The 117447-nt window shown below is 45.9% G+C and overlaps 2 protein-coding genes and 1 long non-coding RNA gene across 5 annotated transcripts; 1 reads left to right on the forward strand and 2 right to left on the reverse strand.

The window, feature by feature from the left end:
• Positions 1-25835: 25835 nt before the first annotated feature.
• FAM234B (family with sequence similarity 234 member B) lies at positions 25836-66036 on the forward strand. The gene is made up of 13 exons (XM_035128012.2): positions 25836-25932; positions 33724-34116; positions 35971-36069; positions 39609-39797; positions 47708-47838; positions 49226-49373; positions 51418-51559; positions 52399-52542; positions 56804-56888; positions 57702-57857; positions 59224-59326; positions 62074-62297; positions 62794-66036. The coding sequence occupies exons 1-13, from the start codon at positions 25896-25898 to the stop codon at positions 62797-62799; spliced, it is 1857 nt and encodes a 618-aa protein (XP_034983903.1). The 5' UTR covers positions 25836-25895; the 3' UTR covers positions 62800-66036.
• On the reverse strand, positions 66009-75553 carry GSG1 (germ cell associated 1). Of its 2 annotated transcripts, XM_035127761.2 has the most exons (5): positions 75191-75553; positions 72499-72546; positions 70538-70690; positions 69726-69837; positions 66009-67435 (listed from the first exon to the last, which is right to left on the reverse strand). In XM_035127761.2, exons 1-5 carry the CDS (start codon positions 75513-75515, stop codon positions 67099-67101), a joined length of 975 nt encoding a protein of 324 aa, XP_034983652.1. In that variant the 5' UTR covers positions 75516-75553; the 3' UTR covers positions 66009-67098. The 2 variants fall into 2 exon arrangements, with proteins under 2 accessions (XP_034983652.1, XP_060135723.1); XM_060279740.1 differs by lacking the exon at positions 70538-70690.
• A 7394-nt stretch (positions 75554-82947) lies between these two features.
• On the reverse strand, positions 82948-100034 carry LOC132592730 (uncharacterized). Of its 2 annotated transcripts, none has more exons than XR_009558242.1 (3): positions 99661-100034; positions 96744-96836; positions 82948-83003 (listed from the first exon to the last, which is right to left on the reverse strand). It is a non-coding gene; the product is annotated as an uncharacterized LOC132592730 (long non-coding RNA). The 2 variants fall into 2 exon arrangements; XR_009558241.1 differs by having other exon boundaries at positions 96744-97328.
• Between the last annotated feature and the right edge of the window lie 17413 nt (positions 100035-117447).

Here is a 117447-nt window from a genome sequence, read left to right on the forward strand (position 1 = left end):
AAGCTTGGCTAAATACATACTTGTTTACAATAGAAATGAATAGACTGAATTCTTTTTAAAGACAAATGTACGAAAGGGAGAATGTTTGAAATGTCTTCTGAGAAGATACAGCTACAATTCATTTTATTCTGGAACAATTTAAATCCTAACTGTCAAGTGGAAAGCCATGTTTTATTGATATGATGAGGGTTTGGGGCTTAATCTGTCAGTTCATCACAGCAAAACTGTTTATTTGTTAACTGGAACCTTATATATTGGATTAATCAATCTACAAGTGTCTGTTGGCTGAAGAAAAAACAACCACCACATTTTTTCCCTGTATTATCTGTTTTTCTGATACTACATTCTCATAGCTGCCAAGTTCTCCCTTTTTTAAAGGGAAATTCCCTTATGCTGAATAGGCTTCCTCGCGAGAAAAGGGAAAACTTGGCAGCTATGCATTCTGCGTATAAACAACCTTTAAATGGAAAATAAAGGAGTCTGAAGTTCAGTTGCTTGGCCTGACTCTCTCCAACAACAAAAATGATCCAATAAAACAATGCCTCTTAGCATTTCCTTCTACTTCCAGTGTTCAGACTCTTGAGTGTCATTGTGTATGTCACCGAAACAGCACCAGTAGCATACAAGGAGATAGCAGCTGTAGGCTGGGGGGGCAACCAAGGTTTGCAGAAGTACAAATCAATAGGGAAAAACCAAAGAGAGACTTTAGAACAGCCCAGTGAGGACTGAGTGTTCCATATTCGTCGAATGCTTATAGAGAGGGAGGGGATCAGAAAATCAGGGAAAGCAAGAATAGAAAGAAGTGGCTGGAATCCTGTGGCTCTATGCTGCAAAATTTTGTTGCAGGTCTGATGGGTTTATTTTATGGCCACATTCACAACATGTGTCTAAGGCATTACGATACCAAATTTTGCGTTCCTAACAGTTTTGTGCCTGGGGCAATTTCCCCTGTGCCTCCCTGATGTTAGGTCACTAGCTGTACACAAACTGATTCACACAAAAGGGAATGAAAGGACTTGAGGTAATACAAGCAGAGGCTGGGCCTATGGGAAAACAATTCCATGATTGATTCACTGTGTGTCCCATTTTGCTTTACAAATGGATGTTTAACCACAACTTTCCTCGAGTTGCTCAGGAGTTGTGCTAATTTGCTTTTCATTAAACTGGGGAGGATTTTGTTATTGCCTTGAGAGGGCTAAGTCAGTATTGCTGGCCATCATCCATAAGGTTTATATCATGATTAATCAGAATTGCATAGTTTCTCGTTTGAGAAATGACTGACAAAATAATATTAAAAATGGCAGAGACGCAGAATTCATGTATTTCAGCTGCTTGGTCTTATGGTAAGCCCCTGAGAAAATTCAATTACCCTTCCATTGAAGTATGACCTTCATCTCCTAACAGCCTGGGAACAGCTCCAACCCAGCCACTGGTACCCTTAGGAATTAGTCGGAGTTGGTTCAAATACGAATAAATATGAGTTCATTTCCATATTTAATGAAATATAGTTTCCTTCTTGTTTTATGTGTGTTAATAATTGACAGTGCTAAGATTGCACACACAAAAAGACAAGCACTCTGATCCTATGGCTGTTCAAAAAGAAGTCTAGCTGAGTTCAACAGAATATTTCAATCTTAGTTTTGCAGTCCCCCCCCTTTCAAATGTCTTAAGTTTTACAATTTCAAATAAACAGGTTTCACATTACCAAATGGACAATGCCACCTCTGCCACTCCAGTGTGGCACCCTTTTCCATCCATGCAATTCTATCCCATATGTATATACTTACTCAGACATAAGTCCCACTGAGCTCAAGTACATGAGCATAGAATTGCACCTTCAGTCTACACCAACTCCCATCATCCCCAGCCAGTGTGGCTCAGGACCAATGGGATCTGTAGTTTTTTCACCACCAACTGAAGATGTATCTGTTCCACCTGGCCTGCACAGGTTAATGAGATGCCTCCTCCATCACTTTACGATTATGGTCTGTGCTGCTATATATATGATGATTACGATAACTGTGGTTTTTGTTGTCGATGTTTTTATTCTGTGTTTTACTGTAGATTGCTTACCAGTCTGAGAATTCTTGTTGAAGGGCAGTTCACAATCATCACCAGGGCCGTCTTAAGCATATCTGGCGCCCTGGCGCTGTGGTGCAAAGATCCCTCCGGCGTCCGCCCCCCCTTTTCCCAGAGCGGCTGTCTGGCGGGCGCAGCAGTGCGGCGCCCCCTGGCGGCCCGGCACCCTGGTGCATTGCGCTATCCAGCCTTGCCTTAGAGCCGGCCCTGATCATCACCATCATAATCATCCCCTCTCCTTCTCCTAAACATACTGTCCCAAATGCCTGGTTTTCAGGTAGACTTGAGCTCCGTGGCCTGCTATTCTACAAATTAAGGCATGCAAGCTGCACACGTTTCAAAGTGGGGTGTTGGTGCAGGGTTTTTGGACAAGTTCCACCCACCCCACCACAAAATTCTTCCATACGTACAGTTCAGTTCTAGAACTTCAGGCCAAAAGCAGGAAGGAGCCTCATCCATATGTGCCCCTCTTCCAGGTAAGTTGCTTTAAGGCCAAGATGATATACATATATAGTCAACGTTAAACCGAGTACTGATACAGAAATTGGTGTCTGCATTATCAAACTGTTAAAATAAAATATCTTCTCCAGGTCCTTGGAACCTGCTTACCACTCTTTCTTTCTTTCTTTCTTTCTTTCTTTCTTTCTTTCTTTCTTTCTTTCTTTCTTTCTTTCTTTCCCTCCCTCCCTCCCTCCCTCCCTCCCTCCCTCCCTCCCTCCCTCCCTCCCTCTCTCTCACACACACACTTTTACTCTCTATGATTTGCTGGGGGAAAAATTTCTGAAGTACCAGCCGTACCATATTTCACTGGTAATAATATTTTCACTGACTTTCTCTATAAATTCTTATTAATAATTAATCGTTTCCCCCCTTTTCCCCTCCAAATAAACAGTCTTTCCTTTTAAAATGAATTCCGTAATGAAAATGTCTGATCAGCCATTCCCAGCAGAGAAGGACCAAAGTCTGTACTGTAATATCAAAAGGCTGAAACGGTAGCACAAATCTCTGAGGTCAAATAGACCAAAGAAGAGGATGCACCCGCTTTTCGGCAGCCCTGGTCCTATGAGACGAGGTGACTTTGATCTTGCTTCGTTTAGGATATGAAAGGCAGCAATAAATCCCCTCACATCTGGGGATCCAAAACCTGACCTTCTTGATCACAGGTTCTATAAAACATAAACTGTAAAATTTCAAACACAAATCCCAGATGTTGCATTTTCTGGGTCTCCTGAGGCCCGTTCCTCTCCTCCATTTCCCATATTATCATCCTTTGAATTCCTATTGATTTTGATGTGTAACATTCTTTACCGCTGGCGAGACAACAGTATCGTTTACAAAACAATGCCATTTCCCTGTGCCTACTGTTTATAATACAAGACTGGGGACAATTGTTTTGGTTGTACTTATATTTTCACACAGCTGAAGGTAGTATGACAGGTCCCTTATTGCTTGTGGTGGCCGCACTCTTTTGTTGTTTGTCCTTTAGACAAGCAGAGTTTGTGTCGATTTCTATCAACCCAGAGCAGGGCAGTGGCCACCAACAGTCAGAGCATGAACTGATCCAGTGGCCTGGACCAGTTGGGAAGCTGTCCAGCAGAAGCCAGAGTTGGGTTAGGCAAGATTATATGTGGGACTTCTTAGTTGTAACAGCAGCTAAGAGGCAGAGATGAAGGAGTTTCATTTTAAGGCTTGCCTCTTCATCCAAACATAATAACGTTCAAGCTTGTCTCTTTCTCCAAAGTAAAGCTGAAGGGCAGCAAACCTTGGGTTGTTGAGTAGACATTCTCATCTCAGGTCTGAGGTTTTGGCATGGGTCTGTGATGCTGGACCAGATATTGGGAGAGGGCCCCATCAGGGTGTTTTGGACCCCTCAGTGTCACAGCTTTTGAGGGCCAAGGTGTCACCAAGGGTGGCAGCCTCAGGCTGTCCCTCAAGGGGCATTAGAGACATAGGCTATAGGAACCGACCTTATACCAAGCCCATCTATCTCGGTATCGTCGACTGGCAGCAGCTGTCCAGGGTTTCAGGAGATATCAGAGGATAAACCTGGACCTTCTGCAAGCAAAGCATGTGCTCTGCCACCGAGCCACACCTCCTCTCCATGATCCCAGTCTAAGCCCTGACCTGCTGGAGGGTGTGTGTATTTCCTGACACTGTGAAAGGTGTACAAATTTCCCCATGTGACTGGGATCCCTTCAAAAGCCAGGTCACCTTGACATTATCAGATCACAGGTTTCCCTACATCTCAGACAGGGAGGCAGACACATGTTCCATGCAAATGCATGCTTTTTTTGGCTTTCTGTTGAGCTTACAGTTCTCTTCCCCCTTTCTACCCAATGTTCTGGGCTCTAGAAAGGGCTCTGGCCCCAACCCAAGCTCCTTCAGAATCTGTGCCTCTAGAATCTGTGCCTCTAGATCCAGCCAGCAGGACAGTCCAGTGTTTGGTTCTCTATGTCTACATTTTACAATCTCTTACCCCTCCCAGCTCTCCTCTCACCCCCCCCCCGCCTGCCCGCCCATAGTTTCAAAACAATCACAACTGTATCAATGGGAAAATGTTTGGGTTTTGTTTTTTAAAAAATTAAACCCAGCAGAACAGCAGAATCAGCCTAAAAACAGCACTGAAGGTTAATTTCAAGATGTCAGCAGCCACAGCTGAGGGAAGTGCCTCAGTCATAAGCATGCAAGTGGGTGTGGGGTCTCATGCTATGACTCCATAGCAATGTTCTCAACTATGCATGTAAGCTGCATACACACGATATCTGTAAAGCACATGCTTTAAAGCACATGCTTCCCCTCAAAGAGTTCTGGGCATTGCAGTTTATCCCCCATGGAGTTACAGGTCTCAGCAACCCTTAATAAACTACAGTGCCCAGAATTCTTTGAGGGTAATTCACATGTTTTGAATGTGCTTTAAAGGTATAGTGTGCACACAACCACACACTATGGAGTATGTAGAGTTTGTACATATATAGGGACTGTGCAAATAAGGGTTTAGCGTGGGGGTTGCCAACCCAGCGGCTGTGGATACCATGGCATCTCCATAGGTGACCAAGGAAAGAAGAAGAAAAATTCACAAAAGCACTTGATTCTCCCTTGATTCTCAACCAATCTTGCCTCATCTACAAGCATGTATTTTATTAATGCAGTGCCTATTGGAAAACAAATTTTGCTGCCACTATATTAGAATTTCTCACTGACATAAGTGATAATTTCTTCTTCTTCTTCAAGCCATTCCATGGAAGGCAGTTGATCCAGTTGGCTCAGGAGAAGGGCTGACTGCCGGAGCAAGTCCACGTGAGAACATATCCTGTGGGGGAACTTCTTGAGCCAAATCTTGCTGGAAGGATTCCCATTAGCTCTGCCAAAGTTTGAATCAAGCCCTGTGCTTGTGTTGAAACAGAACAAAACAAAATACGGCTGCAGTGCTAGTCAGCATTCATTCCACGTCTGCTGAAATGAAATGGTGTTACAAATATGGGCCAAGCTAGACACAATGGCAGTAGATCTGTGCGATGAAATATGGATCTGGTGCCATCGTATTGAAAGGTGATGTCGGCACTGAGTGATGAGGAGTGCGTCAACCCTCCTCCTGCCCAAAGCTGACCTCCATACAGTCTGCCCAGGGCCGTCTTAAGCGCCCCTGGTGCTGTGGTGCGCTGGATCCCTCCGGCGCCCTCCCACCCCATTTCCCAGCGCGGTGGGCGGGTGGGCGCAGCGTGGCTGCCACAGGCGCTGCTGCGCAGTGGGCGGGCAGGCACAGCGCGGTTGCCATGGGCACAGCTGCGTGGCAGACCGGCGGACCGGCCGGTCAGTGGGCGGGCGCAGCTCGCGGTGCCCTCCTGGCGGGCCGTCGCCGTGGTGCCCTGCGCCACCCAGCCTGGCCGTAGGGCCGGCCCTGAGTCTGCCTCCATGCAGTGTTGAGTTGCTACGCCAAAAGTGCTAATGCTGAGAGAGCAAAGCACTTATGGGGCAGCAGGAAGGTAGGGGGCAACGGGCGAATGAGTCTGAACTCCGTTGGATCAAAAAATCCAACCTTCACCCCTAGGTAAACTATGGAACTCACTCCCACAGGACAGCCATCAGCTTGGAGGGCTTTGAAAAAGGATTGGACAATTTCATGGAGGGTGAGACTATCAAATGCTATTTGAAAAATACAAACAAACAGGTATGACCACCAACATGAATCTCTCCATCTCTTTTAGTCATGAATCCCACCATCCCCAAAGAATGTCTGGGGAAACTGACATTCCTATTCTATATCCTCATTTCTCATCCCTTCTCCTCACATGACTTTCCTCTTCCATATGATAAAAAAACCAACATCTGCTGCAACGAGACGTGTGTGATGCTCTCAGGTCACCAGGATTCTACACTCTGCAGCCAAATAATGTGCAAATATGTCAGTTCCCAACTTCAGATCCCCCCCCCAATTTACCCTTTCCCATTTGCTTTCAACATTTCTCCCCAAGGTATTCTATTTCCAATATATTTTATTCCTACATATGACAGAGATAAGCAGAGACATAGAGAAGAGAGATTTTATGTGCATCTGTCTTAAATCCTTACGGCAAAGGGGAAATGTTCACCCCCTCAATTTTCATCACCACAGAACTCTTACTACCCCCCCCCAAATACAGCTGCAGATATTCAAGGTTATTCTGTCCCATTGCCAAATATGGCCTTCATTTCTGAGAGGCTGCTATCTCCTGCAGCCTGATGAGAACATGCTGTACTTAATACAAGAATGTGAGGAAGTGAGGTCTGCTTTTGCCTGCATCTATTGAGAAAAACAATACTGGGCCAGGAATAGTGGGAGTGTTGCTAAGGAAGGTTAAAGACCTTTAACTAGTTTTCAGTTGCTCAGATATTTGTAATCTGCTCTCATACAATTTTGAGCAAAACAGGAGAGCTTGACACACATTTCCATGTTCTATTGGGGTATAATCCAGAAAACCAATGCAGGTTTTTCCGCTGACTTAAAAATGGTGTTTGAATTAGGAGAGATGTGATTCAGATTTCAGTTGTTATAATTAACATATTCAATTGCTTCTGCTGTTAAAACACAGGCTGCTTTTGCACTTTTTTTTAAAAGCAATGCACTGGTTAAACACTTCCATCCAGACTAACTGAAGAAAGTTGAAAGTGGCAAGAATTTTTTTCCTCTGGAAAATCCTCAGCCCCCTATTACTTTATTACCATATTCCAGCACAATATTGCATTATTGTGCTGAAATACGGTATCCTAATGCAGACTACGGTTTAAATGATTGGTACACTGATAGTAAATACAAAAATAAACATATCTGTGATTGATTGATTGATTGATTGATTGATAGATATTACTGGGTAGCAATGGCTTACCATGCCATTAGCTTACCAAACCTTATGCTGTTATAAGCAGTTAAAATGCATTATCTTCGAGACTGACATGCTCATGCAGAAAGTCTCAGGATCGGGCAAGAAGTCTCATTGAACTCAGGTAATTTGGTCCATATATGAATTACATGCTATTAGTAGAGTCCTTAGAATGAAGGGGGAAATGCATTTGTGTCACTCAACTTGTTAAATAATATTGCACATAATAAGGTAATTCAGATCTGATAGCAAATAAAGAATTTGCCCAATTGATAGATTTAATAAAGACATATGTTTCTACTCAAAATGTGAAGTGAAATTTGTGCATGAAAAATTGTAGCTATTGAGATTTTAAACAAAGCTGGAGATACCTTTTGTGCCTCGGTCTTTAAAACTCTTTTGCCCAATTTTGCCCATAGAATTTGATGCAATAAAATTATATGCTTCATTGCTTATTCTCTGATTACTATGCTAAGCATATCAGGCTTTCATTTTCAATGATCAAGAGAGATAAATATGCCTTTCAGGCTTCCTGCTACATTAAATGTCTCTTAGTTGGCTTTCATTTGCAGAGTTTTATTGGATCTTAAAAAAAAAAAAGATTTTGAAAATGAGTTACATTGCATTAGAGAAAATGCAATGGTTATAAAAGAAGAAGATATAAGATCTAGATAGAGTCACCTCTAGGTACAATTTGCCATATATATATATATATATATATATATATATATATATATATATATATATGGGGTCCACACTAAAAGTGCCAAGTTGTCCTGGAATGAATAAAATAGTTGCTACAATGAGAAAATAGGATAACCTTGGGTCTGTGCAGTTGTGCATCAACAGATACATAATATCTACATAGCCTAGATAGGTATTCTATACCTTTGAGAGGCTTATAGGCTTATATTGTCACACACAGAATATCCACACAGAAACAATTACAGTTATTTACTTTCTTCCTGCAAGAAACTCGTCTTGCACTACGTACTTACTACTCTCAGCGTTTATGAACATTCAGTTAAGTAAGACTGTGCTTTTTTCAGATAGAGTCTCCTTCTTCTGCCTGGATTTCTCTTCTGGTCTATTTACCACATGCAAATTTCAAGATGGTTTGTTATGTCATGTCCCATCAAAATATGGAAGACACAAATTATTCCTTGACTAAGGAAAGGATGAGTCTACATGCAAACTTTACCTGGACTCCACAGGACAATCCTCCTGAGACGAGGCTCCCCACAAAGCTCTCTTGCTTCTCCTCCTCTCTCATTGCCACCCCTCTGGACCTCAGCTCACAATGAGTGACGTGTCCCAATTCCACATGTTTTCCCCAACTTTGTTTGGAGCTTCTTCCAGCTGCTCCTTTCTCACCCTCCCCTCCCATCCACCCATTCAAGCTGAACATCTCCCCAACACATGGAAGCCGTATGGGACCATAAACTTCTGCCAGTGGCACTACAGTGCCTTTTCAAAGTTTATTCACCTGTTCAGCAGGAGCTTCTGGTCCATGGCTCCCTGCTACCTTCGTAGCCCCACAATTCTTTGGCAGCCAGCAACATTAGATGACCTCTCTTGCTTTCCATGGTTTCTACTACTAAGTAGCTTTCCTTTGTGGAAGACAGAAATTTCTAGCCAGCAAGCTGTGAATTTGTTCCCCTAAGTTGTTTCCGTTGATTGCCAATTAATTCTCTGCTGATTACTTCATCCTTGAGACATTATGCCAAAACTATTTCTGTCAAAGTAAACAAGGAAAGTGGACTTTTTCCCTTTTCCTTTTGACATGCATTCCCCTACTCTTAAGTTCCTGGGCTGCCAAGCTAAACACAAGTAGACCTAATCAATGTAGTTGTATAAGAGACTTCCCAAAAAACATGAGGTATTGCAATCTAGTGACTGAACTAGTGGAGTCCTGGATTCAAAAGTGAGCCAGTACATCAAGATTTGCTGTGCAAATATGTACTAGCTGTGGTTTATAAAAACAGGCCATGAATATATATATATTCATTTTCAAACAAACAACAATACAAACATATAATCTGACAAAAATACACAATACAAAAAAGAAAAAAGAACAAAACCATACATAGATTCTTGTTTCTCTACTAACTTTCTTTAACAATATTTAAAGACTTCCCTTGATCTCTTCCTTCTGGGTTTCACACTCTAGTGTCACACTAGATTCTGTCACACTCTAGTGTGACCAAGACCACAATGTGGGAGATCTTCTGAGATTTGAGCTGACCTCTCAACTCAGACATTAATTTCACAATGGGCAGGGGGGGAATACAGCCCCTACCTCACTGTTTCCAAGTGCAGCCTGCTACTTTCTCTCACATAAATGAATGATTGTCAATTGATTTTTACATGGAAAATAACTTTTTGTAAGGAGTTCATATAGGGACACAGTGAGAGCAAAGCTAGTCCTGTACTCAGGATGGTAAGTGGCTGGGCCTCCACTGAATTTGCAGGATGGTACAATGCAGAATACTTAGATTCGCTGCACTCCAAGGGGACAACTTATATATTCCTCCTTCCACCAATAATAATAGAGATTTTGCTATATATGCAATATAATACAATGCTGTAACTGGATCATGGTGGTGTATATCTGTCATAGTGAGTTTAGTTTCAGAAGTGACTACATTTCAGTGGGTGGTGATTTCCTCAGGCAGTGTAAAACAATCTGATTAAAAAACAAATCCTCCGCAGGCAACTGGCATACATAAAGTATGCTATAGACACACAGGAAAGTGAGCTGAGCTTGGGAGACACTCTGTAGGTTTTGTGGCTTTGTCTTTTGGGGCTGTGTGTTAGTAAGTTTGTGTGCTTATTTGTTTTCTTACTTGTTTGTGTACTTGTGCTGGTTTTCTAGGGCTGCTGCCTCTTGGATTTGGGTGACTGTCCAGGCTTGTGTGGGTGTTTGTTTCTGGCTGTGACCTTGTTTGTTTCTGGCTGTGACCTTTCACCTAGAAGTGTGAGTCAGGAGGGTCAGGTGATTAGCTGTGGGCGGAGTTAGTCAGAGCTTGGAGTGCAGCGACTGAGGAAGGAGCAGAAAGTGAGCTGAGCTTGGGAGACACTCTGTAGGTTTTGTGGCTTTGTCTTTTGTGGCTGTGTGTTAGTAAGTTTGTGTGCTTATTTGTTTTCTTACTTGTTTGTGTGCTTGTGCTGGTTTTCTAGGGCTGCTGCCTCTTGGATTTGGGTGACTGTCCAGGCTTGTGTGGGTGTTTGACCCATCTTTTTGATCTAGGGCAGCAAGTCTGACACGTTTGTTAGGGGGGACCTAGGCCTCTTCCTCTTTCCCCCTTGACTTCAAGGTTTTCAAGATGGAGGTGGAGGGAACAACCGTTGTCACCTGCAATTCCTGTGCAATGTTTGTTTTCTTGCCAAAGGATGTGGGTAGCTACACGTGCAACAATTGCAAGTTGGTTGCCCTACTAGAAAACAAGGTTGCCCTTCTGGAAGAGAAGGTGCAGCAACTTCAGGGGCGTGTATCTACGCTCCAGAGAATTAAAGAGCTGGAGCTTTTCTTGGATGCAGCAGAGCACACTGTCTGCACCAAGGAGGAGACAGGGGATCTCCCTGAGGAGGTCAGTTCCCCAACACAGCAGCCAGATGTATGGAGGAACGTGACTCATAGAAGTAGAAGGCCCAGGGATCGCTCTGAATGCTTAGAATTACACAACCGTTTTGAAGTGCTCATGGAAGACGAGGAACAGACTCCACCTGAGGATCTCTCCCTCATCACAGTTGATGAGGAATATGAAGACGAGCAGCAAAGTCAGTCCTCCGGGAATATGCAGGTAACCTTGGAAGGGACAGCACATGGAAGAATCCCAACCAAGCCTATGAAGAGGCGTGTAGTGGTGATAGGGGATTCCCTACTGAGGGGTACAGAAGCAGTGATCTGTGGGCCTGACAAGATGTCTCGAGAGGTGTGCTGTCTACCTGGGGCCAAGATCAAAGATGTAACAGAACGGCTGCAAGGAATCATAAAACCCACCGACAAATACCCCTTCCTTTTGGTGCATGTGGGAACCAATGACACTGCAAGCCATAGCTTACAGAAGATCAAAAATGATTATGAGGCTCTGGGCAGGAAGTTGAAGCAATTAGATGCACAAATTGTCATCTCTTCTGTCCTCCCAGTTGAACGACATGGCCCAGGGAGAGAGGGAAAAATAGGGGAAGTGAACAACTGGCTTCGCAAATGGTGCAAACAGGAACGGTTTGGATTCCTAGATCACGGTCTGCAGTTTCTTGAAGATGGACTTCTGGCAAGTGATGGACTGCACCTCACAAAAGTTGGGAGGAATGTTTTTGCCACAAAACTCAAAAACCTCATCAGGAGGGCTTTAAACTGACTTATGTGGGGGAGGGAGACAGTGGTCCTGAAGGTAGGAGTCTATCAAATGCTGAAGATGATCATCCAAATGTCAAGGACCAAATGGAGCAAGCAGCATGCAGACCTAGTGGTGGGACGAAAATACCCTTAAATAAGAGACATGGGGGAATGATCAACGGTCTTCAATGTCTGTATACTAATGCACAGAGCATGGGAAATAAACAAGATGAACTTCAGCTCTTGGTACAGCAAACTAAATATGACATAATAGGCATCACTGAAACCTGGTGGGATGAGTCTCATGACTGGAATGTAGTAATAGAGGGATACAATCTATTTAAGAGAAATAGACCAAACAGGAAAGGAGGAGGAGTAGCTTTATATGTTAGGGATATGTATACCTGTGAAGAGATCCAGGATTTAAAACTTCAAAGCCAAATTGAGAGTATCTGGGTCAAAATTAAGGGAGAGAAAAACAACAGTGATCTCATTGTGGGAGTTTACTATAGATCCCCAAGCCAAACTGAGGACACAGATGATGCCTTCCTGGAACAGATGGCCAAGCATTCCAAAGGAAGTGAGATAGTAGTAATGGGGGATTTCAACTATCCTGATATTTGTTGGATGTCAAACTCAGCCAAGAGCATAAGGTCGAACAGATTCCTCACTGGCCTTGCAGACAACTTCATTGTCCAGAAAGTGGGAGAAGCAACAAGAGGATCAGCCATTTTAGATCTGGTCCTAACCAATAGTGATGACTTGGTTAGTGGGGTAGAAGTGGCAGGATCATTAGGTGGGAGTGACCATGCTCTTCTGGAGTTTATTATCCAGCGGAAAGGAGCAACCAAGCATACTAAGGTCCAAATTTTAGACTTTAAGAAAGCCAACTTCAGAAAACTTAGGGAAACGCTGGGTGAAATCCCATGGACAGTAATACTAAAAGGGAAGGGAGTTCATGATGGTTGGGAGTTTGTTAAAAGGGAGATATTAAAAGCACAACTTCAGGCAATACCAATGAGACGGAAACATGGAAGGTGCCTAAAGAAGCCAGGCTGGCTATCTAAAGAACTTTTGACTGAGTTAAGATTTAAAAGGGATATGTACAATAAATGGAAAAGGGGGGAAATCTCCAGAGAGGAATTCAAACATATAGCCAGCACGTGTAGAGACAAAGTCAGAAAAGCTAAAGCACAGAATGAACTCAGGCTCGCTAGAGAGGTTAAAAGCAACAAAAAGGGCTTTTATGGGTATGTCCGTAGCAAAAGGAAAAACAAGGAAACAGTGGGGTCACTCAGAGGAGAAGATGGTGAAATGCAAACAGGGGACAGAGAAAGGGCAGAACTCCTCAATGCCTTCTTTGCCTCAGTCTTCTCCAAGAAAGAAAACAATGCCCGACCTGAAGAATATGGAGCAGATGATTCAGCAGGGGAAAAACAGCCCAGAATAAGTAAGGAGGTAGTACAAGAATACTTGGCTAGTTTAGATGTATTCAAGTCTCCAGGGCCAGATGAACTACATCCAAGAGTATTAAAAGAACTGGCAGAGGTGGTTTCAGAACCACTGGCAATAATCTTTGAAAATTCCTGGAGAACAGGCGAAGTTCCAGCAGACTGGAGGAGGGCAAATGTTGTCCCTATTTTCAAAAAGGGGGAAAGAGAGGACCCAAACAATTACCGCCCAGTCAGCCTGACATCAATACCAGGAAAGATTCTAGAGCAGATCATTAAGCAAACAGTCTGTGAGCACCTAGAAAGAAACTCTGTGATCACTAAAAGTCAGCATGGGTTCCTGAAAAATAAGTCATGTCAGACTAATCTGATCTCATTTTTTGACAGAATTACAAGCCTGGTAGATGAAGGGAACGCTGTGGATGTAGCCTATCTTGATTTCAGCAAGGCCTTTGACAAGGTGCCCCATGATATTCTTGTAAAGAAGCTGGTAAAATGTGGGCTAGACAATGCTACCATTCAGTGGATTTGTAACTGGCTTACTGACCGAACCCAAAGGGTGCTCATCAATGGCTCCTCCTCATCCTGGAGAGTAGTGACTAGTGGGGTGCCACAGGGTTCTGTCTTGGGTCCAGTCTTGTTCAACATCTTTATCAATGACTTGGATGATGGGCTTGAGGGCATCCTGAGCAAGTTTGCAGATGACACCAAATTGGGAGGGGTGGCTAACACCCCAGAGGACAGGATCACACTTCAGAATGACCTTAACAGATTAGACAACTGGGCCAAAGCAAACAAGATGAATTTTAACAAGGAGAAATGTAAAGTACTACACTTGGGCAAAAAAAATGAAAGGCACAAATACAGGATGGGAGACACCTGGCTTGAGAGCAGTACATGTGAAAAGGATCTAGGAGTCTTGGTAGACCACAAACTTGACATGAGTCAGCAGTGTGATGCAGCAGCTAAAAAAGCCAATGCAATTTTGGGCTGCATCAATAGGAGTATAGCATCTAGATCAAGGGAAGTAATAGTACCACTGTATTCTGCTCTGGTCAGACCTCACCTGGAGTACTGTGTCCAGTTCTGGGCACCACAGTTCAAGAAGGATACTGATAAGCTGGAACGTGTCCAGAAGAGGGCAACCAAAATGGTCAAAGGCCTGGAAACGATGCCTTATGAGGAACGGCTTAGGGAGCTGGGTATGTTTAGCCTGGAGAAGAGAAGGTTAAGGGGTGATATGATAACCATGTTCAAATATATAAAAGGATGTCATATAGAGGAGGGAGAAAGGTTGTTTTCTGCTGCTTCAGAGAAGCGGACACGGAGCAACGGATTCAAACTACAAGAAAGAAAATTCCACCTAAACATTAGAAAGAACTTCCTGACAGTAAGAGCTGTTCGGCAGTGGAATTTGCTGCCAAGGAGTGTGGTGGAGTCTCCTTCTTTGGAGGTCTTTAAGCAGAGGCTTGACAGCCATCTGTCAGGAATGCTTTGATGGTGTTTCCTGCTTGGCAGGGGGTTGGACTGGATGGCCCTTGTGGTCTCTTCCAACTCTATGATTCTATGATTCTAGGACCCATAAAAATTATCCGAGCCCCACTGGATTTATTGGTGATATGGTTATTTGTGCCAGATGGGGCTGTCACCCACCCTTTACAAATCTGTACCATGTTTTAAGGCTGCTTTGTGTAAAGGCATGTCTCTGTAAATGTCAGTTATTATTAATAGCCTTTAGTTGCCCAGCTAGGAAGCTCTTTACTGTGAAGATTATTGGGTTTTCCAAATCTACAGAGCACCAGGACACATGGTTTTGACCTTGTAGAAGCACTGGAAGTTGGTAGTTCACCACACCTCAACCAGTCTGTGGTATATCAGCAGAGTATGGGGAGCCCCAGCAGAGTCTTTGGAGATTTCTTGCTCCCAGTAGAACAGCTTGTTTCAGAGTCCCCAGTTAAGGGGAAAACTTTTCTCCCACACAGCTCCAGGTAACAAAGGGTTTATTTTCTCCAGACACAAGACAAAGCTATTATATATAGTTCTTCTGGTCTTTGAAGTAAAGATACGTATGTAAAGAAAGATATTGTTGTTGTTGTTTAGTCGTTTAGTCATGTCCGACTCTTCGTGACCCCATGGACCATAGCACGCCAGGCACTCCTGTCTTGCACAGTAGAAATACTACTGTGTAAAACCCACAGCCTCCTCCCCTGATTCTCACAGATCCAGAGTCAGACCCGGGCAGGGCAGGGCAGGGCAACAGGACATAATGAAAGCAATGTCCTAGAGACTTTTTATACCCGCCTCTACATGTAGGCATACAGTATTTCCTGAACCAATGGGAGGGGAAATGACTCAGCAAGTCATGCGCTCGACCTTGCTAGTGTTGCTACGGCAACCCAGTGCATCTGGCACCCTTATCTCGGACCATCCAGGCATGGGAGATGTGCTCCTCAAGACATGACACCAAGCATGGTGTAATTTAACCCATTGTTCACACCACACCAACACTACATGGGGATTTCTATGTCTCAAGAGAAGTCTGCATTCTGAAACGGAAGAGTTGACATGCAACTGTTTTTCAGGCTGAGAACCTTATGGCCATTTTACATATTACACAGCAACCCACCTGGGTGTGCAGTAGGGAGCTGCGGCCAATTCCCGTTCCTCCATGTCCACAGGTATTTTTCCAGGTGCTTTTATGGACATCCTCCTAATAGGATGTCTTGCAGCTGATCACTGCTTGTTCCCAGCCCAGTGCCAGTGGTGCTAAAAGGAGCATGAAAGGGTTGTGCTCTGCTCCCTCTCCTACTCCTTCCAGGAAACTGAAGGGGGGGGCCTGTGATGTCACAGGAGTCTTTCAGGGTGATCTCTTCATTTCCTGACAAGAGGGGATTACCTGGAGGAAAGAACAACTCTTTTGCATGCCATTTCTTTCTCTGCCAATGGGCACTTTTCCCACGTGGAAATAGAGGATCACCTCAGCGACTCCTCTGCTTTGGCAGGTGACAGACCATGCTGACTGTGGATGCCAGACCCAGTAATTTTGTTGCATCAGGAGTGATTAAATGACCCAAATAAACATGATCTAGCAATATGGAGAATTCCCTGCCCCGACCCAGAACAGTGGGGCGTATTTGGAAGCCCCCTATTTGGAAGAAGCATAGCTAAGTGATAGGGGATATGCTTTGCCTGCAGAAGGTCCCAAATTCTATACCTGCACCTCCAGGTTTCTTTTTTTAAGGATTAGGTGGCAGGTGATGTGAAAGACTTCTGCCCGGGTGGCCACTGCCATGTAGACAATATGAAGCTAGACGGGAAAAAAATCTTTCTACTGAGAAGCACTGTAATACAGTGGTACCTTGGTTTAAGTACATAATTGGTTCCGGAAGTCTGTACTTAACCTGAAGTGTACTTAACCTGAAGCGAACTTTCCCATTGAAAGTAATGAAAAGTGGACGAATCCGTTCCAGACGGGTCCTCGGAGTACTCAACCTGAAGCGTACTTAACCCGAAGTATGAGTGTAATTGGTTCTGGAAGTCTGTACTTAACTTGAAGCGTACTTAACCTGAAGTGAACTTTCCCATTGAAAGTAATGGAAAGTGGATTAATCTGTTCCAGACGGGTCCGCAGAGTACTTAAACTGAAAGTACTCAAACCGAGGCGTTCTTAAACCAATGTATGACTGTAATAGAATGGTGGCATCTCTTGACTTGGGTTGTAAGACTAGTCAAGATGCCTATATGTAACCATTCTGCAGGTTTAGAGGTAGCAGGCCTCCCAGTACCTGTTGATGGGGAGCAACAATGAGAGAGAGAGAGCGCTATTGCCTTCATAACCTCCATTTCAGCTTCCCAAAGTATCTGGTTGGCCCCTGTGGGATACAGGATGCTGATCTAGATCAATCTTTGTTCTGACCCAGCAGGACTCTTCTAATGTTTTGGGTTCCCTGGAGCCTTAGAAGCATAGAATTGTAGAGTTGGAAGGGATCCCTAGGGTCATCTAGTCCAACCCCCTGCAATGCAGGAATCTCCACTAAAGCCATCCAAACTCCACTTAAAAACCTCCAATGAAGAAGAGGCCACCACCTCCTGAGGGAGCCCGTTCCACTGTCAGACAGTTCTTACCCTCAGAAACTTCTTCCTGATGTTTAGTTGGAACTTCCTTTCTGTAACTTGCAGCCATTGGTTCGAGTCCTACAGTCCAGAGCAGGAGGAAAAAAGCTTGATCCATTAACTAATGAATTTCTATTGCATTCTAGTACCATAATTATAAAGCAGCAGACTAGTGTGTCATGGCATGTACAGTAATTTTGGGTCTTATACTTTGGATGAATAATTATATGTACAATACTTTGCCACAGCATAGCATGGCACAGCATGTTTTGAGAACAGATTAGCGTACCATATTGATTTTCGTGCTAGAAAAGAGGAATTTCACATAGTACGTTTTGATGATATCTAGTTCTGATACGCTTTATAATATAATGTATTGTGATGTGGACTAGCATCAAAAAGTAAAGCATAGGATCAAATCACATAACAGCATTTTCAAAAAAGCTATTATTATTGAGATGTATTTCTCCTGTCCCTGGATATGTTAGCAATTTAGGTTGCTAAGGCAAAGACCTGGGGGGAAAGCAAATAAATAATTTTAAAAGAAGCCCAAACAATAATCCGGATCAAATGGATTTCTCACAGCTGTTTTCATTTCAAAAGGGCAAACACAGTGCAGTTTTCTTCATCATCATTCTGTGGAAAGAAGAGCAAATAAATTCCTGGAAGCATCTTAAACTTTGGAAAACGGGATGAAGGCACTTGATGCAGCAGCAATGATGAAAAGTTTAGCCATGATCAGCAATTTGTATGCTTTTAAGATTCCTCCATGAGTGGCATTTACGGGTATCAGAAGGTGTGAATTTTTAAGATATATCAGCCAAGCAGTACTAGCTAAAATGTGCCAAAATAATAATCTAGCAGTATTAAAGATAGAGCTACATTACTCTGCATGGAGTATTTATCTCAATGAACTAATGTGCTTACACTTAAGAGAGTCTGCTATATTAACACCATCATTTTCATGTTAGCTAATATATTTTGGCTGATGCGCTAAAATTGCACAGCTCACCACAAATTAAACAACATGAGGATGAGTCCTCAGAACATAATCCCCAAATCATTAGCTAGCTGGCAAAGCTCCCACTAATGATGAGCGTTGCAGAATTTTTAACTCTTGTGCTGTGTCTTCCCCAGATTGGATCCAGAGAGGGCATAAACATAATTCACCCCCAATATCCTTGGTTTAATGCAGACTACCATTTTTTTTGGACATAGATTTGTGTTCATATTGTATAGTACAACCACCTAATTTAGGTTCTTGTGATAGGGAGAGCTTAAACGAATGCTTCCTTAGGATACAAGACAGTAGTCACGCAGGTGATCTGTTTCATAAAATGGTGCTGGCATTTAAATTGTCTCGTATTATCTTGTAACCTGAATGAGGGCCTACTCCAGGGGTAGGGGAACTTTTTTAGCCTGAGGGCCCTTCTGGGGGCTCATGGTAGGGATGGGCAGGGCCAGCCCACCCGTGAGGCAACTGTCTCAGGCAGCAGGATCCACAGGGGCAGCAGATATGTCCCCTAAAGAATGCATCACCCAGTGCTACTGCAATGGTTGGTGTGCTCTCCTTAGAGGCTGGATCTGCAGCCTCCTTGGCTGCCACCACCCCTGTCACATTCTGCCTCTACAGCAGCTGCTTGGCAAATAGAAAGCACTGTTGGTCTCCTCCCATACTTAGGAAGGAAATGGCAGGACTGTCCTCTGCCCTGTATTGTATTTTCAGCTGATGAAAACTATTACGAAACAGTAGTATCATTCCAGAAATACTGTCCTTGAGACTTTTGGGACGTCTTCCGTTGAAACTTTTGAAAATCTTTTTTAAAACTATTGAGAAAATTTTACTTTTTGGACTTCTGAGACGTCTTGTGTTGAAACCTTTGAATAACCATTGAGAGACTGACCTTTGACGCCTATCTTGAACACATGGCTTGACGTTCTGCGCCCCTTGTCTGTTACGTTGTATATATGAACTCTAATAGATTTATTTCTACTTTTTGAATGATATCATTATTCTATTATATATGCTCTAACAGTTATTAGCCTATGTGTTGTGTCTATATGTCAGAGGCAAAAGTGGACAGAGCAATGCATGTAAACTTCACCTTTGTACAATAGGCGAGGATCCCTCTCTGGAACAAGGGCATGGTAGATAACACTGGCCTATCTTACAGGACTAATGTAAGGACTGCATGGATAATACAGGCGAAACAGCTTTGTTCACCCCCCCCCCCAAAGTATACCCTGCTTTTCATGACATCAGGTTCAAAAAAATTGCATTTTTTAAAAAATTACATTTAATTTTTTTTTTTAAGAAACTTACAATATATAAAATTTAAAGCATACCATAGAACCATAAAGCTGTAGAGCTGCAGGGGACCCCAAGGGTCATCCAGCCCCCTGCAATGCAGGAATCACAGTATCTTCCACATTGGGTGGGGGGGGGGAAGTAACATATTCCTGTACCTAACGAGCCAACAGTTGTTATTGCCACTCAATAACAGAGATGGGAGAGCAGAACCGGCCAGAGGGCAACATCCAGAAGTAGCTAAGTGCAATAGGCCACTTTGAGAGATCCACACCTGACTGGGCACTGGACAATTTTAGCATCAAGCCCAACCTCCAAAGGAGGAACCAGGAGTGGACTTACAATCTTCACTTTGACAACACCCAGCTCCCTCTCCATCCCTAAATTGTTCCCTTCATGCCAACTGCCTCTGAAGGATAAGAGCCTAAGAATAGCCCTTCTGGAAGCAGGCCAAAGGCCCATCTGGTCCATGGGCGTAGGCAGGGGGGGCAGGAGGGGGCAGCTGCCCCCCCTAGAAGCAAAAAATTATTGTATTTTACAGACCATAACCAGCACTTTTCCCCTCCAAAAACTGAAGTGGAAAGGGCTTTGCTTTAGCGAGAGCAGCTCTCCACTTGCTGGGGGGGGGGGGGAACACAGCTGTAACAAAAACACATCAAATAAATAAAGCAAAGTGGCTACCGGTACTTAAGCAGTTAAGACAATGGAGCAGAAAATCCCTTCAGGCAAGGTTTGATAGCTGACCAATTCACCCTATTGTTCTTCAGTGGTAGTTGTTAATGAGCATTCAGGGATCGCATTAAGAGTTCTATTGGTGATTTAATGAGGGTGCATTGACTAAGGTGGCTCTGCAAGGCTAAAAGGAAATGAATAAGAAAAGGGGGGGCTGTAGCTTTTGATAGACACAGTGATGTTTATAAAAAGCAGAGGTGTTCCAGTCTGCCCCTCCTCCTGCATCTGTATACTGTAAATCAGGGGTGGCCACCTCCCAAGAGACTCTGATCTACTCACAGAGTTAAAAACTGGGAGTGATCTACCCCCTTTTGGGGGGTTCAGGTCAAAGCTGTTGAGTTTTTTTTAAGGAAGGGAAGCCCTGTTTTTTTGAGTTTAGGTCAAACTTGTTGAGCTTCTTTTAGGAGGAAGGGAGGCCCATTTTTGTTTAGGGCTTCAGGTCATAGTTCAGCTTTTTTTTAGGGAGGAGGAAAATTTTGGGTGAGCTATTTTTAGGGGTGCCAGTGATCTAGCAGTGATCTACCACAGACATCCAGTGATCTACTGGTAGATCACAATCTACCTGTTGGACATGCCTGCTGTAAATCAAGCAGAGAGAAAGCTGCTTGCAAGGCTCCTGTACAGGCGTACCAGTATCTTCCTCTTGCTGCAGAGTTCCAGCATCACAGCGTCACCCAGAGGCACCCACAAATGTGAGTTATCCCTCTCTCTATTTCTTCCTTCCTTCCCTCCCTCTTCCGTCCTTAATAAAATACGGGGGGGGCAGATAAGCCCCACATAGAAAGCCCATCAACATTGGGGGGTGACTCTTTAAAATACAGTATTTACCAGTAATTGGGGGCGGCGGCACCTAGGCCTCTAGGAGTTGGCTGCTATGCCTAGGACAATTCAAGAAAGCAGATTGATGCATATGCTATGGTAATATATCAATAGAATCATGGAATTTTAGTCGGAAGGGACCACAAGGGTCATCTAGTCCAACCCCCTGCAATGCAGGATCTTTTTCCCAAGGTGGGGCTTGAACCCACGACATGGTTGAAATATTATGCTGATATGCAGCAACACCTCGGAGCTGTCGTGACTGCGGCCGTGCCTTCCCTCGCCCTCGTCCGCCCTGCCACCCCCTCTCGCCTGCCCGACCCTCCCATCCTCTTACTGCAGAGTTCCAGCATCACAGCATCACCCAGAGGCACCCACAAATATGAGTTATCCCTCTCTCTATTTCTTCCTTCCTTCCCTCTTCCATCCTTAATAAAATACAGGGGGGGCGGAAAAGCCCCACATAGAAAGCCCATCAACATGGGGGGGGTGACTCTTTAAAATACAGTACAGTCGTACCTCGGGTTGCGAACACCTCGGGTTACGAACAACCCAGGTTACGAACTTCGCAAACCCGGAAGTATTTTCGCCGTGCGCACGTGCGCAGAAGCGCCGCATGCCTTTGCGCATGCGCAAAGCGCAAAAATAGCGGAAATAGCGCTTTGCGCATGCGCAAAGCGGCGGTTCGGGCCCTTTTTGGGTTACGAACTTTTCGGGTTACGAACTGTGACCCGGAACGGATCGCGTTCGTAACCCGAGGTACCACTGTATTTACCAGTAATTGGGGGGGGGGGGAGATGCACCTAGGCCTCTAGGAGTTGGCTGCTATGCCTAGGAGTAGGACAATTCAAGAAAGCAGAATGATGCATATGCTATGGCTATATATCAATAGAATCATAGAATTGTAGTCGGAAGCGACCACAAGAGTCATCTAGTCCAACCCCCTGCAATGCAGGAATTTTTTCCTAAGGTGGGGCTTGAACCCACAACATGGTTGAAATATTATGCTGATATGCAGCAACGCCTTGGAGCCGTCGTGTCTGCGGCTGTGCCTTGCCTCGCCCTCGCCCGCCCTGTCACCCCCTTTCGCCTGCCCGACCCTCCCGTCCTCTCCAGCCAAGCAGGGTAGCCGCCGATGCTGCCAGCCCCAGAAGCACAAGGTGGCCGCTGCCGCTGCCGCCGCCATGATATCATCAGGCCTGCTGGCCCTGTAGCCCCGCCCACGTTCCCACTTCGGGGCCCCGCCCCTGAACGACCATGGCTTGGCCCCCCCCCCTAGTTTTGATCCTGGCTACGCCCCTGATCTGGTCCAACCAGCCAGATGCCTCAGTGGGAAACCAGCAAGCAGGATCACAAGAGCCCTCTTCCCTCCTGTGGTTTCCAGCGACTAGTATTCGGAAGCTTTGCCGGAGGCAGAGCATAGCCATGGGGGCTATTAGTTTTGCTCGGATGCTTGATCACACTCTTAAGCTCCTCCATTAAAGCAGCCCAGGTCTAAAACAGACACAAGATTGGTTTCAATGGCTTGTTAAGGCAGCAGGGTAGGAAAAGTAAAGATAACTGTCAACATCAGAGAATTTATCATTAGAACGGCACTCGAAGTGCACAGGCCGCCGGAAATAAAGCCACTTTGAATGCTTACTGTTCAAATGTGCTGCACTAACGTATTAAATAAAAATACCTATATTCAGAGGTCATAAACAGTGCCCTCATCTAGTTTTACGTTGGCCAATCATGTTGGCTACATACTGAACAGAGGGAAGTAAGAATATAGCCACGTGTTAATGATACGTTAAGGCTTACCGTTCACCAGGGGTTCTTTGAGTGAGTATCACAATGATTCCTTTGTAGTTTACAGCTCCTGGCAGATTGAAAATATCTCAGGATCTCCTGGTGAGTTGTATATGTCTTTCATAAGCATAATAGCTCCATATATTTGCCTGCTCCAAATGGTAACTATTCTGTGGGCATAAGAATATATAAACAAGGTAAGCCAAATGACAATTTAAGAAAGCACTGAACCACAATCATATCCACATTATCTTTCAGATGGAAATTAAGGGAAATCTTCTAAAAAATCAGCGAGACATTACTGCAGAGGGCGGCTTGGCTAGCTTTGCTGCAGTTCCATATGTTCTCTGAGCTCTTCCACATTTGAGTCATAAAATGAAACAAGAATGGCAGCACGTAAGGATGGTATGGGTATTTTGCAATGGGTGCTCTTAAAACTCATGCAACCTAATTCTACGCCGTACTGTACTTGCAATGAGAATAGGCATGCTGACTAGAGGAAAACACACATTTTTCCTGCAAGCAAAAAAACAAAACAAAAAACATTAGCCAGAATGTTGAGAGAGTTTTATGTCTGGTGCAATTTCTGCGGGAAAACAAAGTTGGATCCCCTGTTAACACTTGAATGACAATGAGACAATTATTCTGTAATAAAACTAATGTGAAATAGCCTTTCTCAGCCTGTCCACATCCCTTATCTCCTTTTTATTTATTCATTCATTTGGGACTGATTAATGAGGAGGATATGCAGAATTTACTGTTTCTAGCACCTGATTATCCTGTCACTTCACTGAGACAAATTATCAGCTCAGGCTTCAGTTCTGTGCATATGCATCAGGGATTAAATCCCACCGAGTTCAATGGGGCTGACTTCTGAGCTGACATGTACAGAATGCAATAATTGAAGCCAATGAAATCCATTTCAGATTTTAGTCAGTGTGGTGTAAAGTGGTTAGAGTGTAGGACTAGGACCTGGGAGACCAGGGTTCAAATCCCCACTCAGCCATGAAGCTTACCTTGGGCCAGTCACCGCCTCTCTGCCTAACCTACCTCACAGGGCTGTTGTGAGGATAAATTGGGAGAGGGAGAACCCTGTAGGCCACCTTGAGCACTTGAGGATATAAGTCCAGTAAATAAATCACCCTTGACCTCGTGCTGAAAAAAATAAAGGGATTTAAAGAAGCTTGTCAAGAATCAAAGAGGTTATTTTCAGAATCTCCACTTATTACAAATCACTCACTACTTTAAATATGCTGTATGTGCAGCAGTGTAATCCTATGCATGTTACTTGGAAATACATTTCACTGTATTAAGTGGGCCTGACAGGAAAATGTGCATAGCACAGCATTTTTTTAATTTTTTTTTAAATCCTTTTTGGTCTATGAGTGATATAAATCAGTCTTATTTTCCTTTCACAGGTGGTTAAAGGAGTCTGAACAAGAACCTGCCAATGCCAGCAGATGATTCACAGTGAGGTCTGAAGAACACAAGTTTTGTACAATGCAGCAGTCAGTTGCTAAGTTGCATTATCTCTGTGTTTTATGTTGGCATCAGCAACGCAGCTCCCTTTGAAAAGCTACCTTCTGATCCAAGCCAAAGGGCTGTGGCCCTACACATGTTTACACAGGCAGTTTCACATCAGGGCAGACTGAACTCTGTAGTTTGCAGAAATACCTTGCTGGAGCCAAGACAGCCTTTGGCCGCAAATCAAAACTGCGTCCAGTGTTGAGGTATTAACGTTTTCACATCTGGAGCAACAAATACTGATGGTACTATTTGCACATCCAAAATGTTGATATGGGTGCCAAGAAGAGGTGGGCGGCTGTTCAGTGAAGGGAAAAAGACTCAACAAGCTCAAGCCAGAAGTAAAAAAAAGATACTGAGCCTGGATGGGAGAAACGTCAGTTCCTGTAAAAGAGCATCCTGACTGCAAACCCCACTTGTCTTTCTTCCATTTATGACCTCAGTGAGCCTCTCAGTGGAAAATGTTCATTCTCCAAAGGAACATCCTGAATTGATCCACCTAGCTCCGGCATGCTGACTGCACTGGCAGGGGTCTCTCCCAGTTGTAGCTGGAGATTCTGGGGTTTGAACCAGACCTTCTGCAAAGCTCTACCACTGAGCATACATATCATCCAGGGAAAGCACATTATTTCCATCAAAGAATCCTGGGAACTGTAGTTGGTTAAGGGTGCTGGGAACTGTAGCTCTGGAGGATAAAGAACAGTTCCCAGGCGAAAGTCATGCACTTCGAAAGCATGGTGTGCATACAGAGGAGCTTTCTGCTGACTTCCCTGGGAGAGGAATGACTAGAGCGGGGAGTACTAGACCCCCCCCCCCGCCCTCTGCCCTCTCTCCTCCTCCCCCCAGCCGGCTTTCCACCCTTTGATCAGATTCTCAGAGGGCTTTTAGAATTTGGGGCGCGGCTCTGTCGCCAACTGGGGATTAATCCATTTCTCAAATGCCACTATTTGCAACGCTTGGCGGCAGCTCTTTCCTCCTCCTTGTTGCAACGCCGCGAAAAGGTTGCAGCCCATTCTTGGATCATAGGGTCCAGCCACTTGGGGTAGCAAAATACGTCGTTCTGACTCTGTGAAGCCAGGAGTCCCTGCTCTCTCTCTCTCTCTCTCTCTCTCTCTCTCTCTCTCTCTCTCTCTCTCTCTCTCTCTCACACACACACACACACACACACACACACACACACACACACACACTGAAATGGCAAGCCAAGAAACTATGGCCACTACATCCAACCCCCACCCCAGCCGCCTAGCGCTGCCGCGCGTTCTGCGCCAAAGCGCGCGCAGAAGCCAAAACCTCGGCACCTTAATTCGGGCTCGCTGCAGAACTACACTTCCCAGGAGGCAAAAGAGCCGAGCGCATGCGCGCTTCCCGTCTCCAGCATGGCTACGGTGCTGTCACGGGCGCTGAAGCTGCCAGGTAGGGGGTCTGGGCTCGCCGCGCGGGGAAGCGGCAGGGGGCGAGGCTGGCAGCCCCCGGCGCACGAACTTGCCGCGGCGCCCCGAGCTCTGCGCTTCGTCATCCGGGTCCCACCTAGGTTTCGGAAAGGCACCGTCGCATCCCCCCTCCCCCTTTTGCATCCGGGTCTCAGCAGGTGCTCCTCATCTCTGGCCCTAAAGGCGCGCGGAAAGGGGCGGCGCGGGAGGGGGGCGAAAGCTGCGCGGGTTGGGAGGTCGGGGATGCGAAGCGAAAGGTGGGGAGTCGTGGGAGGTGGCCGTGATAATGAAGCGCGCCTCCAGCTCCTCCTGGGGGAGGAAAGGGCGAAGGGAGGGGGGCGGCTTTGGGTGGAAGAAGAAGAGGGATTACTGGTCCCAGGATTGGGGGGGGGGTGATGGGGAAACTGTGAGTCAAATTGGTGTTCTGCTGCCAAGGAAGAGAAATCCGAATGAGGTGGAAGCAATCCTCTGTGCTCCCCAAAGCTACCCTGGCGGTAAATCTTCGGTTTGCATCGAAGTATCAGCCTCCACATTTATTTTTTAAGTTGATATTTCACCATGAATTACCTACATCTGTCTGAGAGACACGACCTAGGCGTCTGGAGGAGGAAAGGATAACAAGGACTCGAACCCAGTTTGAGCAGTGACCTAAGTATGAGGGTTTGGCATCATTTTCTTAAACTTCAGGAGGTTTGCCTGTAATTAAACTGCTATTTTAAGCTCTTCGTAGCTGAGCCAGGCAGCTCATTGTGCCACGTAGTGTAAAGGTAAAGGTAAAGGGGCCCCTGACCATCAGGTCCAGTCGTGTCCGACTCTGGGGTTGCGGTGCTCATCTCGCTCTATAGGCCGAGGGAGCCAGCGTTTGTCCGCAGACAGCTTCCGGGTCATGTGGCCAGCATGACAAAGCTGCTTCTGGCGAACCAGAGCAGCGCACGGAAACGCTGTTTACCTTCCCGCCGGAGCGGTCCCTACTTATCTACTTGCACTTTAATGTGCTTTCGAACTGCTAGGTGGGCAGGAGCTGGGACCAAACAACGGGAGCTCACCCCGTTGCAGGGATTCGAACCGCCGACCTTCTGATCAGCAAGCCCTAGACTCTGTGGTTTATCCCACAGCGCCACCTGGGTCCCTGCCACATAGTGTACAAAGGTTAATTAATAATACCTTTTTTTGCATCTTGGTGTATGTTGCCCAGTGGGGTTTTTTCCTGCTCCTGTCAGACCGATTAACCTGTTTGTCGTCTTCTGCATTTTAATTGGTGCAATGTACTGACAATGAGTTGAATCCAAGCTAAGTTCATTAAATCGACGGAGCAAGTCAGCCATAACTAAAAGGGATGTCCCTTTTATTTCAGCGAAAATCGGTGCAAATAATTTAGTCTGGATTCAACCAAATTGCTTTAAGTTAATTGAGCTGTGAATGCAATTCTAAGTAAACAAAAACTATTTTCATCGTGTTTCACAAATACTTCACATCCATCATTTAAACCATCCAAATATACTGGTTTTCACAAACAACTTACAGGCACCCCAGATTCACACACACACACACATCAACATTAAAAGCTTAGGTGTATATTTCCCCCCTGTGACTTTTGCCAGTGGCGTCTTGCATATTGTTGGTGCATTTTAAATTTTAAACAATAGTGGCAGTACCATATATATTTTTTAAAATATGAAATAACAGAAACCAGTTATCTGCTATATTGCAGAGCCTTTAGTGATTTTCAAATACACAGGCATTTCAAAAGCATAAATCACAAACTAAAGTATTGCATTTTTTTGGATGTAACTAGATTGTCTGATCCAGAAAAATCCTAAGCATTAGATAGAAATGTGCTTAAGCATTTGATTCCCAACCCCACGACAGTCCTATGCAGCTTTGACACCTTATACTGGTTTAAAATTTGAAAATACTTTTTCCAGCTCTGAGACTTGTGGTTTGTAAGACAAGAGGGGGAAGCTGAGCTAGAAGAGAGGACAGTACATGTGACAAAAGTAAGCAATGTAGAAGAGAGCCATGTCATCTCTTATGCTGGGCTTTGGCTAATAACTCTTCTGGCTCACTTTCCTTACTTTCCTTATGTTTGCTTGGACATAATCCAACTTCTTGGCAAAGTAGAACTCTAGAGAGGAGATGTGGCACTTTTGCATCGGTTAGTAGAGGCCATAACACCATCCACATGCCCTCATCTCAGTTGAAGCAAAATAAAAAAATTCCTTCAGTAGCACCTTAAAGACCAACTAAGTTTTTATTTTGGTATGAGCTTTCGTGTGCATGCACACAAAAGCTCATACCAAAATAAAAACTTAGTTGGTTGGTCTTTAAGGTGCTACTGAAGGATTTTTTTTTATTTTGCTTCGACTCAGACCAACACGGCTACCTACCTGTAACTCATCTCAGTTGCTTACCCATCTACCAGAAAGCCTTGCTAAGGTGCTCCTTTTTTATCTGATTTAAAGGACAAAGTGTTCTCCTTTGTAACTAATGCTGTCCTTGCCTACTAGTTAGCTATCCTCTTACCAGCACACTCCTACAGTGGGTGTGTCCTCCTTGTTTTTGCCCAATTTACTCCTGAGTCCCACCCCTAACTCAAACAGCTGCTCCAGTAGGATACCGTGGTCAATGGTATCAAAAGCCACTGAGAGTTTGAGAATTAACAAGGACACATTTGCCCATCTCTCTCCCGACAGAAGTCATTATACAGGGTGACCAAAGCAGCTTCTATGCCATTCTCCCTCTGACCACTCATCATTGTCCCACCACCAGTCCTCAGGCTCTGAGCCTTCTACCCTAGCTGGTTTCTCCCACCATGTGCCTGTATCCAACTAGTTCATGACACTTATGTTATAAATACCTTATAGCAACAGGTATAGGTGATAGTACATGTCTACTGAGTTCAGTGGAAATTGCTCCCAAGTAAGTGAGTATAGCTTGATTGTAGCCTGATTCATTTCATTTCATTTCATTTCTATCCTGTAGGCTTAGGGAGGTTTACAGTGCTTTAACATTTCTTTCCCCTTGCCCTAGCTCAGCTTCTTACAACCTACCTCCACCCACCTTTCCCATTAAAACAATGAATCCAAATCTTTAATTAAATGTGCCCCTCCCTCCCTTTTCACATATATTGAAATGGAAAAAAGAAATCCACACGCCCTTCTCCATCTGCATGCAGCCTAAATTCACTCTCTTTTAATTAAAACAAAAACAAACAAAAAACCCTGCAGCTGTACTAGATATGCAGGAGAAGGGGGTTCAATTCCTATTCCTGCATTTTTTTGAAGGGAGAAAAGAAAAGCTTCACAAATAAGTAAGGCAGTTGCATCTCCTTGACAGAGTATAATCTCCTTTCTTGCACACGCCTTTTTCTCATTCAAGTGCAACTACTTGAATGAATTGAAAAGTGTTATCGGCTAAGGCAGGGCCTGCACATTCAGCAGAATAAGATTACAGAAAGAGTTGTAGCCCAGCGCTTCATAGAATCGTAGAATTGTAGAGTTGAAAGGGAACCAAAGGGCAGCGGCGGAGGAAGCTGCTTGGGCGCCTGGGGCGGCGTGCCCAAGGGCGTGGCGCATCGTGGGGCCTCCAAAGTCTGCCTGCCTCCTCCCACTCAGCCGCCCTACGGCTGGGGGGGGGGAGGCAGTGGGCGGACAGTTTGGACAGTGCGGAGCCTGCACACGCCCAAGCCACCGCGTCTCTCCCAGGCCCCGTGGTGAATGCCACCCAGCATTTTGTCACCCTCATCAGTGGTGACACCTGGGGCGGCCTGCACCCACTGCACCCCCCTTCCTCCACCCCTGCCCAAAGATCACCTGGTCCAACTCCCTGCAGTGCAGGAATCCTGTCCGCAGCAGTCCCTAGTTGGGCTCGAACCACCAACCTTCTGGTTAACAGCCAAGCGCACTAACTCACTGTGCTGCCAGCTCTACCATGAGATGCCAGGCATTGAACCTGGGACTTTCTGCATGCAAGGCAGAGCCTCTCTCAGTGAACTACAAAATAGGCTGGCCACTTAAAGCATCACCAAAAAAGAGAGCACAGATTTGTGTATGCTAATTTAGACATAATTGCTATATTTTTAAAATAAAATGCAATGCATGTGACCTGTGTATCTGCTCAGTTTGCTAAGTGTTAACCCTGCTGTCCTTTCTTGTGATTCTTTTATATTTAAACTGGACTTACCTTTACTTGCCAGACTGCATGATAACCCTGCTTCAAACTGCACGAATGAATAATGATCGTTGTTGGCATCCATCTGTCTCGGGAGACAATGGAAAAGTGTGCCTTTTTGGGTGAAGTCAAACTGTTGGAAGGTTGCACTGCAGTGCCTGCTGTTGCTGTAGAGGCCGATACGGGAGAGACATGTTTTGATGCAGCTGGGGCAGATGTGCCGATGCAGATGTACTATGCCGTTTCTTCTCTATGTGTTCCTCCCAGCAGTCAATCCTTCTCTGGTCACTGCTGTGGATACAAAACCTGACTGTCTCTCTCAAAGCACTGTGGTTGTGTGCAGGGGATTCCCACATGGCAGGGCTGGTGTTGCCAGCCGTCATGTCATGCTCAATATGTGAAAAACTCCCATGTGATGAGAAAAGTAACACAGCAGGGAGTTGGCTGGGTTAGAACCTTGGCCTTCTGTGCCTGAAGGGAAATCTCCTGGGATAACAGTTTCGAAGGAATGAATGGTTAGTAGGGAAGGGATGCACACATTGGATAATTGTTTTCAAATCTGATTTTTAAAAAAGTTATTTTCATTTTTTACTAGGGTAGCAATCCTAATTCTACCCGCACCTCCCACCTGGGAAGTGTGACTGCTGTATCCTCAATCTTGCTGGCATAACAGCAAGGGCGGAAGGAAGGGACGGGGAGGTAATGGTGTAGCGATCAAGACTGGATCAGCCCCAATGCAATCTTGAGATGGTAGTGGTGCCAGTTCAAGATCCAACAGATTCTGGGATGGCTCAGTTCTGCCCCTTAAAGCCCAATTTCAGGGGGATTTGCTGGCTGTTGCCAGCAAGGAGGCTGCCTCTTCAGTGGGCAGAAGAGGGAGCTGTGTGCCAGCAGAATCACACTGGCAACACTGCAGGCACCAGGAGGCTGATGGAGGCCAGCAAGGCTGGGGGTGGGGTGGAACATATCTTCCCCATCTACCTCCACCCTCCAGTTTGGCCAAAAGGTTGGATTGCTCTGTAATCTGTAAAGTAATATGAGGTATTCACTGGTAGTCGGTGGAGTGCTCTGGCTCTGGACTGCTGATATGAACCAAATCTTTGGTTTTTTGAGAGCATCCTAAATCCAGACTCCATACTTTGCTTGGAATAGGACTGCTATGCCTTCTGCCAGAGAAGCGGATGGTGACATAAACATGATGCAATTAGAATGACAGTTTTAAGTCTGTAAATAGGAAGGAGAAGGAGTTTGGATTTGATATCCCGCTTTATCACTACCCTAAGGAGTCTCAAAGCGGCTAACATTCTCCTTTCCCTTCCTCCCCCACAACAAACACTCTGTGAGGTGAGTGAGGCTGAGAGACTTCAGAGAAGTGTGACTAGCCCAAGGTCACCCAGCAGCTGCATGTGGAGGAGCGGAGATGCGAACCCGGTTCACCAGATTACGAGTCTACTGCTCTTAACCACTATTAGTGTTATGGATTAGAGTATCTCTTCACTCTTAGTGAACATGCAAATAATAAAAGACATGAGTGAATGCTTAGTTAGCACTAGTCTGTAGAATAATTTTCAGATACGAGTTGAGATGGATGCTTGCCAAGTCTGGTTGGAGTTTGTACATGAAATGGGTGGGTTCCATCTTGTGCTTTGGTTCAGGCACCAAAGGATGTATTGGGCTGGTCCTGGGAGTTGTTTCTTGCATCCACACACATGCTGTTTGGCTGTTCTGGAGCAACAGGGTTTCTCGTACTAAGTCTATGCTTGGTAGCTTGTGCCTTGAATGTGCAGGAAGTGGTAGGATGCTGGTCGAGTTCTTTGAGCCCTGGTAGAATGTGCATCAAATGGCTAACTGAAAATCTCTGCATGATCAGGGAGTAAACTTGAGGTTGAGTAAAAGATAACATGCAAGAATTTGAACCGTCAGGCTGTCTTCCTCACCTGTGTTTCATTCCAAGCAAATTGGTTATGTTAAAATCACCATAGTCAGTATGTTGGTTGGGCAGAGGTGCAGGAAGTTTACACTAGAATTAGTGACTAAGGTTGATGCCTTCAGAGTTTCCCAATATAAGTGGTCAAATGGTGTGCAGATAAAAGAACTTGAGTGTCCTCAAATGTACAACTAAACAGAAAATGAAGGTACTGATTTGTGAGAATAGGAAATTGCCATCTTGTCTCTTTCTTTTTTTTACACACACACACACACACACACACACAGAGAGAGAGAGAGAGAGAGAGAGAGAGAGAGAGAGAGAGAGAGAGAGAGAGAGAGAGAGAGAGACTCCTAAAAGAGCCCCAACTAAGCCGAATAGCTAGCCTAAATGAAAAGGAGGGGGTAGTTAAATACATTGAAAGGTAGGGTTTTTCTTTGTCACCATGGTTGCTTTGCAAGTAGGCAAGGTATATGGTTTTGTTCTTGAGCAAAAACGTTGGAGGGGGGGACACAAATCTTAGGCATGCATAGGTTTAAGCATAAAATAGCAACAGCACAGGGCTTCAGAGAGCAGAACGTGAAGGTATTAGAAGTAATTAGGCAAATTATGTTGTATCTTTTTTTTTTTCCAGAACTGTTGAGCTCTGCCATTCCTCCCCTTGCATTTAATCTTCAGAAATGTAGAGGGGCTCCTTCCCACTGTCTTCCCTTTTTCTTTCCATTCCCCTGAAAAATTGCCTCTTTGGAAAACAGATCCCTTTTAGGAGATCCAATGATGCCAGAGTTCATTTAACCTCCCCCTTCCCTGAAACTATGATTATTTCTCCAAGTTTCTTACTGCCAGTTTGGAAACTGCAACTGGTGCAGACAAATTGCTTATGGGGAGCTGCAGGTTTGGTCATATAATACCCATTCCAGCACATAACTATGCTGACTGCATATACATTTTGGACCCCAATTCAGAGAACTGGTCCTAAACCTATAAAGCCTTGCACTGCTTAGGACCTTTGCACTGCTCAAGACCAGCATAAACCTACCCAGACCCCAAGATTGTTGTCTGAGGCCCTTCTTTAATTGCCCCTCCATGATAAGTCCAGAGGGTGGTGATAAAGGAGAGGTATTTTTTAAATTTTGGCCCCCACCTCTGGAATGGACTTCCCAGTGATTTCCACCTGCACCAGTATTATTATTTTTTACACCAGGTTTTTTTTTTAAAAAAACCCTTCTCCCAGGCATTTGATGGTATGAGATATGCTGGTTCTGCCCCTAGATTGCAGATTTGTGCTGTTGGTGGTGCTTTGTACTGTTACAATGTTCTATGTTTGTTGGTTTTAAAAACGTGTACATTTTTAAACAATTGTGCGATTTGCCCATAAACCATGAAGTTTTAGGTGGCAAGCAAATTTTTTTTAAAAAAATCTCTCCCCACGACTGAGAGCCAGTGTTATTATAGCGGTTAGAGTGTTGAACTACCTAGGATCTGGCAAACTAGGGTTCAAATTCCTACACAGCCATGATGCTCAAAAGGTGACCTTCACTATCCTAAACCTAGCTACCTTCTTGGGGTTTTTGTGAGGGGGGAAATGGGAAAGGGAAAGAACCAGGTGTGCTACCTGGAACTCCTGGGATAAAAGGTGAGCTATGAATACGTATAGCAATAACTCTCTCTCCTCAGGCAAAAAGAGCCCAGATCTTGGGGAGTACGACCCTCTCACTCAAGCGGACAGCGATGAGAGTGAAGATGACTTGGTGCTCAACTTACAGAAGAATGGTGGCATCAAGAATGGGAAGAGCCCCCTGGGGGAAGTGCAGGATGTGGACTCGGATGTGGACGTCGGGATGACGAAGCAGCACCTGTCGGAGGGTCTGGCAGAAGAGTACCCCAGCGAGGCCACCAGTGGTCTGGAGCAGAAGACCGCCAACTCCATGATGCCTTATGTGCGCACAGCTGTCTTCTTGCTCACCGTGGTCGTCTCCATGATCCTCGTGCTGGTGTGTGCTTTCCTCATTCCTTGCCCTCCAAGGGACTTGCACAATACCTGGATTCGCAACTTGGGCCAGGAGGCGGGTAAGTTGCTTCTGCAACACTTCCCTGGCTTGTGGAATGTGTGTCCTAGTGGGATCTGATGGGGAATGAGGAGAACTGCATGTGAATTGCTGCCCACTGTCCTTATGTAGAAAGCTAATTCCTAATAAAGGAAATAGCAATCAAAGACCGGTAGAAGATCTTTTTTTTTAAGGACTTTTGCAGTTAGGAAAGTGACAGGGTAATGAAGTGAAAAATGTGGAATGAACAATTGATGAACAAGAAGACGTATAAACACTGTGTCAGCAAATCAGGTTGAACGTGCATTGTCATGTCACCACCTCTCAAACAAATCTGAATAAATGCTCAATGAATACTGAATGCAACCTGACTTCCACATAAGGTTTGCACAATGAAATCAGGTTGAATGATCAATAAACAAGTTTGTCTGCAGGAGACTTCAGTTTATCCACAAATTATACAGGGTTTTTTGGTACTACAGTCCCAGATTCTGAAAATGCAAGATTCAAACATTAATTAGAAATGCATAATGCAAATTTACTTAAACATATTTAATTTAGATGCTAGACACAATTTGCAAAGTTTAACCCTTTGGGCTGGGTTTCACATATAGTAGGATGTACCTCTCTCTTGATGGCAAAAACATTGAGCAAATCAAGGACTGAAGGCTCTATTTAGTTGAACATCATCATGCGTTAATGGTTAGATAACACAACAACAACAGCAACAACAACAACAACAACAACAACAACAACACGTGCTTATCTTTTAAAAGTGGTTGAACCTCACATGAAAGAATTGATTAAATTTGTTGATTTGAAAAGAGGAATCCCATCTGATGAGTTAAATTGCTGATTTAAGATTCTTTAAGTCAATCCACCCTTCTAGGAGATTAAACAATTATCCAGCTTTATTTTCACCACAAAAAAGTAAAATAAAGCATGCTGATTTCACTTGTCCCACTGCCTATCCCTGCAGCTGGTGATACTACTTTCAAATGTTATTGTTGTTGTTTTTTTTGGAATGTAGAGAGTCTTTTTCTCTTTGAATCACCTCGTTTCCCCTTTAGAATCATATCAGCACTGTCAAAAGTAATTCTGTACATACTACCTTTTTGTTCTGAAATAAGAAATTGTATAAAGCTGTGATGTTCTAGAATGAAGGACAAGTATTTGAAGTAAAAGATATCTTGCAGCCATATCAGGAATGGAAACAACCTTTGAAGCATCATTGCTCCTCCTGTGTCTCGTCTCTGATTGGCCCCTTTCAGAATCCTGAACCCAAAACCAGCTCTGACTTATTCTTTTCCGCTAGTGTCCTTCCCTTTTCATGTAGAAATATATATTTGGGGCGGGGTGTGTGTGGTGGAAATCTAAATACTACATTTCAAAAATCCTTGCTGAATTTTCTCTGGATGCCTGCCTTGCATCCCTAAATTTGCAGGAACATTTGACTGACTGAAGATATTCTTACTCGTTGAGGGCAGCGAGGACACCTTGTTTTCAAACTGGGGGCCAAAGAATAGAGCTCTCTCTGGAATGCAGCTGTGGCAGGGGCCAACTCAAGTCACTTATTCAGGAAGTATTTCTGAATGGACATACGCTTCAAAATCAATGACAATAACCGCAAGTTGTTAATGATGGAGGTTTCTTTAGGTCAGGGTGGAGAACTTGTGACCTTCTAGTTATTGTTGGACTCGAACACCCATCAGCCCTTGTCAGCATGGGGAATCGTCAGGGCAGATGGGAGCTGTAGTCCAGCAACATGTGGGCAGGAGCACAGCTTCCTCATCCCTGTTCTTGGTCATACTGGACCAACTTTGTCTAGATGGGAAGCAATTTCTAGAAGAGTAATTTGTTTCACATTATCCTTTAGGCGGAGTGCTGTTTCCTCCGGAACTTTTTGACGTAAATGGTGATGGTCTTCCTGACATCCTGCTCTCCTTCACAGCTCTGAAAAATGCCAGTGTGTTGGGTAAGCACGCCAGATACCCATATATAACCCCAAATCCAATAGCACAAGGTTTCTCCGTGCTTAACATTTTATTATCATGCCGAACAATTCAGTTCTTCTGTTGACTCATGCTGCTTACAAATTGAGATATCCCCCTGTGAGTTTAATAGATATGATTGCTCCATATGTGATACACTTCTTTTGATTTTTTAAAAAAATCTTCCTTTAATGCCTTTCCACACAATCAGTTGCTTTAAAAAGAGAAAGAAAGAAATCCACATACAGTTTCCACTCATTTATGGAATTCAGCCTGCAAGGGCATTGCCAAGCAGAGATTTTGTTTGAGATTTATCACCTTTTTACAAGCTGTCCAAATGTTCTGTGCTATACCATATACGCATATAAGATAAGGCTCCATCCCTGATCCATTCTTAGTATGAGCTGAACAGTTTATGTGAGGTTTAGTGCTTGAGCACATGAGTAATCCTGTCCTTCATGCCCCACTTGAGCACCCAGACTCATCACCTTTAGGGCATCCTTCCCCAACTTGGTGCCTTCCTTGGTGTTTTTGACTACAACTCCCATCAATCCCAGGCAGCACGGCCATGTTGAACAACAACTCCCATCAGACCTGGTACTGCCTAGTTGAGCACTAGATGTTGAGCAGATAGTGTTATCGGTTCCATGCTGTGGAACACTTTTCCAGCAGAGATTCAGCAGCACCCTTGCTTTTGACTTTCAGGTGTCTCTTACAGACTGTTTAATGCCACCAGGCCTATGCAGTTCTTCAAAGTGCCCATTGAGTAGCCTGCCATTTAAATGGTGGCTTGGTCCTGCTTTTAAATATTTTTAATGTTGCTGTGCACCACCCAGATGTTTGGCAGGAGGGCAATATATAAATCCTTTTATAAGTGAATGCATATTTATTTATTGTGCTTTTGTGCTTGTGCCCTGCTTGCAGGTTTCCCACAGGCATCCTGTTGGCCACCGTGAGAACAGGATGCTGGACTAGGTGGATCCAGACCTGATCCAGCAGACTCTTCTTATGTTCTGAAACAAATATAAATTAAACTGATCAATCGGATGGAAGCTGTGGAGTTGCCTTCCCCAACTTAGTGCCACCTCACATGTTTGGGACTAAAACTCTCATCAGCCCCAGCCAGCACACTGGGAGTCACAGCTGATGGGATTTGTAGTCTACAGGGCACCAGGTTGGAGAAGATTGCCCTAGACACTGTGAGTCTTTAGGAAACATGGCCATTAAGTGGATTGGCAGGGCTGTAACCAGGACTTTAGTACACAGCAGAGAGTGTGCAAGGTAGATAGTTGTGCCTCCTTTTAAGACCCGGATGGCTAATGTGTTGCCCTCCATTGATGCTGGACTACAACTCCCATTATCCTTGATCATTGCCTCCTCTGGCTGGGGATGGTGGGACCTGTAGTACAGCATCCTCCAGAGACTCACAGGTTAGCCACCACCTCTGTTAGAACTTCACGTACTCTGTTAAGAAGAAGAAGAAAACCCAACCTCTGCCAGAGACTTTAAGCTGTATTTTATTTATGCAATAATTCAATATAATGAATATTTAAACATTCATAAACTGTGCTTATTCATCTAAGGGAAACCGAGACAAGCAGCAGAGGGGAAAGAGCTGGAACAAATTTCATTTCGATTGATGTGGGGAAGAGGGTTTGAGGCGGGCCCTTTCCCTTGGGCCCCCACTGCTTGCCTGAGGATGAATAAGCTTGTTTTCTTAATTATCCTATAATTGACACAGTAGTTACAAGCTGTGAAGAGAACGATGTCCAAACTTGCAACTAGTTGCACACGAGAAAACCTGGAAGTGCTCAGTCAGTTCTGGCCAACACACATTTCCTTGGAGCCTTTCTTGTATTGCAGTCCTTTGTTCCTGGGTGGTGCAATCCTGCATGTGTTTTGATGGGCGGACAGTTCCACAGAGAACTCAGGATGGGCCCTTATGCATTGCCTTCCCAAAAGAAGAAATGCATGATAAAATAATGGCGACTAAGATTTCCATGACATTTCCATAGACTAATGTTATATGGCTAGATGCCAATTTGAAAGGAATTGCTGTGATTTCAATAGAAATGAATGCATCACATCAGAGTGGGGAATTAGATTCACAGAATTGTAGAGTTGGAAGGGACCCTGAGGATTCTCTAGTCTTTCCCCCCCTGTGCAGCTGAATGTGCAGCTGTTCCGTACAGGGATAGAACCTGCAAGCTTGGCATGTTCTAACCAACTGAGCTATCCAGGAAGACTCTGAGTGACCAGGTCATCTGTATTCCTGCTCAATCTGCGGTCCAGTGGCTAACTGTTGACGGGCAAGTTGATTGATTGAGTTTACTTATATGACGCTTTTCTACCATGAACTGTATCCACAGCAGCTCTGTGAAAACATTCAAAACATCAAAATACAAAGGATTGAAGAGAGAAATAAACAAAATGCAGAGTGTGTCAGTATATTCAGAAATGGCAAAAAGCAACAATTAAACAAAAGGAGAATAAATTCAATATTACACAACCAAATCAACGTTTAAAAACATAAATACAAAGCAAAGGAGAGTTAACCAACAATAAAATTTCTGATACTGGTCTTGCTGCACTTCAGCAAATTACACTTCAGAGGGGAGTGGTAGATGACATACAACTTCTAGGCCTCTGTTCCTCTGTCTTCTGATGGGGGGATCAGTTACATTTATTAGAGATTCTAGTACTCTCTGTCTCTTTTCATTCAACAGTAAAATAAAAGAACAGTCAAATGAAATACAATGAAGTGAGGCATAGCACAAACATAAATGGATATATCACCCATAGCAATTTGAGCTTGCTCAGTTACATGTAGCCACTTGCTAAAATGCAAAATGGATTTAGCTTCCTTAACAGATTCTTAAAGCTAACAGGATTTTAAAAATGGAACCATTGCTTCAGAAATAAAACCTGCAATTTAAAAACGTTAGGGAGCCATAAACCATCTGATATGTGGACACGCCCACCATACTTAAAATAAAAGTCTATCACAGACATATAATGTAAAATGTCACTCTGCAAATCACCATGTATGTTGGTGGTGCTATGAAATAAATATTAATGATTAAGATAGCCAGTAATTGATGTTAGCTCCTCTTTCATCTTATTTGTCTTTATTATCTTTAAACTGAACTTAGACCTTTCAAAGAGAGGATACATGGCCACCTTGCATGATCTAGTAATTGTGTTTAATATTGCAGCCTTAGACTGCCGAAGTTTGCACACGTATTTGAGAGTTAGTAACTTACTTCAACTTACTTCTGAGCAGGCAGGTATAGGATTGCATCGTAAGTATCATAGGGACGCCCAGCTGAACTGATCAATAATGTGATGGGGATTTGAGATTATTCAATAGCTGTATCTGAAACTGATGATTGTTCAATAGCTTTATCAGAAACTGAGATTATTCAGTAGCTTTATCAGAAAGGTGGGAGCAAAGGTAAACGGCAGGTTCCCTCCACATCACAAAGAGATCTGACTGCCTTTTTGGTATCCCTCCCCGCCCCAGGTGTCTCCAAGCCATGGGTGACCGTGATGGCCCTGTCAGGAATGAACGGCAGCACCTTGTGGTCCAGACACGTTAAAGAGGAGATTCGGAGTGTGCAGTGCAAGGGTGTGAACTCTGTGTCCCCGTCAGAGCCTGTTTGTCTCATTACTGGTACTTCTAAATTCCTCAGCCTTCTGAGAGCCTCTTCAGGTGAGTCCAACAAGTGTGAATGCATAATTAACGGAGAAATAGGTTGGTCACCAGAGCTACAATTGTTGGGCAACAAGTCCTTCAGATCTTAACATTCATTTAGGCTGTAATGGGAGTAAGTACCATTGAATTTAATGGGACTTAGTTCTGAGTAGACATACCTAAGTTTGCACTTCTAGTGTAACATGGAAAGTGACTGATGTTATTTAAATACTAAGAGTCATTACGAGGAATAATCGGCAGCTGCTGGACTTTGTCACACTGCAACCCCTTAAACCAGGGATGAGGGACCTGTGCCAAATGTGGCAGAGGATGTTGGACCACAACTCCCAGCATTCCTCAACACCAGCCATGCCGGCTGGAGCTAATGGGGCTGAGTTCCAACAACACCTGGCAGGTCACAGGTTTTCCTTCCCTGATCAAACTATGAACGTGCTTAGGCTTGCAATATATTTAATAGGTGAATTGGCCATGTGAGGGGCAAGGGATATCGCGAAGCCCCTCCCCTCCTGAGTTCCAGCCCAGCCCTGAGCGAGGCTGAAAAGAGGGAAAGCTCCAGCTCAAGTGGGGAAACAGGAAGTGGTGTCCAAGGCTCTGGCAGGGTAGAAGAGCCATCGTCCCAGGTGGGACAGGAAGGGGGAAGGAAGGGGGGCAGACCAGTCCCCCCAACTCCGGAACTGCGCAGAAAGCGTCGGGGGAAGAGGATGGGTCTCCCCAAGTTGTTATGCTGGCGCAAGACGTGCCAAAAGCCACTTGGAGGTTCTGATTCAAGCTGAACAGATGTGTCTTTGTAAATAGCACTGCCATCAGCACTGTAAATACTCAGCACCAATAAAAGATAAAATGCAGAGCTGTGTAGAGTCGTTACTCTGAAGTAGCCTACTCCGGCCACCGTGACAGCAACCTCCAAGTCTTTCTGGCTACTTTGGAGCGGCCGCAATGAGCGCGCAAGACGCTGAGCAGTGGAGGCTGGAGGCCGAAGCCGCGGCACAGGAATTACAGAAACTACAGAACCTGACAGCGCAGGCACACCAGCAATTACTTGCCGCTCAGGAGGAAGCGCGAGGAACGCGGGAGGAGCTGAACAAGCTGGCAGAGCAGGTGAGAGCGAAAGATGAAACTGAGAAGCAACTAAGGGTGATGGTGGTGGAGTTACAGAAAAAGCTGGATGAGGAAAAAGCTGCGAGAGGTGGGGGGGTGCCCCAGCCCCAGCTAGTCCAAGTGAGGAGGGGACAGACCCTAGTCACCAAGTTTAGCGGCGACCCGAGAGAGTACCTAGGCTTTGAGACAGAAATAAATGATGCGCTTGAACTGCATGCAGCAGAATTCCCAGATGACGCGCACAGAGTCTCCTTTATCATAGAGCATTTGACGGGGGCCGCCAGAGAATGGGTCAGACCGCTCATCGCGCAAAAAAATGATTGCATGAAGAACGCAAAACTATTCTTAGAAGCTTTAAAAATCATGTATGCGAGTGACTCTGAAATGGAAGCCACAAAAGAAGAGCTTCATAACTTAACACAAGGAAAATCGACAGTTCGGGACTACTGGGCGAGATTCACCATGCTAGTGCACAAACTGGGGTGGGATCTGCACAGTGAGCCAGTGAAATCAGCCTTCTACCTGGGGTTGCACTCAGACGTTAAGGATGAGCTGGCGAGAGGTCCTAAACCGCGGACTATGGATGAGTTAAGCAAAGCGGCGCTAGCGGTGGGGGTGAGACAGGAATCCAGATGGAATGACAAACAAACGACGCGCGCAGCAAAACCTTGGTTCCCACGCTCCCAAGACAGACCACATCACCAAACCCCACCCCAGGGCCCACCCCTAGTCCCGCCCAGACCAAGCTCAGAGCCGGAACCAATGGAGATCGGAGGAGCGCGCGTGCGCGGGCTTTTCAAACCCCGGCGGCACCAAGACGCAAGGAGGGAAGAGGCGGGAATTGCTTTCTCTGCAACTCCCCCCAGCATCGCGTCAGAGACTGCCCACATCGCAAGGAGTGGCAAGGAAAGGCGGGAACGGTTGTGCCCTCCCCCACTGACGTAGCACCACAGCAGGGAAACGAGACAGCCTGGCTGCAGGAGACAAGGGACAGCAGCCAGGCACAGTTGGCACAAACCGGCCTCAACCCGCCCACCCGCACAGCGAGGAGCAGCGCCAGCCCACCCCCCCCCAGAGCAGGGGTGGTTCTAGAAGTGACGCTTACGCTGCCTAATGGCTATCCCCTGACGGTCTTAGCTTTAATCGATTCGGGGGCGTCAGCGAACTTCTTCTCGAGAAACTTTGCAGAAGCACACCAGATCCAACTTCTGCAGCTGGATTTCCGCCTGCACGTCTCCACCATAGACGGCAGGGAGTTGCTGGGAGGGGCCATCACCCACCAGACCCCCCCCCATGAGAATGACGGTGGGACGACACTCAGAGACACTGGCATTCAACGTCACCACCATCTCAGACCCCCCCATCGTCTTGGGCATGAGCTGGCTGGCGCGCCATGACCCCTCCATCAGTTGGCACCAGAGATGCATCACGTTTGGCTCAGACTATTGTCTGGAACATTGCATGCAGCACCAACCAGGGGAGGGGCCTCCAATAGCCACGGTGGCCACCATGCACGTCAAGGGGGGTGAGGCGATACCCAAGCCGTACTGGGACCTGCAGGAGGTCTTCAGTGAAGCAGAATCCGACCACCTACCCCCGCACAGGTCGTTTGACTGCCAGATCAACCTGGTGCCGGGGGCCACGCTACCCCCAGCCAAGCTGTACTCCATGTCAGATCAGGAGCTGGAAGATCTGCGTGAGTTTATAGACAAGAACCTCAAGAGGGGGTTCATCAGAGAAAGCAAGGCAGCGGGGGGCAGCCCGGTCTTCTGGGTGGACAAGAAAGACACGCCACAGCGCCGTCTGGTGGTGGATTTTAGGCGCCTGAACAACATGACAGAACCGGTGGCTTTCCCAATGCCCAGAGTGGACGATCTGCTGACAGCGGCACGCAGGGGCAAGATCTTCACCAAGCTCGACCTGAGGGGGGCGTACAACTTGATCAGGATCCGGGAAGGCGATGAGTGGAAGACCACGATGTTCACGCCTCTGGGCTCTTTTGAATATCTGGTGATGCCCTTCGGTTTGCAAGGGGGCTCAGCATGCTTCCAGGCCTTCATGCACCACGTCCTGGGGTCCCTCCTCTTCAAGAACTGCTTGGTCTTCCTAGATGACATCCTCATATACTCCAAGGACCCCGAGCAGCATGTAAAGGATGTCAGGGAGGTGTTGCAGCGCCTGAAGGAGCACCACCTATATGTGAAGCTGGAGAAGTGCAAGTTTCACACCAAAGAGGTGGACTTCCTGGGCTACAAGCTGTCAGACAAGGGGCTAGCAATGGACAAGGACAAGGTGCAGGCCATCCTGGACTGGCACAGCCCCAGGACGCGCAAAGACGCCCAACGCCTACTAGGCTTCGCCAACTTCTACAGGAAGTTCATCAAGAACTTCTCGCGGGTTACGGCTCCCATCACTGACTGCCTGAGAGGCAAGCAGAAGTTCAGGTGGACACAGGAGGCGCAAGCAGCGTTCGAAAGCCTCAAGAGGGTGTTCGCTTCAGACCAGAACCTGTTCCATGTGGTGCAGGATGCGCCCCTACGCGTGGAAACCGATGCTTCAGACAGGGCTTTGGGAGCGATCCTGTTGCAACTGGATGCCAACAGAGAGTGGAAACCCTGTGCCTTTTTCTCCAGGAAGCTGACACAGCCAGAACGCAACTACACGGTGTTTGATAAGGAACTTCTCACGATCCATACTGCGTTTAAACACTGGAGACATTTCCTGGTGGGCGCCAAGCACCCCATTCAGGTGTGCACGGACCACAAGAACCTGGAGTTCTGGAGAACAGCCAGGGTGCTCAACCAGCGGCAGATACGGTGGGCAGAGTTCGTCTCGCACTTCAACTTCTCCATCCACTACATACCGGGGGAGCAGAATGTCAGGGTGGATGCCCTCTCCCGCAAGCCAGAGTACATGGAGGAGGAGTTGCCACCAGCACCCCGGCACATTTTCCCCCCATCAGCATGGTCCTGCGGAGCAGCAGTGGTGAGCGAGGCAGAACTCACAGCACTGACGGCAGCAGATGAGTTCGCCACCCGCATCTTCAGAGATCTGCGAGGGGGGAGGGAGCACGCTAAAGACTTTGAGGAAAGGAGGGGGTTGCTTTTTTACAGGGGAGCCCTGTACCTGCCCACCGCCCAGATCAGAGGTAAGGTCCTTAAGCAGATGCACGACAACCCAACGGCGGGTCATTTTGGAAGGGACAAAACTACTCACTTAGTCATGAGACACTTCTGGTGGCCAGGGGTGCGGGAGGATGTTCGGGACTATGTTAGGGGCTGTGACACCTGCCAGCGAGCAAAGGTGGTCAGGGCACCACCAGCAGGATTGCTGGAGCCATTAGCCACACCGCACAGGCCGTGGGAAGTGGTGTCCATGGACTTCATCACAGACCTGCCGTCGTCCAGGGGCAAGACCGCAGTGTTGGTGGTGGTGGACCTCATGTCCAAAATGTGCCACTTTATACCGTGTGCCAGGGCGGTCTCTGCAGAAGAGACAGCCAAACTGTTTGTTGACCACGTATTCAGACTGCATGGCCTACCTTTAAGAGTTATTTCGGATCGAGGCCGCCAATTTGTTTCCAGGTTCTGGAGGCGGCTCATGAACCTCCTGCAGGTGGAGGTCAGCTTGTCGACGGCTCGGCACCCGCAGACCAATGGACAGGCGGAGAGGGTCAACGCCATTCTGCAGCAGTACCTGAGATGCTACGTAAGCCAGAGACAGACGGACTGGGTGGATCGCCTGCCACTGGCAGAATTTGCCTACAACAATGCGGTGCACGTCTCCACAGGGGTGTCGCCCTTTAAGGCCAACTACGGGCGCGACCTCAGATCCTTCCCGGAGAGGGAGGGGGAGGAGGAGGAGGAGGGCCCACAGGCAGAGTATTGGGCAGAGGAACTGCAGACGGTGCACCAGCAGCTCAGAGAACACTTGGAGAGGGCCAAGGAAGCGTACAAGAAGGGGGCAGATCGCCATAGGCGACCGGGGGAGGTCATCAGGGTGGGGGACAAGGTTTGGTTGTCCTCGGAGGGCCTTCCCACCAGAGGGAGGTGCAAGAAGCTGGCACCCAGAAGGTTGGGCCCCTTCACGGTCACGCAGCAGGTAAACCTGGTGGCATTCAGGCTGGCACTGCCAGAGGACATGAGGGTGCACCCAGTGTTTCATAGATCGCTGCTGTCTCCGTACAGGGAAAGTAGCAGGTTCCGAGGCAGCGCACAGCCCCCCGAGGGAGGGGGGGGGAGTGGAGGCAGGGAGCCACTCAATGAAGCAACGGCCATCCTTGATTCACGAAGGGGGGTGGGGGGCCTGGAGTACCTCATGGCATGGGAGGACGCCCCGCCATCCCAAAATGAGTGGGTCCCAGCCACCCAGATACAGGAGGAATTCTTAGTGGAAGAATTCCACGCCCTCTTCCCACACAGGCCCAAGCCCTGGCACATGGAACGGGAGTGGGAGGAGGAGGAAGCACAGGAGGGGGAAAGCAGTTCACCATGGAGATGGGAAGCAGAGTTTGAGGACACGGAGGAGGAGATATGGGCATCTCCAAGGTCCATTCAGTCAGGAGAAGAGGTGGACTGGCAGCAGATTTTCACCCCCAGCAGCTCTGAGGCCACGGACTTTTTGGGCTTTCCCTCTTCCCAGGAGGAAGGAGGGAGCCAACGGGACTGGGGGGAGGTGTTCACACCAACCGGCTCGGACAGCACGGAGTTTTTAGGCTTTCAGTCACCACCGACACCCGTGCAGCCTCTCGGGAGGGGAGAAGGGGGGCCTGGGAGGGGGGTGGATGTGAGGGGCAAGGGATATCACGAAGCCCCTCCCCTCCTGAGTTCCAGCCCAGCCCCGAGCGAGGCTGAAAAGAGGGAAAGCTCCAGCTCAAGTGGGGAAACAGGAAGTGGTGTCCAAGGCTCTGGCAGGGTAGAAGAGCCATCGTCCCAGGTGGGACAGGAAGGGGGAAGGAAGGGGGGCAGACCAGTCCCCCCAACTCCGGAACTGCGCAGAAAGCGTCGGGGGAAGAGGATGGGTCTCCCCACGTTGTTATGCTGGCGCAAGACGCGCCAAAAGCCACTTGGAGGTTCTGATTCAAGCTGAACAGATGTGTCTTTGTAAATAGCACTGCCATTAGCACTGTAAATACTCAGCACCAATAAAAGATAAAATGCAGAGCTGTGTAGAGTCGTTACTCTGAAGTAGCCTACTCCGGCCACCGTGACAGGCCAGATCAACTTGTAAAGTGACTGGAATTCAGGTTAGTAGTGCAGTTAATTAAAAGTATAAAGAGAAGCATTTACAGAATAAAAGCTAGGGTGGCCAGATGCGAAAGAGGAGAGAGCTCTTGCACCTTTGACAGTTGTGTCAAAGAGGGAATTTTAGAAGCTATTAAAAATAAACATGCCCTGTCCTCATTTGCATCTGGCCATGCAATGGCAAGCATCGTCTTAAAGGCAGCTTTCCCTTCTTTCCCATCAACCTTGGAATCAGCGACTTTTCTAAGATGATGCCTATTTGCTTATCTGCAAGCAAAGAAAGTATATGCATGTGTCACAGAACTATTGTTTTTATGCAAATTCATCCTGCAGATTAATTGACTAAAACCCATACAGTTAATGGCTTAGAATGGCTTTAATCAGGTTGCAGCCCTCAGAAAATATATTATCTGAACGTTGCAGGATCCTCGTTCTGTAAAGCAAAGCAAAGCACCGGTGAAATACTCCTGACGGGAGATGCTTCCATTTCAAACTGGTGTCTCTCACCTTGCCATGCAGTAACCTTGGCCGGTCTGGACCGAGAGACAGAAACTTCAACATGTTCTCTTTTCACTACGTAGGGAGCACTGGCAGCTGCCCTTATACCAGGGCAGCCTGTGTCTCCATCTAGTTCAGGCATTCCTAAACTTCGGCCCTCCAGATGTTTTGGACTACAATTCACATCTTCCCCGACCACTGGTCCTGTTAGCTAGGGATCATGGGAGTTGTAGGCCAAAACATCTGGAGGGCCGCAGTTTGGGGATGCCTGATCTAGTCCCTCTGTTGTCTATGCCACCCTTCCCCTGCCTGGTGCCTTCTAGATGTTTTGGGCTGCAACTCCCATCATCCCACTAACCACAGTGGTTATGCTTAAGTCACCATGGTAGGAGGCAGTAATGCTTGCGAATATCAGTTGCTAGAAACTGCAGGAGCAGAGGGTGCTCTTGTGCTCTGCTCCTGCTTGCCCATTTCCCACAGAAAACTGGTTGGCCACTGTAAGAACAGAATGCTGGACTAGATGGACCACTGGCCTGATCCTGCAGGTTCTTCTTATGTTCTCATCCTGGACACTTGGCCATGGTGGCTAGGTAGGACTCATGGGAAGAGTTGTTGTTACATCCTGTATTTGATAGTCACTTTTCTCCCAAAGGTAACACAAAGCAACTTTCATTAAAACCCATTAAAAACAACAATAAAAACCTAAAAGCAACAATTCAAATAAAATACTAAAAAAAGATGGTTAAACAAAAAGGCAGGACTACAAGTCCCACTCCAGCAAATGAGGCCGCAATATCCTTTAAATTAAGGCAAGAATAACATACAATTGTTTGATTTTCTGGTATGTTGCAGACACATCTTAATGCAAAAATCAAGCCGTTTACAGCACTTTGCTTCTATTTGGTTTCTAGCTGCAGCTTGAGCCTGATCAGCACGGCCTGCTTTGGGCTGCAGTTCTTGACATCCAGTGACATTTGTGACATGGCGGTGGCTTTGGAAGGATCTCTTCCAGCTTCTCCTTACCTCTGGCTTCTGCTAACACTGAAGTCTTCATTTGTCTGCCTGCAGGAGAACCCATCTGGACGCTTGACTCATCCCACCTGCCCAGTGGGACCTTGGCTGCTCCAGCTGTAACTGTACCAGATGTGGATGGAGACAGAGTCAGTGATCTGGTTGTTCTGGCCATTGGAGAAACACAGGTATGAGACATAATCCTATATATGCGGCAGTAAGGTAGGGAACCTGATCTGACTCTCCAAGCAATATTTTCTGCCCTACGCTGCCAGCATCTGTTGCAGTGATGAGGATGCCAGTTGCCCCCTCCCTGGTCATCAGGTCACTCACTTGATTTGGGGCAGCGGGCACTGTCTCTCTGCAAAGGAAGTGTGAGTGTGTGTGGATGAGAGTGTCGGGTGGCCACAGCTACTTTGGGTATGTGGCTCCTGGAGAGTAGACCAACGGTAAATGTGGTACTTGGGCCAAAAATGGTTAGCGACTCCAGAATAAATAATCTTCCATAAATGTGCTTCTTTCCCTGGAGCAAGAAAGCAGACTAAATGAAATACATTGTTAAGAAGTGGGAGCTGCAACAAAACGTTGCAGTGTAGAGGGTTCCTGTTCACTGCTGTAGTCAAACAGCTGTGCTTTCCTCCAGGATACTCCATTCCATTCTTCCGTCCACCTAGTTTTCTGTCCCCTACATTCCATGGCCTCTGAGCACATTCAGTCCTCATTAGCCTGTTTCTGTGTCCTGCCCCCATTCCACTTAGAGGTTCCCCCCCCCTGTATTTTTAAAACTTCTGCAAATCATGGGACTCCCCCAAGCCTCTGTTGTGTGTTCTGTATATCAGAAATATGGGGAATGATGCCTATCATAGAATTGTAAAGAACCACGAAGGTCAACTAGCCCAACCAGGAATTGTTTGCCTAGCATGGGACTCGAACTCATGACCCTGAGATTAAGAGTCTCATGCTCTACCAACTGAGCTATGACAAACAGTTATAATTGTTGGTTTGATTGAGCGTTGATTGCATTTGCATAATGCCTTTCTGCCAAGGCACCCAATGCAGTTTGCAGTGTTAAATACTAAAACAAATAAGTGATATAAATGTAAAGTTGGCCCTCTGGATGGGGTGGGGGAAGGGACAGTCCAACTGAAGCAGGCCCCAATGCTGTCTTGCTTGCCTGCCTTGCTCTTTGTTCCTTCTCACAGAACAGATGGTGCCCCCCCTCTCCCTCTGTGTGTGTGTCCGACTTTCCTGTATACACACTTCTCATACCCATACAAGGCCTCTGCACCCATTGCCTGAGATCTGATCATCAAACTTTGCCTCTTATCCTATGCCTCCCCACCACCCGCCAGCAGTTCAGCTAATGAAAGCCTCTTCAGATCTCGACAGCTTTAACAAGAATTTGATGCAGGCCCCTGGCTTCACTTATGAATGGAAAACGTTGTTGAGTGCAGCACCACAGGACTGGTGCAGCTTTGTGCACAAGGAACGGATTGCACTGTGAGGCAAAAGAAGCTCTGTATGCATGCAAATCCACCACGACCATCCCATGTCCACTTTCTGTCTCCCATGTAGCCCGACTTGTGCTTCATCCTGGTATCTGGTAAAACCGGAATCCCTGTGGGAGGGCCTGTAAAGTACAGCATCAATGGAAATGGAAAACTGATTGGACCTCAGGCCCACATCACCAGCCATGGAGCTATCTACATCCTGTTTGGCTTTGGTAAGGTGCCCTATCTTTGTAGTTGATAAATGCCCTGGAATTGGAAGAACTGCAATTTAACCAGTAATCAAACACATGTGGAAGGCAATGAGCGCATGAAATGATGCTCCGTATCATTTGTTGCATTTTACATCTGTCTCATGGCCTGTTTTTTGTGTGCAATGCACACACATTTTCTGAGAGCTTTTATACCTGGGAAAACATTCTTCTTCTCCAAATTGCCCATTCTGTGTTATTGTGCATAGAATATGGTTGCACTGTGAGAACGTTCATACTAATTGGATGTTTTTGTGTGTGATGTAATTAATGACATTCATCTCTGCAGCACTTTATGACCTTGTTTAGTTTAGACTATATTATTATTATTCTGTTTCTTTGAAGGCTATACAAATTAACTACAGCAACTCAGCAGTGTTAATTTATTTTATTTTCTCTTAAATGTTGGACAGTAGCAAGGCAGCTCCTTCTCTCCTTTAACAACAATATGCTCCCTTTCTGTCAACCTCTTATTTTGTTTCCTTTTTCATTTTGATGCCTCTCTGCTATTGGACTGCATGTGTAGAAAGTTTTTGTTTTGTTTACTTTTAAAGAGGGAGGGGAATGCAACACAGCCATCCCTTCGTAAAAAGTCATATCCCCCCACCCCCGGAACATGTGAATACTATATTGTAATGAGAGTATGGGAATAATCTGAGCGATCTCTCAAGGATCCCCAACTCTACCACTGCCACCAGTACCATGTCTGTTTAAAAAGAGGCAGCTAGAATGGGGCAGACCAGTTGCATGAGTGTTGCTGGGCAGGTTTGCTTTGTGTAGGGAAGATTGGTCTGAATGGCTGTCCATTGTATAGCTAAGGAGAGGAGCAGATATTCCTTCTGGGAGGGGACATGCCAGCTCTGTCTGCGTGAACTGAGACTGCAGTTTGGAGGACACTGAGAGGCATAGAAAGTGAGAGAGATTCAAGGGGGCAGAGTTACTTTCTTCAGGAATCATGTGGCTCTAGTGGACCCCCTAGAAATCCAGTGGGGCAGCAGTATCTGTTGGAGTGGCTTAAGCTGTAGATATTTTCTTACACATTGTGTGTGAATTGGCTTTCATTCACCCTTTTCCGCACTTCCCTGGAACCTTGTCACGAGGGGTGGTATTTATTTATTTTAAATAAATACTCAACCTATATTTGCAAACAAGTGCAGCCACTCCAAAATGCCACTAAGCCCCCAGTGATCTCATTCCAAAGGAAACAGACCTGGAGTACCTGCTCCATCCCTGGAGCTCTCACCATTTGGAGAATTGGGGACATGTATCAATAATAACGGGGACGCGGGTGGCGTTGTGGGTTAAACCACAGAGCCTAGGGCTTGCCAATCAGAAGGTCGGCGGTTCGAATCCCCACGACGGGGTGAACTCCCGTTGCTCGGTCCCAGCTCCTGCCAACCTAGCAGTTCGAAAGCACGTCAAAGGGCAAGTAGATAAATAGGTACCACTACAGCAGGAAGGTAAACAGCGTTTCCGTGTGCTGCTCTGGTTCGCCAGAAGCGGCTTTGTCATGCTGGCCACATGACCTGGAAGCTGTATGCCGGCTCCCTCGGCCAATAACAAGAGATGAGCGCCGCAACCCCAGAGTCGGTCACAACTGGACCTAATTGTCTTTATCTTTATCAGTATTACTACAAGGGGCATTGTGCAGAAACCAGTAAGTGCTTGGATGATGCTTTCACTGTGGGTGTAGGAAAGGTGTGTGCGTTCTGCTGAGCTGATGTTCAGGTTTTTCCGTTCCCTTTGTGCCTTGAAGAGCTGATGCAAAGGAGCTCTGTGCCAGGGAGACAATACTGAATCCACTGAAAAAAGGTCAGCAGGGTTCTCATCCGGTGCCTAGAATATGGCTCAGACACACTTTGATAAAACATGTGGAAAGGCCCTCATAGGATTGGAGTAGCTGGGGTGTCCCTTCAGCAACCCTTGTACTTTCCCTGTTTCTGAATTTGCTTCCTACCTTTGTTGAGATGCATCAGGATTTTAGTCTTTGCTCCTCCCTGTCACCTAGGTAATGTCCAGGCAGTCGCCTTGTGTGATATCTTTGCTCAAGCCAGAAACCGGGACAGCTTCCCAGCAGTTCTGCAGCGTGAGGAGCCAGAGTGGGAGAAGCGCCGGTCCATCAATTCGTCAGAACTTATTGACATCTACAGGTGAGCTATGATCTCCTTTCCACCATGTAGCACATAGACTTCCTGAATCTCAGCTCAATAGCCTGTGAATTACTTTGCATATGGAGATGGCAGGCTCTTCCGTTGGGTGTACACAGCTGCCAGGAGTGTTTTTCATAGATATAATAATGCCTTGCCTTAAGACAAAGGGGTTGAAGTTGATAACCTTTGGTATTCTCTCTACACCTTTTTTTAGATAACTGTAATTGTTCAAAGTTAAGGAATATTTGGCTGCCTCTCTAGTTCAGTACGTAATGTCTTGACAGCAGAATTCTGTATGCTCTTCCTTTGGTGTGTTGGTGACACACACACACACACACACACACACACACACACACACACACGTATATGCACATAAAAATGGATTCCTGGATGCCAAGACCCAAACTTGGGGCAAGTACTCTTTGGTGAGAGAACCCCAGCAGAGTCACAAAATATTCAGCAAAGTAAAGTGTGTAAATATAGGCTATTAGACTTTTTAAGATATGCCCTTCCAAGTGAGTTCCAAAATTTCCCTCTTCCCCCAGCATAGGAAAAGACCACACATTTGGTAAGTTAAAAATTGTTTACTTACAAACTCTCCAAAGATCAGGCTCATGTGCTTTTCTATATAGTTACCCTGTTCTTTTAACATTGTTCCCTTTCTTTGTTACGTTGTTTGAAATCTGATGAATTACGAAGGTGTGCTTCATAAGCTGCCTCGAGTTCATTTGGTGAAAATAGGCAGGGTGGAAGTTTATAAACAAAAATGACTAAATAAATGATAGAATGCAGTAATATGGATGCCCAATTACTTCACATTTGCTCTCTGCCTCCCCCAGTGGAGGTGTTGAGTTCCTGCAGGCAGTAAAGTCTCCAGATGGCAACTGCAGTGACCTCCTTGTGACTACGGAGCATGGTTTGACCTTGCTGCGGGGACAAGACTTGGAGCCACGCTGGGATCTGAAGCAGCAGCACATTGACAGGTTACTGAGATTTGCTTTTGTTTTTGCTTGGAACGGCTGCATCTGCATTCTCGTATACAGTGGTACCTCGGGTTATGATCTTAATTCGTTCCGGAGGCCCGTACTTAAACCGAAACCGTTCTTAACCTGAGACGCGCTTTCGCTAATGGGGGCTCTCGCTGCTGCCACACGATTTCCATTCTCATCCTGGGGCAAAGTTCTCAACCCGAGGTACTACTTCCAGGTTAGTGGAGTTTGTAACCTGAAGTGTTTGTAACCCGAAGCGTTTGTAACCCGAGGTACTACTGTATGCTCCTCCCATACTCCAAAAGTCTGATGGAGGAGGACATCCTATTTGCCTCTCTCTCTCTCTCTCTCTCTCTCTCCCTCTCTCCCTCTCTCCCTCTCTCCCTCTCTCCCTCTCTCCCTCTCTCCCTCTCTCCCTCTCCCTCTCTCTCTCTGACCAGATTGGTGATCCACAGCTATGGAACACCCTTCCCCTGGCTATTTGCAAATGTCCATAACAGAGCATCTCAGGGCAGCTTAAAACACGTTAAGTTGGACAAGTGTTTGATCCCAGTGTTTTTACGTTTGCAATTATGGTTGCAACCTAATTTGAATGGACACTCTGAATTCCATATAAGTAATAAAAAGTAAAAAACGACACGGACACTGTGAAGACAAGGAAGATGGGCTGGATCTTTGGTAATAATAATAATAATAATAATAATAATAATAATAATAATTTATAATTTATTATTATGGTCAGAGACCAGCTTGTGAAACACAAATGGGACTACAATCCTAAAAACAAAACAAATATTTAAAACAATATACAGCAATGGATTTAAAGTTTAAAAATGTGATAGGCAAATAAACACATAAAAACTTTAAGATAAAGTTCCATAGAGAAATGACCCAGAGTCACCTGTGGATCCGAGTTTGGGAATTTTCTTAACAAACTAGTTTGAGTCGGGGAATGGTCTGCGCCTACAGATCTGTGCGCAGAATCTGGCGACCATTTGGGTCGTCTTGTGATCTTTGCCTAACAGGAGATCGAATTTTTGCTTTTCCGGGAGGTCAGCAAGCCTCACCAGCAGGGGGTTAATGGTATCTCTACATGCCTCATCATAAAAGGGACATCTAAAAAATATGTGTTCGAAGCTTCCTATATCCCCCAATGGGCAGGCGCAAAGTCTCTGGGCATATGGGACTTTTTAAAAGGATCCTTCCAAGACCAGCGAGGGCAGAGCCAAGCTTCTGGCCAGTTTAAAGCCCTTCTTGCATTTTTGGATACGATAAAAAAGAGATATGCTACAGGTGTAGCTATATATCTCAATTTCTACAATTTTGTAGTCGGGGCACCTTAAGCAGTCCTGTTGTCTCTCGGTGTCTATAATTCTTTGCCCTAACCATAGCTTTTGCTTGGCCCAAGCCCAGACTTAGAAGGGCTTGAGGGGCAAAACCCAGTTTCTGAAGAGTGTTCAGGACTGCTGTCTGCCAACCTGACTGGAACTGGTCATAGAATCATAGAATCATAGAGTTGGAAGAGACCACAAGGGCCATCCAGTCCAACCCCCTGCCAAGCAGGAAAGACCATCAAAGCATTCCTGACAGATGGCTGTCAAGCCTCCGCTTAAAGACCTCCAAAGAAGGAGATTCCACCACACTCCTTGGCAGCAAATTCCACTGTTGAACAGCTCTTACTGTCAGGAAGTTCTTCCTAATGTTTAGGTGGAATCTTCTTTCTTGTAGCTTGAATCCATTGCTCCATGTCCGCTTCTCTGGAGCAACAGAAAACAACCTTTCACCCTCTTCTTTATGACATCCTTTTATATATTTGAATATTGCTATCATATCACCCCTTAACCTTCTCTTCTCCAGGCTAAACATACCCAGCTCCCTAAGCTGTTCCTCATAAGGCATTGTTTCCAGGCCTTTGACCATTTTGATCTAGATGCTATACTCCTATTGATGCAGCCCAGAATTGCATTGGCTTTTTTAGCTGCTGCATCACACTGTTGACTCATGTCAAGTTTGTGGTCTACCAAGACTCCTAGATCCTTTTCACATGTACTGCTCTCAAGCCAGGTGTCACCCATCCTGTATTTGTGCCTTTCATTATTATTTTTTGCCCTAGTGTAGTACTTTACATTTCTCCCTGTTAAAATTCATCTTGTTTGCTTTGGCCCAGTTGTCTAATCTGTTAAGGTCATTTTGAAGTGTGATCCTGTCCTCTGGGGTATTAGCCACCCCTCCCAATTTGGTGTCATCTGCAAACTTGCTCAGGATGCCCTCAAGCCCATCATCCAAGCCATTGATAAAGATGATGAATAAGACTGGGCCCAAGACAGAACCCTGTGGCATCCCACTAGTCACTTCTCTCCAGGATGAAGAGGAGCCATTGATGAGCACCCTTTGGGTTCGGTCAGTCAGCCAGTTACAAATCCACTGAATGGTAGCATTGTTTAGCCCACATTTTACCAGCTTCTTTACAAGAATATCATGGGGCACTTTGTCAAAGGCCTTGCTAAAATCAAGATAGGCTATATCCACAGCACTCCCTTCATCTACCAGGCTTGTAATTCTGTCAAGAAATGAGATCAGATTAGTCTGACATGACCTATTTTTCAGGAACCCATGCTGACTTTTAGTGATCACAGGGTTCCTTTCTAGGTGCGCACAGACCGTTTGCTTAATAATCTGCTCTAGAATCTTTCCTGGTATTGATGTCAGGCTGACTGGGCAAAGGATCGCAAAGGATCAGTGGAGCTAGGTATACCACGGGGGAGCAGTTTCAGTGTCAGCCATTTATAGACTGATGTTAGGCTGATATGAGCCTCCCCTCTCACCATCCCAGTTTCTAGTCTGACCCATGCATTTGATACGTATCTGGGGACTTGTAGGAGGGCTCTAAGGAGTTTGGATTTAACTCTCTTGAGGGGGGAGAAAGCAGAGGATGGTGGGCCCATAAAGGAGCTGTGCCAACATTTTGGCCTTGTATATTCTGGCCCTCTGCTTACCTAAACTACCTAGCCAGTCTTCTTGATAGCAGCACCAATATTATGAGAGTTCCTCCTTTAGGAAGTTGACTCCAATGAGAGGTGGGTGGGGAATTGCTCCAAACTGGGATCTTTACATGAGTGGTGCAAGACTCCTCTGCCTGATTCAGGCTATTCTCCCACCGCAACCCTGTTGGACACAGCCCACAATGTTCTGGAGGTCCTTCCTCAGAAGTCTGTTTGGGTGTTGCAGGAGAAGGAGGGGGACAAAGCTGCTTTCAGCTCACACAATGTTGACTGCAACCCAGTTGGATCATTGTGGGCCATGAAGTCTAGACAGGACAGCAAGAGTCACAGTGCTAGCAGCATTTGAAGAGGTTTTTGTTTTAGCTTTCTCACTGCTTGGGACATTTCAACGCACACGAAAGGTTCCTTGGTGCCTGGTCTGTGGGTGAGTGTGCACATGTTCACTGCTTGATGATGTGCTCATGTGAAACTGCTGCCCTGTACAGACCAGACACCACAGGTGAGAGCTCTCATGCCACCTCAAGCACGATTCTTTTCAACGGAGGCTGCTCTCATATTTATGAATCAGCCGAATAAGCAGTTTGCTGCAGCCAGTGTAGTGCAGATATGAAGAGCACCAGACTGCAATCCAGGAGTCCCAGGTTCAAATCCCCGCTCAACCATGAAACTCATTGGGTGACGTACTCACAGCCTAAGCTACCTCATAGCATTGTTGTGAGGATAAGATGGCGAGGAATGGTAAAATAAAAATACAATTAATATTACAATCAGTGGTAAGCTTCTGCAGAGCGCACATGATCAGGAGAAATTCATATTGGTTTTCACAGACCTATTGGCACATTTTTAAAGGTCTGGAGGATGTCAGGTTAATGAAATGTATGCATGCAAAGAATGAGGGTAATAAAACTGCATGCTTTCAGGGTGATGGACCAATTACATCAGCTCAGAGTTTTCTCTCATTGTGGATGGCTGGTGAGTAATTGGTTTTGGAGGCCTGCGCTCCATTGTCTGCCTTTTTCCTTCTCTTTTTCCTCTGCTGCATCAACAAATGGTCTTTTGCCCATGCCAGAACAGAACACTTGATGGATGAGCAACCTGATCTCTTTTGGCAAAGCCTGGGTGTGCAGGAATGCAGATGAGTTCCGGTGAAAGGAAGTGTTGCCTCTGAGGGTGTGGACGGGCTCATTTTGGATGCTTTATTTGGCTCTCCCACATTTTGACGGTTGCTCTCTCCATTATTATTTGTTTTGCAGCCAGCCTTCCCCAGGCTACTTCAGTGATGATCAAACCTTGGACTTCCTGCTTCAGGCTCAGATGGTAAACAATATCACGAAACAAGTACGTTCACTAGCATGCTAGAGAACAGCAGAGTTCTGTGCACACTCTGTCTAGTGGGGCTTACCGCCTGGTACATTCATATAGGATGGCAACCTAAGAACGACACATCACAGTTTTGCTGTTAGTAACAGTATCATGAGGTAATAGCTGCAAGTAGTTTACAATTAATGGGCAGAGGGAATTGACTATTATGTGCATTATGGAAGGTGAGGGCCAAACTAGACTATGCATCTTTAATGCATTTAATGGGTACATTTTTCTAAGTGCAAATAGCAGCCCCTGAAGGTCAGGGATTGAAAATCACTCCACTTGAAGCTGCTTGCTGGTGCTGGAAAGAAATTCCCCACTAGTACTAACCGGGGATCTTCTCCCAATGCAAATAGCAACCTCGGAGAAGGGATTTTCACCTGAACCACAGCCCCTGCCCCCACAAGTCCACACCACTGGTTGCTATTTGCATTAAACAAAAACAAATTGTGCACATTCAACACGAATATACATTTAAAATTACATCCATTCTGAGCCTGAGTTCATTTATTTAAGTGGACCATTTTGGATTGCAGGTTAGAGGGACCACCTTTTTTGAACGCAGGAAGACTATATATTAAAATCCCTGCCGGATGCTCCTCATAAGCACAATGTGAGAGGGGTGGAAACCTCTGCAATTTGGGCCTCCAGCAACAGCTAATCTGCTAATAGTGCCTCTGAATATGGAGGCTCAATTTTTAATCCTTGTGATTCCATATCTTATTTTTCTTTTCTCCTTTCCCTGTCTGTTTCCATCTGTTGGACTCTTGGGTTCTTCCTTTTCAGTTGCTAGTGGTGGATGGTAAATCAGGAGAAAAGATCTGGAGCTCTGAGCTACCATGTCACATGAAGAAAACAGACGCACTCTCGGTGATGACTTTGGACAAAAAGTCTGCCTTTCTCTTCTGGGCTAATGAGAAGCAGTCTCTCTTAAAAAGCTTGGTAAGTGAGAGTCCAGCTCCCCAGGTTAGAGGAGGCATTGTGCAGGGGTTTCATTTCCGACAAGCAAAGGGGGGATGTGGTTTTAGTCCATTGCCCCTGGAAGCCAGGCATGTTTGTGGATAGGCTATGGTTACACAGCCAATGAGGAAAGGCATTCTTGCAGGTGCTCATTGGCATTTTCCTTTTCCTTTTTGACTTCACATATTTCCAGGGCTCAGCCCTGGTCTGAAAATAGGTTTTTGGGTGGCGCTTGACACAAGTTCAGCCTTGTGCGGTGCGTGTTTTTTTTTTTTTTTTGATCCGCTTCAATTATCCTGGTGCTCAGATCTGTCATCTGGGAGAGGGCTGCTCTTGAACTTACATGCATGGTTGATTTTTCAAATTCCTGCTACCTCTGTAAGATCCACAAAATTAGAACATTGTTAAATAGGACCTGTTTGTCAGGTCCCACACAGTCTTACTTGAGAAAGCTTTGGTACAGTGTGCTTGTGCAAGAGAAGGACACATCACGAAGCAAATGAAACAGTGCTTCTGGGAGTGTTTACAAAGGCTTAGGTGAATCCTCCTTGTTGCCATTAGCCAGAAAAAGCTACATTGTGTCTAGAATTTGCTACCTCCGTAGCTGCACAAACGCTTGGTCCATGCTTTCTGCAAAATCTGCATTTGTGCTTGCTACTCATCCAGCAGCATCCATGTGGCTCTCCGATTGGATTTCTGCCTCTTCTTAACACTGGCTGAGTTTTACCTCCCAGTGGTAGCACCAGATAGCTGCAATCAGCGTGCAAGACAAGACTAAACAAGAGATGTGTGCGATAACTCTATGAGATAAAGCAGAAACCTTTCCTGGCACCAGTTTCCATTTAGTTCCCACCTTGAAAATCCGCTGAGTTCTACTGGGTGAGATCAATATTGCAATCAGTGTTAACCTCCATGAACCAGTGCTAACCAGCAGGTAAACTGGCACTCCTGAAAACATAGGTAGGTATAAGCCTACACCAGACATGGTCTCAGACAAATTACTGCCTCCCAGCTTCAGCTCTCTAACTTTTAAGAGCGTATCCAAATCACAAACAGCTAATTCTGATTGTTTCCCCTAAAGAAACCTGGAATTTGTAGCATTTAAAAACAGTAACCTTATACTTCTCACAGGCATTGTAAGGCTAAGGGAGAAGATGAACATGGTTTCGTACAACTTCCTAAGTGGAAGTGAACATGCCGTGGGCTGATTTTAACTGAAAGTTAAGAGGAGAATAATTGCAATGATGACAAATGCAGTGGTTGAGAGGCCCCCGCGATAGATAGCAAACAAATCCCAGAAATTTGCAGAGGAATTGGATGATTCATGACTTTGTCATTGTTGTTGTAGGAGCCCAGCCCAAGAGTTCACCATCTTTATCTCCTTCATCCCAGTTTCCCTACAGTCCTCTTGGACCTGAGCAACACAACAGGCACAGTGACTGCTTCGTCCAGTAAGTATGCACAAGTGTAGGGAAAAAAAACACACACACACAAACACACAGAGAGAGAGAGAGAGGGAGGGAGGGAGGTCCAAGTAGACCAGGCATCCCCATTCTGCGGCCCTCCAGATTTTTTGGCCTACGACGCCCATGATCCCTAGCTAACAGGACCAGGGGTCAGGGATGATGGGAATTGTAGTTCTAAACATCTGGAGGGCCGAAGGTTGAGGAAACCTGAAGTAGATACCGTGTTTCTCATATTTTAAGGCATCCCCAAAAAATAAGCCATGACAGGATTTCAAAGGGTTGGTGAAAAATAAGACATAACCCGAAAATAAGCACTATCGCAAAGCCCCGACCGAGCGAGAGGCGAAGCCGCGGGACCCAGCAGGAGCCTCGGTGTCCCCTGTGCGAAGCCCTGGGACCCGGCAAGAGCCTCAGAGCGCGTGCGCTAACCCCTGGGAGCCGCGGCAAAGCCCTGGGACCCGGCTGGAGCTTCAGCGCGTGCGCGCTAACCCCCGGGACCCGGCTGGGCCGCGGGAGGTAGTGCGAGTGGCGGGAGGCCGGCGAGGTAGCGCAAGATCGGGCCCTCGCCGGCTCCGCTATCACCGCAGCTGCGAGCCCTGAATTGCGGCGCGGCGGGGACTTTTCGCTGTTTGCCTTCCCCTTGGTTTGGGGAAGGCAAACCGCGAAAAGCCCCGCCGCGCCCCAATTCGGCTCCTTCCCCCAGGCGCTTCGTCTCGGGCAAGCAGGCAGGGAGACGGCAACAGCCGGAGAAGCTGCGGGCTGTTGCCGTCTCCCTGCCTGCTTCCCCGAGCCGTAGCGCATCGGGGGACAGAGCCGAAGATCGGCGGGCGCTCCTTGCTGGGCTTGACAAGCCCGGGAAACAGTGCCCGCCGATCTTCGGACCTGTGCTGTGTGACAGGCGGGGGTGGGGGGGAAGCGGAGATCGTTCTCCGCTCTCCCCCCACCCCCGCCTGTCACCGAAGATCGGCGGGCGCTCCTTGCTGGGCTTGACAAGCCCGGCAAATAGCGCCCGCCGATCTTCGGCCCTGTGCTGTGTGACGGGCGGGGTGGGGGGGAAAGAGGAGATCGTTCTCCGCTCTCCCCCCACCCCCGCCTGTCACCGAAGATCGGCGGGCGCTCCTTGCTGGGCTTGACAAGCCCGGCAAACAGCGCCCGCCGATCTTCGGACCTGTGCTGTGTGACAGGCGGGGGTGGGGGGGAAGCGGAGATCGTGCTCCGCTCTCCCCCCACCCCCGCCTGTCACCGAAGATCGGCGGGCGCTCCTTGCTGGGCTTGACAAGCCCGGCAAACAGCGCCCGCCGATCTTCGGCCCTGTGCTGTGTGACGGGCGGGGGTGGGGGGGAAGCGGAGATCGTGCTCCGCTCTCCCCCCACCCCCGCCTGTCACCGAAGATCGGCGGGCGCTGTTTGCCGGGCTTGACAAGCCCGGCAAACAGCGCCCGCCGATCTTCGGACCTGTCCTGTGTGACAGGCGGGGGTGGGGGGGAAGCGGAGATCGTTCTCCGCTCTCCCCCACCCCCGCCTGTCACCAAAGATCGGCGGGCGCTCCTTGCTGGGCTTGACAAGCCCGGCAAACAGCGCCCGCCGATCTTCGGCCCTGTGCTGTGTGACGGGCGGGGTGGGGGGGAAAGCGGAGATCGTTCTCCGCTCTCCCCCCACCCCCGCCTGTCACCGAAGATCAGCGGGCGCTGTTTGCTGGGCTTGACAAGCCCGGCAAACAGCGCCCGCGTGCACTTTATTAAAAAATAAGACATCCCTTGAAAATAAGCCATGTTGTGTTTTTTTGAGGAAAAAATTAATATAAGACATGTTTTATAATATGAGAAACACGGTACTTAATGCCTTCCCAATTTCTGGTGGGTAATGGTGGTCCCGCTCTCTTCCTTTCTAGCTTACTCATGGGGCTTAAGTTAAAAATTGTTCTGTGTATGCCTACAACTTGGCTGGTAGCCTAATAATAATAATAATAATAATAATAATAATAATAATTTTTATTTCTACCCCGCTCATCTGGCTGGGTTTCCCCAGCCACTCTGGGCGGCTCCAGCCACTCTGAGAAAAGTGGGTTGCATAATTTCCCCCAGTCATCTAAAGCAGGGTGAGGAACCTCAGGCACTAGGGCTGAATGCAGACCTCTTGGTCTGACCCTTGCAACTCTCCCTAGAGACTCGCCCCTTTCCCAAGCCACACCTTCTCTCTCTTGGCCACACCCCTCACCAGCCCTGTGCCACTCTCTCAGAGTGCTTTTGCCTGGATGGAATAGGTCCTCTTGCTTGCATGGGTGGAGAATGGTGGGGCACGTTTGTGTAAACCTCTGGTTTTTGTGTGGCAGAAAACAGCCTGTTGTATAAAGATAAAAGTCCTATCCATTGCTCCACTTTTGCCCCTGGTCCACCTGCCACTGACCTGCAGCAGGTTTTCTTTTTCTTTTAGTCTTGTGAGTTGCCTAATTTTTATATTGCACTTGTAACTTGCCACTTGTAACTGTGTTCGCTAGAGCCAGAAATGCTGGTTGCGGCTGCAACCTTCCTATCAGGTTCTGCAGAGACATTTGTATTCATTGCAGAGCTCCACACCGCAGAGCACTGTGATTGAATTTTTTCCCCTATAAGTAGAAGCCAAGCCCCTGCACAGTTAGAAATAGCCAGTGGAAGTTAGCCTGATCATCTGATCTGAATGCAGTTAATTGCTTAATTTGTGAACAGTGTTTCCTTTTCCCTTTGCATCTGCCAGTTGGAATCAATGATCTTCAAAAAGACGCATTTTATATCACCGTGACCACAAGCCCCACCTCTGAGCACCAGCCAGGGTTTCTGTCGGTCAGTAAACTCCGCCTGAGGTGGGCCCTGATGACGCAGAGCCGAGAGGTACCCCTGAAGGAGAGTGACCCCAAAATCAACCGCGGGGAATTGAGACGGTTTCTCTCCAGGATCAAATTTACTGATTTTGCTCACAAGGTGAGATGATTTGAAGAGGTCTTTGGTAAAGATGTGCACATGAGAGGGAGGAGAATCGAAAGGGGGATGCCGTTTTGCAAAGAAAGCGATTAGCGATGTCTGGTGGGCCTGCTTCTTCTTTCAGAAATGAAATGATTCCCACAACTGAATCTTTTTCCCCTGATTGCACAAATCACAGGTAGATTCAAGGCTACATAGGAGGCTAATGCTAGTGACTGATGCCAAGCCCCGATGTAGGGAGACTCTGGGCACACTCTCCCCTTGCATTGGGCCCCCCCATGCAAATTCTGAGTCAGTAAGCCTTTGTGGGCTCCCTCCAACCTGACTCAGATTGGTGCAAATTCCTCCCCCTGACACACGGTCGCTGCTCTCATTGATTTGGCAGTGCCTCACTTAAATCAAGAGCACCTGCCCTTCTGGCCTAAGGCCCTGCAGAAACCTGCAGCCAGCCTTGGTGTGCTTGACTGACACCCATTTTTTCCATCTCTCTCCCCAGTTCTAGCCATTTGCCTCCTCGGGCTTTCTGAGCATCGTGACAAAACTGTGGGCCTCGATATCAGCAGGCCAAGGTGGTTGGCCAGACTTCGTGATGCATTCAGTGAGTTAAGGAAGAAGCCTGAAAGACTAGCTGCTACTCACCCTTGTGAATGGCCACCTAGCGCTGGGAGGCTGGACTGGCGGTGACCCTCTAGCATCCTGACTTGATGGAATGCTGCTTGACCTGTTCATTGCTGCTCCCTGCCTACATCTTTCCTTCCGGGTAGATTGAACATACAAATTTATGCAGAGACACTAGAGTGTGTGTTTGTGTATATATATGTGTGTGTATATATATATTTATATATTGTATTTTTAATTTATGAAGTGTTTCAGGAAGCTCCTACTTTATCTTAAATGCATAGCAATGTACTCTGCATTCTGCTGGTGTGGCCTTGGCTCATAACTTTCATCCTTTGAGTTTGAGTTCTTTCAGTTCTTCCTTCTCTTTTGTTTTAGGAATGGGCAAAGATGACCCATGGGAGTTCAGCTCCCATCAGCTCCAGCCAGAGTGGTCAGGGATGTTGGGAGCTGTAGTCCAACAAGATGTTGGAGGGTGTTGGGTTATGGTCATTGTTGTGTCCCGTTCAGTTCTTCCACTCTCCACCTCACATCTCCCGAACCTGAGAGGCATTGTGCCTTTTAGTGCTGAACGATTGCATACACTCCTACCTTTGGTCAGAGCCAGGCTGGGTTTGGTGCTGTTTAACTAAAAGTCTGTGTCCCATTCTCAAATCTCCCTTTTTCTGAACCGTGCTAGGATCACCTGTTTGAGGGTACCAAAGGATAACAAAGCTTCCATTGCAGTGCTCGTGTAGATTGTCTGTAGTGGCAAACAAGCAATGCCTAAAACATTCCATGGGCTTGCAATGCCCCATACTTACTGCAGCCCTACTAAGTGTTGTCTCTTTTCAAGAAGGCTTCCAACATCTGCACAAAGATGTATGATTAGCATTGAGCTCTGCCTCTGGCAAAAACAGGCCAGCAGGTGTTGTGACCAAGTCACTAGGAATACCCAGTTATGATGTTTATGTTTAGAAGCGATTGTTGGCTAGAGTATACATAGAGCATCCTATGGGAGCATCTCTTACCTGGCAGAGGGATGTGTGTAATATACATTCTCCACCCTATATTTACTTTGTCAACTGGATTGTGTCCAAAACTAAACTTTCTCCTGAATAGGTTTAGTCTGCCCAGTATTCTGATTGCAGGAGAACCTCGGGCTGTGTTGTCATAGGCAGCTCTGTGATTCATTGTTGTGTGTGGGAAAACCAACTATGTTCCTGAAGCAATGCACAAAAGCTTTGAAACAGCTTCTTCATTAACACCCCCTTCGCTGTGTTAAAGCTGTCTAAGATATTCCTCTTTTCTAGCTGGGAATAAAAAAGCCTGTTGGGATTTCCTCTCTTTTTGCCTGTTGGCAAAAATGGTTTGTTTTACATGGCACAAGACTCCTTCACTCTTTCAGCCATGTCCCATAATTCAGTTATTTTCTTTAGCCGTGAAATTAATTAGACCAGGAGCAGTCTGCAATCTGATGTACTCGACTATTGCTCTGCTGACTGCTTTTGCACTGGGAGATGCAGCTGCAAATAGGAGGTAGCAAGTCAGACCAAGCAAGCTTTCACATCCTTGTTGTAAATTTTCCCTTCCTTCCACTATATTTTCCCAGTGATTAAACCACTGGTGCTGGATCAGGACTAGTGCTGTGGTAACAGTGAGGGAGAAGCCACTCTTGTTGGCTCCACACAAATTACAACCTGTACACAGCCATATTGCATCCCTTGTAAATGTCTCTTCATTAGCTTTCATCATGATACCAATCCCTGAGGCAGGGCCTCATCCCACCTTTCCCCTTTTAACCCCTGAGCTTTTGAAGAGTTTGTATAAGTAGGAGTCCGAGTCTATCCTTTTCGAAATACTACCACAACATATAGCACTTGTCTTCCCCCTGCTGTCTCCTAGGCGTGGCCCTTGCTTAGAAATAAAGGTATTCGCTCAAGGCATACAAATTGGTTCTAGAGTTTCCTCAGTAGGCGGAACTCCCCTGCTCCTCAACCCTAGCTGGCAAATGTTGCAACATCACTACTTGAAATGGTACATGCCCTCGATTGCGTCCTTTAATGCATCCACTTGGTTTGTATTGCTTGGTGACACTGGGCCCTCCATAATGTGAATTTCCCCCCCCCCTCCACGTCTTGTGTGCACTTTAAATAACGATCTTGTCTGCATATTATTTGAACTGTGAACCATGATGGGATAAATAAAGATCATGTACAGCACATTTCTGGTGTGTGACTTGCTTTTCTTAGCTTCTTTGAGCGAATTGAAGGGGACTCTGGGAAGAGAGTGAATTTGATACCTTCTGGCAAGAGTCCTGCTATGAATAGATGTACAGAATTTCCCTGGTGAATCCACCATAGTGAGCATGCACACTGCACTGTGACACCTACACAGACTTCTGCCCAGGACTGGGCGCAGGGCACACTTTCCCTCCATCCCACCCCTTGGGAAGAAACTAGATTTGCATGGTGCATGAACCCATGTGTCTGTCATGAAACACTCCCCTTTCTTTGAGCAGAATGGTGCATGCTGCTTATTGACTAGTCTTTGTGACTCTTTCAAGGACTAGACCCGGTTCTCATGGTACCCTTTCACACAAGTCAGGCATCGAGATGGTGATGGAGAGGGAACCATCTCTAGAGGGAGATTGGGTGACTAAATATGAATGGAGGCACACAGGTGTGGGAACATCTTCCCATTCTTGTCCCTCCGGAATGTCTTGCTCTTTTAAAGTTTTGCCTTTTTAACCTGCTTTTTATTTTGTTATCTGACGCTGGTGTTTTACATCTATGCCACTTTATTCATTGCATTTAGAGGTTGTGTCAATAGTTTTTTCAAGCTTTTTTTCCATGGCCTTGGAATCTTCTGGTGAAGGGTGGTTAAGAAATATTTTTAAAAATACATTTGGAAACTCTCTTGATTTTAAAAATGGGGTTTATCCAGATGTTTTGGGTTGAAACCAGCCAAGAGGATTATTAAACTTTCTTTGCATCCCCCCCCCCACTCCCTCCTACCTGGATGCAAATCTCACAAAAGTTATGATGGTTAGAAATTGTAAACAAGCAAAGATTCATTGCGGAGGACCTGCTCATTCAGAAGTTCCAGGGCTTTTTTAAACAGGAATTTGATTTATTATGATCCAAATGCTGGCCAGCGCTGCCGTGTTTCAACAGATCAAACTAGTCAGAGTGGACCTCGCTGAATCTAAGGCAGGAATGTCAATGCCTTCTTCATACACCTGCATTTGGCATCAAGGTTTACCACCCTGCAATATTTCCCTCTAGAAAAGTGATTTACAATCGCAAATAAGCAAGGAAATTCGATTGTGCTGTTTAATTAGCATGCCAAGTCCTGTGCACATTGCAGTTTCCTTTGCATCAGGGTTAGATGCTGTCACTCTCTTCTGTGGTTCAAACACTTCCTGCTGTGCAGCAGTGTTGAGCTTCAGTGCCCTGCAGCTCCTCAGGACCAAGCTGGATGTGATAGTACTCCTGTTGTTAGAATACAGCAGGCACACGAGCTATTTTTTAAATGGTGAGGATGCTCGGCCCGGGGGGGGACGGGGGGACAAGGGAGGTCCAGATGGTAATCGTAGCCTGGTGGGGTGGCTTTTGCTGCTGCCATCGTCACACTCTAAATTCACATGCCTGCTATTTGCAGTGGGAGGAAGGCTTCTATTGGGAACAAGAGCTTTCCTCCCCGTTGCAAATAGCAAGCATTAAGCCCCCCTGATTTGGAGTGAGACTGTGACCACAGCAAAGGCTTCAAGCCCCCTTCCCCTACATCGTTGTCCCCATTTGATTCCCCTCCATGGCTATTTGTGCATTTTAAAACCCAGTCCCAATGTAAAGGCCTGGATAACATCCCATTTCATATCTGGCTCATAGTGGCAGAGCACAGACAGGCGGGCCCAGTCTCAGTCCCTGGCACCCCCAGGTACCTTTGGGAAATATCCTTATTTAAAACCCTGGAGAGCTGCTGCCAGCCAGTGTGTGCAGACAGCGCTGAGCAAGATGGAAAGCGGCAGGTTCCTATGGTCAGATGCATCCATGTCAGTGACTGCCTAACTCCCACCCACATTGAATTATTCCCCAGCAGAGCAAATGAAAAGAAGCAAGAACCTCGAGGGGAGGAGGCTAAAGCTTGATTTAGAGCGCTCTCTCTTTTTTGACTGTCCCACCAAGCCCTCTCTCCCCCCATCCTAACAGGGATCCTCCCCGCCAGATTTCCCCAGGACCTCGTTCATCTCTAGGTCGGGCTCCCTCTGCAGCACCTTCTGCTGCAGCTCCGAGTAGAAGGCGACTCCTTCGGAGACGGAGTGGAGCGGCTTGTCTCGGTGCGGGTAGAAGCCGCCCAGTGGCTCTCGCTGTTGGTACTGAGGTGGGAAGAAGCACTGGTGGTGCTGGGACTGGTCTACCATGAGGCTCCCGTCGCAGCCTTTCTGGTGGTTGCGCTTGAACTCCAGCACGGTTTTGGTGTATGTGTTCAAGGTGGTGACGGCAGAGGCCATGCAGCAAGTAAAGGAGGCCCAGGCCATACTGAAAGAGAGAGACGGGAGGGGGGAGAGAAAAAGGGTCTTATGTGTGCCTTTTCTTCTGATAGTTAACAGTGGTGGATGGATGAAGTTACAGGATGTGCACTGCTTGGGAGCGAAGCAGTGTGACCACCCCAACAGGCTTGCAGGTGTAAGTATGTGTGACCTCTCCAGCAGTATCATCACAAATTACCATGAACCTCGGCCCTCCAGATGTTTTTGGCCTACAACTCCCATGATCCCTAGCTAGCAGGACCAGTGGTCAGGGATGATGGGAATTGTAGTCTCAAAACATCTGGAGGCAGGCCCGGCTCGCCCATTGACTCTAGTGGCGCAATGCACCACGGCGCCTGGCCGATCAGGGGGCGCTGAGGGGCGCCCCAGCAAGTGGGGGAGCTTCGCGGCGGTCTCCCTTTTCCCTCCACCAGCCGCGCCGCGAGAGCAGGGAGGGAAGCGAGCGGAACAGGGGCACTAGGACCCTGTTCCGCTCTGCAGCGCCAGGGTCATCCCTCACCCCGGCGCTGCGTTTCATTGGTAGAGGTGACGCCACATGGCAGCACCTCTACCAATGAAACGCAGCGCCATGTTGGCGGGAAGGAACCCGCCGTGGCCCGACCTGCCCAGGCACCCTGCTCCGCTGGGAGAAGGGAGGAAGGCCGCGCGAAGCAGTGGCGCCCCTCCCCCACTCAATCCGGTGGCATCGGACAGGCAGGCGGCCTCCGGCACAGCGTGGCCCTGCTGTGAGGTGCGGGGACCGCCGTGAGGCTCCCGCCGCCCAGCACGCCAGGTAAGAGTTTTCCTTTTTTAAAGAGGGGGGGCGCCCACCCGAGGGATCCCTGCACCAGGGCGCCCGATGACCTTAAGATGGCCCTGTCTGGAGAGCCAAGGTTGAGGAAGCCTGATTGAGCTCATGACCTACAGCTCTGCAGATGCTATTGCACTACACCTTCTATAATTCTTGGCCACACTGGCTGTGGCTGCTGGAAGCTGGAATCCAAGAACATGTGAAGGCCACAAATTCCCCATCCCTGGGCTTAAGCTGAAGTTGGTGGGGATCAAATGATGAGCTGTCTGTATGTGCTCTACTGCGGAATTACGATCCCTCTTCTCAAACTTGATCTGCCCTTTGATACAGCAATCAAAGGACCACTTCGCTTAATGACAGCGCATATATTTTACATAGTACTGCATACTGTACTTGCCTCACAGCTAGGAACAATTTTAATTCATGTGAATTACCCCTTAGTTACCCATGTTCAAGAAATTAATTCACAGCGTTTACAAGAACCCCTGGGGTGATTTAAATACCCTCTGGAGAACCATCTCTTGCTTGCAAGGCCCAGTTCTGGGCTGTCCACCTTTGTGATGCTTCTCTGTTTACTGACATTGTACTGACAACTTGTCCCTCGCCCCCCAGTTTGTTGTGAAGGCTGAAGATCACAGGGCTTTTGCATCAGATTTTGTCTCTGCGATTTGGGGCTAATAGCCAGGATTGGCAGTTTGCTCAACACTCAAGACACTTGTGAAGTCAGCTGCACAATTTACATGTGATTTTGACAAACCTGGCAAATGGCTGAGAGTTGGTGAAAATTAGGGGTGTGCAATACTCCACTGGAACTCCACAAAGAACTCCGTTTCCTTGACTGCGTGCAAAAGTCCCGGTTTATTTTTTTGTTGCATTGGTGTTATGCCAGGCATGTCCAACAGGTAGATCGTGATCTATTGGTAGATCACTGGACATCTGTAGTAGATCACTGGCTCCCCCCAAAGAAGCTAAATAACTTTGGCTCCCCTAAAAAAAAGCCCTGCGCCCCCCAAAGCAGGGCTTTCCTCCGCCCTAAAAAAGCTCAACAACTTTGACCTGAAGGGGGTAGATCACTGCCAGTTTTTAACTCTGTGAGTAGATCGTAGTTTCTTGTGAGTTGGCCACCCCTGTGTTATGCTATTGCCCCTCCAGACAGCAACATGTGGTAGCATTGGGGATGCATCTCAGAAGAAACAAAAGGAGAATAAATTCACCCACCGCTAATGCATTATTGGGTCGAGAACATGTTGCAGAAGACACCTGCAGTAAAACAGCAGTCTGGAGGGGCCCGTAAAAGTAGCTTTCTATGTTATTGGGTTGTTACTTTTATTTTGATTATGTATTTTGTGGTTTTATATTTTGATTTTATTCTGTGAAGCGCCCTGAGACCTGCGAGTATATGGCTGTATATAAATACAATAAATAAAGTGTTGTTGTTTTTAAAAAGAAAAGTGGCAAATGTATTTTAGTAAATTAATATTGTACATACTAGAAGGCCCAACCATAGTCCCATGAGTGCGGTCTCCAGTCCTCTGGCCCCATGTTAACAGTTGCCTGGAAAACCTGGCTGTACATCATGTGAGCCACCATCCCCAGTAGGCCTATAGAGAAAGGAAAGAAGGTCAGTCACCCAAAGCCACAATTCAGATGGTACAAGAAACATTTGCTTGATGTTCTTAGGAAATTCTTCTCTGATGGGATTAACAGATAATTCTAGCCTCTAATGCCCCTCTGTTCTCAGTCCCTCCCTCTTATTCCCTTTTTCTGTTGCTTTTTTCTCCATCCTTTCATTTGTGGGGAAGGTTGTAGATCAGAAATAGAGTATCTCCTTTACATCTGGGAATACTCACCATCAGAAACTTTGAAGAACTGCTTCCTGTGGCCGTCCAGATATTTGTTGGACTCAGACTTCCATCAGCTGCCAACCAGTGTGGCTAATGGTCAGGGAAGTTGGGAGTTCTAGCCCAACATCATCTAGAGCAGGCACCCCCAAACTGCGGCCCTCCAGATGTTTTGGCCTACAACTCCCATGATCCCTAGCTAACAGGACCAGTGGTCAGGGATGATGGGAATTGTAGTCCAAAACATCTGGAGGGCCGAAGTTTGGGGATGCCTGATCTAGAGGACCACAGGTTCCCTATCCGTGGTGTGGATCATATTGAGCTAGATGGATAAATAATCTGACTTGAAATAAAGCAGCTTCTCACATTTCATTCCCCTTCACACTCCCAGCTGCTTTTGCCCTGCTCTTAATGAATCCTCCCAGTTCCTCATCCATGCCAAAGTGGGAGAGGCACTCACCTGACAAGACAGAGGAGACAGCAGCAAAGGCATTGAGCTTCAGCCCACAAACTGGGTTCCCTGTGTACAACATATCCACCAGCAGGAGGATGAAACTAATGAGCAGCAAGCTTATGTAAATCATCTCTGATCCAAGCGACAACCAGAGAATGCCTATTGTGGGCAACCAGAAGAGATAAATCAGTCAGGGATAGAGGCTGGCAGAGCTGAAGTCTGCTCTCTTCCTCTTATGCAGGAAGGCAGCCAAACCAGTAAGGTAAACATGGCTGATAGTCTGCATTTATAAGTTGGTAGGTTGCAAGATGTGCAGGTAGGATGGTCACCTAATGCATCACCAAAACAGACAACATGCATTGCCCCATAAAGAAGACACAGATTTGTATTCAATTTGTGTTTGCTACTCTATTTGTACAGATGCACATTTAGAAATAGTGACCACAATTTGAGGAGAAATAACATGCATCTCACCATGGAAGGAGGACTGTGACCAAATGATTTGGCAACCTGCTCAGTCTGCTGTCCAGGTGTTAACTGGTGGTGGACAACCCTTCTTGTGGTTCTTTACCTTTAAACCAGAGAGTCCTTCAAATAAGAGGGCTTCTTCAAATAAAGGACCATCCTCTACACCAGGCACCCCCAAACTTCAGCCCTCCAGATGTTTTGGACTACAATTCCCATCTTCCCCAACCACTGGTCCTGTTAGCTAGGGATCATCATGGGAGTTGTAGGCCAAAACATCTGGAGGGCCGCAGTTTGGGGATGCCTGCTCTACACCCAGGGACCCAGTAGGACATCCAGGGATCCTGTGCACAGGCCTGCTCTATTTATTTAGCAGCCAGACATTCACAACACTCTAATGAAAGACCAATGGCTCAAAAATAACAGCCCTGGAATGGAACTCCACACAAGCCATTAGACGGCACCCAGACCAACAACACAGGTAATTGGAAAGAGCAGGATCTGGAAAAACTAGTCAGGAGGCGTGAAAGCCAAATTTTAAGAAAAAATTAGGAGTACAGAGGCTTGAAGAGAAGGGAGCACACCAGGCCTCAGGATTTTAAACATGGAGGAGTTAGGACAAGCATCCCCAAACTTCGGCCCTCCAGATGTTTTGGACTACAGTTCCCATCTTCCCCGACCACTGGGTCCTGTTAGCTAGGGATCATGGGAGTTGTAGGCCAAAACATCTGGAGGGCCGCAGTTTGGGGATGCCTGAGTTAGGGTAATGCACCATTTCTATCAGCTAATTGCCATGCTTTTAAGCTACATGAAGCTTGTTTGAGCCTTTGGCTAGGCATGGAAGGGAAGGCCTGTATTAGCAATATGGTGATATGGATCCTAATAGTACTGAACATAAGTTCAAATAAATATAACAGAGGCCTGCTGATCAGAGAATGACCAACATCCACCAGCTTAAAAAACACTATGGGATTTTTGGCAGGTTTCAACTTATAGTGGGTTGCATCCAGAAAAAAACTGTCTGAATTTAGTTCTCATTAAATTCAATGGAATGTAAGTCATGATTAACTGTCTTGTGGATTTCAGGGGGATTTAAATTCAACTAACTTTTGACCCATGCCTAATAATAATAATAATAATAATAATAATAATTTTAGACTGCTCAATCTTAGACTGCTGAGCATTTACTCAGGCTTTCTCAAATGTTCAAACATGTTGCTTAACCATGTTTTCATTGCTATTTTAGGCACCAAACCCAAATAAATCTATGTTATTTTTATGGGCACTTTTGTTAAAACTAGAGAAAGGAGAAACCGGGAAAAGGAGAAGCCAGAAGTCTCAGCATCAAAAGTCATAAAACAGAAGCATGTCATGAGACAGAAGTGCTTTGCCAAAAAGTAACAAATGCAAGTATCCAGATACAGCTGTTCTTGATCATGGGATCATGCCCATTCTGAAGGTTGCGCTGGTCCAAACCAGTCTGGGGTGGGACTTATTCCTACCTCTCTCTGCTGGTGGTGAAAGTTCAATGAAACTGCGACATTTCTCATCTAAAAGAAAACAGAATGGTAAAATTATCCAAGGAGGTGCAGGAAGGAAAAGTCAATTCTTAAATCTAGATTATATTGTTGACATGGTCAATGTTTTTGATTGCTTCTGGGGTATGTTCTTCTATGTTCTAATAGTAAATGGATGGCTGCCATTGGCTGTCTCTCCAGTTCTCAGCCCTATGCTGTGAGGTAGGCAGGAGAGGGGAATAATATCCATTTGAAATGCAAGAACCACCTCCAGTTTAGAATACTGATCAGAATGTACACCAGGACTGGATGTGGCTGTGGCTAATGGTTTTGTCTGTTTTTGCTTGAGGGCCACATTCACCCTTGGCCAATCCTTGGAGGATGCATAACTGACTTTCCATCCCACACACACTCACAAATGCGCGCACGCACACACACACACACACACACACAAACACAGTGCTCTACTTCCTTAGCTGATTCTTTGCAGTCAATGTACATTTCATTCAAAATCTCTCCCTCTCCATTCAAATGTCCACCCACCCCTATGTGTTCACATTAATTTTTGTTCTTTTTGCTGCTGGGTGAATTTGTTCAAGTCTTGGGCCTGTTTGGGGGGCCAGAGCAGCCCCAAGAACTAGGGCTTAGATCCATGGTAGTTCACTGGATGTCATCTGATATATGTGCAGTACAGTCCAATCCTATGCATGTTTATTTAGGAAGAAGTCTGAGATCTGTAGACTCATTTCATTTAGCATGTAGACTCATTTCATTTGGCCCGATTCTGTGGAACTGTTCTTAGAGACCCTCCAAGTGTCTCTATTTTCCAGGGACAGTCCTGGATTTACGGTACAGAAGCCATCCCGGGTTCTGATTTGATTCTGGAATTTCCCAATTTTCCTTAGGAATCCCTAATTTCATTGGAGAAATGTTGGAGGGTATGGAGTTATGGAGAGAAGTAACTATACAACCTTTAGGAGGCAGCTGAAGGCAGCCCTGTATAGGGAAGTTTTTGAAATGTTTAATGTATGATTATGTTTTTATATATGTTGGAAGCCACCCAGAGTGGCTAGGGTAACCCAGTCAGATGGGCAGGGTACAATTAAAATAAAATAATAATAATTGAATAGGACATCCCTGTTTTCATTGGAGAAATGTTGGAGGGTATGTTCTTACGTTCACAACATGTATCACCTGTTCAGTAAATTGGGAAATACACAGAAACAAAGTAACACCAAAAGCAAATCTGGGCATTGGTCAGTTAGTTCTTTTAAATGTGAGTAAATTGAAGAATTCTCATTTCTAATAAAGCAAATTCCAGGAAGTAAAAAATTAAGGGATTAAGATGGATTAAAAATGGCCAAGTGGTAGCCTTGCATATGTAGTGCCAACAACTGCCAAATCTACCTGTGGTTTTATATCAGGCTATAAACAAGTGTCCAACCTGTGCGTCCTATGCTGCAAAATCCTTCTTAACTATATTGGTTCTCAGGCTTCTGGTTCTGCAGATTATATTCCCCAGATATAGCTTTGCCTTTTGAAAGTTATTTTGTCCTCTCCAGCTGAACACTATCTTGTAGGTTTTCTTCCCCACCCCTGCTGCCTGCAAAACTAATCTCTCCAAGTCCCTTTGTATCATTTTACCCAGCTTTTTGGTGTTCAGAATGCCTTCCCATTCTGCGACAGCTGCACATTTCATTGAGATTCTGTGTACTACTTCATGGGCAATTGAATAAAATTGACCCTGCTTACTCATAGCCTGATCCTAAATGCATTGTGGGAGTGTAAAATGGTTATTTCAATGGAGCTTGCTTCCTGAAGAGCATGGCTATTTGACATAGGATTTTATGGGGCTGGTTCTCCTCCCAGGATGTCACAAAAACCTCACAATGAGGGAGGAAAGCTAAGTGCTTTATAGGTAGCTGTTTGGGTCCCATGTTAGCTGGATGACAAAAATGCGAATTGAACTAAAACCATATTAAACTGGCCCTCCTCTTACTATAAGGAAAGGGTTGATAAACTGAACAGGAACCATTCAGATCCCACAGTCAGCACAATGCAACAGATTCCCCCATCTTCATAGTTAATTCTGAGAAGAAATATTTTTTTCCTGGTATAACGTTATAGTTCCTAAATTGAGTTTGGTGCAAGGTCCCTTTATTACTAGAGTGGCTAACCTGTGGTCCTCTAGATGTTGTTGAACTGCATTTCCCAACATCCTTGACCATTGGCCATGCTGGCTGAAGCTGTTGGGAGTTGAAGTCCAACAACATCTAGAGCGTCACAGGTCAGCCCACCCCTGCTGCACTGAAAAGTTGGCAGCCACACTCATTTCTAGAGACTGAGGTGTTGTGCTACAATATTAGGAAAGGAAGAAGTCCTCATTCGCAGCTTCACCCTTTGACTGACTCCCTCAGTGGGAAAGCAAAGGCAGAAATTCCTTCTCTATTGGCTTGGCTGGGACAAATTGTCACCAGGCTCCTTCGTTTCCAAACAATTTCTCCCAGAGCCATCCCACCTGGTCGTTATGTAACTTCATTATGCAACAGTATGAAAGAGTCAGTACCTTTTGTGTTATGTCTCTTATGTTATGATAAAATGTCAGTCTCCTCAAGTGCTTCAGCAGAAAGGCAGTACATGGAAGTGAATGAATTAAGAGGCAGGCTGGAGAGATTACCTGAGCCTTCGATGTTCTCCTCACAGGAAAGCCACATGCCTGTGTGGAAGTACCGGAAGGCAAAGCGGTCGTCCCCGGTCTCCCAGCTATAGTGCACCACATCTTGGGAGGGCGCAGAGGAATTGCTGGCCCCTCCGTCAGGAGGCATGGGGGCACCGATGCACTTGGTGTTCTTAGTCTTCCCGCACAAAGGCTTGGGGACTTTCTGTGTCCCCACACACCAATAACTGCCCAGCAGGGCTGTAGTGGAAAGGCTGAGAGCCAGCAGGTTCAGGACCACGGCCAGAACAGCCCGACGCCAAGGGAGGATCTTCAAAAGCTTCATCTGCAAGAGGCAAGCAAGATAGTTCCCTCAATTCCAGGGATTTGTGAGTCATCAGAAAATAAAGCAATATCAGGGGGGAACGTTTCAGCTCTGGTGCTTCAGGCATTGCAAACTGCATTCAGCAACATACAGGTGAAACTTGGAAAATTAGAATATCGTCGAAAAGTGCATTTATTTCAGTAATCAACTTATTATTTTTTAATTTTCTTTTAATTTTGACAAATGCTTTCTTTTGGAAATTCCACAGTAATAAAACAAATAGTTACAATAATACAAAAATAAACATTGCCATTACATTTCATTAATTACATTCCATTTATAATTGACCAGCCTAACGACAAATAATTACAATGACAACAAATCAAGGCTTGACATATCTTGCTTTGCATGTCATGCATCTATCTCATAGATTGGTTTCACCTCTTAAGTTGCGTTACTGAAATAAATGGACTTTTGGACGATATTCTAATTTCCCGAGTTTCACCTGTAATGGACAGCACAATATAATGGAGAGCATTCCTGGAAGAAGACCTGTCACATGCACCAGCAATGGGGAATCTATAGTCTACCAGAAATTGTTGGACTACACCTCATGCTGTCCCTGAGCATTGGCCATGTTGGCCGCAGATGAGGGGAGTTGGAGCCCAACAACATCTAGAGGACTACAGGCTCCCATTGCTGGCATACCTGGATGGAAAGCCGAGGGCCCAGAAATACACTGCCTTTAAGTGCAAGAGACATACCAAACATAAACAATAAACAAGCCTCTCTCTCTTTAGCTACATATTGTCATGAACCAGCCTGTGCCCAGTGATTTGCCATACACAGAAGGCATGGAAGAGGGTGCTAGCAAAGGCACATGGGAACAGTTCAGGGGAGGGGGAGGAGATTGGCACCGAGGGCAAGCATCACCCGGGAGAGGCTTCCTCAGGGGGAAGTGATTGCAAGGGTGAAGTGTGCCCTATGCCAAGTTGCCAGGATGAGGTGGATATGGGAGACCTGGAAGAGGGAGGCAGCAGCAGCAGCAGGGACTGGGGAGTGAGCAGGGGACCAGTGGAAGAGTTACCAGAGGGGCCTGATCCAAGCAAGAAGGGAGTCCAAATGCCCCCCTCCCTCCACTGCTGCTGTCAACTTGAGCTCATAGGCGGGCAAGGAGGGAAGAACAATGCTGTTTGCCTAGACGAGGAAGCGAGTAGTTCATGTAGTCAGCAGCCTGGAGAGAAGGTGAAGGGATGCCTGAGGAAACGCTCACAGCCGTGCCTGGCCAGGTTAAGATGGGGCTGGCAGCAGAGAGCTGCCCCTGTAGCCGATTCAGATTGGAACCTGCCCTAATAGTAGTGCCCTATTTAAGGAAGGGAGAGACAAGCCTCAAGAATCAACACAGCACTCTACAGCAGGGGTAAGCAAACTTTTTCAGCAGGGGGCCGGTCCACTGTCCCTCAGACCTTGTGGGGGCCCTGACTATCTGTCTGTCTGTCTGTCTGTCTGTCTGTCTGTCTAATCTATCTGTCTGTCTAATCTATCTATCTATCTATCTATCTATCTATCTAATTTATCTTTGGGGGGATGAACGAATTCCTGTGCCCCACAAATAACCCGGAGATTCTTTTTAAATAAAAGGACACATTCTACTATGTAAAAACACCAGGCAGGCCTCACAAAAAAGCCAGAGATGCATTTTAAATAAAAGGACAAATTCTACTCATGTAAAAACACGCTGATTCCCATGCTCTACAAGGTAGGCACAAAGAGGAGGAGTATTGTGAAGACTAAGGGGGGGGGTGTAGGACGTTGGAGAGCAGAGGATGGAGTGACCCACGCTGGGTGAAGGTGCAGCAGAGACAGCTGGGGCCAGGTGCACCGTGAGAGGAAGCAAGGGCCAAGAGGAACAAAGCAGCCCTAAGAGCAGCCAGATCCAGGCCAGGTGTGCTGTGTTTGTGGTGTGTGTGTGTGTGTGTGTGTGTGTGTGTGTGTGTGTGTGTAACTATCTATCTTGGACTTGGCACCATCTCAACGCTGCACCAACAACGACACATACTGTATACAGTTCACACCTTCTTGCCCTATGTAAATGGATAATAAACTTCCTTGTTCTGTATGATAGCAGGGATGGTCTCTTCATGCAATTAACATTCCATTCTTTCAATTGCACCATCAGGTTTTGAACAGACAGGCGAAGCCCATGCACTTGTAGCAGGCTCCCCACTGCACTGCCTTTGCCGAACGCAATTTGCAACAGCTGAACCAAGCAGGACAACAGGCAGAGCCCCCTCCGCCCAAGGTGCAGACTCATTCCACAGGTTTTCAATATTCCTTACTTTTTCAGCCCTTCACCCTAAAGTCTGGACGCCACCTTTATGCATCAGCTTGTGATTTTTTTTTAAAAAAAAAAACCTCATGAAAATTTGTCAGCATATCAGTGTGCATATCTAATAAATACATTTTTGTCAGCAATTTTCTCTAATTCAATGCAGTTTTGTATATTTTTTATCAAGAGATGCATTTGTATCCAATCTTTTCCCCAATATACACATTTTTGTTTTTTTAAAAAAAATGCTGGAAAACTGCATTGCAACATTCACGGAAGTGTGGATTTCAAAAGGGAGCCGCATTTTGGTTCCTTGATTTTTTCAGGAATTGCAAAGTAGGTGGGATCACATAGTGAACTGAACCAAATTTCTCCCCCATCCTGACTTCTGCAAACTCCCTTGAGTTAACTTATTTTATGATCCAAGGCATCTGAAAGACCTCTGAGCAGAATATCTACGGTATCCTTCCTGCTCCCTGATCTTTTCTGAGGTAGCCACGTGGCTTTGCATTCCCACCCAATACTGGTCATGCATTTTTGTACAAGAATTCTGCAAACACACACACACAACTTCAGAGTCAGCAGAGTCCAATTGGGAACCAGAAGTCAATCAAAATCTATGTGGAGGTCAGAAGGAAACCCCTCTGACTTGAGGGTTGCTACTTATACATTACTGAACAAGAGAACAAAAGAGACCCCGGTTTGCATTAAAATCTACCTGTGCTAATTTATAAGTATATATCCAGAATTTAGAAATAACTGCTTTAATTTCAATAGTAAACACATCTCACCATTGTGGGGAAGACAGTTACTGGGTGGGACCTGTATGCCTAGTCAGTCTTCGTTCATGTGCTAGATGCTGATGGGCCACTTCAAGGCTCCTGCTCCTCTCTCTCCTGCCTCTCTCTTCTTATCTTTTAAACCACATTTAGACCGGACAGACCTCCAAATACAGGGTGCCTTCAAATAAAGGCCTGGCCCCTGAGAACCCTTCAAATAGAGGGTGCCCTGGATAAAGTAGGACACATGGCCACTCTAGATTACTTCCATCACTTACAGAATGGCTCCTCTCCACTGCAACAGCTTTATAACATACCAAAGCATCATCAACACTGTAGTTCTTATCCATTCTTCACTCTAAGTTTTTAGAGTGGGTTGCAATAATTATAGCATCTTGCAACGTATGACGGAGACAATTACCTTTCTGAAGGCTTTTCCAGTTGCTGCAGTTTAATGTGCAAGCTGCACTGAACGTCAGGTTCTGGGATTGCCTTGAATTCCGCACATCTTCCAGCTAGGTTTGCAGAAGTTAAACTCACCCTGACCCCCTTACACATCTTCCTACTCCCTTTGCCCACCCACCCTCCCCAAAAAATCTCAGACGCCCCCTCCCTTCAGACTCCTCAGTGATTATTAAATGCTGCCCATCCAGTCAGCAGCTGTTTTGCGGGAAAGGGGCATTTTATAATCCACAATGCAATCACAGCACAGCTGTTCCGGGAGATTACGGAGAGAAAGATTGGTATTGCAGGCTGGGATTAAGCATAAGAGGTGACCTCCATTCACTGCAGGAGCAAATCTTTCAGGGAAAACAGAGCTGGAGTCATTCATGAGCAGCCTTACCATTCATGAGCAGCCTTACCAACTTCAGCCTTACCAAGAGAGGCAAGGGCTGAGAGTGGTCAGTAAAGATAAACTAATTTTTTCATATTGTTATTGTTTCATTCGTGATGCAAATTTATCTACGTCTCTTCAGCCATATGCCTGAATATGGGGAAAGTCTGCAGGGGGCTTCTGCAAGTAGAGCTCTCCCCATGATCAGGGTAAAACAGGGTCCACGATCACACAGAGGTGTTTACCTACATTTCAGCAAAAGTGAGTTGAAACCCCATGGAGACCTTCTCTGGGAATAATGGAGGCGCACTGTGTGCAAGGACATTGGAGGTGAGGTTTGCACACCTGCCACCACCCACACTTCTACCATTCATGTGTTCAGGTGCTCTGATCAGACACCCCATGGGTGTTCAGGTGCAAGAGAAGACAGGACTCCTGCCCAGAGCTGTGCTGAAGAGCTTGCACAAGCCACACCTGCTGAAATCCCCTTTTCTTCTACACAATTTTTAAAAGTGCAGGAGCCCTGTCTTCTTTTTGCAGCTGCCCACCTTAGATCCATGTCACATGAATTTGGGGGGGGGGGGAATGAACACATTCCGAGGACTGGAAATTTGGCACTGTTGCTACTTTAAACTTTCTGATAGCATTTCATTTTAATTCAAAAATGTTAACATGAGCAAGAGCACAGGGACCAGCACAGCTGCACAAATTGCCAGGTGTGCAATTTAGTTTTTGTTGGATTACACAGGATTAGGAAGTCCTTTAGGTAGGCATCATCCCTTACATAACTATCTAACTGGAGTAGGGAGTGTTTTTAAAATTGGTGTAGTCAGAGGAGGACTGATTAATTTAGTGTTCCCCTGGGGAATCAGAGCAGCTTATTGGTTTCTGGCACTGCAGCCACACCACTAGAGTAAGACTGAGGGATTCACATGGATGGCGGCTAACAGATTGAGATTGAATCCTGACAAGACAGAAGTACTGTTTGTGGGGGACAGGAGGCGGGCGGGTGTGGAGGACTCCCTGGTCCTGAATGGGGTAACTGTGCCCCTGAGGGACCAGGTCCGCAGCCTGGGAGTCATCTTAGACTCACAGCTGTCCATGGAGGCACAGGTCAATTGTGTGTCCAAGGCAGCTGTCTATCAGCTCCATCTGGTACGCAGGCTGAGTCCCTACCTGCCCGCGGACTGTCTCACCAGAGTGGTGCATGCTCTAGTTATCTCTTGCTTGGACTACTGCAATGCGCTCTACGTGGGGCTACCTTTGAAGGTGACCCGGAAACTACAACTAATCCAGAATGCGGCATCTAGACTGGTGACTGGGAGCGGCCGCCGAGACCACATAACACCGGTCCTGAAAGACCTACATTGGCTCCCAGTACGTTTCCGAGCACAATTCAAAGTATTGGTGTTGACCTTTAAAGCCCTAAACGGCCTCGGTCCGGTATACCTGAAGGAGCATCTCCACCCCCATCGTTCTGCCCGGACACTGAGGTCCAGCTCCGAGGGCCTTCTGGCGGTTCCCTCACTACGAGAAGCCAAGTTACAGGGAACCAGGCAGAGGGCCTTCTCGGTAGTGGCACCCACCCTGTGGAATGCCCTCCCACTAGAGGTCAAAGAGAACAACAATTACCAGACCTTTAGAAGGCATCTCAAGGCAGCCCTGTTTAGGGAAGCTTTTAATGTTTGATGGATTTCTGTATTTTAATGTTTGATGGATTTCTGTATTTTAGAATTTCTGTTTTGTTGGAAGCCGCCCAGAGTGGCTGGGGGAACCCGGCCAGATGGGCGGGGTATAAATAATAAATTATTATTATTATTATTATTATTATTATTATTATTATTATTATTCACAGAGTCTGAAATTTTACCCTAACCCTGAACTAGTTCTCTTGAGGCTACTTTAACTCTAGATAATATAAAAAAAATTCCTTCCAGTAGCACCTTAGAGACCAACTAAGTTTGTCATAGGTATGAGCTTTTGTGTGCATGCACACTTCTTCAGATAGATAATATAGACATGGGGGTTGAGTATTCTACTGGTATTTGTTTTGAAGATTTTCCTGTCTCTTGCCCATGTATGCACAGATCCTCCTTGTCCACACTTATCTAACACTTGCCAGCACCCTCAGCAGAATGACCTGAATGTGTAGGCTGTTGCATAAACAAACTCTCAAATGCACAAAGCCTCTATATTTCCAGTGGACCCTGCACCTAGTGGTATGGGAGAACACAGGAAAATGCCTGTTGGATCAGACCAAAAGCCCATCTAGGATAGCATTCAGTCCCCAGTGGCCAACCAGATGGGGAACTGGACTACAATTTTCTGCACTTTGATTTTAACTCTGCCAAGACTTATAAAACTTATATCTAGGAAAAGGGATACAAAGCAAACAGTGGCAGTTATTTATCCCAACAGTAGGTGGCACTCCTTCCTTACAATTCCTTCTGAGGGGTGGAATCCCATTTGCTCCAGTTTTTTAAAATCTCCGACCACTGGAAGGGTAAAAGACTCTTTCTTCCTTTTAACTCTTGATTTTTAAAAGGAACAAACAAAAACATTTGGCTTCCTTTTTTCTCTGAATGCATTTTACTTCCTTCTCCTCCCTCTATGACTATGGAATATTTGTGATACCACCCTAGAATTTTTATATAATCAAACCAATTATCTTGAAAATACCTGCTGTGTCCATCCACCTAGATCTGGGCTTTCCCAATAGACTTGTTTTGAGAGACAAAGGCAAAACCCCTTATTCTTTATTGTGCCCATATCTCACCACTCCCAATTCCCTCCCTAGTTTCATCTTCTGCCACTTTCCACTATCTAAGGTGATCCCTTGGCATATTAGCATGATGATTTCAAAAATGAAAACAATGTGCCATTTATCCCTTTTCCATAGATAAGTATATCTACAAGGGATATATCTTATTTTTGGGGTGGGAAGGGGGACAGGCAGGCAACTGCTGTACTAACATTTGGTATCCAAGCCTTTTTTTTAAGGTCATGGTTAAGTTAGGCTCACCATCCCTTATGCATGATGACCCAAACACTTGATTCCTGCTAATGCTGGTAGGATCTTCCTGTACTCACTATCAAATGAGGCGGATAAAAATTTGCCCTGGGGGTAGTCAACTATATGAGGGAAAGTAATGATGAAATAAAGTTCAGCATTTCAGCACTGTCTCTTTGCACTGTTCACATTACCGTGATGCTACGTATGCCTATTCAGGCAAAGTCTCGATGGGTGATACTTAATGACACCGAGTCAATGTTAGTCCTAAGAACACAAGGAGAGCTGTGCAGGATCAGGCCAAGAGCCCATCTGCTCCAGTATCCCATTCTCACAATGGCCAAACAGATGCCCCACGGCAAGCCCACAAGCAGGACCCAAGTGGTCTCCCTGGGTAGAGATGAGATGTGCTGAATCGGCAGCCCTGCCCTCCCACTTCCAAGGGCAACACCCCACCTGCGACTCTTAAAGATGGCACAGCTCTTCATAGCTCCTCATGGGGGGCACAGGAGGTTTCTTGCAGCGGTGGTTCAATGATGAGTCCTTGGTAGCAGCCCTGGAAAGAGATGGGGGACATCATCACAAACAGGAACACCAAGACAGGAGAAGACAAGGCACAAAGAAATGCAGAGAGAGAGAATCAGCCATATCCAGGCAGCTGTTCTCACAGCTTATCCGATGAGGCGCTGGTTACCTCCAACCCTACAGCTTTTCTTTTTGCCTACTTGAGTTAAAAAATTCCCAGGAGATGGTCCTTTTCACTCATTGGCTTCTGCAAAGGAAGGTTCCTTCCCAGGGCAATAGCACCCAGACTGCTAGACCTCTCAAAGCTGGTGACAGACTCAAATGACAGTGTGTTTTTTGTTTTTGCTTGAGCCCTAAGTAATTCCACTCAGATTGTAAACCTTTATTTAGCTCTTTAACCCTTCCTTAGCAGCAGTATCCGTGGGATGCGCATTTCTAGCTGGTAACTACATTTGATGGGGAGACGTGATTGGCTTTCACAAATCCCCTACTATGAAAGGCATCAAACCCCTCCGGAGATTTTAAAAATAGGAAATGACTTAATACTGGGTATTAGAAAGCTCCGGAATCAGAGCTTATTATCCCAAGGGGGGGGGTGTTTGTCACAATTGCTCCTCCCCAGGCCTTGCAGCGTGACCGCCATTCATTGCAATGGCAACAGATGTGCAAAAGATGTTAAGCCTTGGGTTGTGCCACAAAGATCCAAAGTCTTGTGGGTCCCCTAGCGGGTGTGTCTTGTCTACTCTTAGTAAAGTAGACTCCAGAGTTTATTCCAATGAATAAGAAAGAATAACAGTGAACGTGAGAGAGAGAGTTTTGTAAAAGAAAAGAAAAAGCCAGAGAGAGAGAGAGAATATCATGGAGCTGCGCTCTCTCTCTCTCTCTCTCTCTCTCTCTCTCTCTCTCTCTGTGTGTGTGTGTGTGTGTGTGAATCCTATACAATGGGGGAAAGGCATTCCAATGCTCAAAAGATGCCAGTTACATAAATATGCAGATTAGATGGAGCCACAATAGGAATTTTTGGTCCTGCATCGTGTGAAATTGTAAGCTCGGAAGTGAAATCTGAGCACCCTTTACCCATTTCTCTCTTTCTCTGTCTTAACAAACCCTCAAATCTCTTAGGGCCCTGATTCAAATGTCTCATTTCCATCATGGGTTGCTTCTTTCCAAATGTGCTCCTTCATTCTGAATTATGTCACAGAAGCGGCAGGATTTCCACTTTTGCACAAGGTGCTTTGTCCCAATCTAGAAGTGCTCCTCGAAGAAACATTTGCCAGCCTCAGTTATGTCACTTGAATGGATGTTTAGCCCAGGGATAGGGAACTCAGTCTTATCTTGGTAATCCTTACAACAACACCGTAAAAGCAAGTTAGCTTTACTGGTCAATACTAATCAATAAGGTAAAAGGTAAAGGACCCCCGGACGGTTAAGTCCAGTCAAAGGTGACTACGGGGTGCGGCACTCACCTCGCTTTAAGCCGAGGGAGCTGGCGTTTGTCCGCAGACAGCTTTCTGGGTCATGTGGCCAGCATGACTAAGCCACTTCTGGCGCAACGGGGCACCGTGACAGACTAATCAATATGAGCCTCCTCACACAGCAGGTGGTGAGTGGACTGAGGCTGAGGGGAGAGTGGGCTGAGATGAGATTGGAACCAGGGATTTCTCAAGCTCATGCTATTAAGCCTTAATTGCCAACTATGCCGTCTCTTTCTGGAGAATACTGGGAACATTGGAACGATGTTCTCTGTCCAGCCCAAAGGGGGATTTGATTTCTTCACTGGAAAAGGGGGGGGGAATTACATAAGTTTTCAAGAAGTACCTAGAGACATTCTTCTCTCACTGGATAGTTCACTTTGGTGTTAATCGTCCATATTGTCTACACTGATTTGCAGTGGGTCTTTAGGAGGAGGAGGAGTTTGGATTTGATATCCCGCTTTATCTCTTCTTCTGAAGAAGAACATTGAATACATGGGGTAGGCTTCGCTATCAAAAACGACCTTGTGAAGCTCCTGTCAGAAGTCCCTACTATTAATGAGCGATTCTCAACCCTTCGAATAAAGCTCTCCAAAAACCAACAGGCTACTATTATAAGCGCTTATGCACCAACACTGGATGCCAATGAAGACCCTAAGGAGTCTCATAGTGGCTAACTTTCTCCTTTCCCTTCCTCCCCCACAACAAACACTCTGTGAGGTGAGTGGGGCTGAGAGATCTCAGAGAAATGTGACTAGCCCAAGGTCACCCAGCAGCTGCATGTGGAGGAGCAGAGACGAGAACCCGGTTCCCCAGATTATGAGTCTACAGCTCGTAACCATAAAATCTGGAACCTTCTTCCTGTGAATCAGATGTTCTGCCACTAACCTATGACCCGTTTCCCTGAAGACAACACAATGCATCAGGAATTAAGGACTTGGGAGATGGCAGTGGTTACTTAGCTGTGAGGGATAGACACTCTGCACCAGCTCAAGGGCAACCCTAATATATAAACTGGGCAAAATGGTAATCTATATACATATCTATCAAAGAACAAGAAGTTTCTAGAACAGACAGACGTACAGTGGGGTACCTATACAGGGAATTGTGTGAAATCATTGCTGCAGAGTTGTAAAAACAAGTCAATCAATTGTGTTGGGGTCATTGGTATTCAGACAGTTGTTTTCCTATGTGTGGAAAAACAGGAGTGCCCAGCCCATAATTTAATCACATTGTGCCAGTGGGTGTGGTAGTGGTTGCTATAGCAACAGCTTGTACTGTGTAATTCCTCTTCCTCTGGCTTTGGGCAATGAGGAGTGTCTGGCTGGGGCTGGATATTACTCGTGAGGTCTGTTTCCCACAAACGAAACAGTTTTCCTGCACAGAGATCATTTCTAGGAAGGGAACAATGCACTTATTTCACCAGCATTGCATGTGAGTTGTGGATGACGAGGTCCTCACTCACCCAGCCTCCAATCCCTGGCAGAGGTACTGTGGGGAGATCAAAGGAGGGAAAACTCCAGAGCTTTGTGCCAGGACAAAAGGTCCCAAGGACACCTGGAAAATATGGTTTTCCTAAGGATGCTCTTGGGAAATGGCATCTCCCAAGGGTACCTACCTGGGGTTTTGGCCCCATGCCAGAGCGGGGAGGGAAATAGTTCTCCCTGCAGCTGGAGTTCTGCAGCTGCTGGTCTAGGGAGAGAATTTGGGATGTTACGGGGGGATGAACCAAGCTTTGGCCTGCAAATCAGGCACCCTGCTTCCCAGTTTGGTGGGAAGTAGCTCGGCTTATTTCTCCAGCAAAGCTGATGTGAGCTATTTTGCAGAAAGCTGACGCCTGTACTCTTGAGCATGTGCAAGCTGCTGTAGGTGGCATCAAAAATATGCTTGTTTCCCATGGAAATCATGTGCATGAATCACAGGGTATGAATCACACTTGGGTTTGCATGCTTTGGCTCTGTGCAAGCAAGGATTGGAGCAGCCAAGCCAACTCTTTGGACCAAGCCCTGTTCCTGAACCTTTGACAGCAATTTGAGTGGCAGGCATGAGCTGGTCAAAGTACTGTGTCCTTAGCTCCACCTATGGCATTCAACTTCTCATTAAAGGCACAAGAGCAGGGCAGGGCATTTTCTTCTATTATCAGTTGGCAAACTTACCCAAAACACCCTCTGATTCTCCTCACATGGGAGGGACCGCGTTGAGACTTTTGGGATTATGATTTACTGGGTGGTGCAAAGCTCTGACTGGCCAGAGAACAGTAGATTGACAGAAAGAGCTGCAGAGCTTCTCTGACTTCAAAGAGAAGTATAAAAATGTGTGGGGCATAGGAAAGCGTGAGATCTTGAGATTTTGAGGTTTGTTAAAATAAGAATAATAATTGCTTGATATTTTCCAGGTGGCGCTGTGGGTTAAACCACTGAGCCTAGGGCTTGCTGATCAGAAGGTTGGTGGTTCGAATCCCTGTGACGGGGTGAGCTCCCGTTGCTTGGTCCCAGCTCCTGTCAACCTAGCAGTTCGAAAGCACGTCAAAAATGCAAGTAGATAAATAGGTACCACTACAGCAGGAAGGTAAACGGCGTTTCCATGTGCTGCTCTGGTTTGCCAGAAGCAGCTTTGTCATGCTGGCCACATGACTTGGAAGCTGTTCGCCGGCTCCCTCGGCCAATAATGCGAGATGAGCGTGCAACCCCAGAGTCGGTCACGACTAGACCTAATGGTCAGGGGTCCCTTTACCTTTGCCTATTTTCATTTGGAAGGCAGTACCTCAGTAGCCCTAGTGGACTGCTTGCCACCCTATTCCTGACAAGCATTTTTTTTTATTTAAAAAAATCAGATTATCTGGGTTTGATTTGTGATGGGTTGTCCAAAGCAGAGAAGACCAAAAGAACAAAAAAGCAGAGTGACTTCAGGTTGTCCAGCAGAAGGCAGCTTCCAACAAATTAAAAGCACAGTAAAACATTAAAAACTTCCCTATACAGTACAAGGCTGCCTTCCGGAGACAAGAGCTAGCAACCTGATGGACAGCATGGAGTAAAACTGTACCACTGTCCCACATCAGTCCAAACCCAAAACAGGGTGCAGCTCTGGGATAAATATTTCCTGTGGCCTGACCGGGGATGGGGCAGGGAATGGAGGAAGAATCTTAAGGTGATGATCTCTGTGATGGATCCCCCAACTCACTGCTTTAACCTCAGAGGCTCTCCCTGTGCTTCTCCACAAACAGGAGAAAAAACCCTCCAGAGTCCAAATTGGACTTGTCTCCAGAGTACCTCAGGCTCTGCGTTCGAAACCTATGGCCACCAGTGGGGTCTCCCTCCCTGGGATCCCTACTGCTACAGTGTGCCTCTCCCTTAGGCAACTATGTGGCTCCTTCGGCTTCGCTAACCAGCCCTTTGTATGACAGGAGAAACAGCAAACAGTTTCCTCTTCCCCAGGAAAGCTTTGTTCTCCCCTCTTTGTCACACCTCTGAAGGTACTGAGACACTGCCGAGTCAGTGAACGTTTAAGCACAATTAACTTTATTATTTAACTTATAAACATGAGTTTCTTTGGTTCTTAAAAGCACCTATCTTCTTTTTATTTAACACAGTTTTCTTCATACAGCTCCTGCATCCCTCTTTAACACTCTACTCTCTACCAGCTCCCTAACTGCCACCTGCCAACTCCCTAACCACCTCTCCCTCGCTCCCACAACCCTCTCCCTCGAATTAACTGCCTCCCATTCCTTTTAAACTCCTGGCAGTCCCGCCCCTCAGGAATGGAATGCGTCATTTATCCAGGAGGTTGGGGTTTAACTCTCTGCACCCTGGAGTTCTTTTGCCCACCAGGCCAATCCGTCACAGCTGCCTTCCGGAGACAAGAGCTAGCAACCTGATGGACAGCATGGAGTAAAACTGTACCACTGTCCCACATCAGTCCAAACCCAAAACAGGGTGCAGCTCTGGGATAAATATTTCCTGTGGCCTGACCGGGGATGGGGCAGGGAATGGAGGAAGAATCTTAAGGTGATGATCTCTGCTGCCCCCTACAGTGCTGCTAATAAATTCATCCCAACAAAAATTGCTTTCTGGAGAGAATAAAAGAGTAAGATTAAGCAATTGGACCCTGCCGTTGGTGACCAGGGCTTGTTTTTGTGAGCCAGCGATGGTATGAAGAAAAGAGGAAGGGAGGAGCACCTCTGAATGAACATGCAGAAATGCGAGGAGCAGGAGGGTGCGGCTGACAAACAGAAACATTATACAGAATTGAGATGTTGCGCATGTAGCTACTGTGCTCGAAAGAAACCAGAAAGCCGTGCTGAAATGTCGCATCCATCTACATCGAGGATTTGCTTGCAAGTTGCTGCTTTAATGAGGATGCTCCTAGCTTGGGGATGAACAAGAGGAAGGAGATGTCCAGCAATGCCATAAGAATGTTACAGTTGTGACAAGGAATAAAGATATTGCTAAGTCACAACAAACTTTGACACATCATGATGCAATATAAATATACGTAAAAGGAAGGGAATGTACACACTAAGACTGGCCTTGTTCCATGTGAGTTTCATAGAAGGAAGTTTCATTTGGGTTGAGCAAATATTTGAAATATTTCCCCCCTCCTTTCTCAAAACCAAGATGTCTATAAAAAGCACAGCTTAGAAATGTGAGCTGCTATTCCATTCAAATAAGGTGTTAATTAGAGGCATATTGTTCCAATCTCATCAGTGATCTCATACAATCTCATCAGCATAGGGTTTAAATTGAGGGACAAATCAGTGGTATATTCAATCATTTACATGAGACCTCCAATTTAATTTTCCAGGGGCTTCTTGGCCAAACAAAATAAAAACCTTTGTTTTTACTCAAGTAGTAGGTATTTTCTTTTGCAATGGAATAAGGTTTTTGAGCATTAATAAAGCAATGTGGCAAGCTGTTTTAAGTTTGCACAGAAGCCTCGTCCATTTTGAGCAGCACGCAAAAATCAAATCACTCTGAATGCTAAAACAGGAAGCAATAAAATGGACATCATTCTGTGTTCAAGTTTAAAAACAAAGCTTGATCTTCTACTCAATTCCTAGGGGAGGCAGCAAGATTCTGCATTTACAGCATGTACCTATGGGCAGTGACAGTATGAAGAGTCTGGGAATATTCACAAACATTCTGGCTTCTGAGGGGAATGAAGCTCACTATAGCAACTCTCTAAATTGAAAGGACAATTGACCAGAAAAGAAACTTTATACAGAACTGAGGAACAGCAGGAGTAAAGTATGATAAACTCAGGAAATATGAATAGGCTTGTTATTATCTTTCACTCTGCCAAGGAAACAAACAATCTCAGTCAGGAAAGTGCGGTGGGGGGGTGGGGGGGAGAAGAGGAAATGATGGAGCTCTATATAGTGAGGGATAGGGAGGAAATCTGATTCGGTTCACATTTAAAGGCAAACCTTTCTAATTCACAATATCCAAAACAATATGCAAACAGAAACACAACCATTCTTTGAAATCCATGCTTCTCCTAATTCTGAAGTGCTGTTCTCCAGCCAAGTAAAAAAATGTACTTACTAGTGTAAAGCATGCTTAAAAATGCATATGTCTGCAACAATAACACAGAAATGCAACACATTACGGGAAAATACTTTGTGAAATTGTGTGCATTTCACAATTGTGTAGGCAAAATTGCATACAGCATGTGCACATTAGGAAGAATGGGCGCTAAAATGCTGGTGAATTTTCATGATGGTTTTTATCTTTTAAAAAAAAATCACAAAAAGCTGTGAAAATGTGGAGAACCAAACTTCAGAAGGTAAAAACTAGAAATGCAGGGAAACTGGGACTGACTTATCCCTAGCTCCAGAACCACTCTGGTGCTCCTCCAACACTACAAAAGGGGAAATGGGAGGGATTAAAAAAAGCATGGGGCAGGCACTATCCTCTAGTCTAGTCAATGCACCCTTTTATCAAAGGTGCTGCTGTCTTTTTTTCTGAAAGGAAGCTCCATCTTGAAACATGCAATTCACTCATGTTTGCTAAAACCAGGGGCACAACACAAAAGAACAGACAATGCCTCCTTTCTTTTCTCCCTTTCCTCTCCCAGATGTGGGAACTCTTTTAAGTGAGGCCAAGGAATGTAGGAAGGGTCTGTTTCAAGAGAGAGACCCCCACCCCACCCCCGCCACACACACAGAGAGAGAGACTGCCAGAGATTATTTCAGAGTTTCCCTTCGGAAGATCTTCCTCTGCCTCTTTGCTTAGGCCCTGAAGGCCGCCTCAGGCTTTGCATATCACAACCACTGAGAGAAGCAGCGGTGTGCAAGTTTTCTTTTCTGCCTTTCCTGTGTCAGGTGTGAAACAGAGAATCCAACAGCAGCGTCTAGCCTCCCTGCCTCAGGTGGCACAATGTCATGATTTATTAATTGGTTATTTCTATACCGCTTAATATATTAAAATATATGTCTAAGCGGTGTAGAAGAAACTGAAGCAACAACAGACAACCTAAACAAAACATTACAAAAATACACAGTCATATAAAAAATGTTACACACACATACACACACACACACACACACATTCATTTTCCTTCTGACGCAACCTCCCTCTCAGCATCCAGGTTCTCACCCAGGGTTAAAACAAGCTCTCAGCTCACCCACAAAAGTCTCACAATGAGAAGGGTTCCTGGAAACAGCGGGCATCACCCTAGTCTCTCACTCTAGACTTGCTTTTCATGGGCAGACCCAGGGCTTTTTTTCAGCCAGAACTCACTGGAACCGCATTCTGGCACCTCTGAAGCATTGCGGTGCCGTTCCCCGGCACAGCACTTGGGGCTGCGTGCTGGAGGAGGCCGGCAACACAGTGGTTGTAGCAGCGTGGCAGAGGTTGGCGGCATAAGGCTGTGGGGCTCAACAACTTTGGTTCCGGCACCTCTTTTTCTAAAAAAATGAGCCCTAGGCAGGCCCAAGGTACCTCCTCCGGCTGCCGTCAGCTGTGTCCCATTCAGCTCCACACTCAGTTCCAAGTACAGCTGGTTTGTTGAGTTTCCCAGGGGGTCCAGAGTATGGGGGAAAGACCCCCTTCACTCACAGTTCTATCCTCTCTTTCTCCTCCAGCTGCTTCCCACCCCCCGGTCTTTCCAGAGCACCCACTAGCATGTTCAATTTCAACAAAATTTTGAGATGGCAAACACAATAAGGACTGTAAAGCATCATGTAAACTTTTAACAAGTGTTATATAAATTATTAGTAATATCAGCCACTGTTTTGGTACCTTATGTACACGATGTGGCTCCCTTTTCATACGCCGCAAGTTACCCTGGAGGGTAATTGCAGCAGGCCATTTCCTCTCCGGCGATGGCTCAAATATGTTGCTGCTGCCGAATGACTTATATTTGTATCTAGAGAAAATGATTTCATTTTTATCCTTATTCTAGCCAGCTATTTGGTCATGTTTGGAAAGGGGGGGGGGAGAGGCTTTGAAGCTTCAGGGCTCACACCAAAAAAGCTTTTCTGTCTGCTGGAGAATGGCTTCAGTCACTCCAAATGAGGGTGTGGGCTTTTGAGAAAATGGGTCTCTCAGGACCTCCATCTTCAGCCATGAGAGGAGGAGGAGGATTACGGGGCCCTTGTTTTTGAAAGGAGGTTCATTTCAAATGATTCCCGATAGCCGGCAGTGATAAAAATAATAATAAATCATTTTGCCTGTTTTGCTGAATGTTACCAGTTGCTTCAAAGAGCTGCTTTCTGCTGCTTTATCGATTTGATTGCTGTTGTATGTTTCTTTTTGTTGCAAGTTCTTCTACTTTGATTATTTATTTATTTTATTAAAGATTTTATTGGGTTACAAAGAATATGTGCAACGTCTCTTGTAACATCTTTACAAATCAATTTCATTTGTTGAGACATTGGGAAGAAAAAGGGGGAAAGAGGTAGATGGGGGAGGGCGGGTGGGGGTGGGGTCCAGTGACAATGTTTCTATTTTGCCTAGTGGGGGGGGCTTTTTGTTTTGTCAGCGTCGCTTGTGTAGGTTCTCTGCTGTTCGCTTGTGTTCCTTTGGTGGTGAGAGATGTTGGGGTTGGCCTCTAGGATATGGTTGTTCATTTGTGGTTGGCTGTAGTGTTCTTTGTTTCGTGTGTGAGTGGGGTGGGTAGGTGTTTTGGGTCAGGTTAGCCATATTGATTCGTATGCTGTTGGTGGATTTTTGTCGTCGTCTTGTTGGGCTGTGTATGTGATAAAGGTGAAGCCGTCTTCTTCTATTTGTCCCCGTGTCAGTTTCAGCTTATGGGTTAGTTTTTCTAAGAAGGCTGTTTCCCATACTATTTGGTACCATTGGTCCATGCTTACTCCTGACAGGTCTCTCCAGTGTCTAGTTATGGTGTTTCTGGTTGCTGAGAGTAGGTGGGTTGTAAACTGCCTTGGAAGCTTTACTGATGGGCAACATGAAAATGTCTTAAGCATCTGTGTGTACACAAACATATACACAAACTGTGTCTATTGTGAAGCAGAAACGGGATGGTGTGTCCCTGACAGCTGCAGGCCCAGCTATCTCAGACTGGAGATGAAACCTTGCAGGGACAGGTGGTATTTCAGAGACTGGATCAGAGAGAGGGGGCCGGGGGGGGGAGGAATGAAAGGTGGCATGTAAGAACATTGAGGGTTGCCTTGCTGGCAAAGGCCAGGGCACATCTAGTCCAAAGTTCTTGCTTCCACCAGCAGCTGTCCAGGAAACAAGAAGAGCATGCAGACAATGGCCATCTCTGGATCCACTTCTTCACCCAGCCAGCACCTGGAAATTGACCTAGGAACATGAGAAGTTTCATTTATCCCACCAGCAGGGTCATAGCTACCAGTAAAGACATTTGCAAATATTTGCTACCCTTGCCGTGACAGCAGACAGGCAAGAGGAGGCCCTGTGAGTGATGCCCCAAGCCCAGTCTGCGTTGCCACACTCCCCTGGTGCATCAAGAGGACCACCACCTCTTTTTGCCCACCATGCAGAGGAGAAGCAGGGCAATGGCAGATGTGCCAGCTGCTGCCAACTAGGTCGAGAACAGTCTCCTTGGTGTGTGACATGCGATTCCCCTTAATTCCTGAGAGAGCCAGCATTAATATTTGCAGCACATATTTGCAGATCATACATTTTCTTTCAAGTATGATCTGCGTACTTGAAAAATGCCACCCCACCCCCCAATCTGACAGCTCTTTGATGTCTCTTTGCCATGTGATAGCTGCCTACTTCATTCCAAGTGCTCTCCTCTTCTTGCCTTGAACTAACCTATTCATCTGAAGAGATCCCTGTACACCCATGTGTCTCTCCATTCATCAATTGTTCCTTCCCGGTGCTCAGGCCTTGCCATATAAACCAGCATTACTGATGCCGTAATGATTTCTTTACATTTCCTTGCCACGTGAAAATTTCCAAAGGGAAATCCAACCCCCTTTGCTGTTCCAGACACATGTCTTTTCCAAATTCCTGAATGTTAGGAGTCCCACTGAAACAGGAGCAGAAACTTCTGGGGATCTTTAATTATTATTGTTACAGTTCATATTTGCATAGCAAGGAATGGCCTCAGCAGAGCTATTTTCCACTGCATTCAGCACCAATATAGCAGAGTGCGGTTCCTGACTACGACTGCAGTTCTTGCATCTGAAAAAGTTTGCTTCAACTTCTTCCATGCGGACTATGGCTGCAGCCTGCACTGATGGCTCCCAGAGTTTTATGTATTTACCGGTATCCATCACGTTTATATCCCACCTTTCCTCCGACGAGCTCAAGGTGGCGTAGATTGGCCTCCTCCCATCTTATCCTCACAACGACCCTGCAAGGTAGGATAGGCCATGAGAGACTGACTTGCGCAAGGTTGTCCGGTGAGCTTCATGGCTGAGTAGGGATTTGAACCCTCATCTCCCAACAGTTCAGCCACTGCACCACAGACCGTATGACGACCTCCATTTTTGCGAAGCCTTGCGCCTAAAATATAGCAGCAAAAGGACAACACGAACAGGCGAACTCGGATGGATTTGGCTGGGAAAGGTTGTTTTTGTTTTTAAGTAAGGATAGCCTATAATCACAGAACCCACAACTCGTTATTTCTCGGTCTCTTGTCAGGAAGCTACAAGGACCTGGATCCATTTCAAGCCTTCATGTTGAAATTCCTTCTTTGTATGTATAGTACACACAGGCAGCGTGCCAGAATCCTGAGAGGCGGAGGGGAAAAGTGAGGGAGTTCAATGCCATATTATTAAAACCAGGTTCAGACACGTTGCAAAGTGTCAGAAGATAAGCTGCTTCAACACCTCTGCTGGGTTGGCTGTGCTTTGCTTTTTGCCACACAGTGGCTACATATATGCTTGGTGGCCCTCCCACTTTCCAGAGGCAGAGAAAACTGCCAGAGATGGCAGCCCAGCTTCCCTTAGGATGGGGCAGCCTTGGAGTGTTGCCGTTTGTTTAAAAGAGACATTGCTGTGTGCTCTTATTTTCATTAAGATATGCATTTTTGTGCACAGTCTCTGTCTGCATTGCAAAATTCAGTGGAATGTGAATTGTGCATGGCAGCTTGTGTTTTGTTCTGCTTATGGGTGTGAGTTAGGCAGGTTTGCATTAAAAGGCAAGCTGAGCAAGTTTCTCCCCCAGCCCTATTGACTATGGAGAAACATAAGTGGCTCATTCACAGCCATTAGCAAGCATCAAGGATATAAAAGGTGGTCCTTGTTACCATGAAAATGTGTTCCAGATTAAATTTGTTGGCCTTCAAGGTACCACAAGACTTTGTTCTTACAGCAGCAGACTCATATGATAATGGATTCAAATTGCTAGAAAAGAGATTTCAACTATACTAAATAATAATTTATTATTTATACCCCGCCCATCTGGCTGGGTTTCCCAGGAAGAACTTTCTGATGGTAAGAGCTGTTCAAAAGGTGGAACAGACTCCCTCAAAAGGTGGTGGACTCTCCTTCCTTGGAGGTTTTCAAGGAGAGGTTGGATGGCCATCTGTTATGAATGCTTTAGTCGGGAATCCTGCATTGCAGGGGGTTGGACTAGTTCACTCTTGGGGTGCCTTCCAACCCCACCATTTTATGATCCTATGACTTCTTGAAGGGGCATTCATTCATTTCATTTGTACACCTCTTTTCCACGCACACACAAAATTGTGATCAAAGCAACTTACAATACATAAACAGGGATGCCTTTCTAACAAAACCACTACAAAACAATTACATAATAACATAGCAAAGCAAAAATATAACAGCATGCAAAAAAACCCCACCCACATTTCAATACTACAAGTATAACAAGTTTTAGTAAACATCACACAGCAGCCAATAGAAAAACAAACAAGGGAGCTTCACAGTTTCTCTTAAGTCCTAGAAACACCCCTCCCATAATGTTGCTCTCAGGCATGATGTTTGTCTGGGATAAACCAGGGTCCAGGTTAAGAGAGGAACAGTTGGGGGCCCTTCATGAATTGCGCAATGTCCCCTCCAACTCCCTCTCTCCACTTAGAAAACCTTCCCACCACAGACATCTAAAAACAGCAGCTAAGAAGCTTGCTAAAGAACTTCTGGGAACCCAGCCTACTGCAGGGTACAGGATTGGATCAGAGTGTGGCCAGCCTGTTTAAATAAAATAGCCGTGTACAATATAAGAATTGCACCATTAACGAATCTATTTATTAATTTTATTTAAGCTATTTATATACCATATATCTTTCTAATCAAATGTAATAGAATATCAGTGTTCTTCCCGCCCCCGCCCCCATGGTGTAGTTAGTACTGGCACCTATTTTTATCAACTTTTTAATTAAACGTTGATCACAAACTCAATAAAGAAGGGCGGAGAGGGCAGAGGAAGAAGTGAGGAGTGGCAAAGGCATTTTGCAATTCATCAACATCATATTTCACACAGAAAAGCACTGAAGCATGCAATGGATAAGATGGAGTGAAACTAGTCATAAAAACAGGGAGGGGGGATCCTCTAAAATGCTTGCAGAAATAAATATAATGGGTTTTTGTCAACCCCCCGCAGCTCAACAGGGAGGGGGAGTTCCACAGAACTGGGACCACAGCACTCAGGATGCTTGTGGTAGATGGGAGCCATAGGGTACCATGAACAGAAACTCCCTCAAAGCTTTCAGTGATGGGGCAGAGATCGAATCCTTGAATGGTAGAGTTGAAAAGGGCCATCTAGTCTAACCCCCTGCAAAGCAGGAATGGTGTTTAAGGGATCAGATATCGTTGTAGTCTCATTGCTGAGCAACAAAACATGCAGAGCTCAGTGGAGGGGGAGGCCAGCCAACCAGAAGAGCCTCTGAGCTGTACTCATACTCACCTTGGAGGCAGAGTCAGCATCCAAAGTCAGGTCCAGTCCTAGGGTTGGGCGAACAGCAATCCACGTGGTCAGGGGGTCCAGGAGTCAGGGAACCTGATGATCATAAGGTGAAGGGTCAAGATGAGCAGGAAGCAGCAAGGTAGGACCAGGAACTACAAGCCTTGTTGCCAGCAATTGGCTGCTGCTGGAAGCGCTGCTTAAGAAGGCTGAAGCCAGCTGGTTCTTCTCATCAGTGCCTTGAAGGCTGATCAGCTCCAGGTGGAGTCACTCTGCCTTCTCCCCTTCAGGCTGCTGTTCAGCAGGCGAAGCTGACTCCTGACCCATGACAGATATAAGGGATCCGGGCAGTCCTGAAGATATCCTGGACACAAGTTGCATTAAGTAATTCTGGGGGTGATCAGTGTGAGGAGCAGGGCAGCAGACTCAGGCTCACTAGCAAGATCTTGGTATGTGGAGGTCAGAGGCCAGGGGCAGCTGATGTGAAACTGCTACCTTCTGCCACACATGGATTATACCCAGAATTGCCATTTGCATGGGCTGAGGAATAATGTTCTAGTGCCTTTTTCTTCTTAAATGGTTTTTCTCCTATATACAAATGATACAAATACAAAAAAATAAATTATTATTATTATTATTATTATTATTATTATTATTATTATTATACAGTTTTCACACTGTTGGTTTTGAACTAGTCTGACCATTTTATTGGCTTTTAGCTAGGTTTATTCAAACCCAACTCAGTTGTGGGCAATGTAAACTTTGAAATGCTTGTATTTTATTTTATTTTTTAAAAAGATATTCTACCTTTGTATCCTGTCTCACTCACCCATCTCTATCCTCCATCTCTCTGTCTTCATTAATGGACATGCTTCCCCCCCCCTCTCTCTCTGACACATGCAAGGCTTTTTCAGCACAATTAAATTTAAAATTGCCTTGCCAAGGCGACCTCTGGGCCATGTAAAGGGGAATGGCTGCCAACTAGCTAAATGTTTCATTTTGTGCAAATGGTCACTCTTTCTCCCTTCTGGGAACTGTGGGCAAGCCTGTGTGTTGGGAAAAATAAGGATTACCGGTATACAATTTCGCTCTGATTCATCCTTGTTGGGGGGAAACACATCCAAAGCAGAAAAGTTCCTGTTTCAAAACTCAGCTGAACCATGATTGTCCCACCTAGCTAACCTGAAGCAAGTAACTGCCTCACAGCCTCAAACTCACCTGCAATAGTGGGGTAATAATAATCCTGGCCTATCATACAGGGTTGTTGTAAGGATGACTGAGATAATGTACGGTAGACCTTTTGAGCATTTATGAAAAGCTCTATATACCCACACCCGTTTGTCTTCTTTTTCTTTTCTTTTCTTTTAACCCTCAAATGTCACAGATGCCCATTTTGCATCTGTGGCTTACCAAAAAGAACCTTTCAGAAGTGTTTCAAGTGTATCTGAAAAAGTGTGCATGCACACGAAAGCTCATACCAAAATAAAAACTTAGTTGGTCTTTAAGGTGCTACTGAAGGAATTTTTTTTATTTTGCTTCGACTCGGACCAACACGGCTACCTACCTGTAACCAAAAAGAACCTGTAATTCACTGAGGGAAAGGGCTTGGGAAAAGCGGAGGGATGCTTGGAAACCTGTACTTTAACTGTTCATTAATAATAGTAACACAGTAATAGATCATCACTATAGAGTGCAAGAAAGAGGGAAATGTGGAGATATTGATGCACATAATGCACACAATCTCTGCCTCACCCTCTCTGGCCATGTTTGTGCATCATGCTAGACCATGGTTTAGTGTGATGTGTGCAAGCAAGAATGAGCTCTCCTCTCCTCCTCCCATGCAGCTGAGATTAGGAGTTTGGAAGCTTCCATTTTTAGATACTCACAGCTTACTGAATTGGGAACCATGGTTCACATTAACTGTGGTTCATTTAAACAAGCCAACTTCATAAACCATGGCTTGAAGTGGACTTGTTTCAAACGAGACAGTTAACTACAGTTTGTTGCTTCAAACGAGGAGACGAACCACAGTTAAATTGCTCATTGGTGCTCACCACCTCTGTCCTTTCTCATCCATCCATAGCTGCCAAGTTTTCCCTTTTCTCGCGAGGAAGCCTATTCAGCATAAGGGAATTTCCCTTTAAAAAAAAAAGGGAGAACTTGGCAGCTATGCATCCATCTCCTTCCTCTTCCTAGATGTATGTGTTACTATATCATCCTCCCTCTCCTCCCTCTTCCGCCGACATCCATTGCAAGATTTCATTGCCACAAGCACAATAAAGTGCAAGGCTATTGCCATGAGCTAGCCCAACAGGTCTCCACGTGGAACATCAGTGTTAGATAAAAGCTGTGCATATGCTGTGTTTAAAATATAAAATAAATGTGTAGTGCAATAATAGCCATAGTTCTGCAGACTATGCATTTGAAGCAGGCTTCTGCACATACATAAGCCAAGCTGGATGGGGAAATCGTGTGCAGGAGCAAGTCCTGTGCTGTGCATATGATTTCATGGCCCCATCTTTCAAACAGGCCAAGCAAAAAATAGTAGTAGGTAGTGCTTATCAACTGTTCAAGAACAGGACTGGATTTAGATTCTGGCTCCCAACAAAATATTAAAAACACAATAAAACATCAACCATTAAAAAGTCTCTGTACAGGGCTCCCTTCAGATGGGGGTACCAACTTGAATAAAATATTGGGGGGGGGAGGTAAGCCCCACCCTGCATAACTGAACACATGATGTGGTGCATGCACAGCATTTGAATGGCAATGCCCATCAACTTGAGGGGCCCCCAAATATTTTATTGACCCCCTCGGCTCCTTTAGGAGTCTTCTGAAAGTCATATGGTTATTTATCTCCTTGACATCTGATGGGAGGGCATTACACAGGGCGGGAGCCACTACCAAGAAGGCCCTTTACCTGGTTCCCTGTAGCTTCACTTCTTGCAGTGAAGGAACTGCCAGAAGGCCTTCGGAGCTGGACCTCTGTGTCTGGGCTGGACGATGGGGGTGGAGACGTTCCTTCAGGTATAAGGCAGCTTATACACACTAAAGTAAATAATATTCCAGAGGGTTTTATTTCATTTCCGTACCTCCCCTCCCCCCGAAAACCACGATGTGATTCTACCTGTGAGCCGAAGAATTCCTTGCTGTTGGCAAGCATCACATTAAAGTGCTAAGCTGCGCCAACAATGTGTCCTGAAAGTTCAAATCAGGCACGGAAAGCCAGGGATCAATTGTACCAGCGCTTATCTGCGGCAGCACCTTTGACTGTTTGTTCAGTCAGTGTGATCATTACCTAGGGAAGGAGATCGGGAGAGGGCTCTGAGTTACTGTTGCTGAAATTCAGCCTTCTGTTGCAAAAGCAGTGCAGGTATTTGCCTCTCCACCCCACCCTTGCCTCCCTCTTTACTCGAAACACACCCCTGGAGCCACGGAGGAATGCCAGAGTGGATTAGCAGCTATGGGGTCAGTGGTGCATGTAATCCTCCGAGGAACACACAGTTGCCTTGCGATGGTGTGCAGTCTAAAAGGAGGCAGGAAAATGAGTTTTGGATCTTCAGATTTCCAAGCTGTGGAAATCTGAATTTGAAAAGGCATCAGGAAGGAAGTATGAGCTGTACAATAGCAGCACTGAGCCCTGTAGGAGCAGAAGCTTCATCAGAGAGACTTGGGTAAGGATGGGGAACTGGCCGGTCTCCTCCTGGTTTGGTTTGGGAAGAGGAAGGACCCTTCCAAGGAGCTTGGCAGGGGTTTGGACTGGATGGCCCTTGTGGTCTCTTCCAACTCTATGATTCTATGATTCTATGAGCCCTAATGGCATTCCGCTGCTGGGAAGTCTGCATTGGATATAATTTCGCCCACTCTCCAAGTTGAGGAAATGCAACACATACAACACATACAACACATACAAAAATGGCAAACTGGGTTCCTCTAAAGGCTGAAAAAGGCAAATGAATGAATAGATTAAAGTTCAGGCACATTTGTCCTCTAGACAGAAACCTAGGATGCCACTGGATATACTCTGTGTTGTAATACAGTGGGACCTCAGAAGTTGAATGGAATCTGTTCCAGAAGTCCGTTCGGCTTCCAAAATGTTCAGAAACCAAGGCGAGATGGGGAAATCGTGTGCAGGAACAAGTCCTGTGCTGTGCATATGATTTCATGGCCCAGCAAAAAATAGTAGTAGGTAGTGCTTATCAACTGTTCAAGAGCAGGACTGAATTTAGACTCTGGCTCCCAATAAAATATTAAAAACACAATTAAACATCAACCATTAAAAAGTCCCTGTACAGGGCTGCCTTCAGATGGGGGTGCCAACTTGAATAAAATATTGAGGGGGGGCTAAGCCCCACCCTGCATAACTGTAACACAGTTGTCCAGCCAAGCAACAGGTACGCAATTGCATATCCTGGGGTAAAGTGTGCACAAAAAATTATATATTCATGAAAATTAATACAAAGTAAATTATACCAAGGGAAACTTTGCTGGCAAAAATGTATATAGTATGAGAAAACTACACTGAAATTCTGAGTAATTTTCATGAAGTTTTTTTTTTTTAAGATGCAAACTGATGGGAAATTGGGGATATTGGAAAAATGAGAAACTGGCAGAAATTGATAGAATTCCTCACCCTACTCAGAAAGAAAGATTTTGCAAAGAGCTGTGTTTTATATATTACACACACACACACACACACACACACACACACACACACACACACAATTTTATTAAAAAAATACTGAAAATAGGAAAGGTTCGTTTACACATTTTTAAACGATTTGTTGGTTTTTGTTTCATTTTCAAAGGATGGTGCCATATGCTTTTGAATAATTATTATTATTTTAAAATTTCCCTGATGTGAGAGATATCATTGAAGTGGCCATTTTCCTTTGGAAAGTTTGACGAAAAAAGAGAGCCGTTTCCAATATGAAAATCAGCCCCATACAGCATTCAGCACAGCTCTCTTTTGGAAGAATTCCTTGGCAGCTCTAGAGCTTGGCTGGAAAACTAGCAAGGCAGGGAGCCAAGCATTATCCCTGCAGCATGGCTGATTTTCTTTCCTGCCTTAACTTCGTTTAATATCTGAACCATTAAATGTGCACAGCACACCATTGGAAAAGGCCACAGTGGCTGCAACTCCAGGTGGCTGTTTTAGCAATCTCCACCCCACGTTTCCCAGTTTCCACATCCATCGTTCCCAAAGACCCTGCAGTGGTCAGGTGCAAGCCTGAGACCCATGAATGATGCACAAACTTGCAGGAGCTTTGCCACATGCCCATCTCAGATATTCACACCTTGCCAATCACCCGTGACAAAGTCATGCATGTACAGCCATTTTCTTGCCATTTTTAGGGAGAAGCAGTTGAAAAATGTTAACCAGCAATAAGTGTTATGTACAAAAGCACAATTAAGGGTGCAATTGGTTTTTGTAAACCACTTAGAGGTGCTTTGGGGCTGTTGTGTTTTTGCTTTTAAATAATCAAACGGTACATAAATCTTTTGGCGCCGGGTGAATAGCTTTAGACCAGGCACCCCCAAACTTCAGCCCTCCAGATGTTTTGGACTACAATTCCCATCATCCCTGACCACTGGTCCTGTTAGCTAGGGATCATGGGAGTTGTAGGCCAAAACATCTGGAGGGCCGCAGTTTGGGGGTGCCTGCTTTAGACTGTCTCTAGCTTTTAATTTTTTAAAAAGAAATATAATATTTGCTGTCATTGTTTCTGCTGTTTGCTGGGTTTATTTCTATCAATTGATTTTATTGTTGAAATACAGCCCAGCCCCCCAATTTACATGGAGGTTACGTTTCAAGGCACCACACAGGCCAGTGAAATCCTGTATATATGAAACACCATTGGAAAAGCCTGCAAACCCCGCGATCCGGCCCTGCCCCATTCCACCCCTTTTTGTGACATTTTTGGGTCACTTCTGGGTTTGGCATGATGCAGGGTGTGTGCAGCCTTACACATAATGAATGTGCGTAAAAGGGGGTTGCCTGTAGTGATCATATCACATTTCAAAAATCCTCCAGTTCATCCCAAGGCTACTTGTTTATCTTTTATTTTGTTTAATTTATGTTCCTCCAAATAATGACATGGAGAGAGGACCATTTTCCCCCCACTGAAAACTAAGTTTCTTTCCCAGCCTTGTGCCAATATTTCACCACGAAAGGAGCAATATGTTTCGGCATGATCTTGCACATACCTCATTAATGACATTTTCCTGTTAAAAGTCATCATATGTATAAAAACAAGGCAGAGATGAGACGATGGCCCTCTGGATGCAACGGGACTCTAACTCTCATCATTCCTGACCATTGGGTGTGTTGGCCTGGGCTGATGGGACAGATGTAGAAAAACACCTGGGTGGCCACAGGCTCCCCACTCTTGGTCTAAGTAGCAGCCCCAGGATACAGTTGAATCCATAAAATCAGTGGAAATCTCTCTGCACAGCTTCCCTTGCCCTCTCCATTCCATGCAATGTTTGGATCCCATCCTTTCTTATCAGTCATCTGACAGTCTGTTCTCGGGAGGACCCCTTTGCAAAGCTGTCTTCCATGCACAGCGCTTAAAAAGCTCCATTGGACAGGATTTCTGTGGATTCAATTTCAAAGGGAGGAATGTCAAAAAGAGATCCTCCAAATAGTTTCCAGATGTGGTTGTTCCTTTTCCTGATCTAGACTTGGAAGGAGGGAGCAGGGAACGCCTTTAAGTGCTTCTCCATAGTGAAATGGGGGTGGGGGTGGGGGAGTCTTCACTGCAAGGAGAGAGAGGAGACACAGATCTAGAAATCATGAGACGGGGCGGAGGGAAACTGAGCCCCTGCTTGAGACATTTCAGGGCGTGAATTGCATTTCAAATAATAATATTCCCCCTGTGTGCATGGTAGTATTTTAAATTATACATCGGCAATCCAAGCTCAAGCAATTTATCATGGGATGGGGCCTGTCAAGCTGGGGCTAAAGAGAAAGGGATTTAACTTTCAGGAAGTTCAACCTCCCCCTAATCAAGGCTTCTGATTCAATCTTACATTCTGAAATTCCTCCTGAGACGCCTGACAGAGAGCCACAAAGGCAACGATCATCATCTAATGATGTTTGGCAGCAACAGCTGTGTTCCTCGTGCGAGCTTTTGAATGTAGCTCTGTGCACAACTTGTACCAAACAGATTTCTAGGACTGATGGCCCTCTCCTGAGAGGCTGCTGAAAGTGAGCAAGCAGCACAGAGGCAGGGCTGAATAATTGAAATGCCTCTGATGGGTACTTGGCCATCCATTCTTCCATCTCGACAATGGAACTCCATTGCCTCCTCTCAAAAACATGCTCCACGCCAGTCAGACATTCACAATGCATGTGCTGTTCTCTTCCTTTCTCTCCTCAAAACTTTTTTCTTTTTCTTTAAGTGAACAGCACATCTAAAACAGAACTTGTGTTTGGGTGCTTTTATGTGAGGCTACTCCGACTGGCAGGATGCAGGTGGCGCTGTGGGTTAAACCACTGAGCCGAGGGTTTGCTGATCAGAAGGTCGGCGGTTTGAATCCCCACGACGGGGTGAGCTCCCGTTGCTCGGTCCCAGCTCCTGTCAACCTAGCAGTTCGAAAGCACGTCAAAGTGCAAATAGATAAATAGGCACCGCTCCAAGGGGGAAGGTAAACGGCGTTTTCGTGTGCTGCTCTGGTTCGCCAGAAGTGGCTTTGTCATGCTGGCCACATGACCTGGAAGCTGTAAGCCGGCTCCCTTGGCCAATAAAGCTCCTGCCAACCTAGCAATTCGACAGCACGTCAAAGTGCAAATAGATAAATAGGCACTGCTCCAAGGGGGAAGGTAAACGGCTTTGTCATGCTGGCCACATGACCCAGAAACTGTAAGCCGGCTCCCTCGGCCAATAATGCAAGATGAGCGCCGCAACCCCAGAGTCGGTCACGACTGGACCTAATGGTCAGGGGTCTCTTTACCTTTACCTTTTACTCCGACTGGCAGTGGTCCTCTAAGGTCTTGGGCAGAAGTCTTTCCAGGGAGTCACAAACACGACTGACAGGTCACCCATGTCAATCATATCTTAGAATCTGCTGAGTGGCTGTTCCAGTGCCCTGCAAAAGACAGTCAAAGGCCTGTCCCGGTTAGAGACAGGCATGGACTTGTCTTGACCGGTGCCAATTGCACTCACCTGAAAGCAGCAAGGCCTCTAAAGCTCATGGTGGACTGCAGGGAGCAAGCTCTGGCTTTCTTCTGTGTCAGGAACTTGAGAGAAAGGTGGAGGCTTATCAAAGAATCATAGAATTGTAGAGTTGGAAAGGAACCCAAGGGTCATCCAGTCAAACCCTCTGCAATGCACAAATATCAGCTAAAGCATGCATAACAGATGGGAAACCCAGCTAGATGGGCGGGGTATAAATATATATTTTAATTATTCATTATTATTATTATTATTATTACTTGTGATTATTTTACGGCAGGAAATGTGTGCTTTGGGAGATGCTTCATGTGATCAGTTGTAGCTATTAGTGTTGTATATTTTTTAATATTAATCCGTTTACTATGCTAACTGCCTTGAGACCTTCCAGTATAATGCAACACATAAAGTAGTTGTAGTTTATGTCATTGATTATAACATCATAGTATAGCTATATAAATCATAATGACGAGGAGGAGAAGGATGCTGTCTGGCTATCAAGGCACATCAACATTTGGGGTCCCTTGAGTCTCTCATCCCAGTTACAAGTGAACCAGAGATGGTCTTCTCATGAAAATCACTGTATAGGCTATCCCCTGAATTCTGTACCACTAACGGTTAGTGACTGAACCCTAGGTTCTCCCCTAAATTCACTTTATGTATTTTCTATGGCCATCACCATCATAGAAGCCCAAAACTCTTCCCTCTATTCATGCATTTGGCTCCTGTTGCTGTGCACAGTGATGTCAATTTTTTCATTCCCGTTTCACAATATTGCTTCAGAATTTTCAGTTCCATGTGGAGAATTTGAGAACTGGGTTTTAAGTCCCTGCTTAAAATATATGTGCAGAAATTCTCATGAGAAGGAATGGTTGAGAGCGTGCCTTTCTCTTTCTCTCTCTTCATAGTGAACTATTAGGCGAACGTCATTTAAAGCAGAGAGTCACATTACCCAAAATATCAGGAGGAGCTCCTCCTTTTTCTCCCAGAGGCAAATTGAAAAGCATCTCAGGTGTACCTGATCTACACATTTCTCCCACACCCACCCTTTCTTGTGTAGTCTGTTCCTCCTATACACAGTATCCTATCAACAAAAGAGTTAGTCATCTAACCAACTGAGCAGCATTTACATTGAAAGGTGGAAACCAGAAGCATTGAAATGACTGGCTAGTTCAAATTGGTTTGGGAAATTCATTCCCACCCCAGCCTCACCCCAACTTCCATTCCACCCAGAGGAAGGGCACATGCTCTGCATTCAAAAGGCCCCCAATTCATTCTCTGGTGTTTCCAGTTAGGGCTGGGAAGTTTGAGAAAGGTTGCTTCATGAAACCCCAGAGAGCCATTGCCGGTCAGGGTTGACAAAACCAAGCCAAATGTCTGAATATGGGGGGGGGGGGAGGTGTTCACATTACCACCTGAGGGTGCAGTGATGTTGTGTACCTCCGGGTGCATTTCACATCAGCAGAGTTTCCTTAGCGTCTGATTATTTTCTGTGTGTGCACACACTCCTGGGGGGCAGGAACATTTTCACACCCTGCTATTGTGTTCACATGGACCCATGGTTAAACCACTGAGCCTAGGGCTTGCTGCTCAGAAGGTCGGCGGTTCCAATCCCTGTGACGGGGTGAGCTCCTGTTGCTCGGTCCCAGCTCCTGCCAACCTAGCAGTTCGAAAGCACGTCAAAATGCAAGTAGATAAATAGGAACCGCTACAGTGGGAAGGTAAACGGCGTTTCCATGTGCTGCTCTGGTTTGCCAGAAGCGGCTTTGTCATGCTGGCCACATGACCTGGAAGCTATACTAATGCGAGATGAGCGCGCAACCCCAGAGTCGGTCACGACTGGACCTAATGGTCAGGGGTCCCTTTACCTTTTATTGTGTTCACACGTTGGCAAGAGATGGATTAGGCCTGGTTTAAGGACTCCAATTAGTGTGAAGCTGGTTTGAGAAACAACTCATCAACAGTTGTATTTCATAACAAAGTGCAGGTTGCATGTGCATTTTGGATAATGTCGCATGAACAGGGATTTAAAATCCAGCACTGGAAATGCAGTGAGTATAAAGCACCTTCCGATGTTCTGCTAATTCTGGACCCTCTTTTCCCCCTTCAATATTATCAGGTGTGCAACTGGCAGCAGAAACCAATCTGGAGAGCCATAGATTCCCTATTGTCAGGATGTTTTCAATGGCTCCCGGCTGGTTACCCAGGAAAGTATACAGTGGTACCTCTGGTTAAGAACTTAATTCGTTCCCGAGGTCCATTCTTAACCTGAAAGAAACTGTTCTTAACCTGAAGCACCACTTTAGCTAATGGGGCCCCCTGCTGCCGCACCACCGTTAGAGCCCGATTTCTGTTCTCATCCTGAAGCAAAGTTCTTAACCTGAGGTACTATTTCTGGGTTAGCGGAGTCTGTAACCTGAAGCATTTGTAACCTGAAGCATTTGTAACCCAAGGTACCACTGTAAAGACAAGGAAAAGTTTCTTACCATCCTTTTTTATCTCAATATTTACAGAGAAAGGCTATAGAACCCAGCCTCTTGAATAATGGCATTGTACCAAGTGAATCTCCACCCCACCTCTACCCCGTCTCTCTCACTTCCTCATTCATCACTTCTACGGGTGCTGCTATGTGCCCACTGTCTTTGAGCTCTTTGCTCTCCTACTTTTAAGGCTCGACAGGTTCTGGGAGATGGAGGGTCTGGAATGCTTTCTAATGACACCATGTCAGTCAGATGCTGCTCTGGTTCTGCCTCCTCCTCCTCCTTCTCCTCTCCCATTATTTCCCAACCTTTCCCCTCATCTACCTCTGAGCTGCTACCTCCCTCGAACCCATTGTAAATCTATACTGTCTTCCTCTTCCTCTTTCCTGGAAGGGTCAGGATGGGGAGGCGGTCTCCACCATTCTTTCTCTGCCCAGTCCCTGACACCTATCCCGGGATAATGGTGGTGATGATGATTTATTAATTAATTTAGTTTGTATTTCACACCTCATCCAAAGATCTCAGGATGGTTCACAGCATAAAAATACAAACTAAAAACACAAAGCTTGTTGTTCTTGTGATTACCTTATGCTATGAGTCATCCTGTCCTGTAATTATCTATCAAAAGCTAACTTTCCATAGTATGCTTTGTCAGAGTTTCTAAAATGCAGAACTGTGAAGAAACTAGAAACCAGAACCTCTCAAGAGTTCAGAAACTAGAAGAAATCTGGAGTGGACCTCCAGCTGTCAGTGGATGAGGTCAGAGAAAGCTCTTCCTCCCTTTGCAAATGCCACAAAAATCTGTTCGTTTCTGCACCCACCACTCTCGTTGCTGTGCTTCCCTCCACCATCACCCCATACCTCTGTTAGGGATTCAAGTTTCTGAACTTCCCTGCATTAAACTCTGAAGAATGAATAAATCTGAAAAGTGATGCTCATGCAAATGTCATATTCCTATTCTGATCAGAAAATGGAGTCAAGATGGGGAGGAGGTAAGGCAGGGAATGTTCAATACAAACTCCTTGGCATCACGTCAACACTGCTGCCCTTTACTGAGTTAGCAGCTGCTTTTACAATACGGTCTCTCCTTTTTTCAAAACTCCCAATTCCCCCTCCCACTGAAATATCTGTTTCACATTATTTTCCCCAAGATAAACTGCCTACATATTTCTATGCTGAATCTCACACCATTATTTCCTGCCCATATGGCGTCTCAGAAACCAGGGAGTCATAAAAGGAGTGACAAAGCATTGTGAGAAAAAGCATCAAGCTGCGTGCTTCTTTTTGTTGTTGTTGTTTTTACAAATGTGAATTGTGTGCTGTTGGCGGATTCTTGTGGTTGTCTTGTTGGGCTGTGGTGTGATAAAGGGGAGCCATACCGGGGTGAAGGCATCCTCTTTTATTTGTCCCTGTGTCAGTTTCAGTTTATTGGTTAGTTTTTCTAGTAAGGCTGCTTCCATACTATTTGATACCATTGGTCCATGCTTACTCCTGACAGGTCTCTCCAATGTCTGGCTATGATGTTTCTGGCTGCTGAGAGTAAGTGGGTTATGTGCTCTTTATGAACCAAGAAATCTTTAATATAAAAATATGTAAAAATATAATATAATGTGAATTGTGTGCCTGTATCTGTGTGTGAATGAAGGAGAGGGTGATTGAGACAGGGAGGCGCCCTAACCCTAAAAACAGTGGGTGTGATTCTAAGATGCAAATAACCAACTCCACACATGCATCCAAAGTTTGGGAAGATCATAGGGAGAGTGAAATGTGAATCCCTTGGGAGCAGCTTCTAGCACAATATAAAAATTGAAAAGATACAACAGAAATTAAAACACAACCTTAACAGCAATTTGAACACTGAAACGCACATCATAAATCCCTAAAAGACATCATTCACATAAAACCAATTTACAATTACCAGCCAAAGGATCCTCCAATCAGTCTTCACCATCAAATGCCTGGGAGGAAGTTTCCTGATCCAGGTAACCCCACTGCCTCACTCAAACATGAAGAGTTGCTTTGGGGAGCTGTACTTGCCTGCATGGGAAACTTACAAGGGGTGAAAATATTCACATGTATGACCTCCCTGCTAATAGGGAGAGGCAGATTAGAACAGTGATTAAGAGCAGAGGCATGCCAATAATCACAAAGAAGCCTCTGTCTCAGCCTCAGTCCCACCCACCCTCCTCTGTAATATGGGGAAAACAGTGCTGTCAGAGCCTGGTTTTAGGGTGGCACAACAAGTGTGGTCGCCCCGAGTGCTGCGCTGCAGGGGGCACTAAAACAGTGCTTTAGAATGGAGCAGGTTGTGCATCTAATTTTAGTGTCGCACAGGGCGCTGCTGAAAGTTGAGAACCCAAAGACCGCCGCTGATGCTGTCCTACCTTGTATGGTTGTTGTACAGGTGATAGAATAGCGTATGATCTCCAAAAGCCTGAGCTGGGAAACCTGAAGCCTGGTGAGCAAATGGGCTCCTGCATCCTCTCTACCTGGTCCTCAGGACTTTCACTGCCCAGCCACAGCTTTTCTCCCCAGGCCACACCCACTCACCAGCCCTGCTTTGCACCCTCCTCGACTGTTTTTGCCTGGCTGGAATGTGTCCTTGAACTGGCCTAGATGGAGGATAGAGGGCAATGTGTGAGTTTGTGGAGAAAGAAACAAGGGCAGAAGCTGTGGCGGGCATCTTATCTTTACTCACTGTGGTTTCATGGGTTTGCAGGTCAAAGGAAGTACTTGTTGCATTCATGTCCAGAGTAAGAAATGGACTGGTGCAGACCGGAGACTGTGGAATACCTAAGAAAAAAGTCTAACAGTAAGAAAGTGTGTTGACAGTCATGTGCCAGTCCGCTCTTTAAAGCTGATTCAGAGCAAACAGCAGCAGAAAGAGTGCTCAGACACAGAGCTTTAACACTGTGCCTGGAAAGAGCAAGGCCAAAGGTAAATGTGGTTAAGCCCAAACACTGTTTTCCTTTTGTTTATCACTGCTGCTTGTAAAAAAAAAAAAAAAAAGTCAAAAGGTTGTCTCACTCCTTCTCCTGCAATGTGCAATGCGCCACACTGAAAATAGTAATTCAAAAGGCGTGTGCTTGGGGGGGGGGTGTCAATTCACACAAACTCATGAAATTGCATATAGGTGAACTACTGACCAGTGCTTTTAAAATCCAGGCAACTGTTCTGCATTACAAATTCCAATGGTAGTTCAAATTATTTGTCCAGAAGACACTTGCGGTGATTGGTATTGCGAGCCCCACATTTTCACAACACACGACATCGTTTCCTGAAATCAAGAATAACACTTGATGTTGTTTTCATTTATCTCCTAGTTTCTGAGCTTCCTTGTTCTCAAACCACATCTTAGCCATGAGGAGTAGAATTTACCTCCTCCTTGGTTGAAAATTAAAACGTTGTGAAAAGCAATTGGAAGCTTTCAAACCACCTTTGCCCAAAGGCAAGCCATCATCAATATTGAATAACGTTGCCATCACTGAAACGACTTCCATTTCCCAGCTATAATCCCTGCTCTGGGATTATTTCTTAATGAAGAGCAGGCTGTAAATCATCTAAACAAATAAATCAAATCAAATTATAGCCGTGTATGATCCTGCAGCCCAAAGCTAAACAGTAGTGAGGCTGATTCAGTTTAGTGAGAGATGGAAGCGCATCGAAGAGACCTGCGTATCAGTTACATTTCATTCACGTTTGGAAAACTCTGTGAAAGGGATTAGCAGTCATTAATTATGGTGCTGGAGGAGACTCTTGAGAGTCCCATGGACTGCAAGAAGATCCAACCGATCCATTCATAAGGAAATCAGCCCTGAGTGCTCACTGGAAGGACAGATCCTGAAGCTGAGGCTCCAATACTTTGGCCACCTCATGAGAAGAGAAGACTCCCTGGAAAAGACTCTGATGTTGGGAAAGATTGAGGGCACAAGGAGAAGGGGATGACAGAGGATGAGATGGTTGGACAGTGTTCTTGAAGCTACGATCATGAGTCTGACCAAACTGCGGGAGGCAGCGGAAGACAGGAGTGCCTGGAGACAGATGGTGTGTTATCCCTGTATCTGTTTTTCTTGCAGGGGAGGGATGGTACCTTTGAAAAACTGTCAAGAAATGATATTTTTTTTTTTAGAAGAGGGAGGGGAAGAGAGCACTTGGGGCTGGAACGGTTCAGTTGTGCACCTGCAGGAAGATGCTGGGCTTGCATTTCTTTAAAAAAATAAAAGGCCATCAAGTAACAACAACAGAAGCAACGTGTTATAGAAAACAAGAAACTGAGGGTGGTTTCTAGGCATGTCCCGTCTCATAATAGCACCCTGTTCATGTGGCATCTGTTTCCAATGATAAATACAGGTGGCACCTGTTCAGGCTCCTGAAAAGGCTTAAGTATCGGCTCAGCGTTGCCTGTCTTTAGAATGGCAGGGCCAAGAGGCAGAAGGTGCTCCCTGCTAGTGATGGGGGTGGGGATTCCATTCCATTCACATTGAAAGGTGAACTTAACTCATTGGCACTGTCTGGAGTGGTGCATTAACCACAACGCAGGCACACTTTGAAACTCTGAATTTTGCACACACAAAAAAAGGTCCAGCAAAATAATGTGTGCAAAAATGCAACTAGTGGAGGTAAAATGCCTATAAATGGGAAATGGGGGGAAATGGCATGATGTTAGGGGAAATGTTTTTGCAAACATGTGCAAAATTGAATGCAAAATGTGTCTATTGAGAGAAATCCACACTAAAATGTCAAAGGATTACAGTCATACCTCGGTTTAAGTACGCTTCAGTTTGACTACTTTCAGTTTAAGTACTCCGTGGACCCGGAAGTGTTTACTTCTGAGTTCCGCCGTGCGAGCATGCACAGAAGCGCTCTATTGGCGATTCTCGCATGCGTGCTATCGCCGCTCGGATTAAGTACTTTTTGGGGTGTGAATGGCACCCCGGAACCAATTAAGTACTTAACCCGAGGTACCACTGTATTTGGAGGTTTTGTTTTTGCTATTTTTTGTGTTTTGGTTTGTGTGGCTTTTTCGGTTTTTTGACTGTGACTTGTTCTTCATTTTATGGGACTGACTTGTGACTGTGGCTTGTGACTTCGTTTCTGTGACTTGTTTTTGTGACTGTGTGGAACCCAGTTCAGCTGTTGGTTGATTGTGTGACAGCAGAAATGGATAAAAGCCCCCCATCCAAACTGACTATCATCAGTGCACATGAGGAAAAAAAGTTATTTTTTTTCATCTACAATACTGTCTTATTTAATTTATAGTACAGTACATTGATTATTGCCTTCATTTTAAGGCTCAATGGTCTCATTAGACAGTAAAATTCGTGTTAAATTGCTGTTTTAGGGGGTGTTTTTCATCGTCTGGAACGGATTAATCCACTTTCCTTTACTTTCAATGGGAAAGTTCGCTTCAGGTTAAGTACGCTTCAGGTTAAGTACGGACTTCCGGAACCAATTAAGTACTTAACCCAAGGTACCACTGTATTAAAAAACGACTTCAAATAATTGAACAGCTGTTGCATGAATGTTAGAGCAAGCTTCCTTTCTGTTGCTCCAGAGGGCAAGACCCAAACCAATGGATTCAAATGATAACCAAGGAAATTCCAACTAAACAGCAGGAAGAACTTTCTGAAGGTAAGAGCTGTTTGACAGTACCGTAGAACGGAGTCCCTCAGGAGGTGGTGGACTCTTCTTCATTGAAGGCTTTTAAACAGAGGTTGGAAGGCCATTTTCCAGGGATTCTTGAGCTGTGATTTCTGCATTCCAGAGGGTTAGACTGGATGGTCCTTTGGCTCCCTTACAACTCTAGAGTTCCACTGAACATGCAAAACTTGCCACATAACACTTGGGATTTCGGGGCGGGGGGAGGGATGTAGCTCTGTGGTAGAAAGTTGGCTTTGCATGCAGAAGATCCTGAATTCAATTCCCTGCTGAAACCCTGCTGAGCAGCTGTTCCCAGTCATTGCAGACAAGACTGCGCTAGATGGAGGAATGGTTGGATTTGGCAGAAGGCAGTTTCCTGTGTTCCTATAAGCACAGGTGTGCAAAACAGGGTTGGAGAAAAGCTGCAGGGAGGGAGTTGGAAGGGGGAAATTGAAGGCAAAGGAAGACTCAACTATCCTTTTCTGATGGAAAACACGCCCTGCCAGCCTTGTTTTGGCAAGGTGATGGCAGAAAGTGTAATTCCACATAAGTGAGTAAATTTCTTCTGAATTGTTCCAACTGTCATCCATAGTTTACCAGAAGCCCGGGAAGTGTGAGATGTGAAAGGTTTTGTGGAAGAAGGCACATCACTGGATGTTTTTAAAAAACACTGTTTATTACTGTGCATGAACTATGCACAAGGTCTGGAGATACCCATGTGATATAGTGTTTTGCAAAACATGTGATGCCCTTCAGAACATTGTGATGAATTGAATTTGCCATGCATGACCCTTTGGAGCTAGATATAGGAGCTTTTATTGAGGTCACAGGAAAAAGAGAATTCCAATTTTGAAAATCTGGGATGTTTAGCATTTTTTTGCTCTCCACAGGGTCCCTTGGTTCTGAGATGAAAAGCAATTTAGCATCACATGGATAGTTCGTGGGCCAGTTTTAGTGCTGTGTAAATTATCTCCTTTCTAACGACATTAGATTTCTAAGTCAAAGAACGGGGGAATTTCCTGTGCGTGGGAGCATTGGTTCACCTGGCTCAGTGACACTGAGTCAGTTTTGTCTACACACTGAAAGGCAGCGAGGGATGAGGGAGCGACTCAATTCATTTAGCACTCAAAGGTAAACTTATCAAATTCACACTTTCCACAACCATGTGTGAACTGAAACACAAGCAACCTTAAAAAATGTGCACTTCCCCCGATTTTGCAAGGCAGTTCTCCAGCCAATCAACGTGTAGAAGAATGGATACATATTAGGATAAAGTCTGCATATAATTGCACGCATTAGTGAAAATAACATGGCTCATGTTTATGGGCATAGTTGTTGAAGCAGCATACAAACATATTTATTAGGAGAAATTAGCACTAAACTGCTGATGAATTTTCATGGATTCATGCGTAGAGATGATTTCAAGCCTGGAAAGATGAGGGGAAATGGAGAGAACCGAAAATTGAGAGATTATTCCATCCCTACTCCCAACCCTAGCAGGAGATGCTGGGGATTGACCCCATGGCCTTCTGCTAGGAAAACATGTGCATGAATTCTGCTAGGAATGCATGAATTATGGCCTTGCTATGTTCATGACAGAAGCACAGGATTGGCCGAGGGGAAAGGAACTGGAAGGAAGCAACTGGAGCTATGAAGTGGAACTTAGTGTGGACTTAGCCTTCTCCATGCTAAGTGACCTAGTGATGACTAGCAGAGGTGTCATCAGTTCCATGAAGTGTCCTCAGTCCAGTATAAAACACCACAACAAACTTATCTTGTACGGCTAGTAGATCACAGTTGGACACAGTTTGTACTTCCAGCTGACATGCTGACCTTTCTGGGGCTTATCCTGCCAGAATAGCTCACAGAATAGCTCACATTCTTCTCGCCATGCTGCTGTTCCCTGCATCCTGTATCTCAGGGTCAAACGAGGACAGCCATCGCTAGTCCAGCATTCACATGGCCTGAACATAGTTCTTTGGTAACGAAGGGGTGGCTGGGCGGTTGGCTCTGTAAAGCTGCCCTTGTTAAACTGGGTTTCAGGAGAAGCCAATGTAATACTTTGTGTAGGATTGCACCTGCACCCCGTCCAAGGAATAAACCAGACCCAGGAGCTTTTCCATAGGCAGCAGTAATTCTTTGAAGTTTGTGGGGCCAGGATAGTGGTGGTTTAGGTTAGGCTTAGGATAACTTGTAGTTAAAGTCTGACAGAGTTAATGTATAACTGTAACTAAGCTTGTAAACTTATGCATCGTTAAGAAAAGAAAAACCTATGTTCTCAAGTAAATAAAATTCATCTTTTTGTGCCAAAGAGTATCGTCTTGGTTATTCCAGCAGCGCATCAAAACTCACAGAGGTGGAGACTCAGAAAAGGGCAAAACTTACCTAAGGAAAAGGGGATAGTTTGTGTCCTAGGGTCACACAAGGAGGGCTGTATGGTGAAAACCTAGAGTGCCACAAGTTTGCCAGGGTGATAGGGCAGACTGATACAGTGGGGATCTGAGTTGAGGGAGTCCCTGTTCCGTAGGCAAGAGGTTGTTCATTCAAATAGCCCTGAGTGTTTGTGAGATCAGGCCACGGAAGCTGGAATTAGACTCTCTTTACTGAGAAGCCCAGAATGGAGGGGTTTATTTTAAGGCGTAAGGAATTGAGTGGGGATTGCTTTACCCCTGTACCCTTTTGTCTCATAATCTATTGGCAACGTCGGCGAGGGGGTTCACCGCATTTTTGGTAATTTCAGTAATTTCAAATGCCCACTGCACTCTGTCTCTGTCCCTAAAGTGGCCACACTGGACTGAAGGAATTTCAAAGGTAAACTGAACAACAGTTCCTTCACATTGAGGTTCAGTGTTTTCAGGTGGTGCAATGGACCAGCGTGTCTTGCTCTTTACCAGAAGGTTGGTGGTTCAAGCCCACCCAGGGCAGGATTCCTGCATTGCAGGGAGTTTGACTGGGTGACCCTTGAGTTCTATGATTTGAATTTGGGATAAAGGCTGTGGTTGTTGTTAATTGGGTTATCAATACCTGGATGTCTTTGTTATCAAGAGCAGCTGCTTGTCTTTTTCCACCCTTAATTTCTTTCTGATCTCATTATTTATAGTAGCCGTCCCCTCCAACCATGCTTATATATACCTGCAACTCAACACAGTGCTTCGTGAATCCACCAGTGGACTGCAGCCAAAGAAAGTTTGTGCACTAATAAATTTGTTAGCCTTTGTTGTTTTTAGTTTCCACTTAATCAAACCTGCACCTTCTTCCCTTTTAAGGGAGAAACACTGAGATCTAAGGCTTGTCTTCTTGCCCTTGTCCTACAAAATGTCATATTCTCCCTTTCAAAGTGTGGATTGTATCTTGACAAACAGTTTCCTGGTCAAGTTCGCCTGCTCGTTCATCCTCAGCAACCTCCTTCTCCTCCCATTCACAACCACACAACAACCCAAGGCAGCCACGATAATTCTCCCTCACAGCAAAGGAACACCAGGGAAGAATTTATGGATGTTCTTCTCAGAAGGGCGAAAGCTACTGTACAACAATAATTTCTCCGCACATGCCACACCCCATTCTCAACGTGTGTTCCAGCATCATAAAAGGGACTTCTGGTGGACCAGCACAGTGGGCCAGAACAAGAAGCAGAAGAAATGCTCCCAGAAAAAAAAAGTATTACTGTACCTGGTATTGGGAAGTTCTTACTACCGAGGCACATTCAGTGCATAGTATAGCGTTAAATAACATGTATCAGATTTGGGGGGTGGGGAGCATTTCCTTCTGGGCCAGCTTCTGAGAGATTTGCATGCCAGAGGCAACGATGGGAGGGGCAAGAGATGCAAATTTTTGTCATCATTTATTTATTTATTTATTTAAGTGATTTATGACTCACCTTTCTTAGAGTTCAAGGCAGGGGCGTAGGAAGATAGGGGCGGTGGGGGCAGGGCCCCCTGAGCGACGCAATCCCAGGGGCGCCATCGTGGCTGCCCGCCCCGCCCCAAATTGCCCGCCCCGCCCCTGCGCACGGTACGGCCTTTCCCCCAAACACACATCCCGCTCCTGCGCACAGCGCCCCCCGGCCCCAAGACCCGCGCCCCACCCCCAAAACGCATGCCACATCCCTGGGAGCAGTGCGCCTGCTTTCTGCCCCTGGTGGCAGAGCATGAAGCTCCGCCACTGGTTCAAGGACACCTTTCCAGCCAAGCAAAAACACTCAAGAGTGTTTGGAAGCAGGACTGGTGAGGGGCGTGGCCTGCAAGAAAGGAGTGTGCCTGTGAGGACTGCAATGTTGGGAGAGCCAAAGGCCAGATCTAGAGCTTGGAGGACTACCCTCTGACCCATGGGTAGGCAAACTAAGGCCTGGGGGCCAGATCCGGCCCAATCGCCTTCTAAATACGGCCTGCAGACGGTCCAGGAATCAGCGTGTTT

Source organism: Zootoca vivipara, chromosome 10 (genome assembly GCF_963506605.1).
Source record: "Zootoca vivipara chromosome 10, rZooViv1.1, whole genome shotgun sequence".
Taxonomy (NCBI): Eukaryota; Metazoa; Chordata; class Lepidosauria; order Squamata; family Lacertidae; genus Zootoca; species Zootoca vivipara.

Coding starts and splice junctions, on each gene's coding strand:
- GSG1 (XM_035127761.2), bottom strand. CDS start 75,515: ATGAAGCTTTTGAAGATCCTCCCTTGGCGTCGGGCTGTTCTGGCCGTG. Junction 72,547..75,190: donor GGAGAACATCGAAGGCTCAG/GTAATCTCTCCA, acceptor GTTTTCTTTTAG/ATGAGAAATGTCGCAGTTTC. Junction 67,436..69,725: donor GACTATGGTTGGGCCTTCTA/GTATGTACAATA, acceptor TCTCTCTTTCAG/TATGGCCTGGGCCTCCTTTA.
- FAM234B (XM_035128012.2), top strand. CDS start 25,896: ATGGCTACGGTGCTGTCACGGGCGCTGAAGCTGCCAG. Junction 25,933..33,723: donor ACGGGCGCTGAAGCTGCCAG/GTAGGGGGTCTG, acceptor CTCTCTCCTCAG/GCAAAAAGAGCCCAGATCTT. Junction 52,543..56,803: donor AAGCAGCAGCACATTGACAG/GTTACTGAGATT, acceptor TTTGTTTTGCAG/CCAGCCTTCCCCAGGCTACT.